Source organism: Sorex fumeus, unplaced genomic scaffold, assembly GCF_029834395.1.
Source record: "Sorex fumeus unplaced genomic scaffold, SorFum_2.1 ptg000018l, whole genome shotgun sequence".
In the NCBI taxonomy this organism is placed as follows: domain Eukaryota; kingdom Metazoa; phylum Chordata; class Mammalia; order Eulipotyphla; family Soricidae; genus Sorex; species Sorex fumeus.
Window position 1 is genome coordinate 15,041,727 of NW_026606075.1, and position 144,179 is coordinate 15,185,905.

The following is a 144,179-nucleotide window of genomic DNA, read 5'->3' on the forward strand; positions in this document are numbered from 1 at the left end:
CCAAGAATTCAGTGCTGTTTGGTTCCTGTGCTGTTAAGAGACCAAAAGGACCATCCTGGTGGCGCTTGGGAGACCATGTGGTATAGAGACTGAACTATACTATCACCCCAGCCCTGCAAAATTTCTGTGTTTTTTCAATCAAAAATACAAATGAGTAAATCTGAAGTTTCATTTTTCTCCCTGGACCTTGCTTTGGTACTAAATTTGAACTCCTAAGAAAGGAATGAAATAAATGCTCACCTGTATTAGAAAAACATAACCAATAATGCAAGATATCCCTTGGTTTTATTTTAACTTAACCCTTGTGAATCCTTCACAAAAATACACATACGGAAGCAAATAAAACTATACAGTCAAACTAAGTATCCAGCAGATACAGCAAGTAGTCAGATTTCAACGACGTATAGCTATTAAGTGATTGATGAGGTTGTTTAGCTAATCAGATAATCTGCTTGGAATTAATGAATGCTAACAAAATGAGTATTTTAAACAAAAAGTATTCTAGAGTTTTCTTTTTTATATAAAAAAAAATTGGTAATCCATAAAATGGTTGAATGGGTAACATGCACTGACCAGTACAAAGACCAATAATATTTATTGAATTCAAACTATTTACTGTGTAAACATTTAACAAAAGCATTATTATGAGATCTGAATACAGTCTTTGATGATTCCAACAAAATAAGTGGTATGTTTAAAAAATAAAGCTGATGAGCAAATAGATCCATTCTATATATTTTCTTTCAACAGTTCCAGCAAGAGAAATAGCACAGTATTTTTAAAAAAAGTGTACAGCAAAGATTGTTCCTATTATAATGGCAAATTCTGGAAACTGTAAATACAAATAGTCATTGAACAGTCAAACGGTCATGTTCCTAATCAGGAAGAAGTTACAGTAAGAACAGTCTGCAATCCAGTTATACTCAACAGAGAATGCTTTTTCTTGTCAGTTGGTTTCATAGTTCTTTTTCCAAGAGACAGCAAAACTTTGGCAATTGGATGTATTGAAAATATATTTTCAAAGTTCAAGGTACAGTCATAGTATTTTATTTTGTGAAAGGTGATCTGTACACCAAGGCTCAGAGGTTGGTAAAGATTGTTGAATCCGTATGTGGAAAAGTGCAAATATCCTGCACAGATAGCTTACAACACTGCTGGCACCATTATTCTCCAGCAGAATCTGGGCTTTTGTTTGCATAGCTCACACATCACTGGAATGTGGGAAAGTGTGCTATTTTTTGGCAAGAGCAGGGGAGACATACTGATGTGAATTACCATGTCGGGCATGCTGAAATCCATGCAGAACACTTGGTGAAAGCTGCTACCTGACATCGTTGGTTTTTGTGTACTGGTTTTGTTTTTGCTGAAGTAGTTCTGTTATGGCCAGAAGCTTTTTCAGTACGTGCTAGACAAGGAAACAATTGAAAGTTTTCAGCAATTTTAGGGAGGGATTTGAAAAGAGCCATCAATTTAAAGAAATGCATAAAGTACTACCACTCTACTCAATGAACAAGACAAGACAGTTTTGGTCACAACAGAATTTTTACACAGGAAGTAAAATTTGCTTGGCACTGTTCTATCTCATAACATTTTATAAGAAGAATGACTTATAAATGGTATCTTACAACAGCTAGTGAATTCTTTAAAGAATCATGGAGTAAGTACATTTTTCCTAAAATTAAACTAAGCAGCTCCTTTATCTTTCTAAAATCTTAAGTTGGGTAGATTTCTCCAAGAAGAATTTTATAAAAACCCAGTCACAGAGTAGTAAAAAGACACACTTCATGAGCCCATGGTATATATTTGGCTTAAGTTTCTACAAAGATTGGAACCTTAGTGAACCAGACTATTTCCCAAACTTAAAAGTTCACACCAAATGGCTAGCCAGTGTGATGACATACTCAAGAAGAACTTAATAAAAATGGGTATTTCCAAGGCTAGCTTCAGATCTCCGGATCTGGGGGGGGGGGGGGGGGTTGAAATAAACTTAGGCCATGCACTGTGTGAGAAAGAAAAAGCTCAACAGAGAATTGGTTTCAACAGAAACCAATGTCAGTTGGTTTCATAGTTCTTTTTCCAAGAGACAGCAAAACTTTGGCAATTGGATGTATTGAAAATATAGTTTCAAAGTTCAAAATACAGTCATAGTATTTTACTTTGTGAAAGGTGACTAGACATTTCTGATACTCCCCCAAAAAAAAAAAAAAAAAAAAAGAAAGGTGACTAGAAATTTAGTGGCTCACTAAAACAGTATGAATGCCATCATTTTCCATCAGATAATTACCATTAATTCAGACTCAAGAGCCAGATGTGACAGTATAAAAAGACCTTACAGTAGTATAAAAATATACATAATCTTGGTCTGGGCCCGTATTTTTTCCCTGCCTAGATCCTTTTTAGATAATGACTCAAAAACGCTGATACAATTTACTACTTCTCAGAACTCTATGATGATATTCTGAAACATTTTTTGTTAATGTTGGCCACAACCTACCTGCTGTGCACCACGCTCATTACTAAGTGTTCGCAGTTCATCGGAGTGGGCCACACAAATTTCATGCAATGCTGCTAAATCACGGGACAGGTCAGTTCTAGAATGCTCAGTAGTGTCTGGAAGTTCAGGTACATTCTTTAAGGAAATTATAAAACAACATTTAAAATACAGTCTCTACTGAAAATATCTTATTACAATAGACAACTTTTGACATTATTTTAGAATTTCGGGGCTTGTTTTGTTTTGGTGGCTTCTGAAGGGGTCATTCTCAGAGGTGCTCAGGGTACCATCTGGTGCCGGACTCCTGCATGCACTCAGCCTTCTTGAGTTATCTCTCTGGCACCATATTCTTAGAATTTTAAGGGGCTAGAGGTGTTGCCTCAGTGGTAAAGCACATCTCGAAAGGTGTGAGATACTAGGTTGTATTCACAACACCACACACACACACACACACACACACACACAAATAAATTCAAGAAATGTTTGAGAATATTCAACATAAATTTTTAAGGACTTAAATTTAAGTGTTATAGTCATGATAAATCTGACAACTGATATTGCGAGTGCTCACTTCAAAAGCAGGCCACATCTTACACAATGTACGATTAACTGCAATTCAGTGAATAGGTTTCTCTTTATAGAAAACCTGAACACAGCCAAAATGCATTCTTTAACTGCTTATGTGTTTTAAAAGCAACCTAAATTTATGCTTTCTCTACTCTTCCTGACTGAATTTCATTATTAAACTAAGATAGTTTGTTCAAATGATCATATATCTAAGTAAAACCCACACTGTGAAAATGAGAACCTGTTAACAATAAATGTGTACTGCTCCAAACACGTGCTCATTTGTGGAAATGAATGGTATTCTTTTATCCCCAGATAAGATACATAAATTCATTATTATAGAAAACTTAGTAGTATCTTACTAGCACTAGATATTGATGTTTTTAATCTTGGAGTAAGATTTAATATGCACCCAGATTATCCGTAATTTTTACCACCGCTTTCTAAGGCAGAAACAATAAGAAATTCTTACAAGAAATTCTTGGGTATTTGCCTTAAGAGAATTTAGTCTAGTACGAACACTCCGGCATAAACTGACACTTACAAGCAGAATAAAAATTGTTTAACTTGTGAGTGGGAGGCAGATCAGAGGGCTGGAGAGCATGCCTGGCATGCATAAGGCCCTGAGCTCCCAAGCACCACAGAGCTCCCCTGATCATGTACTGGGAATAGCTTCGGCCATCTCCAGTACCACAGAAGCTAGATAAAATCTGCCCTACCAGGCTGAGTAACAGCCAGCCAAAAGAAGCCTCCCCACCCCCACCACCAATAATTTTAAGTATTTATTTCAGACAGGATTGAAACAGGTGTCCTCAATGAGAGGTATGAGGTGAGTCTTCAAAGACAAATTTGATTATGCCAACAGTAAAAAGGTGATAAAAAGAATGTGATATAACTCAGCAAATAATGGATTACAGAAACTTGTGACTACAGGGGACAAATGGACTTCTGATAATCATGAATCTAAAAACTTTGACATGAAGTATAAAACTTGCAAGCAAGCCTTAAATATTAGTTTTCACATAGCTCCTTAAAAATTAGTAAAAAAAAATTTCCCCATAACTCAACATACTTATTTAGAAATCTTCAAAATGTTCAATACTACACATGGAAACATGAAAAATTCGCATTTTCAACCTGACTTCTCTCATAAAACAAGGGGTTACTTTTATATACTTGTTTTTATACATAAGATTACAAGCCAGAGTCTCAAAGGAGTTCTGAGTGACTGCCTAATGGTGTGCAAGTTGGTTACTTATTTTTGACTAAATCTGAGCGCATTAAAGCAGAAAAGGATATCTGTTTCCTACTCTAATATTCCTTATGGCCATATACTTGAATAAACCTGTACACTCACTTTCCTGGTTGCAATATGTGAATAAATTATCAAAAACATTAATTTTACATTGATTTCATATTTAAATTTGTTAACAGGAAAACTAATTTAAATACCTTAGAAATTATTCCTTAAATCTATTAAAGTTAATGATCGTAATTTTTATTATGGTTGAAATAGGTACTCCTAATAAATGAAACATTGCCAAATCCATGTATTTTAGCACTAGAAAAGTCACCAGAATACTATGCTCCCATGGATGTATAATCTAGCCAGAGTCATGGGCAGTCACCTTGCTTCTGATCCCATAAGGCAGGAACAGAAAATCAAAGTGATTATAGTTAACAGCTAAGATGAAAAAAGTTAAGCTGGAAACTAAAAGACTACATGTAATGTCCAAAAGTCACAATAGACTACACTTGTTTTAAACCATTTAATGTCAAAATAAATGCTGTAACTAATAATCTGTTTAACAAGATAAAATATATAAGAATCTTTGAATTATTATTTTAGACAAAATTCCTAAGTTTCTGCTTCGATTATTTAATCCTCAGCCTATTACTGGTTTCAATGTACTTGAAAAATTACAGGCATACCCCAAGTTCATCTAAAAACATGATCATACGATGTTTGTTACTTTTGATGAATGGATTTACGCCTTCCATATAGGGTTCCTAAAAATAGAAAAATAAAAAATTAACTTACTATAATTGAAGAACTTGAGTATTTTTAAAGAATGAGTAACATACAAGTTGCTATAGGTAATGTAACCAAAAGGAATTACTCTGATACCATAACCTACCAAATACCAAGACAAAAGCAGGTCTAACCAGGTTAGATTTTGACTAAGAATATAAGACTCTTAAACTACAGCATGGTAAGGAGTACAATACAAAAATAAGTTCAGGGGCTGGAGCAATAGCACAGCGGGTAGCACATTTGCTTTGCATGAGGCTGACCTGGGTTTGAGTCCCAGGATCCCATATGGTTCCCTGAGCACTGCCAGTAGTAATTTCTGAGTGCATGACCCAGGAGTAACCCCATGCAACTCTGGGTGTACTCCCCCCCGCCAAAAAGCAAAATAATAATCTCAAAGCTAAGACATAAAAACTGTTCTTCACACTTAAATCCTTTGTGTGTGGGGTGGGGTTTTAGGTCTTTAGGCCACAACCACCGTGTTCAGGGAGACCAGATGGGGTGCTAGGAGTTCAACCCACGTCAGCCATATAAAGGCAAGCACTCTGCCCACTGTACCATCTCTCCAGCCCCCATGCTCAGTCTTTATGTAAAACTATGCAATAGTGTGAAACAGAAAAGAACTGATAACAATACAAGTTCTCAACTTCAATAGATGATCAGATAAGGGCATCAAGTCAGTCACAAGGAAATGAACATTAAAATCATTTTGTCTGAAATAAAATAATGAACAAAGTAAATTATGTCTATCATCACTGTCACTGTCCTCCCGTCGTTCATCGATTTGCTCGAGCGGGCCCAGGAACATCTCCATCGTGAGACTTGTTGTTACTGTGTTTGGCATATCGAATACATCACGGGTAGCTTGCCAGGCTTTGTCGTATGGGCAAGATACTCTCGGTAGCCTGCCAGGCTCTCCGAGAGGGGCGGAGGAATCGAACTCGGGTCAGCCATGTTGGCCGCTTGGAAGGCAAACGCCCTACCCACTGTGCTATCACTCCAGCCCATGTCTATCATAATGGCAAAATATACTCTGAATTTTGGCACGTCTTTGAATATCTTATTTAACAATTTACTCTGAAATTAAAAGCTGAACAAGTTTAAGAATATTTGTGAGAGCAGTATTTGTAACATTTTAAATTTGGTGGCTATTGCAATATCCAAAGGACAGCTACTTCACATGGACGTTAAAGCACACTGAATAATTGAGTATTTTTACATTTGTCAAGAAATTTGTTACATAGTTAAGAGCAGCATAGTATGGTCCCTACCAGAATACTGTTATTTTCAACCAGAATATTATTCATTAGTAATGGAATCACAGCTATTTTAAAAGATGATATTCTAAGTTTTTAAGTACTAATTGTTTTTGCAGACTTAAAAAAATAAAAAGAAACTGAAATGTATTTAAAATTGAATGTTCCCATATTTACATAGATGAATCTGGCTATAAGAGATCCAAATTGCTTCCTATGAAAGTAAAATGGTGGTTTAAAGACTTCTATTACTGTAATGTAGTATCAAAATACAGCAAAAATATATGAACTTTGTCCAAAATAGACAATTTTTAAATGGAACGTTCAGTTAAAAATAGCCATTTTTGTAGTCTTACTATGTTAAAAATTTCATTCATAAATAACACTGAAAAGTATCAAAATCTTTTTACCTTAGCTCCAAATTCCACAAGATTTGCTAAGTTTTGCACAGACTTAGCCACTAATATCAGTGTTCTTGCAGCAATAGGAGATGGGGAATCTATAAAAAGACACAGACACCAAAGGGCACTTTCAGCTAAACTATTAAAATAAGAACATCTTAAAAATACTTTTAATTATTCCATTCAGAATCCATGTTTTCTGGGGGAATGTGTGACCTGTATATTTCAGAAAGAATTTACAAGAGAAAACTGAATACACTTATCCGTGTTTCAGGTTTTATAAAAACCACTCTACAAGATTCAGCAATTCCCAAGTGGTTAATGATATTTTAAAATATCTCAGAATTTTTATCTTTTCCTCTGAAAAGATTATTCACATATAATGAAGCACAATTCACATTAATACTTTGTAATATGAACCAATTTCACAGTCCCAACCGTCTGATGACAATTCACTTTAAAATTAAGTAACAAAGAAAAATGTGAAGCATTTTGAAAAGGAATTAAAAAATATATGCAACATAATATAATTTTTAAGTATTATAATTAATTTTAAATTATTATTTTTTTTGTTTCTGGGCCACATCTGCTATCTAAGCTCAGGGCTCACTCCTGGAGTTCCTTGGGGAACCATGTGCAGTCAGATATTGAGCTAGAGGCAAGACACATGTATGTCAAGTGCCTTTACTCCCTGTATTAACTCTCTGGCCCATGTAAGTATTTTAAAGGTGAGAAAACATTTCTCTATAAAATAGATGAATGTAAATGAAAATTATTTGTGGCATAAAATATAAACCCTAAAATTTTAATTAACAGTAAAAGCTTATAATCCACTTGACTTACTAGTTTGAGAGTATACTCTTCTGTCTTAAACTAATAAATTATAAATAACAATACCTATTAGTAATACTAATACTGACTTATCACATTCAGATCGCCTCTCAAAGAGAATTATAAATCATTAATTCGTACAGAGCCACAAATTAAACCATTTTCTAAACAGCAGAAGATAATTACAGAGATAGGATGGGTACAAAGTTGAAAACAGGTATTTCAAAATATTTTTAACACAACCTTAAGCTTAAAATTAAAATAAAAATGGTTCCGGTATCTTAACAGTGAGTAACTTACATCTGTGGCCACAAATGACACACTTACTCTTTCTTTGATAAAATCCTAGAGCACTCAAAAGTTAACCATAATGAACATGTTGGGCAAGCAAAGTTGAATCTGATTTAGTGGAGTTTAAAATGGTCAATGAACTTAAACTGGGAGCAAGAAATCTCCTAATCTCTGAAGGGTCACTTTCATAAACCACTACTCCAACTGCAACTGTAATTTTAACTTGAAAGCCCAACATGCAAGAATAGTTAACAGCAGGTTACAAACACAAAAAGTAGTTTTCTTCATTTGAGAAAGCCAAGATACTGACTACAGTCATTACAAATTCAGAGTGTGAGACACAGATGTGAAAAGGGGAATGCATCTCATGCTACCTGCAGAAGCAAGATACTGGTTAGAAAGGGTCAAGAACAAAATGCAAAGAGAGGATAAAACAGCAAAAGGATGGAAGAAAACAAGTTCTTTGCAATGTTTTATATCAACAGATAAATGAGATGTATTAAGAAAAAAATCCTCACTAAATTATATATAAATGAATGAATTAAAAACCAAGTATTTTAATTTAAAATTCTGCCAAAATAGGGTTACCTGATATGATATTAAACATCCGTGGATTCAGTATGGCAGGACAGATAAGTCGAAGAAAAACAAAACCACTGAGTAACAGAAAAAAAAAATTAATAAATTACTGCTTGTATTTAAAAAATGAAAAAAATTTAATACATCAGAACCCTAAGCTTAAAAGTAATTAGAGATGGCTAACATAGCTTAAGAAAGTCAAAGAACTTTACCACAAAAGGATCTTATTTGCCTACTTCATACAATTATTATTTTTCCCAAACTTGGGAAGCTTTCAGTTGTAGCTGTAATGTTCACTTTCATGACCACTATTTATTAAAGACTAGTAATACATTCTCTACTTTGAGGAAGCCGAGTCCTTAGAAACATGAGAGTTTTTGAAATGAAGCAGGACTAAGTAATAAGCCTTTTTATGGACACAGTCCTGTAACTGTTTAAAAAACAAGCCCAAGAAAGTCAGTTATAAATCAATTTGATTAAGCTGATCTTTGTTGATGACTCATAAAAACAAAATCTACCAAAGAAAAAGTGTCTTCTTAATAATAAGTAAAAATGTATACAGAAGAATGCAAAGAAAGCATTTATAAACTGCCTGGTTCCATACTGCACAAGACTTTTAAGCTTTTATGGCAGTAAAAAAGGTTTTCTAAAGTTAAAATCTTCTTAAATTACAAATTAATAGTAATGAACAAAACAAAAATTAGTGTAAGAAAGTGAATAACTTAAAAAATTGTCACATGTGATTTTTTACAAGCTATTGTTATTTTGAAAGTAATTTAGCAATGTAACATTGTTTTTTTTTGTCTACCTCCTTTATTTTCTGAGAATATATTATCATTTAAATCATCTTAATTTCCTTTTCAAAGGAAGTCACACTAACAATTACCACTTATCCCTTATAAAGATAAGCATCGTTACCTAAATTATTCCAAGTATTCCTTGTAAAGATTTAGATTGGCACAGCCTCTATTTCTTTAGAATTATCCATCCTCTGAGCATCATTTTTCAATTTTTACTATAATTATGGGCTGGAGCGATAGCACAGCGGAAGGGCGTTCGCCTTACAAGGACCAACATGGCCGACCCGAGTTCGATTCCTCCGCCCCTCTCGGAGAACCCGGCAAGCTACCGAGAGTATTTGATATGCCAGACACAGTAACAACAAAGTCTCCAATGGAGACGTTACTGGGCCCGCTAGAGAAAATCGATGAACAACGGGAGGACAGTGACAGTGTGACAGTGACTATAATTATGACACATGGCCATTATTAAATCTAAAAAACTTTAACTTATGAAGAATCTTCCATAAATTGTTTGAAAAAACTTCAATGCTTAAATGGGTCTTAAATCATAACCTAGTAACAAAGAATGATGAAAGAATTTCAGTGTGAAAATCTATTTTCTGAGAGATTTTACAGGTGATTTTAAATTTAAGAGCAATACCAGTTACCTCATAAAATAGTTCAAAGATAATACTAGGATCAGAAATGAATAATCACCTTGGGTTTGCCCCATAGCACTAAATAATCCACACAACACAACTTCTTGTTATGTTTGCGTAGCAATTTCACTTGTTTGAAACTTACAGTTTATGGAACAGTTTTATCATTTATATCACATATAACTTTGCCAAAACTCTACTATATTGCACTAAAGCCAAGGAACAGTGAATTTACAATTCTTAAAATATTCGTGTCATATCTTTACTAACCAAGAGAGATTTTCAATTGTAAAAAGAGAAGCCTCTTTACAAAATTTAGGTTTCAGGCATGAGTAACATGTACTTTCAAAACTGATAGTATTATACTTGTCTTTAGAGCAGGTGCCTAAATTTGTTATAGGATACAACATGATTAGCAGCATGACAAATTACATTATTAGGTAATTTTATTCTGAGAGTTTTTAATAACTTCAATAACTTGAATGGCTGGAATAACAATTAGCTGCTCTAGTATTGGGTTTTAGAAGGTCTGTCTTTAGTTTTGTTTCAGCCACTAACTTTCTTTATAACATTTGGCTAGAAATTTATCTCTACATCTAGTTTCATCATTGAAAAGTTAAAATACTGATAATGAAGTTCCTATTGAAGAAATACAGAATTTTATGACTTGTCAAAGCAATTCTACTTACTGCACAACGAGTACAAAAAGACAGTCTCAGAACAAAAGGCTCTGATTGAAGATTATTTAGAACAATATGTTTCAACCCAAACAATAGTTAACTATAAATTAATAAATGGGCTTTTGGAAAATACAGAGAGTAGCTATGCAACTCATGTTAATTTCCTCAAAACCTCGAAGTTTAGGAAACATTTTAACACTAATACTCTGGCATTTAAGGTCTTAAATTATAAATTTAGGTTTTAAAATTTTTAGTCTTCCATAGTAAATACAGCATGCTACATATAACAATGCAATAATAAATTGATGAGTCTTACCTGACAACTCTTGTTCTCATGGTGGTATTTGTAGGCCACTTGTGCTGAACAGATTTCTGTAAACACCCATAAATATATCTCAGTGTCCTGCCAAAATAACACAGTTATCTCAAAACAGAAAGCAAGTGAAAGTACTGATCTCATTGCATTCAAAATATTAACAGATGAGATACACCACATTGTAATGCAACTAACCTTTAACCCTCAATAAAGAACTTGGCTGAAAGTGCAAATAGGAATTTGCAAGAAATAAAGAAAAATTTCATCAATATTTATAGCCAATTATTTACATTTGTATACTCTAGAATGTATTTTACCATTTTTAGATTACCTTCTATATTAATAATGTGAAAAGAAAGTACTAAAGTGAAAGTTGTACAGGTTCTAGGGAGATTCTGAATTGTAAAAACAGCTTTATAAATAAGTTTACTAACACCAGAGGCCCTTAAGGAGGCCCTGAATAATTTACTTTACTAAATCAATCAGGCATACTAGTCTACATAAAAATATTTCTTTGTACTGTAAAATATTTTACTCACTTTTTCATGTTACCCTTTTCCTTAAACACAATACATCTCTAAAAACGCAAACTTTTTCATCAGAATATAATAAGATAGTGGAAAACCTGATATATGTTTACCAAATTTTCAAAATGCAGATGATTTCTTATCACGTTAAAATTTCACCACTTACGGTGGGAGTATTTCTGAAGCCATGAAAATTTTCTCCACAAGCTCTGAAAGTATGTTCAGTAGGTGTGCTAAATTAGTGTTCACATCTTCATTTTTTTCTAATTTTGATGGACTTAACTAAAAGAAGGAACAAGTCAATATAAATGCATTTTGGCACTGATTAATGTAATCAATTGTTTTCAAGGCTCTTTTTTCCAATTTTCAATCTCCATTTGTATTTGAAAACTAGAAGGGATATAAATTGGAATTTTAAAGTAAATTTTAAAGTTTGCTCCAAGGACCTACTACTGGATTTATTATCATTCACTTCTACTCAACTACCAACTAAAGAAAAGGCAATGATTATTCATTAATTTTCATTTTGGATTAATGCCAGTATTAAAAGTTATATTCATTTATTACAGATTTTTAAAGGCAGCGGAAAGCTTTATATGTTTTATATAGTCACAATTAGAAGATAAAAAGATAGCCTTAGTGATCACATATTCACAAATATAGTAAGTAGGGCTATCACCACACTATTATAAACTTATCTTCATTTTACTTGATAAAAAAACTAAAACAAATTCTGAATAAAATTAAGTCCTATTCAAATGACTAATAAAACATCAAATATCTTAAGCAGAATCCTTTTTCTCAAAACTTTTCTATTCACTCTTAAAATTAAGGGTTCTGATTTAGAATCAATGGAGCAGGTTCATCTATAAAAGCCTGATTCATCAAACTGGGACCCAACATCCAAAGACTGCGCAGACTTGCTGCAATTCTGTACTGCCTTTTATGGTCAGGTCACTTATGTTACCCCTGCTTTTCAACACCAAATCATCATTTTTCTCTATTTCATTAGTGAAACTGCTGATTCAAAAATTACTGGTACAGATTATCAAGAGCAATTCTTTTACTAATTTTGCATCTGCTCTCTTAGCCATTTGGTAGCTACTTTCTAAAAAGAGTAAGATAGCCATGTGAGTCTATGTTAATCTTAATATGATTTGCACTGAATCCAAAAACTTGCACAAAAGCCTTAATAATTATAAAAGAATGTTTCAAATTTGCTTCTGGAGGATTATGTTATACCCCACAATCTCTAAGGATAAACCTAGGTGTTATGAAGTACTACACAGAAATAAACTAGGAATGTAACAAAGGTCTCCTGAAAAGCATCAATGGTGTGACCTAGATTTTCTGAAAGTAGCATATAATTTATCTTTCAACTTGAGGTTTTAATCCAAAAATAAAGTGCACTTTTTCTAAAGTTTATTCAGCACAATTATGTTCTACCTAAAGTCATGGCTGCTTTGATGAGTAATTTTCATAATACTTTTATACATTAAGCATTACCTATTGAAACATGCTCTCTGCTGAAATACTTCAAGTATGAAATTCTTACCTCACAAGACTGCTTGCTCTCCATTATCTTTAGAATAGAGTCTTTCAAAGCATGATGGACAAACTGGGTAGCGGTGGCTTTCATGTACTGCTCCATCAACGTACTTGCAAGTGTGGTAGCGCGAAATAAGGTAGTGGCTTCATCTGAAGAAATGTAATGATAGAAAGTCAAAGTGGAAACTGAGTTCAATTTTCTTTTTCAGGGGTGGGGGAGAGAAGGCTCTCAAGTGGTGCTCAGAGGAGGTCTGGGTCTACTCCAGATAATGCACGACTATTTGGGCAGGCAGTTCAGTTCTAGGACCTGAGTATACGGTGTTACTCAGGTACTGCAGTGCCAGAGACTAGCATTGTGCCACCTCGGCAGTGCTCGGGGGTCTCCAGTGTCACACGTGCTGTTCCAGAGGTTGTGTCCTGTTAAGGAAAAAACTCGAGAACTAACCCATCTTCCCAGGGACAGTGAATTGATATTTTCCTACCAATGAATATGCTTGTTTGTATATGGCTTAAGTATTTATAACATCTTATATTTCTATAAGCTTAGCTACGCAAATAATTTTATAGTTATTTCATTAGATCCTAAACAGAAGAAAAATTAATCCTGTCATGTTTATGGGAAAAAAATAAAGCTCAAAATGGGTATATTACTTAAGTCAGTTAATGCAAAAACTAGAACTAGAATCCAGCTTTCTACTTTATTCCATACTTTGAAAAATGAGCTGATTTCAAAATAAGAATAAAACATTAACCCTGGTAGTTTATTAGTCTAAAACATGGCTGCTGACTTATTATTAAACATATTGCTGGAAAAGACAACTACAGTGTAAAATATGTACTACCACTGTATCTTTCTTGACAAATTTATGTATTTACATTTCTATGACTGAAAGAAAAATAGTTTCACATTTTACACTTTATTTGTAGAAGCAAAAAAGAAGCATTCTTACTGAGTAAAGTGCAGTTATGAAATGGGTCATTCTGGCATATTTGTAAGTAATAACAGGCTCTATTTGTGCAACTATATTGTATTTGGATTATCATCGATAAGTAATAAATAAAATGCCACCTAACACTTAAATTTGTGTAATGAATTACTAAGTAGAGAACATGGTAAATACAGCAAATAATTCTTAACCCAAGCATTACATGTCACTGATCTAGATGTACAAATCAATTTTTTCCCTTTTTTCCCCCTTTGTGTTACTAGGGATCAAACCCAGGGACTAACACACACGAAAAGTATCCACTGGACTGCTAAGTCACATTCCAGCACATTCCAATCAGTTTTTATTTGTAGTTTTTCTTACTAATTTGCCAGGACAAAAAAACCTGTATTAGAAATACTAATCCCAAATATCAGCTGGAATGTAAGAATCAGTAATGACATTCCACTGCAACTTTTAATGACAAAAGAGAAACTTATAAAATGACTTACTACTCAATACATTCTGTGCTAGAATTCTTACATACTTGATATATAAAACCTAATTTAATCCAATGTTTAAATATATATATCACACCAAAACATGCACACTGTACCTTCCATGCTTATTTCTCTGTCATTTAGTGTACATAATAACAATGATTCAAGCTTTTCATGAAGAAAAATCCTCAGTAGGATGCTAGCCAGTAGTGTTCGGTCCTGTCCACAAACATGTGATAAAGCATAGACTACATGTAGCTCCTTTTGAAGTATAAGCTAGAAATGACATCAAGAAAGTACACAACAGTAAAAACTCTCAGTGAAATTCTCTGGAGAGGAATTCTTTCATACAGTCTTATAACTATACATTCTTATCGTTAGGAAAATGTTCTATTAAATAAATTCCTTAAAAATGAGTGCCTAGTCTATATTTTCTCTCTCAAGACCAACAGCCATACCACCACATGGCTTTTCAATCAATTCTGCCTGTCAATGTGCCACTAAGCTACGAAATCATTAAATTTAACATAACTTTATATAACATAACTAAACTTAACATAAATGCTAAAATTTCTGTTATGACTGCGAAAAAAATCAGACTGGTAACTAATACCTCTTTAAATTCACTGTATTCTTCTTCTGGCATGATTTTTTCCATAGAATATCGTGCTCGGACACGCAGAGATCCTGGTTCAATACCTTTTAACGGTATATGAGAGCTGAGCAGAAACCACTCATCCGTGGCATGCCCTTTCTGTAACCGGCTCAACTGGCAGCGCATAAATACTTTGACAGAAAAAGAGAAAATAATTAAACCATAACTAGCCACACAAGTAAATTTTCTTCACCTATTTTCTAATGGTATTAACGTTTTTGTTTTTTTAATTAAAGGAGTTGTTGGGTCAAAGAAACAGCATAGCAGTTAAAGGACCTGCTCTGTACACAGCCAACCATAGTTCAATCCCTGCCACTGCATATCCTCTGACCAACATCAGGAGTGATCCCTGAGGAGAGCCAGAAGTAAGCCCTGAGCACTACCAGTGATGTATCCCCGCTCCCACAAAAGGGGAAGGGGACAAAAGGAGTGGGAGAGAAGGTTGCCAATGGTATTACAAACTAAATGCTTAGTTAACGTATGCCTGTTTGTACCATACTCTATATAGGCAGGGATACTGATATGATTAAAACAGTCTCTGACTTGCATGGAGATCAGTTTAGTCAAAAAGGCAAAAAATCAATTATAGTACAGTGTGGTAAGCACTGTGGCAGTGGTTAATATGACTGAAGTGCAGAGAATATTTAATTCAGCATGTGGAGGTTAAGAAACATTCCAGACATATAACCCTTAAGATGATAGGCTTATTTTAAAACCCATGGATAATTTAAGAGGTCTAAGAGAAGTTGTCATGGAAGGAAAGAAGGATATAGAGATGAATAGTGAAAACAAGAGAGGAAGGAATGGTTCAGGAAAGGATATTCATTCTCTTTCATTACTGGGGAGCCAAACTTAACCTCAACATAACAGGAATCACTTAAAAGAATTTAGCAACTATTAAACCTTTAAACTAGCAAATAGCTGTTATTCTGTACTTCTAAAATTACAGAATAAAGATTTTATAGAGGAAGATGTAGACTTTGATCTGTTAATAAATGTTACTTCTTTCCTCAAGCCTGAGTATAAGAAGGTATTAGCCTAAATCACTCTGATGTGAATTGCTAAATTTCACTACTTCCCATTTCAGCAACAGATAGGAGAAAGTGCTGCTGAGAACTGGAAGGGTTTGTTGTCATCAGTAAATAAATAGAAGAAGGGGATAATACAAGTATGCTTTTTTTTTCTGGAGTAGTTGGGGTGCTGGGCTACACCAATGGTGTAGGAATCACGGTGGTGCTCGGGTACTCTAAGCACTGCTTATAGAAGGAACTGGGTTTGGCTGGGTGTAAGAAATGCAGCTTAATCTCTATACTAGTTCTCTGGACCCCAAGACTTCTTTTCATTTGCCTACAAGTGCAAACTAAAAAGTAGAATGAAGGAATAGGGAAAGTGCCAGAGAAAAGATAAACATGGCTTTTTTTTAAAATTCATTGGGAAAGAGATGGTTGATAGGAAAATAACTTAAACTTAAGAACTTACAATACATACAATATTTGGTCTTTTCCTGAGATATATTTTCAAATATTAGCATTTTTAGAAGAATAGAAATTCTCAAATTATATTGTTTTTACTGTTTCTATTAATGCTTAGTTTCCATTTTAGATTACATTTCATTACACACATCCTAGTTTTTTGATGTAGATAAAATTTCTCTAACAACTTACAGATATCAGGATCTTTGCTTTTCTTTGTTTTATTACTAAGCGTTATCTCAAACCTGTTGATGTCGGGAGGAAGATCACTGAAAGAACAAGGAGAAAAGGAATAAATAAAATGTGTTCCGGATTCAGCTTATCTAATTCCTTTATTACTAGTATAAATCAATCTCCCTATTTCTGTGATTCATAATGTATTTTATTTGGTTTATAGAAATTCCGACAAGCAAATAACATTTTCCTACCATCTTTATAATCTAAAGTAAATCTTGGAAGCCATTTTATAATTATGTTGTATGCATATGGGACTTAATCAGTAACAATGAATGCCTTAGTAAAACAGAGCAGCGTAGGTAAAATCCAAAATCAGAGAATACCAACAAAGGTCAAAAACTATCATTGGAAAAAAAATAATGAATGTACTATATAAAAATAATTTAAAGTAATAATGACTTACTCAAAAACAAACTCTTCTGACCATACCGGGTTTTGCCCTTCTCTTGCATGAGTTTTTGCTACTTGAACACTATTCAGGTAGATGTTACAATATGGATTAGTAAAATGTTTTACTGGAAGTTTATGGGCTTCTTCAATATGTAAAACAAGACTGCTGACCTAAAGAAAACACAAAAATTGTTACATGGATTTCAAGACTTATAGGTATAAAAAACAATATATGCACAAAACCCCCAATAATAACTTATTTTCCCTCCTTATTCAGAAAATATGCCCTCCACTTCTATTTTCTCTTTTATGTGACATAAAATTACAACATTCCAGGGCTGAGGGAGAGAGCTCAACAAACTGGAGCGCTTGTTTTCCAGGAAGGAGCGCTGGGTTGATCTTTAGCACACGGTGCTCTAAGCTGGGAGCCATCTATTGGCTAATGTTTCTCCAGCCTCTGGGCTAAAGCACCATTAGGTGTAACCGAAAAGGGGAAAACAGTATTAATTTTTTTAATGTATTTTTAAACACAGGGGTTACTATGCTTGCCTTGCAGGTGCTTGAGCCTGGTCCAATTTCCAGCAGCCCCTTCAAGCAGCTCCAGGATTTCTGAGCACAAAGTCTGACCACTGCTGGGTGTGGTTGAAGCACACCCTCCCCAATTTATTTTCTAATACAACATTAAAAAAATTATAATACTCCCTGCTTAAAATACTGATGAAAGTGACTTGAGTGATAGTACAGCGGGTAGTGCGTTTGCCCTGCACACAGCCGACCCGGGTTCGAACTCTGGTATCCCATACGGTCCCCTGAACACCGCCAGGAGTAATTCCTGAGTGCACAGCCAGGAGTAACCCCCGAGCATTGCCAGGTGTGACCCAAAAAGCAAAAAAAAAAAAAAAAAAAAAAAAAAACAAACAAAAAAAAAACTCCAATTATATTTTTGAGGAAATAATGACAATCTTTTCTGCCACAAAGCAAATGGTTCAGAAAAAAAAGATAGCTGAAAATTTCTTTGAAAAGTAACATAATACTGGCTGGAGCGATAGCATAGCGGGTAGGGCGTTTGCCTTGCACACAGCCAACCTGGGTTCGATTCCCAGCATCCTATATGGTTCCCTGAGCACAGCCAGGAGTAACTCCTGAGTGCAGAGCCAGGAGTAACCCCTGTACATCGCTGGGTGTGACCAAAACAGGGAAAAAAAAAGTATCATAATATAAATCAAAATCCATGTGCCATATAAAGCTCATCTAGAAGATTTCATTTTCTATAGTTTCAGTTATAAACTATTTTTACAACAACGGTTCTACCTACTCATTCTACAGAAAAGGATACATATTCAAAAAAGCTTTTTAGTGATTTTCATTTCAATGCTTAAACCACCTACTTTCAAAGATAAAATCCTCTCCCTTTCACTGCCTATAAGCTTATCCAAGACCATGTAAGCTTCAACCTCACCTTTCTTAAACACATAATTAGGAGAAAGTCTATACAGCAAAAAATAATGTGTAAAGTGAAAGAACCTTTACACATGAAAGGATAGTATGTGTAAAAGGGTCAAACAATGCATACCACAGTATTATTTACAAATGACAATTTCATGATCAAAGCTTTATAAAAGACACATTGGCAAAAAATCTGATTTTCAGACATTATAGAAAGGTTAAAATGTTCTGAGACTGAATAGTAACTAATATATAATTAGCTTTATTATTAAATATTCTTATGGATACGATTTATAAAGGGAATATAACTTCTATAAACTTCTAAAAAAATTAAACAAGAAATTCCCATAAATAGAATTCTACGTTGATTAAAACACTACACTTAACTTTTCTCAAACCTACAAAAGTGTCCAGTTACTAGGGATAACTATAGAGAAAAAAGCAAAGAAAAAGAGGGTATAAAGTTTACTTTATATACCATTAAAGTAAAATCTCAGCTGTATCTCCCATAAATGAACATGTAGGATATGTTATGGTTTCAGTATGGCACCTACAAAAATTTATGCAATTTTACTGGAATTGGTTATCTAAGTTATTTTCTTTAATCTTAGTTCTTCTACTCTAAGCAGCCATAAAAATTTATTAAAGAAAAAATAATGATAGTACATAACAGAATGGTTTTGTTGTAGGTTTTATGATGTTTCAAAAAGGTGAGGAAATGGAAATACATGCTGTATGGCTGAAAAGACGGTAATATGGACTAATATCCATCAAGGACATAAAGGAATACTATCTTCTATGTAGAACTCTTTTTTTCTGCCACTGAATAAAGTGTGGCTTTAAGATGACTAAGAAGACTGTATCATAAAATTCTTAAGCACTTGAGGTTCCTGCCCATATGATTTATATAGAAATAAAAATAAACAGTGACAGAACAAAAGAAGAATTTCACCTGACGCAAGCGTTTATTAGATGTTCCTGGACTACTTTTCCGTAAATTGCAAAATGCCTGAAGACCTTTCATCCAGTCCTACCAAAAGATAAAAACTAAATAAATACATGCATACAGATATATGCAAAAAGTTCAAGAAGTATACTATATAGTTTATTAACTTCCAGTTATTAATTTTTGTTCAAATTGAACACTTCTTTCTCTGGATCATTATTTGTATACACAGAATATCTGCACCTAATAATATGCACCAGTAACTAGTAATTAGTCACAACTAAAATTTATGTATAGTTAAGGTACACAAGACAGAATTAAAATTTGATATACTTTATGAAACAAGTGCTGATTTTATAAAACCAATTCATAATTTGAGGAATGCATGATGATAATGAATCTAATTTTTTCCTTTAGACCATAGCAAAGGTAGAAGAATATAAGGAGCATTGGATTATATGTTAAATCTTTCAAATACATTGCTGGCTTTAAAAAAATCTTAAAGTAGAAATTTAAGTGCTTATCTAATAGCCTGAACAGAAAAATGCCAAGTTTACTTAAAAATAAATCTAAGTATTTCACTTCAGATTACAAGTTTCTAGAAAGTTCTATACAATTCCTGTATTCAATTATATTTTTAGTTCCTTGGCTAGTTCAATAAATATGATTTATTTTAATGTTTATAGAATATTTTAAGAGTAAATTGTGATCAAATCTATTACCATACCTTTTTTAAGAAACTGAGTAACCAAAGACCCTACACTCCAATACAATAATAAAAACAGATACACCACTGAGTATGTTTTTGGACTTTAAGTTGGTAAATAGAAATATGGAATATGAATTAATGTTGATAAGAACGGTTAAAAATGTTCTATTTATGTAACTAATGGAAAACATACAACCTGAGATGACAACCAGGTAAAAGATGGGAACACAGTACAATAATCAGAAAAAAAAGTTTAAAAAATTACATTTTTTCCAGTTTTTAATTAAAAAATCTAAGTTATCAAAATCTCTTGAACTCTCATAATTATCTCTGCAACTTAGATACAGACCCACAAAAGAATCTTTTTGTGAGTTATTCATGAGTCTTTAATTGACATTTCCGTAAAGCCTTGAAGCATGTTGAGTTATAAAATAAAATGACTCATTCATCAACTTGGTTCTACAGTCTAAGATATTTTCTTAATTTGAATCATGAGTCCATATCAGGATAAAAATTTTCAGGAGTCCAGAGTCAGGAAATTATCTTTCCAACGAAGTGACTTCCTTTGATCTCGTAAACACCTTTAAATTCCTTCCATTGAATATAAGCAGAAGTAAAGTCACATAATATAGGATAACACTAACCACCCCAGAAGTATTATGATTTGATATGTAAAAATAGTTTTAAATGAGATTTTAAAACATTTGGAGCACATTTCACATGGTGTTTAAAGCATTATACATTCTAGACTTGATGGAAAAAACAAACAAACAAACCAGATACTTCCTAAATTATCTTTCAATGATTCCTGAACTACTTTCAGACACGAGGTCAACCAATAAAGAATGCTTGTTACAGAAACAGGCTCACCTTTCAATTATAGTGACAATTATGTGTAGCCTCTTCTCCGAGAGGATTTTAAAAGAACATTCTCAGTTCTTTTAAAATTAACATATGATTGGAATCAACATCATAGAATACTTAAAAGTGAATTTTTAAAGTTTTAATTTCTAAAACTATTTTTTATTTCTTAAAAGAAATTATATATAAAGGCTTCATTCCTTCAACATAGCAAACTATCAATATTCTATTTAATCACTTTATCTTAGGTGAAACAGTTCTTCATTCCAATTAGAACGAGTATGTGGCTTAATAGACTGAGAACAATTTACCTCTGCTTGTTCTGGAGTTTCTCCTGCAAAGTAAAAGATGTAATGTTCTTCACTAAAGTGCTGAACTACTATCTGAAAACAGTTGGGCCTTTAAAATACAAGGAAAAAATAAAAGAAAAATTAATACTGACACATTTACAACAATTTAGGCAAAACTGACATAATTTTTCATTTAGAAAAATACTCCATTTTATGAGAAAATTACTTTTAGAAGAGGCTATTAGCAGTATGTACCTTAGAAAACTTAATGTACACTATTGCCATTTCATCAATGTAAATTTTTAAAAGTACAATGTAAATTAATTTGTAAAAACACTAGAAATAAAAGAATGCAAAAAAAACACAAAAATGCTAGGAAGTACAAAATGCTAGAAAGAATAAAGCATGTTCAAAAGCTCTGAAATAAATAACATGGTATTAATTTCTTTACAATGCCATAAAATACTTATATGCACTGTTACTTGTTTATTGCTTCTTGGGTAACACCTGGCAATGCACAGGGGTTACTCCTGGCGGTTCTCAGGGGACCATATGGGATGGTGGGGATTGAACGTGGGTTGGCTGTGTGCAAGGCAAATACCCTACCCCACTGTACTATCGCTCCGGTCCCAGGAAGTTTTTTTCTTGTACAATTCTACCAGTGTCTTGTACATCATGGATATTAACTCCTTATCTAATGGGTACTGGGTAAATATTTTTTCCCATTCTGTGGGCTCTCTCTGTATTTTGGTCACCATTTCCTTTGCGGTGCATAAGCTTCTTAGTTTAATGTCCCATTTGTTTATGTTTGTTTTCAATTTCCTGAAGAGTGGTGGTCATCCTTAAAGACGCCTTTAGCTTCAATATCATGGAGGGTTTTGCCTGCATTTTCTTCCATGTACCTCAGGTCTGATACTGAGGTCTTTAATCCATTTTTTGATTTTTGTGCCTGGCATTAGAAGTATGAGTTCACATTTTTTTTTCATATGTACCTCTCCAGTTTTCCCAGAACCACTGTTAAGAGACTCTCCTTGCTTCACTTCACATTTCTTGCTCCTTTATCAAAGATTAAGTGATCATATACTTGAGGGTCTATATCAGAAAATTCATCTCTATTCTATTGGTCTGCAAGTCAATTTCTATTCCAATACCATGCTGTCTTAATTACTACTGCTTTGTAGTACAGTTTGAAGTTGGGGAGGGTGATGCACCCATCTTCTATTTCCCAAGGACTGCTTTAGCTATTTGTGGGGGTTTCTTGTTCCATATGAATTTCAGGAATTTTGTCTGAAAATATGTCACGGGTATCCTTTTAGGGACTGGGCTGAAGCTGTATAATGCTGTGGGGAGAATTGCCATTTTAACGATGTTAATCCTCTGGATCCATGAGCAAGAGAATGTGTTTCCATTTCCTAGTGTCCTCTTTTTTTTTTTCTTTCGGGTCACACCTGGGGATGCTCAGGGGTTACTCCTGGCTCTGCATTCAGTAATTACTCCTGGCAGTGCGAGGGGGACCAGATGGGATGCTGAGAATTGAACCCAGGTTGGCTGCGTGCCCTACCCCGCTGTGCTATCACTCCAGCCCCCCGCCCCTCTTATTTCTTGAAGTAGTGTTTCGTATGGGTCCTTCACTTCATTAGTTAAGCTGATTCTTAAGTACTTGATTTTTTGAGGCAATATTGTGACCAGGATTTTTTTTTTAATATTTCTTTCTTCTCTGTCATTATTTGTATATAGCCATGGAATTTTGGGTACTGATTTTGTAACCTGATACTGTCCTACCCTAATAAACAGAATCAGAAATGAAAAGGGGGACATCACAATAGAAACCACAAAAATTCAGAGATTACTTTGAGAATCTTTATGCCATGAAACAAGAGAACTTCGCAGAAATGGATAAATTCCTGGACTCCTATAATCTCCCAAGGCTAACCCAAGAAGATTTTGAATATCTAGAGAGACCTATCACTATCAAGGAAATTAAAATAGTAATCAAAAGTCCCCCTAAAAACAAAAGCCGTGGCCTAGATGGATTCACTAGTGACTTCTTCCAAACCTTTAAAGAGGAACTACTCCTAATCCTGCTCAAGCTTTTTCAGGAAACTGAAAAAACAAACACTTCCAGTTTCTATAAGGCAGATATCACCCTAATACCAGAAGCAGACAGAGAAAGCATACCCACCCACACACACAACGAGAGAGAGAGAGAGAGAGAGAGAGAGAGAGAGAGAGAGAATGAATTTCAGGCTGATATCCCTGATGAACACAGAGGCGAAGTTCCTCAACAAAATACTAGCAAACAGAATCCAACAACTCATCAAAAAGATCAGACACCATGACCAAGTAGGATTCATCCAGGGGATGCAAGGATGGTTCAACACTCGCAAGTAAATCAACATAATACACCATGTCAATAAAAGGAAAGATAAAAACAGTATGATTCTATCAACAAATGCAGAGAAAGCATTCAACAAGATGCAGCATTCATTTATGATAAAATCTCTCCACAAAATGGGAGTCGAAGGAACTTTCCTTCCGGTATAATCTAAGCCATCTACCACAAGCTCACCACAAGCATTATTTTCAACAGGGAAAACTAAGAGTCTTCCCTCTAAGATCCGGGAAAAAGACAAGGTTGTCCACTCTCACAACTTCTATTCAATATAATACTGTTTTTAAAATTTTAAAGACATGCATATTTTTAATAATACTTTTACTTTAACAAAATATTTTAGTATTTGGAAACCATAGCAAAATACTCTAAGGGCAAGCTAAACACTTACGAAAGGTTAAAAAATCTTTTCATGTATGGTCTCTCATGAATCACTGAGTGTAGCCTTGATGTGATGCCTGGACATACGTGGGATGGCTCTGATGGTGTTTAAAATACTGAAGAAAATGACTGCTGTTAAAATTTAATATATATCAAAATGACCTTTCCTATGTGAAGATGAAACAGTGAAGATTCAATCTACCAAAAGATGTAAAATTCCCACAATTTATATTCACAAAAATTTTCATTGAGGGGGCCTAAGAGATAGTACAGTGCGTAGGGTGCATCACTGTACTATCACTAGATGGTTTGGCATCCTACATGGTTTCCTTACTCCAATAGGTAAGACTGACTGACATTTATAACCACTGCAGTTTCAACATTTAAAATCTTTATTGGAGGTGCTATGACAGTTTCATGCAGACTAACCACTAGTTGAAGAGAATTGCCGTAAACTTTTATCCAAGACTTTTCCCTAATGCTAAAGGTAAACAGTAAACTCTATGCTTATAAAAAGCAACAGCAACTCAAATTAATAAGGAAAAGATAACATTATTTACAAATTCCCCTACTGTGCTGTAATATTTGCATTTTGATGTGTAACTTGTCCGCAACCTATTTTTTGCTAGTCTTAGTCTCCAATGGAGACGTTACTGGGCCTGCTCGAGCAAATCGACGATCAACGGGAGGGCCTTTACTTTTTACTTTACTTACTTATTATCTAATAGAGGTATTTTTTTTCACTTTCTTGAAATATACATTAAATGTGGGATTTTCCTTGGCATTCATCCTTGCTGCATCTCAATAATTTTTAAGGTTCACAAAAAATCTAAATGATGGTGAACTTGGAGAAAAAAAAACTTTTTAAAATGAGATTTGTGCTTAGCTCCCATGAGTATCACTTCTTCATACATAACAGGTTTAGAAATAACTTCAAATTCTTAAAGGTCACCTTCAGTAAGAACCTTTACTCAAGAAGCAAGCTATGATTTTTTTTTTTGTTTCAAACCGCTGACAGATATCTAGGCATTAATAGAGTGATATCCTAATATTATTTCCTCCCCGTAAAAATGAAATCATAACCAAAGTTGTTTTAGAGAATTTTTGTCACCTGGTACCATATATACAATTCAGTTTCAAAGCTTTTACTTGAGTAGTGCTGCATTTGCATATTTTCTAGAATGAATTTGACATAAAATCTTCCCATGTTTCTTAAGAAGCACCAACAACAACCAAATTTAAATACTGTCTCTCTATTCTCCAGTAATGTCTTCTTTGTTTCAAAAGATTCACTTGCTGTTGAATACTTGATCCTTGATTCCTCTAAGTACTTCTTTGAATAACCAAGAATTTACTTCTAAATATTTATCCAACATGTGTAGATTCATCAGTATATAACAAGTGTCTATCTTTGAATTTGATTTTCTAATGTACTACTGAAAATATTTCATAACAGAAAATATTTCATAACAATAAAGAATTTCCCTTTTATTTGTGGAGAGAAGGGAGGAGAAGCGGGTCTGCAAACATACAGTTAACAATTTCCAAGCAGAATGGCAAAAAAATAGAGTATAATTTTTCAGCACACCAGTCATGTATGTGAGCACTGCATGAAGTACAATTCCTGGTGGTACTAGTACCAAAATGTACATTAAGAACCACAATTTCAAAGTGACCCCTGGTCATAGCAACAACAACTAAGAAAGGGAAAGGGAAAAAATAGCAGCAATGTGATCTTACAAAGTTTTGTAAAAAAATTAAAAGGTTATAAGTTCTGCAGTTATTTCTAGAAGTTTTCCAAATTAAATAAGATAAAATCAGATTTGCCTATGGGAAACATCATCCAAGTTTTAGGTGTAAAACAGAGATGCCTCAATCGCTTTGTATTTTTTGGATTTTTTGGATTTTGCTTTTTGTGGGTAACAAAGGTGATAAGTCTGCCTAAAATAACTCTGGAGGGGCTGGAGCAATAGTACAGTAGGTAGGGTGTTTGCCTTGCACAGGGCTGACCCAGGTTCAATCCCTGGCATCCCATATGGTCTCCCGGGGCACCACTAGAGGTAATTCCTAAGCACAGAGCCAGGTGTAACCTTGAGCATCGCCAGGTGTAATCCAAAAAAGCAAAATCCAAAAAATTCTCTGGAATGGATTACTAATAGATAACACTAATGGTGACAGGTAGAGAAAGGCATTCTTGCTAAGTAAAACCTAGAAATTATAAAAAGCTAGATTTGTGTATTCAGAATTTGCTTTTGGTTTATTTTTATTAATATTTCTTAAACTGCATAAATGCAAGAAAAATTTATTGATTTAAACACAAAATCCTTTCCTCCTTTCCTATTGAAACAGCATTAATATAACTGCTTCTTAATGTCAAATTTCTTGGGACTATGTCTATCAAGTCAATAGTACAACAACATACTATAGATACATTGAGTTACTGAAGAACGTGATCAAATAATTACTCACTCTCCCAAAGATTAGTGATTGGACAGGGAAGAAACATAATAAATATCAAGTATTTTATTACAAAGGCTCTCATTTCAAAGACCTCCATATGATACTTGGAGTGGGATATTATTTTTTATTTTTATTATTTTTTTAATTTTTATTAGTGAAACACCACGAGGTACAGTTGTAGACCTACAAATTTTTGTGCTTGGTTTTCAATTATACAATGATCAAATACCCATCCCTCCACCAGTGCCCATTTTCCACCAGCACGGGTCCCAGTATTCCTCCCACCCCAACCTCCCCCATCCCACCCTGCCTCTGTGGCAGGGCATTCCCTTTTGTTCTCTCTCTCCTTTTGGGTGTTGTGGTTTGCAAAAGAGGCATTGAGTGGAATATTTTTGTTTGTTCTGCGGCCAAACCTGGCTACTCCTGGCTCTGCACTCAGGAATCTCTACTGGGTCAGTTACGTACACGGCAAACACCTTGCTAAAAAATCTCTCCGGTCAACATCTTACCCACTTTAAAAATCTCTCTGGCCCCAGGAATAGACTTTCACACAAAAGTTAAAGTTTCAAAGTAAATAAAGAAGACAAAAATTACCCTAAAAATTCTGACACTTTTAGATGACTTTCAAATCTTAAAACATGATTTTCTGTACTTCATAATAATCTACAATTCCAGGAAGAAATAGAAAACCAACTTCTTACCTGCCAAAAAGACTATCATGAACAACATAGACAGAACATACACTGAGATCTATTAATCCTTTGGGTTTTGTAGCTCGTTTTTCACTTTCAAAATAAATAAGTTGAGCATCACTGCCCTCTAAAATAAAATATAAATTTTTCCACCGTTTTCCTTTGCCTGTTAAAAAACAAAAGAGAAATGTTTCCCTTATGCAAACAAACTGTGAAATCTTATTATTAAAATTATTAAAAATAAGGATTTAAACTTTTTATTTCAAAGCTTTGTAGCACATTAATGCTCCTGAGAAAGTATGTCTATTTTATCTGCAGAGAAAAAGAAACTTTTTTTAATATAGGGTTGTGATTTCATCCAGAAAGAGGGGTCTTTGAAGTGGTGATCAGAAGTCAGTACCACAACAACAATTCTCACCCAAACAGGTCATGATCCAGTGCAAGGGCCAAGGATGCCAGTGCACCTCAGGCTAAGACCTGTTGTGCCGCGGATTTACCGGGACACTCGGTGGAACTCAGGAGCTACTAGGGCCACATCCAGCAGCGCTTAGAGGGCTACGTGGTGCTAAGACTCAAACCCAGTTTGGGTGCACAATGGGCACAAGTCCCAAATCGCTCTATTATCTCTCAGCCCCTGTAGTCTGTCTTACTGATTCATAAAGGACAAGAAAGTGCACTTTATCTTTGAAGAGTTCAAGGTGCTCAAACCTCTGAAATACTGGTTTAAGAGGATTCTTTTCCAATCATAATAAAAACTAAAAACTGAGCACATCCTCCAACCATATGATATTTCTCTTTAAAAATAAAAAAATTAGGTACTCAGAAGCTAAAGAATCAAAGACTTTTGTACCACCAGAAACAATCTCAGGATGGTCTTTAAATGATACTTGGAAGTATATAAGCTCATTTCTTAAAATAGTTGGAAATGTTGTTTTAATATACTAAAAATTTTATGGTTACCAAGATTAAAGCTCTTTTTAATCTTGAGATTAAAAGACATCATCATGTCAGTGATAAATCTTATGCCCAATACTTATTATACATCTTTCATAAAAGTTAATGTGAAATACTAGAACAATCTTCTATTATTTATTATTTATTTTATTTGGGGGTAGATAGTTGGGCCCCTTCTGCCATGCTTAGAGCTTGCACCTAGCTCTGCACTCAGGGATCACTAATTCCTGGCAGTGTTCAGAAGATTTATGTGGTTCTAGGATCTAACAGGAGTCAGCAACAAGCAAGGCACTTGGTGCCTCACCCTTTTGTATTCTCTCTCTCTCTCTCTGGCCCAACATCTTTAATCTTTAAAGTTTAACACTTACCCTTTTTTAGAAGATAACCTTTTTTAACAATATTTTTATAAAAGGCATCCTTTGTTTTACGACGAATTGTATTATAGATTTCTTTCCCATCCACTGTATCATTGAGTACTTGTTCCTGATCCTAAAGTTTTAAAAATAACATGATTATTTCATGAATTAATGGAAATAAAGTAAAAATCTACCAAACTATAAAAAAGACCATTTTTTGGGTATTAAAATCATTTAATATTCAAATATAAAATAAGCTAATATACTGAGACATAATGCGTTCCAAAGAAAATCTTAAACAAGTTCCCTTTCCATTTATCAGGAACATGAGCAACCAGTAAGTTTTTTTAAAAAATACACTCAGTTCTATTGTGTTTTATAGGAAAACACTTTTGTTACGAAAGTAGGAATTCCTACCAACCCAATGCAAACTAGTAATCTGCACTAAAAGCAAATTTGTATTTGTTTAGCAAGAAACACTAAATAAATGTACAAAATTGAAGCCAGGTATACTAAGACCTGTGGGAAAATGTAAAATATACCTCATACGTCTAGCTGGTTCCTTAGTTCTCCTGTGTTATAATCCATATGTATCCATCCACAAAAAGAGTTATAAGGGCATCTATTTTCATATAATTCTTCTACAACTTCACAATATTCACAATCTTTCTGATGGTCACCACAGGAAAACTATTGTTTTTTCAATTGAACAGTCCAATTTATCTATTATTACCTAACCAGCTAGAATGTACAATTAACTCATGCAACATTTTTATTAATCTCTATCTTTCTGTGTAACTAAAATTTTGAGCACTGCAATATATTTTTCCATGCGGTTTTGTATTGAGTATATTTGTAACACTGTAATGTTTAGGAATATATATGTGTAAAATGTTGCATCTCTCAAAATAACAACAACAAAAAACCCTACACACAAAAACTCTGTAGAGTTGAGGACTCTAAAAGGAAGAAAAAGCCTTCAAAACTAACCTTCAAATTTGTCATCAGAATCCACCAGATTCAATTTCAAAGTAGGTTTTTGTTTGTTTGGTTTTTGGGGGGGTGGGGAAGGTATTAGGGTTATGCCAGACAATGTACAGGGCTTATTCCTCGACATGTGTTGGGCACAAACTAAGCAAGTGCCTTCCCTGCTATGTTCTCTTCTCCCTCAATTTCAGTTTCTTTTCTTCAGTAGTTCTGCTTATTTGCTATGATTAATCTATTTTGTTTTCTACAGACTGTATGTGTCCATTTAATCCTTTTATAAGTCTTTTTAAAATTATACTTTTAAAAGGATACAGGATTTTGTGAATCATTTCTCTACCTCAAAACACTGTTTATTATTATTTAGGAACCATTTCTTCAGTAATCCTGAAGAATTCATACCAACCTATTTGTATGAATTGGTATGTATTTGAATGTATTTGAATTCATTTATTTTTGGAGACAAATTTTACTGAAGAATGAATACTCACCCCTTTACATTAACAATTATAATGTAGTGTGGTCGTCTTCATATAGGGAGTCTAGTAGCTAATGATGGACTAGCCCACAAAACATAAAGTTATTTATTTTTTGGCCCTAACTGGAAAAACTTTGTCAACCCTTGACCCAGACAATGATGCAATAGTGACATTAATTCCCTACATTGCATCATCTCTAGATTTTTCTTTTAAAAAAATTCAGTATTGCAACATCTCTTAAAAAGTATAAAAGACCATTTCTTTTGTCTTTTTATTAGCTTTCACTGATCAAAGCTTAAAATTTAGAACTTTCAATTCCCTGTTCATAACAAAAAAATAACTGACATGGAAGTGTTAGGCAATTATTAAAAGAATCAGAAGGCTGAGGCAAGGAAATTAATAATTACACTCAATCTATTCTGATAAAATATATTGTGATAACCAAAAATCTTAAGTTTTCATTTTCTAGTATCCTTGATGAATTCTCAAAAATAAGAATCTCCAAGTGAACAACGTATTTCTAAGGATTTAAGGAAAATATAGTGTTTTCACTCTTTTACTGGAAAGATATTCTCATTCAACACTGTGTTAAAAAAAAGTACGGCTATTCTGTCCTAAGAAAAATGGGACTTGGGCCAAAGCAGGAGAACAGCAGGTAGGACATTTGCCCTGCAAGCAACTGACCCAGGTTCGATCCCTGGCACCCCATATGGTCCCCTGAGTCCTGCCAGGAGTGCCCCTGAGCAAAGAACAAGGATTAAGCCCTGAGCACTACCAGGTGTGCACCCCCCAACTCCTGCCAAAAACCCAGGAAAGTGATACATTAAATCTTTGTTTTCACACTTAGATTTACTTAATATAATTTGTAAATGGAGAAAAAAACGCACTTTCTATCCAAACACTTATTATTGTCTATAAATTTAAATTCACTTTATTTTAGTAATGCTCATAATAAATCACAAGATGAAAGTAGCACTTATGGGGCTGGTGTACTGTATATGCTTTGCCCTGTTGGAGAATCACATTTCATATCCTCACCACATAATTCCCTGAGCATCACAGGGACTGATCTCCCAGCAAGCACTGTCAGTCCTGGCCCCAAAACAAAAACCAAACAACTGCAAAAATAGTTTATACTACAGAGAGCAAAGCCTATCCTCTTCAACAAAATTATGCCCCATTTAAGTTTTCAAAAGTATTGCATTTGATGTGACAAGTATAATAACAAGGAATTATAAAATAAAGTCAAGATATGAATTTTAAACATGTAATCTATATTGCATTTGGACAATGAAAATGGAAGAACAATTACAAGTGATTATTAGCAAGATCTTAAGAGATATATCCCTAAATCTTGAATTAGGATTTAAAAGATGACTTTTCTATCTCCAAGCATGATAAGTGCCAAATGTGTCAAAGCTCTTATAACAAGGTAGCCAGGCTGTAGAACCATACATATCTGAAAAATCTATTTGGAACCCAGTTTTGTCACAAATAATGGACAATTACGTACAGTGATCTTTCAGAGGTTTATCTCCTTAAAAATAACCTCACTGATATACTATTTAAAGCTCTACCAAGCTTATTCGAGAATACTGCAGTTATCAAAAGACTCTGAAATTTCAAACATATTTATATATTGTCTGTGAGCCTTGTTAAATGACTTAATAAACATGCATACTGACGCTCAAAAAAAACCCAACATTACAATCTGTAAATATTATACTCAAAAAGTATTAAGTATAAGCATCCAAAATGAACTCAGTAGTAGGGGAAAAAACTGAGAATAGAGACACTGCAGACCACTGTAATATTTTAGTTGTAAAACCAAAGCATGTCTATCTTTAAGTTCTTTGTTACTCTTTTGTAATAACTTTGTCTAATTCCAACTCCTTTCCCTACTAACCTTCAGAAAGGATGAGAAAGAAACAGAAGCTAAGCAATTAACTCAAGCTCATATGCAAGTCAATCTCGTACATTCTGGAATTTAGTCACTAGTGTCTTCTCTAAGAGTTGTCCCAGTTACCTTCAAATCTTCCCCATCACTATTACCTTTCTTATCTTTATCATTGACTTTACTCAGAATATATAAACATGCTCAAAACTCTCTTTCCATCAAATGACAAATAAAAAGAATATTTAAATCTCTCTTGGTCTTACATCTTCTTGTAGCTATCATACTTTATTTTTTTTTATTTTTTTTTTTTTACTTACCAAGCTCACCTAGATAAGCCTGGCTGTGATTTATTCTTGCTGTCACCACTTTTGCTTCCAACAAACTCACTGCTTGATGCAGTGAAACTTGGCTTCTGCCCCCACCATTGCTTCTATTCTCAAAAAGCCACCAAGGACTTCCTAATTATCTAGAACCAACATAAATAGAAACTAAGAGATTCTCTCACAATTCACTCTCTGAAATAATCTAAGTAATCTGCAGTTTTAAAATTTATTCAATTTGCTATTGCATGAATATGTACATAAATATAGTACTACAAAGGTATTTAAAATAAACGCTAATTACCACCAAAAGGAAAGCACTGACCTGCATTGGCACAGCTTCTTTAAGATAATAGCCTTCAACAATTTGTTCTTTGCGATAGTGATCTATGATGTCCCCAATGCTGTTGAAATAAAAATTTCTAAAAATTACACCATTTGTCTCTTAAATATACAAATCTTGAAAATACACACCCTACAAGCAAGAAATATACATTTGCACCATTTTTCTAAGAATATAGCACAAATACATTAATAGGATATGTTATCATTACATCATTTTCAAAAAACAAAAATGTTCCCAGTATAGTTTACAAATTGGAATACCTGAGTCAGACATTCCAATTTTCCATACATACTTTTCATATATAGTTAGAGGCAGTAATAGTAATAAAAATAATTTAAAAGTCTACTCTAAAAAAAATAAAAGCCAGAGTATTTTTAAAAAGATTGAGAAAAGAAACTACAGGAAATATTATCTACTTATGAAAAAGTGAGTTCAGGTAAATTAAAACATCATCAAAATGTTCACATACTCCACTTTTATAAAAATAAACTAACAGGGTTATAGGTCATAAAATAGTAGGTAAAAGCTGTCCTCCCATTGTTCATCGATTTGCTCGAGCGGGCCAAGTAACACCTCCATTTGGAGACTTGTTGTTACTGTGTTTGGCATATCGAATACATCACGGGTAACTTGCCAGGCTTTGCCATGTGGGCGAGATACTCCTGGTAGCTTGCCGGGCTCTCCAAGAGGGGCTGAGGAATCGAACCCGGCTCGCCCAGGCTAGCTGCAAGCAAGGCAAACGCCCTACCTGCTGTACTATCGCTCTAGCCCAGTAGGTAAAAAACAAAAGATAAAGTAAAAAAAGAAAAAGAACCATTCTTACACATAGGAGTATTGCTACTTTAGAGAAGGCTTATTGATTCTGACAGAAAGTACTATGAAATTATACTCAGTATTTGGATAATGTAAGAAAATAAAACTAAACTTAAAATTGTATACTGCTTTTAACAGGAATTTTAGCATCACTTAAGTTTTATGTAAACGCAAATTATTTCTCTATAAAAGGCTAATTAACTTTCCGGAATACTTAGAGCAAAGAATTTTAACCTCCCTGTAACATACTGAATATTTAAATGAGTATTTAGCAACAGGAAACATTTCTCAAAATACATTTTGTTTAACCTACCACCTGATTTTTTCATGAACTGATATAAAAATCAAAAGATATGTATAAATATTTTAGTAAAAATTACATACGTAACTTGAGCTTCTCATAGTTCCTTCCAATCACTGGAATATATATTTTGAGATTATGTATTTTTTTTTAATTTGGGCTATACCCAGCAGTACTCCTGGCTCTATACTCAGGGACTATCACTCCTGGCAGGGCTAGGGGACCATATGGGGTATCAAGGATTGAACTCAGGTCAGCCTCGTGCAAGGCAAGTGTCCTACCCATTATACTATCTCGCCAGCATCCAAGATTATAAATATATTTATGTTATGTTTAAAAATGCATGTTTCATATAAACATATAGGTGTACCTTCTCAAAGATGATATATCACATGTATACCTCATATAAACACAGTTAACTATAAAGAAAATCTGTTAATGCTGCAAAATTAATTTAAACCAATAATCAGTAATGTTAAAAAAAAATTAGGGGCCGAGCAATAGTTCAACGAGTAGGGGGCTTGCCTTGCATGTGTTAATAAACCTGACTTAAAACCCCGGTCTGCCGAGCACTGCCAGAACTGATCCCGGAGTGCAGAGCCAGGAGTACACCATGAGCACCACCAGGCAGGGCTTCAAAATAACAACAGAAGCAAAATAGGTGACCAGAGAAATATAACAGCAGAATGGTGCTTGACCTGAAAGATGATATAACTGTACGACAACTCAGAATAGATTCCCATCACTCCATATGGTCCCCTGAGTTCTGCCACAGGAATGATCTCTGAATATAGGCCAAGGAGAAAGTCCTGAGCACTGTTGGTATAGCCCCCAAACAACCCCCCCCCCCCACACACACACACACAGAGAGAGAAAGACAGACTCAAAAAATTTAAAAGAACAAAATGCAGTAAGATGAGGGGATGGCATAGAGGGTTGAAATGTATTCTCTACGAATACAGGAGGCCTGGGTTTGATCTCTGCCCCCCCCCCCCCCCCCCGTCCCTGGAGTAACCCCTGTGCACTGTTAGGGTGTGGCCCCAAAACAAAACAACAAAAATGTGTGAATGAATGTAAACTAATACCAGAGACAGCATTTATAAAAGGGGAAAAAGTGTAGGAAGAAGGTGGAGGGAAAATATGAGAAAATCAAAGAGAACAAGATTCTCAAAAAAGCAACAGAAACTTTTTTAAAGAAAATCCACTGCCACATATAAATGTAAAAATGTTTAAAGAAAAAATAAATTGGTAAAGAATACACCTGATAATAGCTAGAGATCACAACAGAGAGGGTTATGCGTTTCAAAGTAAAACAAAGAAAAAACTATCAACAATGCAAAACAATAAATATCAAAGATTTCTGGCTCAGTAACTGAAAAATGCAGTAACTGAAAAATGGACTGTAGTACCTCCAAGCAAAATTATTATCCAGGAGGTGATACAGAATATGGCTGTGCAGGATAGTACTTACTACTCTATAGCAAATTTGAAAGTTTGTATCAACCAACCAGTAGTAGTTTTCACCAAGGAGCTGAACTTTCGACCAGGTTTGATCCCTAGCAGCACTGCAAGAAGTAACCCTGATCATCACACAGCATGGCCCAAAACCAAAATTAAAAAAATCTTTAAGATACAAAGAATACGATGATTCCATTTATTAAGTTTATGCATACCAAATCCATAGGAAACTGAAAACCAGGATAAGTTAGTTTCTTTTCTTTATGAAGAGTTCAAATCTCAATAAGGATGTCTTGATCAGACTACTGTCTAGACTCATCTCTTCCATCTTATGTCTTAGACCCGTTCACTGAACTTCCGACAAGCAAACAAGTAGAACTTTTTACTAGCACGGCCTTCACCTCTATCCACTAGCCACCATGACCCATTCCTCCACCCCCAGCCCCCCGTCCAATAAACTAGCCGCTAGATCCATCAGATCAAACGGATTCAAGCATTTATAAATTTTAGAACAATTACATGGTAGCATTTATAATTGGAATTTTTAAGAGAAAAATAAACCAAAAATAATAAAAATATAAATTTTAGGGGCTGGAGCGAGAGCACAGAGGGGAGGGCATTTGCCTTGCATGCGGCTGACCAGGGTTCAATCCCCAGCATCCCATATACAACCCCAAGCACTGCCAGATGTAATTCCTGAGTGCAGAGCCAGGAGTAATCGCTGCGCATGGCTGGGTGTGAGTCAAAAGAGAATAAATAAATAAATAAATAAATGAAATTAAAAAAAAAAATATATATATATAAAAACTTTAGAACAATTACATGGTAACATTTATAAATCACATGTCTTAGTGCTAAAAGAATGTGATATGCTTTATTTGTTTTAGGTTACTTTTTTTTTGGTAGTCCTTTAGATAATATGCGGATTGGCTATATAAAACATGGTATAAATGACTTTTTAAGTAGTTATTTGGAGGAAAAAAGTTACTTTAGCAAAAAACAAAGTAAAAGCTATTAATCCATAATCAGAATTGAATTCCTGAGTACTACTAATTAAATTCTAATATCAGTCTTATAGTTTTAAAAAGTCAAGACCAGAGAAATTAGCAGAGTGTGTAAGGTGCTTGACCTGAGAGTGGTGAACGCCCATATGATCCCCGGAACTGCTTATGGTTCCCTGAATCACTAAGAGTGATCCCTGGGCACAGAACAAGGAAGAAGTAAGCCCTAAATATAGTTGGGTGTGGCCCAAATACACAACACCCAATAAAGCCAGTACCTTTATAATTTTGAATCTTAAAAAACTATATTCTCAAGACATAACTACTTTGTCAGATGTAAAAAACAAGTAAAATTTCTCACAACTTACCTATTATAGTATCGCCCTCCCATCATAAACTGATTGTTTGGTGTCGGGCATATTTTAAATCGCTGAATGTTTTCATTGGTCCGAAAATAAAGTGAATAGTCACCAGGAGTATTATCCGAGGGTCTCACAAGGAAACTGCAAACTTGGCCAACTGCAAAAATTAAACTGTTAGTTTTATTTCCTAATTATCAATTTTTAAAAGAATAAAGTATTATAAAAGCCAAACATAAACAAAAGTCAAAAACAAATGTAAATGTTCACCAGGAAGTTGTTTTATAATAGTTTCTTATATAATCATCTTTACTATATAAAAGTACAATGTAAAAATTTACAGCAGTAATTCCTTTCTAATACTGTTTGTACTGAAGCCATTAATCTATAAATGGTCAGGACCCAAGGTTTGAACCATGACACTACATTGTTCAGCACAAACTGTTGAGTTGACCCTAGTGGACCCCAACACCACGTTATCTATACCAGTCACAGCTTGTAGAACAATCTAACCACTGTTAGGGATACTGGCTAAACCTACGACATTCACAAGGTAATTCCACTTAACAAGAATCTGAAGGAGTAAAAATAAATTTTGCTGAGGAATATTCACTACTTCTGATTAAATATTAAACATTACAACATAATAGAGGTAGAGGGCATGCTTCATTTGAGAGAAATTCTAGATTGAAACTTAGCACCAAAAATATTAAGTACCAGGCTTAAAAAGGTCTATTCAAAAAAAACTAAGATGTTGGGATATGGTGCCGCCAGCAGGTCAGTCTGTACCTGTGAGGCGAGTGCATCAGCAGCCTGATGGCACCGTCAGACTTTCAGATACCCCAAAATTGCTGCTGTGCCTTTGGCCAGACCCAAAAACTTGGGGCAAAGTTTACCAAGAAAGTAAATGGCCGAAAGTTAGGTATGTGGGAGACAGTCCCACAAACCACCTCCAGCTCAGCTATATAATTGGAGGCATGGCCTCTCTGGTTTCTGATCGAACTGCTTAACGGCCATGACCCCAAAGACTCAGAAACGAATCTTGGAACCCAAAGGCTTTTGGCAGAAACACGTCCTGTTCCTGCAGTAGGTTACTGGCACTGGGCCACTTCAGGTGGGAATAGGTTTCGGGCCTTAGCCTGTTCCCTGGCGGCCCAGTGACCGCCATCCTACAGAGGCCACTGGACAGTCAGGTTTGGGCCTGCACTGACGAGACATGCAGGGTGGAACCGACCCTTTCCTTCACATTCCAATGAGACCCTGAGTCACTGCCTACAAATGGTCTCTCTGGCTTCTGATCAAGCTGATTAATGGCCATGATTCCAGAGACTCTGAAACAGATCTTGAAACCCAGCGGCTTTTGGCAGAAATGCATCTGGACCACATACAAGGTGGCCACCGCCTAAGAGCTTACTGGAAAGCCAGGTATGAGCTGGGGGTGACGGAGCAACTGCAGTCTCATGGGAAGGGGGATGGTACCGGCTCGTCCTTCACGCCCTACCGAGGTCACGAGTTGCCCCCCACAAGTGGCACAGCCATGGCTCCAGAGGCAAAAGGACTTAATCCAGAGTCCGGGAACTTGCAGCAGAAAAGTGAATGGACCACGTGTTAAACTACGGTACCATGCCTCCCCAGGAGGGAAAGGGTGTTGCTCCCTTCCGCATCCCTCCCCCCCCCCCACCGGCAGCAAGATGGCTGTCACCTCAGAGCTTATAGGAAACCCAGGTACGAGCCGATGGGGACAGGACAACTGCAGTCTAATGGGAAGGGGGACGGTACCAGCTCGTCCTTCACTCCCTACCGAGGTCACAAGTTGCCCCCCACAAGTGGCTTTCCAGCACAGCCATAACACCAGACGCACAGAAACCAATCTCTTAATGATCTGGCTCTTTGAAGAAATTCAAAATCATTATATGACAATATATGATTCTCATACCAGCTATAGAAAAAGTATTTCACAATGCCTTTTCAGCAATTCTGAGTGTTGGGGGGGGGGGGGAATTCTAAACAATAATGGTGCATCCTTTGTCGAAATAATGAATGTAATCAATGTAGAAAAGAGTTAAGTAGAAATCATCTGCCTCACAGGCATTGGGAGGAGTGGGAGGGGGGGTATACTGGGGTTCTTGGTGGTGAAAAATGAGTACTGGTGAAGGGATGGGTGTTTGATCATTGTATGACCGAGACTTAAACCTGAAAGCTTTGTAACTTTTCCCACAGTGATTAAATAAATATAAGAAAAAAAACCCTAAAATGTATTCATTATTAAAATCAACATGTATACTATACTTCATTCAACATGTATAATACTAAAATTCATGTGTACATAGATTACCATGTTAATATTTTCACTTTTATTCTGGAAAAATAAATTTTATATCCTAATCGTCAAAATTTTAAAATTACACAAGTGTACAAACAAAAGAATCACAGAATCAAGCAGCTCGCTGCAGATATACATCCAGAATTTGTGCCAGGTCCATTTCACCAGCATGCCTCAAACGGAAGCAGACGGTGTCCTTCCACCTGCCCCCTAGAATTCTGGCAGCCGTCATCTTCCAGAACTCAATGAAAAGCCCAGGTACTTGGAATAAATGATGGCAAACTCCAGGCCTTAAGGGATCAGGATTAGGCCAGCCTTCATTCCCACCCCTATGGGACCCTGAATGTCATGTCCAGGAGCTGCTTCCAGGGACTATTTAAGCTCATTAACGCCCATGATCCAGAGACACACAAAAGAATCTCGGAACAAGCAGCTTGTTGCAGAGTTTTCTCCAGACCCTAATGATCTAAAATTTTAGATTTCTAGCAGTGCACCATGCAACATTCTGTTATTCATAGCGGACAATACAAATGGGTTAGCTAGTGTCTGCCTGTTCAGCAGGTTTGAGTGGTGGTGAGACTGGTGTCTAATTTTGATGATTTATTTTTCCCAGAATAAAAGTGAAAATATTAACATGATAATCTATGTACACATAATTTTTAGTATTATACATGTTGAATAAATTATAGTATATATGTTGATTTTAATAATGAATATATTTTAGTTTTTTTGAATAGAACTTTTAAAGCCTGGTACTTAATAATGAATGGAATCCATTATTGTGAACAACTTTATAAAATTTTTTTTAAAAAAGAATAAAATAACACAAGCTTAAGAAAATAAACACTAGTATAAAAAAATAAGTTGAGCTACTTTTCAATTTTATGTGCCTGTCTGAGGTAAGTAATTCAAATATTTGGTGGTGCAGGCTAAAACATTTAACTTTATATTAATAATTCAGCATATAGGCATTCTATTTCCATTCTCAAAAATGACAGCATGCCATTTTCATTGTATTTGGTGTCAAACACTATCATAAGATCATTTTCCTTATTTTTATAATCTAACCTATATTCTCGTAACAAAATAAAATAATCCTTTTAAAATTACTTCAAATATTTCACGGGAAAAGTGCAAATTTGAAATGCAATGCCTTGTTGCTTGAAATAACTCAGACAATATTTTAATACTCACTGCATACCATATGAAAAAGCTATCAATTTGATTGTTTTTAAATCGTAACTAAAACTTCCAAAGTCCAAACTATGGCTTAAAAGAATCTCGGTAAGGGGGTATGGTGCCACCAGCAGGTGAATCTGTACCTGTGAGATGAGTGCATCAGCAGCCTGATGGCAACGTCAGACTTTCAGATACCCCAAAATTGGTGCTGTGCCTTTGACCAGACCCCAAAAACTTGGGGCAAAGTTTACCAGAAAGTAAACGGCCAAAAGTTAGGTATGTGGGAGACACACACACAAACCACCTCCGGCTCAGCTATATAATTGGAGGCATGGCCTCTCTGGTTCCTGATCGAACTGCTTAATGGCGATGATCCCAGAGAATCAGATATGAATTTTGGAACCCAAAGGCTTTTGGCAGAAATGCGTCCTGTTCCTGCAGTAGGTTACTGGCGCTGGGCCACTTCAGGAGGGAGTGGGTTTTGTGCCTTGGCCTGTTCCCCCTGGTGGCCTGGTGACCGCTATCCTCCAGAGGCCACTGGACAGTCAGGTTTGGGCTGAAGTGATGAGACACACGGGGCCTCACCACATGGGGGTGGAGCCGTCTCTTTCTCCCCATCCCAACGAGACCCTGAATTGCTGCCTACAAACGGCCTCTCTGGCTCCTGATCAAGCTGATTAATGGCCATGATACCGGAGACTCAGAGACAGATCTTGAAACCCAGCGGCTTTTGGCAGAAATGGATCTGGACTGCATACAAGGTGACCGCCGGCTCAGAGCTTATTGGAAAGCCAGGTATGAGCCGGCAGTGATGGGGCAACTGCAGTCTCATGAGAAGGGGGGCGGTACCGGCTCCTCCTTCATGCCCTACTGAGGTCACTAGTTGCCCCCCACAAGCGGCTCTCTGGCATAGTCATGGCTCCGGAGGCAAAAGGACTTAATCCAGAGTCCGGAAGCTTGTTGCAGAAAAGTGAATGGACCATGCATTAAACTATGGCACCATGCCTCCCCAGGAGGGAAAGGGTGTTGCTCCCTTCCGCCTCCCCCCACCCCCCGGCAGCAAGATGGCTGTCACCTCAGAGCATATTGGAAAGCCAAGTATGAGCCTGCAGTGACGGGGCAACTGCAGTCTCAGGGGAAGGAGGGTGGTACAGGCTCATCCTTCACGCCCTACCGAGGTCACAAGTTGCCCCCACAAGCAGTTCTCTGGCACGGCCATGGCTCCAGAGGCAAAAGGACTTAATCCCAAACCCGGCAGCTTGCAGAAGAAAAGTGAATGGACCATGCGTTAAACTATGGCACCATGCCTCCCCAGGAGGGAAAGGGTGTTGCTCCCTTCCACCTTTTCCCCCCCTGGCAGCAAGGTAGCCGCCACCTCAGAGCTTAATGGAAAGCCAAGTATGGACCAGCGGTGAAGGGGCAACTGCAGTCTCATGGGAAGGGGGACAATACCGGCTCGTCCTTCACGCCCTACTGAGGTCATGAGTTGTCCCCCACAAGCGGCTCTCTAGCACGGCATGGCTCCAGACGCAAAAGAACTCAGTCCAGAGCCCAGCAGCTTGCAGAAGAGAAGTAAATGGACCATGCATTAACTACGGCGCCATGCCTCCCTGGGAGGGAAAGGGTGTTGCTCTTTTCTGCCTTTTTCCCCCCTGGCAGCAAGGTGGCTGCCGCTTCAGAGCTTAGAGGAAAGCCAGGTACGAGCCGGAGGTGAAGGGGCAACTGCAGTCTCATAGGAAGGGGGGTGGTACTGGCACGTCCTTCACGCCCTACCGAGGTCACGAGTTACCCCGCATGAGCGGCTCTCTGGCACGGCCATAACACCAGACACAGAAACCAATCTCGTAATTATCTGGCTCTTTGCAGAAATCCAGAATCATGGCCGCGTGACATTATATGATTCTCATAACCAGCTACAGAAAACAAAATATTTCACAATGCCTTTTCTGTTTGGGGAGAAATTCTAAACAATAATGGTGCATCTTTTGTCGAAATAATGCATGTAATCAATGTAGAGAAGAGTTAAGTAGAAATCATCTGCCTCACAGGCATTTGGAGGGTTGGGAGGGGGGGTATAATGGGGTTCTTGGTGGTGATAAATGAGTACTGGTGAAGGGAAAGGTGTTTGAGCATTGTATGACCGAGACTTAAACCTGAAAGCTTAGTAACTTTTCCCACAGTGATTCAATAAATAAATATAAACAGAAAAAAAAATAAATAAAAATTAAGGTGGAGTTCATGCCCAATTCAATCAGCTAATCAGTGGCTGAATAAATAGCAGGACTCCTACCAAAAAAAAAAAATCTTGGTAAGGTGATGTTTATTGAAGAAATATTAAATTAATTCAGTCTTTTTGTTTGTTTGTTTGTTTTAGGGTTACATCCAGTGACAGTCTAGGTTTATTTCTGGCCCTGTGCTCAGAATCACTCCTGGCAGACTCAGGGAAACATATGCTGGGCTCAAACTCAGATTGGCTGTGTGCAAGGCAAATCCTTTACATGCAGTACTAGCACTTCTGACTCAATTCAATCTTAAATGCTTAACATAAATAATGATTTAACAGACTTTTTAAAATAATAAACTCACAATAAGGTTAATTTTGACCTCGCATGTCTCTATAACCACAGTTTTGGAAACTGTTAAAAATGAATACATTTAAGATTGGAGGGACAATCCAGCAGGTAAAGTGCTTATCTTTCAAACGCTGATCCACTTTCTATTCCAACACCCCAGATAGTACCCTGAGACTGATCAGGAGTATCCTGAGCCCAGAGTTAGGACTGAGTCATGAGGAGAGGAGGCAGGTAAGGACCAAAGCATGCCCTCCCCAGCAAATAAAAATGTATTTAAAATAAGGTCAATTATAGAATCCTGAAAGTGCACAAAGATAAAAGTCAAGAACATTTGCTGCAAATGAGCAGCAAAAAATGAGCACAGGCGCATGGTGCCGCAGCAGGTCAACCTACAGCTGTGTGGTGAGTGCATCAGCAGCCTGCTGGTGCCTTCAGGATTCCTGATACCCCAAAATTGCCGCTGTGGCTTTGGCCAGACCCCAACAACTTGGAACCAAGTTTCCCAAGAAATTAAACAGCCAAGCTAGGTATGTGGGAGCCATGCCCACCGACCACCTGTGGCTCAACTACACAAACTCATTTTTGGGCCTTGTTTCAGAGACCCATAAATAAAACACAAGAGATCACAAGGTCACATTTAATCTGGCATCAGCCCATGGCTGAACAGATGGAGTTAATTGGAGGGGGATGAGTTAGCCTAGTGCCCACTCAAACAGAACCCCAGGCAGGAATTCACTTAATACAAAATTGCCACATGCCCCAGGCCATACTCTACGATCTCAGGACAAACTTTACCAAGATATTAATTATTGAAAATCCGGGTATGCGGATTCTGTGACTGAAATCTCTAGGCTTTCTAGAAGTTAGGATGGGCTACCTTCCCCCCACTTCCCTATACTCCTAGAAGCACTGGCAGTCACCCCACAAACCAACTCCAGTGCCACCCTGCAAACTCTACTACTATCAGCCTTGCTTCAGAGACTCATAAATCTCGAAAGAGATCAGAGTCACAGTTAATCTTGGACCCTCGCACGTCTTAACAGACGGGAGTAAATCAGAGGAGGGCGGACCAACCAGGTGCCCGCTCAAGTGGAGCCCCTGGCAGCTGCTTGCTTCCACAATCCAAAATCGCAGCTACATCCCCCAGTCTGACTCCACTGTCTCAGGACCTCACGGAGACATGATCTGCTTAAAAATTCTGATAAGCAGGTTTTGTGACTGAAATCTCCAGGCTTTCTATTTCAAAGAGGTTGGGATGTGCTACCTTTCCCCACCTCCCTGTACTTTTGGAAGTCTCAGCAGTCACATCCACACCCTAAAGCTGCCACCCAGTTAAAAAGCCACTCCAGCCTTACCGTCCCGATGAAAATACTGAATGCCCTGAATAAACACAACGACATCTTAGTGCCAGGATTGCAAACCATAAAGCACAGAAGGAAAAGAAAAAAGAGTAAGAAGGAAATTGCCTCTCCCATAGAGGTGGCATGTTGGGTATAGCAGGAGGGAAAGAGGGGACACTGGTGGTGGGAAATGTACACTGGTGGAGAGATGGATGCTGGATCACTGTATGACTGAAGCTCAATTATGAGCAGCTTTGTAATGGTCTATCTCACGGATATTCAATCAAAAAAAATTTAAGTAATGTGGAATTCTGGTTTACTTCGGTCAACTTAACCAGTGGCTTAATAATAGCAGTATGCCTACATTAAAAAAAAGTCTCTGTTCTATAAGAGATCAGTAATAAATTATGTTATTTTTGAATGAAAACGAAAGATATGAAATTACCTCCTAAAATACACCTTATACTTATTTAAAATGTGCATGTCCCTGGGTGTGGGTGTTATTAGGGTATGTGAGTAGGGATAAAGAGCTACTAACAAGAAAAAGTACTAGATAAACAGAAAGAAAACTCTCATTTAGAACTGCCTCTGGGAAGAGGATGGGGACTAGGGCAGAATGAAAGCACTACAATGAATTTTATACTGTGACTATACTTTCAACTAAAAAAACCACCAAAAATAAAAACTAAAAAATAAAAACCACTAATTTCTGTACACAAGGAAAATTATTTTCTGCATAAATATCAAATGAATGCAAAGTTGAAATGCGTAACAAATGGCTTTGTTATTCTTATAAAGTCACTTAAAAGATAAATAAACAAGTACCTGTCATAAGTAAACTATATGCTTCTTGTTTGGAAATTTTCCCATGGAACCATCTTAAAAAGAGAACAAATTAAATATGTCATATCAAAAGTGTTTTTTTGCTATCACATGTCAAAATTAAACAAAGATACAATAATGTCTAAATCAACTGACACAAATCCAGTGCAATTGATCAAATATTTTAGTTCATTCCTCTTTTTACTACATTTTGTAAATATAAAAATTTTTTTAAATATAGAAAAATTAAGCTTAGGCTTTTTCCACTCGAAGAACCCATGTTCTCTCTTTAATACATATATTTCTTTCTCTCCCCTCACAGATCTCTAAGTAAATTTTCATCAATAAAACTATTTTACTTCTAAAAATTAGACTTAATAGAAAACATAATTATTTTTAGTTATAATTAAACTATAAATTATCGATGCAAAACAGGAAACTAATAACCATCAATCCTGGTTATAACAAACTGCCAATGCTTATTTTAGCTCTCTTTATATTTAGAGGAAGGGCAGTATACAGGAAGAACTCACTACAAAATTGTCTACGGTAAATGTCAATTTTTCACATATCTCTGAAGGTGAATTTCCTTATAATATGTGCTAAGTTCTATCTTCAAATAAGATCAATATGGTAGAATTATACTTTGTCAGAAAATAGTAAGATTTAGTGATGGAAGAGAACCGATTCCAATTTCATGTATTAAAAAAAAAAAACAAGTATTACTACCTGTATTTAAGTTAACCGTTTACAAATTAGGTTCCTAGAGTATTTTATATTCTATATACTTAAGATAAGCCTTTACACATTATTATGAATAGCATTACAGTTAGGATCAATAGCAAGCTGCCATGCAGAGTGGCTTTGAAGGGGTGGGAGGTAACTAGAGACACTGGTGCAAGGTTGGGTATTGGAAAATTGTATGACTGAAACACAATTGAACTATTTTGTAATGCTCTAAAAATTATTTTACCTGCAAATGACACATTTTTTTTAAAAAAAAAAAAAGACAAACTAGTAATTATGCTACTTAAAATATCTCATTTGCCCGAAGAATCTAATTGACTTTTTTTTTGCGTTTTGGGTCACTCCCAGCAATGCACAGGGGTTACACCTGGCTCTGCACTCAAGAATTACTTGTGGCGGTGCTCAGAGGGCCATATGGGATGCTGGGAATTGAACCCGCGTCGGCTGCGTGCAAGGCAAACGCCCTACCCGCTGTGCTATCACTCCAGCCCTTCTAAATGATATTTAACGTCAATACCAAATGACATGTCAAATCTAACAACTACAGATGACTACTCCATAACTTTGCAATACAAGTTTTTTAGTATATATGTCTAACAAACTTTGCAATACAATTATTTTTAACAGCGGCTTAAAGAGCTACCAAGTTGAAAAATAAAATTATAAGATTAAAACTGAAACACCTTATGCTTTAAAATCCAGTGTTAGGGGCAAGAGAAATATTACAGCAACCCGGGAGCTTGCCATGCTTGTGGCTGGCCCAGGTTTGATTCTTGCCACCCCATATGGTGGTCCCCAGAGCACCACCAGGAGTAATTCCTGAGTACAGAGCCAGAGGTAAGCCCTGAGTATCACTAGATGAAGATGATAAAGAACAAAACAAAAATCCAGCATTTAGTATAGGAGAGGCACTTGTCTTGCATGCAGCCGATACGTGTTCAATCCTGTGCATCCCATATGGTTCCCAAGTCCACCTGGAGTAATTCCTGGGTGCAAAATGAGTAACCTCTGAGCACTGCGGAGTGTGCCCCCCAAGCCAAAATAAATAGAATCCAGTGTTAATTTCAAGGGCTGTTTACACTGTTTTAAATTATTTATACTATTTATCAGAGTAATAAACTATGACCGACTGTCCTTGTGCATGATGAGATGTTAACCTCTTCAACTCTCAGGACTGGAAAAATAGTGCAGGAGCTAAGGAGCTTGACAAGCAAGCTCAGTTTGATCTGAGGCTACTTTTAGTCCTCTGAGCACCACCAGGAAGCCTCACCAAGCACAAAGTCAGTCATGGATCCCCTCAAACACCACCACCAGAATCAAAACTTTTAAAACTTTTGAATTGTGACACTCATCTATTAGCAAAATTTATTGCAAAGTTTAGTTTGGTGACATAAGAGCTGTATACAGTTATAAGCCACACTCTATTGGAATAAAATTTTAACACAATTCTTAAGGAAGCATTTAGACAACAGAGCCAAATATAGTATATACCAGTCCAAAAAGCACTGATCTTCTTGAAGTATTTTTGGCCAAAACTTTTCAATTAATACCTTTACAGTTTTCCCCTTAAAATAATTAACACAAACTTACATTTTGCCTTCATGTGGATCTTCTTCACGGCCCTATAGGGAAGACATTAAAACAGTACTTCAAATAACTGTTAACTGCTTTATCAAAATTAATAATATAGCCTCTCTTATTTTCAGTTTCCTATTATCATTCTGTTCAAGAAATTTTCCAGAATTCCTCACTTTATTCTTCTCTCCTTTTTGCAATTACTGTATTCTAAGCCCCTTTTCTTTCCTTTCTTAAACTATCTATAGAGTCGAAATAATATAAATGCCTCTTTGCTCCACCCCATTCCAATTTGGATTTATCACTTGTAACTACAATTTTGCCGATGTTAAGAAACAAAAAAAATTTAAAAACCAAACCTTCAATTCTACTACTATGACCAAAGTCTGCATATGGCATCTGCATCACAGTTACACATACTCTGTATTTGATAATCGCCACATTTTCTTGCTGGCTTAAAATGCCATTTCCACACACTGCTTCTTAAATTAAAACCTAAGTCTCCTCTATCTAAACCAGAAAACCAACAAAACTGAAAGCATGAGATCGAAACTACAACAACCCCCAAAAAAAGTGCCCATCCACTGCTACTGCACTAATAAAATGTTGAGTATATAATTCTCACTGAATACAAATAGTCCTAACACTCAGCCTAAATGTTTGTAAATAGTAAGGAAATAAATAGAATGATATATGGATCTATTTCTATTGGTCTGGAGTTTGCTCATCAAATACCTCATACCAGACTAAAATGAAACATTTACAGAATACCTACTATGAATTTTCATTGCCTGAAAGTAGTTTACCAATGGAATTACCTCAATCCATTAAGTAATTTTACAGGACAGAAAAGAATATAGAATTAAAATATTATAAAACTGTAAGAAGAAACAACTTAGCTTAAGAGAATCTAAACAGGCATTACACCTTTACATTTATCTTCTGATAAAATTGAATCAATTTTTACAAAACATTCTCAGAACCTGAATGTCAAGGAAAAGCTGTATAGGTATAAAGACAGTTATTTACTCAATATTAGACATGCCTACTCAGACATTATTACAATGAGGACACATTATAAGGGACAAATCTTCATGAACCTTACATCTAGAATTAAGACAAAAACTTTAAAAGTGTTCGAAGAATAGTAACTATAATTTCAATGAGTAATTCTTTGTTTTAAATTTTATTTTAGGTATCATGGTTTATAATATTATAGTTTGGTGCATTACGCAATCCTTCACCATCTCTCCCCCGGTAAGAAACTCTTTAATCCAACTAACAAATGAATTACCTAAAATCTAGACCACCACCAAATGGGTTCTCAGTCTACAAAAACTATCATTAAATTCAAAGAGGCTCATTAGAAAAATTACACTAGATACCAGAACAAAAACTATATCATTGTTATTCTAACTTGGAACTATTCTACTACTAACTCAATGACTATACTTATTTTAAGCAATAATTTTTGTTTTCTTAACCTGTAAAGATGTAACGTCTCCTTATCTTAAAAAAGACATCCCCCCAATCCCCCCAGGTTCGATCCCCAATACCCCACAGTCTCTCATGCCCCACCAGAAATGATCCCTGAGCAGTGCCAGGAGTAAGCCTTAAGGATCTCCAGGTATAACAAAATAAATTCATATTTTGCCTTGATAAATGATTCATGACCCAAATTTCCAAGCCACAGAAAAATTTGATCATACTGTAATTCTTCTTTTTTTTTTTTTTGCTTTTTGGGTCATACCTGGCGATGCACAGGGGTTACTCCTGGCTCATGCACTCAGGAATTATTACTGGCAGTTCTCGAGAGACCATATGGGATGCTGAAAATCGAGCCTGGGTCAGCTGCGTGCAAGGCAAACGCCCTACCTGCTGTGCTATGGCTCCAGCCTTATACTGTAATTTTTTTAAATAATCACAATGTGTGTGTTGCAGAGGGGGTAGGGGAATAGAACAGATAGGAATAAGGAAGATGCAAAGAAAACGTTTAAATTAAGAAATTCTGGGGGCTGGAGCATAGCACAGCTGATAGGGCAAATTTGCCTTGCATATGGCCAACCCGGGTTCGATTCCCAGCATCCCATATGGTCCCCTGAGCACTGCCAGGGAGTAATTCCTGAGTGCAGAGCCAAGAATAACCCTTGTGCATCACTGGGTGTGACCCAAAAAGAAAAAAAAAAGGAAAGAAAAGAAATTCTGTAGTAAAGTCAGTAAGGATTACTATGCATTGTATAGCACTATCCTCCCTCATCGATTTGCTGGATCGGGCACTGGTAATGTCTCCATTGTGAGACATGTTACAGATTTTGGCATATGGAATATGCCACAGGGAGCTTGTCAGGTTTTGCCCTGCTGGCAGGATACTCGCGGTAGCTTGCCAAGGCTCTCCAAGAGGGTGGAGGAATCAAACACGGTTAGGCCGCATGCAAGGCAAACACCCTTCCCGCTGTGCTATCGCTCCAGCCCAAGGATTACTATATACACTATAAAACATATTTGCCTCTACAGCATAAAATTCTCATAATGCAGAATACGAAAGACTAATATATTAATTAAAGAGTTCTAATCCCAAGTCTTGCCATCAATAACCAGGTGAAAATGAGTATGCAATGTTTCATATTTTTTCAACTTTTGCAATTTCTTAGGTTGTGATTCCAACCCATCAAACTCTGGTTGCCTAACAGACAGACAAGAGAGTAATAAAAAAAGGTTTTCTCCACTTGCCATCTTCATGAAGCAATCATCAGACCATGGGTTTCAGCAAATTAACCAGGTCCTGATATAATTTAAAAAGACTAATTTTGTGGATTTTAAGAGATTAAAAATAAAGATCATTCCCTCATGCTTGACAAACCTGAAAGGGGTAGAATCCAATATAAAATTTAGTACTAATACGTTTCAATGATGCTATTACTTCTGAAATGCAAATGTTCCCTAAATGCTGACCTGCTTTAAGAAACACATATTTCACATCTACGCTATGGAAGACTTTGCAGCCATTAGAAAGAATGAAGTCATGAAATCTGCTTATAAATGGATGAATATGGGGAGTATCATGCTGAGTGAAATAAGTCAAGAGGAGAAGGACAGGTATAAAATGAGAGCTTGCGGATGACAGAGCTCTGTCATCCGCAAGCTCTGTTACATTCACTTGTGGGATATTATATATACATATATATATAAATACATAAACACAGTATGAGACTTATATCCAAGGTGAGGGTAAACAGGGGTCAGGACTGGTCAATGGCCAGAAGCTTGTCTGATCAAGAGAGAGACTGGTCAATAGAGGGAGAGGAGGAGAGGGAGAGAGGGAGAAAAAGGTGGGGGGGGGAGAGAGGAGGAGGAGGAGAGCAGAGGTGGAGAGAGGGGGGAGGGGAGAAAGAGAGAGAGGGAGAGAGAGAAGAAAGAGAGCACGAGAGCAAGAGCAAGCGAGAGTACAAGCGCACCAGGGAGGGGGCATGGAGGTTGGGAGGGATGGTTGGAGGTTGGGACGTAAACAGGGACCATTCATGTGATTGACAATAATGTACACTGGTGAAGGGATGGGGGTTAGAACATTATATGACTGAAATCCAATCATGAAAAACTTTGTAAATGTGTTTATCACTGTGATTCAATAAAAAAAACTTTTAAAAAAGAAATACATATTTATACCATGATACAAACATGATACATATTCATACCATGATACAAACATGATACATATTTGTACCATAATACAAACATGATACATATTTGTACCATAATACAAACATGATACAGCGAGTACTGAAAAAAAATTCTCAAAACATAAAATCATGTGATAATATATTATTTAATACAACTGTTTTATTATTTACTAGAAAATTATGCATACATTTTACAAATAACGAATCTAAAAGTAGGGTTCAGAGGAACAGCTCAGTGGCTTAGGATGCTTGCCATATCCTAGTGCTCTCACACGCACTACCTGAGATGCTGGCAGCTCTGTCATCGGCAAGCTCTGTTGAAGCAGGTCATTTCCGGCCACACTACACCCAGAGAGGTGTGTGTGAGCACCACAGCAAAGGGAGGGAAACTTTAGCAAACACTGTAGTTAAATGAAGAGTACAAAGACCAGGGCCAGGAAGTAAAACCCTGGCCAGAATCTGAACAATCACCCGAGAGATCTCTGGTGAGCACTATTTGCAAAATGCACATGAGCACCACAAGCAAATATAGCAAATTCTAGTAAGCCTGTGTGCAAACACTATAACCAAAGTGATGGAACACTTGGCAAGCAACACAGTCATGTGTAAAAACGCTGTAACCTGATGTGGGACTCTCAGTGAACACCACAGCTGGGCATGTGTGCAACCTATGGTAGTGACATCAGTAAGAAAAGGCAGGTAGGGGAGCAACAGATGGCAACAAAGGATTATTTTTAATTAAAAAAACATACAATCAATAAAATTCCACGGTAAGTTTAATACAACACAAAGGAGAAAGACCAAGACAACAAAAGGGACAAAAATTAGCACTACATGATTGTTAGTTCCTCAGTGCCAGGTATCAAACCCAGGGCCTTCCACATGCAAGTTAAGCATTCTAGCACTGCTTAACTTAACATAGTACCACTGAGTACTGTGCTAATACATTTCTAATTTTTAGGGTCTTTTTAGGGTAATTTTTAGGGTCTCATAAAAACTTTCTGAAAATTGGTAGCTACATGGCTATACATCAAAACATGTCACATTGGTTATTCTATACAAAATATAGCATACACTAACAGCAAATAAATTTTAATGAAATATGCTGGAAATCATAAAATAAATTTATATATAATTTCCTTGGTTATGAACAAAGTCAAAAATTTTACACTACACTTCCGAGTGAAAAATTAAAGTATACAACTTACCACTTCTTCTACCAAGTCTTCAACAATAAGACCTTGCTCATCTGTTCTTAGATTTGTAACCCACATCCATCCATCTTCTAATTCATTATGAACAATGAACATATCTCCTTTTAAGAAACTGAAAATAGCAATTAGATATTAAGTAAAAATTTTAGCCATGGATACCTGAAAATCATGTGCAACCATCAGAGCTAACATACTGACAAATGACACATATTGACACATATTAAAATTTTTGTCATGTCTCTGGAATTATCAACATAAAACTAAAGAAATTAAAAAATTTAAATCTTATTGTTAGAGTCTAATTACAATCTTTAAACAGCAACAATATATTTTACTAGGTTTTAGAGTTTAAGTCTGAGATAACAGAACTGTAAACCAAGTTGCAATGATTTGCTCTTTCAGATGTAATTCAGAAATAAAATTCACAAACAAGAATTAACATGTAACACAAAGTATAACTACTTTAGAAAAGTATACTTTTAATAAACACAATTAGCTTATGATGCAGATACTTGTAAGAATTTAACATTCTTTTAAATAAAAACATCAGGGATCACTTAATTCACTCCAATGTACGTGATTAAACATTCTCTAAAGATAGTAGACATATGATATCAGAGTGCATACATGGTTTTTCTATTTTCGGTTTCTAAGTCAAGTGACATATACAACCTAGATTTTTTTCACTGCTTTTAGATATTTGTGATCATCAGACAATCATAGAAGGAATAGGGTGTTGCTGTATGTCATCAATATAAAACGGTCTGCAACTCCTTTAATTTTTCTTTTTAGGTTTACACTAAGGACAGAGCACAGTGGGCAGGATGTTTGCCTCGCAAGCGGCTGACCCGGGTTCCATTCCTCCATCCCTCTGAGAGCCTGGCACGCTACCAAGAGTATCCGGCCCGCAGGGCAGAGCCTGGCAAGCTCCCCGTGGCATATTCGATATGCCAAAAACAGTAACAACAAGTCTGACTTCGTGTTCCTGGAGTGAGCAGACACCACTGGGCCACACGAGCAGATGACGGGGGGGAAATGGAGACATTACTGGTGCCCGCTTGAGCATATCGGACGACAGTGCAACAGTACTACAAGTTTACACTAAAACCTTGATATTAAGGTCTCAAGACTTGTTGGATGCTACCACTAGCCCTACATCCATTTTCAAATCAGTTATTGGGAGGGAAGAGGTAGGGAGCAGAGAGGTACCACATCTGGAGATGGTCAGGGGTCACTCCTGATTCTGCACTCAGTAATCTCACTGGGTGGTGCTTTGGAACATCATATGGGGTGATAGGGAGCAAACCCTGTCGGCTATGTGCAAGGCAAGCACCCAATTTGCTATACTAACTCTCCAGACCCATTAAATATGTAATATTTTTAAACAAACTTTTTATTCAGTCTAAACATTCATAGCTGCAGCCCTATTAAGTTAATCTCATATCTTTAACAATTTTTTCTAAAATTTCTCAAATTTCAATGTTTTCTTAGAGAAGCTCCTGAAAACAAAATTCGTAAATACTTCATGACAACTCATAGTTAAATTAAGAACCCAAAATACTGCACTCTACTTCATTCTACAATCCTTGATAATCACTTGATCACTTGACTTCCCGTTAATCGTCGATTTGCTCGAGCAGGCACCAGTAACGTCTCCATTTGTCCCTGTCGTGTGCTAGTGTAGCCCAATGGCATCTGTTTGCTCGAGGAACATGAAGAGGCTCAAACCGATCATACATGATCTTGATGAAGAAGTCTGACCATCTGGTAGGTGGGCAGCCACGTGGTCTTTTGACATCCTGTGGAATCCAGTCGGCAACAGCTCTAGTCCAGTGGTCGTCTTTAAATCTCATTACCTGACCAGTCCATCTGATTTTTGACACCTTGGCAAATGAGACAGCGTCCCTGATTCTTGATCATCAATGGAGGTCGAACTCTGGATTCTTTCACTCATTTGAGTGAAACGTGATACTCCAAGCATAGCTCTTTCAATTCCTCTTTGGGAGACCGAAATAGCGTTCTCATCCAGATTGCGTAGAGCCCAGGTCTCTGAGGCGTATGTTAATACAGGAAGAACAGTGGAATCAAAGAGATGTGCCCGGAGCCAGAAGTTCTTCGTTCTCTTAGCTATTTCTTCGACGTTCTTGAAGGCGTTCCAAGCCGCTCTCTTCCTCCTGCGCATCTCGGGTGCCAGGTCATTTGTCATGTTGACCTCTCGACCTAGGTACACATAGCTGTTGCATTCGGAGATGGTCGTTCCGTTGAGAGTGAATGGGGCATCAGGAACGAGGCTGTTTCTCATAAACATTATCTTCGTAAGATTCAGCTGTAGTCCTACCTTTCCACACTCACGGTCAAAGTCGGCCAGCATTTGTGCCGCTTGGCTGATGTTTGGTGTTATTAAAGCAATGTCATCAGCAAAGCGGAGGTGGTGTAGTTGCCGACCATCTATCTTCACTCCCATTCCTTCCCATTCCAGTCGTCGCATGATGTTCTCGAGAGTTTCGGTGAAATGGTATCACCCTGCCGCACCCCTCTCTTGACATCAACGATCACTTCTTTGTAGAATGGTGAGATCCTGGTAGTGAATCCGCATTACAGCTCACGGAGGATCTTGATGTATTGAGCTTGAATGCCCTGATTGGCTAGGGCTTCAATGACCGCTTCCGTCTCAACAGAATCAAAGGCCTTCTTTAAATCAATGAACGTTAAGCAGAGCGGCATCTTGAACTCCCGAGAAACCTCAATGAGCTTGGTTATCGTGTGGATATGGTCGATGGCGCTGAATCCTTTGCGGAACCCGGCTTGCTCGCATGGTTGTCCTTCATCTAGTGTTCTGCCAATCCTATTTAGGATGACTCGAGTGAACAACTTGTAGATGACACACAATAGGCAGATCGGCCGATAGTTGCCAATGTCATGGATGTCTCCCTTCTTGAACAGTAGTACGGTCCTGCTGGTTTTCCATTGAGATGGAACCTTGCATTCAGACAGGTAGCGAGTGAAGAGCCGAGCCAGTGTATTGATGAGTACTGACGGCAGGTTCTTCAGGTGTTCAGGTCTGACCTTGTCTGGGCCGGGTGCTGTTCGTTTCTTTACTGACGAAATGGCATGTCGGACTTCGGAAGGGAGAACATTGGGAACGACATATCCATCCTTGATAATATGACTAGTATTTTATCAGCTAAATACCAGGTGGCTTTATGACTTAATTTATTCCTTTCTAAAACCAATTACCTATTTTTTATCTAAAATAAAATATATTTTTTAAAAATATGAGATATGAGAAAATAAAAACTCCAGCCCTTTATATAGTATAAAATTTAAAAAGTAAAAGGCATAGGGGGCCAGAGTGATAAAAAGAAAAAAGAAAAAGAAAAAATAAAAGAACATGGACAGGTAGTAAAGGCCCTTCCATTGATCATCGATTTGCTCGAGCGGGCCCAGTAACGTCTCCATTGGAGACTTTGTTGTTACTGTGTCTGGCATATCAAATACGTCACAGGGAGCTTGCCAGGCTCTGGTGTGTGGGCGAGATACTCTCGGTAGCTTGCCAGGCTCTCCAGAGGGGCGGAGGAATCGAACTCGGGTCAGCCATGTTGGCTGCGTGCAAGGCAAACACCCTACTGCTGTGCTAACGCTCCAGCCCTTTAGCATCACAGAAACCACAATTCTAAGACTTACTCTACAATTTTTTCTTAAAGGTTATAAAAATTAAATTTTTAATTTTCATTCATTTTTACTCTAAAACTCAACTTCACATATAGAATTTTAATAATTTCATATATAAGAAAACATGTATAATTGTACATTCTATAGATATTAACACCACTGTCACACTATCTCAACTAAAACTTGAAAGATAAATATCTTTACAGATCTGAAAAAACTAAATTATGTCTATTTGTCTATTTCTTATTTGAATTTTCACCTTCTAGGTCAGTAGGTTTTTTTTTTTTTTTTTAAGCAATAACTGACTTATTTATCACTGATACATTTTAGGTAGAAAGTGCATGTCAGCAGGCTTTATTTTCCAGGGACTTAGAAAATTCCACTTCTAAATCCTTTATAGCAAAATTATCAGAGGTGACTGTCCTGGCTGGTAGTTTGGAGATCTCACTATTTTTTTTTTTTTAATTAGTGACAAACCAAGAGGTACAGTTGTAGAATTAAAAATTTTTGTGCTTGGGTTTCAATTTTACAATGATTAAGTACCCATCCCTCCACCAATGCCCATTTTCCACCACCACGGATCCAGTATCCCTCCCACCCCCCATCCGACCCTGCCTCTGTGGCAGGGCATTCCCTTTTGTTCTCTCTCTCCTTTTGAGTGCTGTGGTTTGCAAAAGAGGCATTGAGTGGCAATTGTGTTTGGTCTATAGTCTACTTTCAGCATGCTTCTCCCATCCTGGGAGGATCCTCCCAACACCCTTATTTGGTGCTCCCTTCTCTATCTGAGCCAAGTCAGTTCTTAACAGAGGGAAGTAGAGAGTCACCTAGACCAATAGAGGTTAATGTCAGGACCCCTTTACATTCCCAGAAATAGATATTCTAGTGCTGGAGATAGAGCTCCAAAGGCCAACAAATGCTTTGCAGTAGGAGGCCAAGGGTGATCACTGGCATAACAAAGTACCCCCAGGAGTAACCTCTGAGACTACTTGATGTGGTCCCAAAATGAACAGAATTATTATTACCCTAAAAATGTTTATGTAGAGCAATTATTTGCTGATACTTAACATATTTGAATTAAAAACATAAGTGTTTTAAAATATTTAAAAATTTCTTTAAACATAACCTTCATATGATAAGAATGTCTGGCATAACTGAAAACTACTAAACTTTCTTCTCTATCAACATTTTATCTGTTGGTACATGATTATTCATTAAAAGTAAGCAAAAGTAATCTGCCTTTACATAATAAATTAGCTATGAAAGGAATGAGAAGTTTAGAAACCTTCAGATAAGTGTTTATTGCACAAGGTTATATCAAACACTCAGTAATACTTTCTTAATGGTTAGCTGCTATGTGTACTCTCAACTAGGTATCAAAGCAATATCCACACCTATTTCAAAAAAATCTATTACCTTGAACTTTGATTCTCCTACGAGTAATTTTACTGGAACATCACATATTGTGAATTTAGAATGTACTGGCATGATTTGGTTATGTTACCATCCAGATATTGACATTATACATCATAGCATATTTTTTAATATCAGTAACTCAATAAATATTCTGGAAGAAGAGCCATTCGACATTTGGGAAACTGTCAAACTTCTGATAATACATAAAAGGTTTCCCAAATTGGCAAATAAATATCACCAATTATTTTCCTTAAATAAACAAACTCAATTATTTTTTCATAAAAATTGTCAAATACTTAGATTGGATAACTTTCTGTCGGTCATATTCAATAACCAAAATGCTCTGCAAAGAAGCAAAGTGCTCAGTACAGCTCTAAATTCACAGTCTTTTGGGGAAGACGCTGAACTTGGTAAGTACCAGACATACTTTCCTAGTATTTCTCCTTTCTCAGCAGAGAGTATCAAAAGGATGTGTAGCTGAGGGCTGAGATTTAATGGTGTTTTTCTTTTTTCCCATCCTACCAAGAACATTAAGACTGCTTTTTTTCTTTTTCCATTTAACTTCAGTGTGTGGCAGTCAAGAATACCAAATAATTTAGCTACATCCCCATGATGTGTACCACAGTTTTGTACTATCAGTGAAATTATCAAAGACAAATGATTTATCAATATTATGATGAATTCAGGCACTCTCTGTTGTAAGGATATCTAGGATTACAAAATCATGGTTAAGAGAGTTGCAATATAGATCTTAGGTTCTTAAATGTGAGTCCCAACCCATACTTTATCTCATTTGTATGTAATGGAATATCACTGAAAACTTGCTTTAAAATAAATTTATGATTTATCATCAGTAAATTTTTATTTTTTGTATATATTTTACACAGCTAGGTTTATTTAAAAAAAAAAAAAAGAAGAAGAAGCCATCCCAGGTGAAAGGGGTATTAAGTTTAAGGAACTCTGGTACTGATATCACCAATAATAGACAAATTACCCAAAATTTGTGAGTTTATAATTCCCCGTGCTCCTTATTATGTGTATTTTCTCATTTCTCCTTCCATTAGCCTTTATTTGCATACATTACTATACAAATAGAGATTACCATGAGAATATGTGAAAAGTTCTTATTTAAAGGATATTCATATAAAAGTGTAATTTCTATATTGAGATGCCAGACACTTGAATCTTTGTTTTGGTTTTTTGTTTTATGTTTTTGGATTTTGGGGACAAACAAGTTGTGCTGAAGAGTTAACTCCTATCTCTGTGCTCAGAAATCACTCCTGGATGGGCACATGCATTGACCTATACATGCATCGAGAACATATGCTTATATTTGATGCCAAGGATTAAACTGGAGTCAGCCAAATGCACAGCATGCACCTTACTCCCTCTACTATCTCTTGAACACGAATCTTAATTTTTTAAAAAAATACCATCACTTCCAGAAATTCCTAATACCTCTGAAAAATTATCACTCATTTTAGAGTGTACTGCTAGTGTTTTCTTAAAAAACAAAAACAGGGGCTGGAGCAATAGCACAGAGGGTAGGGAGTTTGCCTTGCATGCGGCCGACCCGGGTTCGATTCCCAGCATCCCATATGGTCCCCTGAGCACCACCACGATTAATTCCTGAGTGCATAACCAGGAAGAACTCCTGTGCATCGTCGGGTGTGACCCAAAAAGCAAAAAATAAATTTGTTTTTAAAAATAAACTATAATGGGGCCAGGGTAGAGTTCAAAGATCTGAAGTGCATGCTTTGCGTGTGCATTCAAAACTCAAGCTTAAATACCTGGCACCACATGACCACTGCAATGTTAAGTGTAGCACTGGAGCACTGTCAGATATGGCCCAGGTAGCATCTGGGACAAAGTATTAACCTGATAGGCCAGGCTGATAGAGAGTATTACTAGGAGTAGCCCTTAAGCTCCCTGAGCAGTCCTTGGGAGATCCCTTTCTTACTGAAGGGAGTGAGGGAGGGTAGGAGGACAGAGTGATGGATGGAGGGACAGACGCATAATCAGTAGTCTTACTGTTATTTAGTCTTAATAGGTTACTATGAGAAATTTTCTACTGAAAAGTTAGTTTATGGAAACTGAAAATCTGGTAGTTTTGTTATTTCTATCAAATTACATAGAAATGATAAAAACTAAAAACTACTATTTTATGGAGCGATAGCACACAGCGAGTAGGGCATTTTTGCCTTGCATACGGCCAACCCAGTCTACCTGAGTTCATTCCTTCCTCCGCCCCTCTTGGAGAGCCTGGCAAGCTCTCGCCCACACGGTTAAGTCTGGCAAGCTACCCGTGAGGTATTCGATATGCCAAACACAGTAACAACAAATCTCAAAATGTTACTGGGCCCGCTCGAGCAAATCGATGAATAATGGAAGGACAGTGACAGTGACTGTTATATAGTTCTGTAACAATACTTCAAATTATTCATTCACCATGTAAAAAAGTAATCACTTAGCATATCAGGGTCAGAGTGGTAGTGCAGTGGATAGGGTGTTTGCCTTGTATGTGGCTGCACATGAATTCAATCCCCAACATCACATATGGTCCTCAGAGTACCAACAGGAGCAAAGAGACAGAACTAACTTCAAAGCATTGCTAAGTGTGGCCCAACCCTCCCACCCTCCCACCCTCCAGCAAAAAAAAAAAAAAAAAGTAAGCACTGTAAGCATAGAATATAATATTCTCCTTACTCTGTAACAAAGATAGTATAATTAAAGCTAAATTGCTATTATTTTCATTTAAGTTCCTATGGTGCAAATGCAATAGGTAATTTAACACAGGCGTACAGGGACAACAGATTCAGGAAGGATAGTTGACAAGGCTGAGAAGACCCCATGCAGTAGGCCCCAGGTCAATAGCCAAGCACCACCAGAAGCAGCCTCCCAGAGCACAGATACAGGAGCAGCCACTATTATAAAAACACTATTATAAAAACAATTCTTTTTAAAAACTAACATATACCGGACACAATATTACAGACTTTTTCACCCTATCACAACACTATTTTCTCTAAACCTTCCTACTCCGAGAGCAATATATTTTCAATCATTCAAATGCCTATGAATAAAAACATTTTTAACACACCTTATTTCATCAGTGTCTGGTACTTTTGTGTAAGGTAGAATAGCTCGCACACGCCTTCTATCTTCTACAGGCTAGAAACAACACAAAGGATTTACAAGAGATAATTTAACCTTTCTCAAAGTAAAATCAAGTATATACAAAGTTAAAAATCAATAAAAATCCAGGTTATAAATTCCACAGGATCATTTATACTATTTTTTTAAAAAACCGAGTCTTGAAATGTGTCTTAATTTTATTCCAAAGGAGATCTGTTTTTCAATAATGCATAAAGTATTTACTAATATCAGTGATCCTCCAACTTTAAATAACACAGAACATTATGTTATTCTAATGATGCATAAGGACTTAAGTATCTGGAAGCAACTCTAGGAATAGCATTATGAGACAATTACTCTTCATTTACTCAGAAATACTTAAGCTATCCCCTTATAAAGGTATAAAACACAAAAATATATAAACTTACCTAGTAACAAATAAAAAATTATATAAACCACTTTTTCTTTTCTTAAAGTTGTTGGTTTGTGACACTTTAACCAGAATTAAAATTTAGTAAAATTCAAATTTTATTCATTTTTATTAAAAAAAAAACACACACACAAAGGGGCTGGAACCACAGTACAGCAGGTAAGGAACTTGCCAGGCATGTAGCCAACCCAAGTTCAATCTCCAGAATCCCGTATTGTTCCCCAAAAATCACCACGAGAGATCCCTGGGTGCAGAGGCAGGATTAAGCCCTGAAAATTGCTGGGTGTGATCCAATAGCAAACAAACAAAACCCACAAAAAAATAAGAGCTTTCATTGTTCTTTCATTATTTAAGTAAAATATAAAGTTCTAAATCATATTTTGAGTATTACTTGCCTCTGGCGGTGCAACTGGATAAAGCAATTTTTCTCCTTTAAGCAAACAGGAAACATGACTGTAATAACCTATTAGATCTGACAGTGAAGAAAAACGTCTCCCACCAATGTAGTAATCACCGCACATAGCAATGATCCTATTTGCATGGGGAAAAAAAAAAAACAGTATGACAAAAACCGTTAGGGCCAATTTTGAAAACTATGTTTCATAAAGAAATTACAAATTCATAATTTTCATACTATTTTAATAGGACATTACTAAAATACTTATATGGCTACCTCATGCAAATTACCTGGGCTCTTTTTCATAATTACATATACAATATAAAATGCCAGGCTTAAAATCTCAACAACGAAACTGATAAAAAATATTCATAAATTCATCCTCAAATGCCTCTTTTCACTTTCAGATTAAAATAGTGAAGAGTAATTTTAATAACTTTTCTCAGCTTACAAGTAGCATGGAGAACTTACACTGACCTTTTAAAACTTAAATCAACGCTATTAAAAACACTATGTGTTAAAGGAATCAATTATTTTTATTCTCCCTAAAAACGAAACTAAATACAATAACATGTTTATTTATATATACAAATTTTATTAACAATTCTTGAAAAAATACATCCTTGTTAACTGAAATCAGTGTTTTCAGAGTTCAGGATAGTGAAGATAAAAATGAATACAACTTTACTCCTAGAAACATTTCCTGCATTTTAGTTATTTGCTATATAATTTTAAAATAACATTTGTTTTATTTCCACTCTACCACTCAAGGTTTCTTTGAAATTCTTTAAAAGGAACATTATTAATGTTACTATTATTTTCACTTAAGTTCCTATGGTGCAAATGCAACAGGTAATCTAACACATGGATGAAATAAGTTGCTCTTAGACAATGTATAATAAACACAATAATAGCTACTCAAATCCAATGAATCGTTTATTAGACAATGAATTTCCAAATATTTAAATGAGTGATTCGCCTTTATTACAGCAAATATGCTAATGAATATTGACACAAGTGCTTTTAGTATATAAATTCATAACAGGAATAAAGACTTACCTAAAATGGTTGACAACATTTGTTTGGCTAAGAAATGAAAGTACAAAGGACCCTGGCCTCCGATCACTTTCTCTTATAAGGTAACTGCCAGACTTCCCTGCCTGTCTGAGGCGTTCTTCAGCTATAGTTCTATCAAGTTTTCCATGATACCACCTAAGGAGAAAAAAATTAAAATATTAGAATAAAAATAGCCATCAAAAATTATTGATAACAAGTAGTCATACATCGCTAGAAATAGTTTATATTTTACTCTGAATTAGCTGAACCTATTTTAACTGGACTGTTTTTGGTTCTTTCTATTTTCAATTATAGAGCCAAAGCCATCAGTGTTCCAGGCTGACTCCTGGATTTGTGCTCAGAGATCATTCCTGACAGATATACAGGGCATACAAAACAGGTACAAAAATGCATAAACTACTGACTGATAATCAGTCATGACAAAATTTATTTTAAAACAAAATTTTAAAATTTTTCTTATGTGCTCCCCACTGTTAGGCAACCAACTCTGTATGGGTCACGACCCAGTTTATGAGACTAGAGCTTAGAAAATAACCACTAATAGCTGCTTGAAGATTAAAATTTAATACTATTATCACTGTCACTGTCCTCCCATTGTTCATCAATTTGCTCAAGTTAGAAAATGACCACTAATAGCTGCTTGAAGATTAAAATTTAATACTATTATCACTGTCACTGTCCTCCTGTTGTTCATCAATTTGCTCGAGTGGGCCCAGTAATGTCTCCATTTTGAGACTTGCTACTGTGTTTGGCATATTGAATACGTTACGGGTAGCTTGCCAGGCTTTGCCGTGCTGGCAAGATACTCCCGGTAGCTTGCTGGGCTCTCCGAGAGGGGAGGAGGAATCGAACCCGGCTCAGCATAAACTACTGACTGATAATCAGTCATGACAAAATTTATTCTAAAACAAAATTTTAAAATTTTTCTTATGTGCTCCCCACTGTTAGGCAACCAACTCTGTATGGGTCAGAAGATTAAATTTTAATCTTCAACAGTTAACAACAAGTCTCACAATGGAGATGTTACTGGGCCCTCTTGAGCAAATTCGATGAGCAATGGGAGGACAGTGTTACACAGTGCTATTCTAAAACATTTCTTAACCTGTAGTTTAATTCTCTTAAAGTACCAAATCCAGGGGCTTGAGAGATAGTACAGTGGGTAGGTCTGTGGGTAGGTCACTTGACTTTCAAACAGACAACCCACGTTTAATTCATATGGTTACTGGATGGAATGTGATCCCTCAGCACAAATCCAAGAGTAAGGCCTGAGCTCTGCTAGTTATAGTCTCAAACCCAAAGCATTCAATTTAAAATATTTTTTTAAGAACACTAAATCTAAAGGTTAAAAGCAAACTTTATTGTATAGTCTAAAGCTGACGTTCGTTAAGTCCACAAGCATTCTATTTTAGACTGAAACACAAGCTAGTATCACAGAACCTCAAGGCAGAAGTTTATGATAGAGTAGACAATAGAAACAAACTGGCCAACATTATCTAATAAACTAAATACTACAGTACAGGGGCATGAAGAAACAGTCTTTGGCTATTGGTCTACACTTTCTAAAAATACAAGCTAAAAACTACTAGACAATAAAGTATCAACTAATTTAGAGAAAACTGGAGACTTCTGATTGATAAAGATGTCAGAGGCAAAGAAAAAAGTATAGCCAAAAACGTTTATTATAGATAAAGGAGTATGAGAACAATTAGAAGATTAAATATATATTTTGTAATTCTAATAAGAGTAAAAATAGTGTATAGCCCGACTTACTGACCACAAATAGAAATATATTCCAAATAATATGCTAAAGACTCAAAACACTCTAATATGTACCCTCCACATATGGTTTAGCTGGGTTTTGGGGACTTGAGAAGAGAATGAATATTTATATCCTTTTTATTCATTCCTCTATAAATGGGGACAACACACAGGCTGTTGCCAAGTCCTGGCTATTACAAATAACCCTACAATAAAAAAGAAACAAACTTCAAAAGCAACTTGGATTGCTCTGCCTCTTTATAGATATGAAACTACCGTCAACTTGTATACTACACTTCACATCACTGCAGCTCCACTTTCCATTCCTTCACGGATTTGTTCAGGCCTTTCCCACTGCCACCCCAACTGCCAAGTTACCTCCTAATCTCAACCCTTCCTCCAAAAGGGAAAGATTTCTCTTCCTAAGAGTCTCGTCCTAAACCATCATTTAAATCATCGTTTTACCTTTATTACTCAAAAATCTTCATATGGTTACCTATTGCCAAATAAAGCATATGCTATTCATTTTAGCATTCAAAAGTGACCGCAAAAAGTTCAAACTAGCCTTTGTAGACAAATTATACCTGCAGTACTAGACTCTGCACTTGACTACAATATCTCATGTGCTCCTTCCATCTCTGCAGGTCAAAAATTACCCTACTTCAAGTTGCAACAAAAAGTATACCTGCATAAAATCTGATTTAACACCTACATGAATAGATCACCTCCCACCTTTCAATTAAGCACTTGTCTGTTAATATCCTTCAATTTTTTTAATTTTATATTTTTATCTGCCCTTAGCTCTAAGTACCCAAATAGCAACGTTTTTTATGCTCCCAATCTTCATACAGTGCCTTGCATACAGCTGAGCCCATAATTGTGGAGGTTAAACATCAAGGAAACACTAGTTTTCTGAATTTTACAAACCATATTTGAAACCCAAAATATGAGATAAGGTAGTCAAAGATTCTTAGATACTTTATGTATTCTTATCCTTAATCTACAAATAGTGCCATTAGTCTAGACTTAAAATCCTTATGAAAACTTCATTACATTTATCCCCTTATACAAGTTTATGGGAAGATCTGATAAAGAAAATTTCTAAAGGCAATAAAATAAAATGAAGAGCATAAGAAAGTAATTGCCCTTAATGAAGATTATCTTCCTTTAAAAATAGAAGAGACAAACAAAATGGCTGAGAAAGAATGTCTTCAATATGAGATGACTATTTTATAAATAGTCTCTTAAGTAGGTAAAATTATTTTCAAATAAAAACTTGGGAGTGGGAAAAAACTGTCAGAAATGTAGCCTAATTCTTTACAGTTTATAAATAAAGTGATAAGGAAACTTAAAAATAAATGAACTCAATTATCTCAATAAAGGACATCTAACGCAGAAGTTGGTGGATCTTAAGGAATGTGTTAAAGTGCCAAGAAAGAAAAGTTGAAGTGTACTCAAAACTCATGGAGATATGAAGAGAAGGGCTGTGGAACAGTCATATAAGCACAGATAAATTTAGCATCCATTTGCAGTATCTAGGCAGTACACTCAACAGCTTTTCCTATAAACTCAACTACCACTTGGGGCACTGCAGGAGAGCTCTTCCCCCAAAGTTCCTTTCCCGTATGAAAAATCAGTGCATCCACAACTTAATCCAAAAGAGTATAGCATTCATAACAGTGAGAGATTTTGACAGGTAATGTACAAGAACTTTCCGAAACAGAAATGCTGTGCTGCAGAAAAAAAAAACACAGATACAAGTAGGACCACGTGACTGACTTCCTTACTGCAACTTTCCATGTTCTAAAATTCTTAGTCTAGGTACAGGTTTTGAAAACTCAGTAATTCAGGCAGTGAGATTTCTGACATGTGAAATGTAGTGCTGTGAAATCTGAAGGCAAAAAATTTTAAACACTGTTACTGCCCTCCCGTTGTTCATTGATTTGCTCGAGCGGGCCCAGTAATGTCTCCATTGTGAGACTTGTTGTTACTGTGTTTGGCATATTGAATGCGTCATGGGTAGCTTGCCAGGCTTTGCCGTGTGGGCGAGATACTCTCGGTAGCTTGCCGGGCTCTCCGAGAGGGGCGGAGGAATCGAACTCGGGTCGGCCATGTTGGCAAACGCCCTACCCACTGTGCTATTGCTCCAGCCCAAGAATTTAAAAAAAAAAGAGAGAGAGCCAAATACTGACATTTGTGACCATCAAATCTGGAAATCAGAATGCTATCCACTGACTTCTGAATATGAATTATCTTCTTGAAGATTATTTTCACTGAGGTACTGCAATTTCCAATACTGCTGATGGTTAATCGATATGGACACCATTCCACCACACACTCATCACCAGCGTATCTATCCCCTTCCTTTCATCAAAGTTCCGACAGTACCTCCCTTTCAACTCCCACCCCACAGCTCAGTTCTGTGGGAAAACTCTAGTTATTATAGTCTCTTTGGCCCTTTCCACAGATGTTCCTATATTCCTTGGCATTTGAAACCAAGAGGAACTTAAGATAACCACAATAGAACAGCAGATAAAGTGCTTGTCTTATAGGCAGCTGACCTGGGTTTAATCCCAGGCTTCCATCTGGTCACCTGAGTTCCTCCAGGAATAATTCTGAGTGCAAAGCCAGGAGTAAACCCTGAGGATCACTGGGTATGACCAACACTGCCCCCTCTCAAACAACAACAACAAAACCGATAACCATATCAAGCAGGCAAAGAGCTGTTGTCCAGGTATTATGATTAGTACAAACACACCTTAGAATTTGAAAAGGCAGGAGAGACAAGGAAGAAGCTAATAATTCTAAATATAGCAAATCTCTATTTGCTTTAAATTTTTACTCTTTTGGCAGCAGAGAGTTCAGTAGGGAAGACCTTTGCCTTACACAAAGCTGATCCAGGTTCAATCCCTGGCCCATCCTGAGCCTGTCAGGTTCCCTGAGATTAGAAGTGATCTCAGAGCATAGAGTCAGGAGGAAGTCTTGAGCACCACCAAGTATGGCCCCAAAATGCAAAATAAATAAATTTACTATTTAGCCGATCTTTTCAAATAAATACAGACCTAGTATCAAGGAGTTATAACAAAGAACTTAAGCATTAAAAGCTTTTAGGAAGTTGTATATAAAAAAAAGTTTATTTCAAATATATAGTGCCCTTATAGCTGTGAATACAAGCTGCCTTGATCTTTCCCTAAATTTTTTTTTGCTTGGGGCCACACCCAAGATGTTCAAGGATCACTCCTGGTATTTCTTGGGGGACCTCATGAGATACCAAAGATCAAACGGGTCTGGCACATGGAAGGCAGGCATCCAACCTGCTGTACTATGCTCTGGCCCCTTTGCCTAAATTTTACAAATATACAAAAAAAGTATAAATAAAAATCCATAGAAACTTTTAGTGAGAATACTTAATTTTAACTAATAAAAATCAGATTAGATACTTTTTATTAATGCTTAAATCTATAGTATATGTTTTAGATAAACATTGTTTTTTAAAACAACCGCAATTGGATGCCAGAGAGACAGTGCAGGTTATATGGCACTTGCCTTACATGCAGCTGGCCCTTGTTCAATCGGATGAGCCCAAGCATCACCAGGAGTGGCCCAAAATTCAGAATGAAAACAAAAGTATTTTAATTTTTAATACTATGATAAAAAAATAGAACATATTCTCAAGTTACTACTTCCTGTTTAAAAACCCAAATATATAATAGTCGTTTTCAACCCTATTTATCAACCACCCTAATATGAGATAACAAGCTACTCAGGGTGATCTCAGAAAACAAGACCGCATACTTCTTCTAAAACACAAGCACTGTTGCACTGTCCTCCCTTTGTTCATAGATTTGCTCAAGTGGCACCAGTAACATCTCCATTGTGAAACTTCTTGCTACTTTTTTTGGCAAAGATGTCACGGGGAGCTTGCCAGGCTTTGCTGTGCGGGTGGGATACTCTCGGTAGCTGCCAGGCTCTCCGAGAGCGATGGAGGAATCGAACCCAGGTCGGCCATGCGCAAGGCAAATGCCCTACCTGCTGTGCTATCGCTCCAGCCCTAAAACACAAGAGTTGTAATAAAACTTCATTTTAAGAAGATATTTGGTAATAAAATTAACATTCTGAATTTAAAAAAAAAGTAACGTGGTATTCATGCCCAATTCAATCAGCTTAATCAATGGCTGAATAAATAGCAATACTCTTCTCCTCTAAAAAAATAGGGATTTGGAATGCTTATTTTTAATAGCTAGATCACAAATACCCTATTCTTGAAAAGACAAAATTCAACATCTTGATTACAAATGTCCAAAACGAAACAGAAATACCACTTATATGATCTAGGTCACATTTCTTTTATACTTAAATGATGCCACAATAAAGAATGTCTACCAATATGAATTAGTTCTAACTCCAATTACCCGTAATACCAAGCCTACAAGGCCAACAAGTGCTTGCTCTTTTTTCAATCTGGACATCTTGACAGATAACTCAAAACAGCAACAAAAAATGAACAAAGAGAAAAGTAAGAAAAAAAATTCTTCCCACTTCCCTTCTTTTCTCTCCAGCCTTAACTTTGCCATGTTCAAACCAGTCACCCAAACTATATGATAAAACAATATATTAATCTTTTTAAGAACAAAAAAAAATTACAGATCATTCAAATTACTGGAATCCCCTACTCCATACTGCTTTCCCTCAATCCAAAGAAAAGAATAAGCAATTCCAAATTCTGTGTACTTTTATTCTAAACTTTTCCTTTTCCAGAGTCAATATCCTTTCTGACCATGACTTATAAAAATCTCTGCAAACAGTTTGACTGCTTTTCTGTTCCCTAAAACTACCAAAAACAAAACTGCACCCGAATCACATCTCAATAAATTAAATCCACTAATCATATAATAAATTTCAAGTTATTGATATGGCATTATGCAAGCACTTTTAAGACTCCATCTCTTTGATCATGTTGTTTATTTGATCTGAAATACCTTTATTGCTAGTTCATTGCCTAAGGAAATGTAATTTTTAATGCTTTAACTAGCCTAAGTGTCATCTCCTTGATACTGTCATGATTAATCTTCTACCATCCTCCCTCCCAACCAATTTCTTCTAATTTTTTATATTACCTGTATTATAATCATTTCTACATCGTTTCTCCATTAAACTGAAAACTACATTAGAATGCTGAACACATTTAAGTCATCTTCACAATTCTCGAACAAATGTCACAATACTTGGAAGATAGTTGGCACTGTCAAATGAAAATAAAATAAATTTGTCAAGTACCCTGCCTATATTGAATTCTAAATGTATAATCCCTTACTGGAATCCACATTAGCCTAAATGAAAAATGTTCTGCACTGTCCCCTTCAAACTATTTTCTCATTCTGCATTATCCTCCTACCCCTTACTCTAAACATCTTCATCACCCATCCCTCCAAGTCTACTCTAGTTCAAGGCAGAACCAAAATACTACCTCTGCAGAGAAATCTTCTAAAGACTACTTTTGCCCAGAGATAGTATAAATCAAAAGTCATCTAGTAAATAATGGCTTATGATCGCACTGATTTTCTTGGCAAAAAAGTATTAGTCCCCTCACCTAAACTCCCTAACCTCAATTTTCGTTAGTTGATAACATGTTGTCTTAAGATGTCTTAGACGGTTTGATACTTGATGGTTTTCTGTTTTCCTTAACATTAACAATCTCATCTATTGTTTAGTTAATGTCTTATAGATCATATAGTAATACCTCAAGATATAAACTTCAAGCCAGTCACTCTTCATCTAACTGATCTTCACAATCAGCAAGTTCCTTGACATTACTTTCCACTGTCAAAAGAAAAAGCCACCACTGTCTTTTTCTTAGTCAAAGTATCACAGAGCTAGAGACAGCTGAGGTGGCAGATCATATGCTTTGCAGGAGTAAACCAAATTCAATCTCCAATTATAGCATGTCCCACCCCACAGCCACACAGAAGAGCTGGTAACAAATGAGCATTGCTGCACTGCAGGGGTGGCCCTCTCATACACTAGCATGGCTAGGTCCAATCTGCACTACATGGCAGATTTCAACACCAAACAGTTTGCTGTGCTTTTTAAGCATGTATGCCTCCAACTACTTAACTCTAAAACCTTTTTTAAAAGTTATTTAACCAGCAGTGTATTTTATTTCAAAACCATGCACTTCATCAATTCCGGAATAGGTCCCTATCCCACATAAAAATGTAATATATAAATGAGAAATATCACAAAAAAACAGTGAACAAGGACAAGGAGTTCAGTCAACAATAAGATGCCTAAAAAGCAATCAAATCCAGATCCACACACACAAAAAAAAGCTGAAACTGTTGTGAAATTTTTTATATATCGATCTTTAAAATATAATGTTTAGAAGCTGAAAATTAAAAATATACAAGAAATATCTGACAACACAAATACTGAGTATGTCAGTGAGGAGCCAGAGAGACAGTACAGTGGGTTTGCCTTGTACATGGCTGACTAGGGTTTGATCCACAGCACACCATAAGGTCCTCTTGAGCACTACACCAGGAGTGGTCACTTAGCACAGAGCTTGGAATAAGTACAACCAGGTATGTCCCCAAAACCAAAGAACAAGAAAAAAAAAGTGAAATATGAACTAAATAAATGCACACAGGTGCTCATCACTGTAGTCATGTACCAAAAGTTTAAAAAAAAAAAAAGTCAAATTCAATTCTGGTCAAATGACCAGAAATCTGAGCAAATAAATTAAGCAAATCTAGTAGAAAAATTACACAGGTGAAAAAAAAAGAAATAGTTAACATATTAAAGTACACAAATTCAAAATTTTTAAGATACTTGAAAGAAATGTACCATTAAATCTTTGTACAAAAATTTCAAGAAGTTTCATTCTGATCACGATATTTAATATCGCACCTGCCCTTTCTATCACTACCAGTGTCCCTATTCTGTTCAATTTATCTTTTTCTAATCACATCATTACCTCTAGTATTTTTACAATCATTTATGTTCCTTCTCCTCCCAGAAAAATACAACTTCAGAGAAGTAGGTATCTTCATTATTCATTTATCCTAAGCATATAGAACAGATCCAGATACTGTAAAGTATCTATAAAATATCTATGGCTATTTTATAGTATTTATAAAATAAAGTATCCATAGAATAGATATAGAATATGTATAGAAAGGTATTTAAAGATAGAAATATCTATTCTATAGAATCACTGTCCTCCCGTTGTTCATCGATTTTCTCGAGCAGGCCCAGTAACGTCTCCAGTGTGAGACTTTGCTGTTACTGTGTTTGGCATTTCGAATACATCACGGGTGGCTTGCCAGGCTTTGCCGTGCAGGCAAGATATTCTCGGTAGCTTGCCGGGCTCTCCGAGAGGGGCAGAGAAATCGAACCCGGCTTGGCTGGGCTGGCTGCTCGCAAGGCAAACGCCCTACCACTGTGCTATATAGAGTACCAATAGAAAGTATCTATAAAATAAAGCAGTAAATTACGATTTAGAAAGTACAACTGGAAAGCCAAAATTAGTTTCAGTAAGGGTTTTATTTTAAGCCAGTAAAATTCTTTATGTAGCTTTTTGTGCATACCACACTTATAACTGTGTGCAGATAGATACAGCCTTTGAAAAACAGTATTAACACACCAATCATCTACATTACACATTTGTATATTTATATATGACAACATGTAAATAATAGCAATAGTTATTACTAAAAAAAAAAAGATTAGAATGCGACAGTGGAAACTTTCCCTGTACTACTGTGCCTTATTTATAGGTTTGGGAGCCAAATCCACAGTGCTTCAGGGGCTGCAGCCCTGCGCAAGCAATGCATGAGTGGTTTAATTAAAAAAAAAAATGTTCTCCAGCCTGGTTTTACTTTTTTTAAAAAGAGATATTCATGGGGGCTGGAGCAATAGCACGGCGGGTAGGGCATTTCCCTTGCATGCAGCCAACATGGCCGACACAGGTTCGATTCCCAGCATCCCATATGGTCCCCTGAGCACCGCCAGGAGCAGTTCCTGAGTGCATGAGTCAGGAGTAACCCCTGAGCATCACCGGGTGTGACCCAAAAAGCAAAAAAAAAAAAAAAAAATTACACTCAAAAAATATTGTGACATAGAGCTAATGTTATAGTCTATAGTATTAAGTGATTATTGTATTTTTAAAAGAATGACAACAATAAGTATCTAATTCAACATATTAATGAGAAACTAAAAAACTAATCTGAAAAGTGCAAAAGGTAAGGTAAAACATTACAATATCAAAGATGTAACATAAAACTTGAAAAAGAACCAAAAATGGTTCGGAAACTATAACTGATATTTGCATGAGATTGATCAAAACAATAAAGGTCACAGTCTATTTCAGTAATGAAGAAGGGTAACTTATAGGTTTGTACACTTACAAAAAAGTATTTTGTCATTTATCACCCAATTGCAAAGATAAGTAAACCTAAGTAAAAGAGATGAGATACAACAGACTCAGAAGTGAGCCACCATTAATTTCTGATATGATAATCCTGAAAAGACCTTAGTTCATGTTGTTACGTATGCGCATACATAGACATATATATGGGTACGTACATATATGTCGTGTTGTATGGCTTGGGGGCCACACCCGGTGGTGCTGAGAGGCTACTCCTGGATCTGTGTTCAAGAGTGACTGCTGGGAGTGTTCAGGGGACCATGTGGTACGGGGGATCAAGCCAACAGTGGCTGCACAGCAAGGCAAGTTACCCTTACCCCTATACTATGCCTTCCGCTTTTCAGCCTTGTATATCCTTTCTTTAAAAAAAAAAATCTTCACCCCTTCCATGTTGCACACACAAAAATCAATTTCACAATGTAAATCTAAAAGTGACAGATAAAGCAATATACCTTCAGGGGTGAGGGTGAAGACAGGATAATATAATGTCCTGAGAGTAGGCAAAGATTTCTTAAACATGATCAAATAAAAGCATCAAGAGGAAAACTGATATATTAAATTTTAGAAGCTCAGCTGTAGGGCGTTTGCCTTGCGCGCAACCAGCCTGGCCGAGCCGGGTTCAATTCCTTTGCCCCTCTCGGTGAGCCCGGCAAGTTACCAAGAGTATCTCGCCCACGCAGCAAAGGCTGGCATGCTACCCGTGACATATTCAATATGCCAAACATAGCAACAAGTCTCAAAATGGAGACGTTACTGGGCCCGCTCAAGCAAATCGATGAACAACGGGAGGACAGTGTGTTTGATTCATAGGAAAACAGGTTTGACAAAGTGAAAAGACAAGATGGAAAAACATAACAAAAAACCTGAATGTAAAATTAGATAAATATCCAAATACAGATGTAGCCAGGATAAAGAATATCTAGATGGGGGTATGGTGGTGCCAGCAGGTCAATCTGTACCTGTGAGGCAAGTGCATCAGCAGCCTGATGGCGCCTTCAGACTTCCAGATACCCCAAAATTGCTGCTGTGCCTTTGGCCAGGCCCCAACAACTTGGGGCAAAGTTTACCAAGAAAGTAAACGGCCAAAAGTTAGGTATGTGGGAGATACACCCACAAACCACCTCCAGCTCCGCTATATAATTGGAGGCATGGCCTCTCTGGTTCCTGATTGAACTGCTTAACAGCCATGATCCCAGAGACTCAGAAACAAATCTCGAAACCTAGTGGCTTTTGGCAGAAATGCGTCTGAACCACGCAGTAGGTTACTGTGGCCAGGCCACCCCAGGGGGGAAAGGGTGTTGTCCCTCTGGCTGCTCCCCCTTGGCAGCTCGGTGGCCATCATCCTCCAGAGGCCACTGGACAGTCAGGTGTGGCTGTCAGTGACAAGACATTTGGGGGCCTCACGGGATGGGAGCTGGGCCTGTCCTCCCCACCCCAACGAGACCCCAAGTCATCGCCCACGAACAGGCCTCTCTGGCCCCTGATCAAGCTGCTCAACGGCCATGATCCCAGAGACTCAGGAGCAAATCTCGAAACCCAGTGGCTTTTGACAGAAATCCCTCCAGATTTAAGTGTTGAAATTTTGAAATTTCAAAATCACATGGCCCTACTGCAGCCACGCGACATCATGTTATTCACAACCAGCAATAGAACACAAATTGTCTACTGTTGCCTTTTCAGCCGATCTGAGTGTTGGGATAAAATCTCAAATAATAATGGTGGGTCTGGTGTTGAAATATTGAATAGATCAAAGTAGAGAGAGAGTAATGTGGAAATCATCTGCCCCACAGGTAGGGGGAGGGTTTGGGATGGGGTATACTGGGGTTTTTGGTGGTGGAGAATGGGCACTGGTGAAGGTATGGGTGTTTCACTGTATGACCGAGACTTAGACCCAAAAGCTTTGTAACTGCTCTCACGGTGATTCAATAAATAAAATTATAAAAAATGAAAAAAGGTAAGGTGGAGTTCATGCACAATTCAATCATCTAATCATCTAATCAGTGGCTGAATAAATAGCAGTACTCCTACATAAAAGGGGCTGGAGCGATAGCACAGCGGGTAGGGCGTCCACCTTACAAGCAGCCAACATGGCCGACCCGAGTTCGATTCCTCTGCCCCTCTCGGAGAGCCCGGCAAGCTACCGAGAGTATTCGATATGCCAGACACAGTAACAACAAAGTCTCCAATGGAGACGTTACTGGGCCCGCTCGAGCAAATCGACGATCAACGGGAGGGCCTTTACCTTTACCTTACCTACATAAAAAAAGAAAAAAAAGAATATCTAGAAATCACAATGAAAAAAAGGAAGACAAAACAACAGAACGGGCCCAAGACTCAAACGGATAATTTATAGAAAATGTTATCCAAATTAATCAACATGAAAAGATACAATTATTATTTACCACATCATGAAAATGCAAATTAAAACCATCACACTGGGGGGCTGGAAAAACAATACAGCAGGAAGGGCACTTGCCTTGCACGCAGATGACACGGATTTGATCTGTGGCATCCCATATACATACCCCAAGCACCACCAGTAGTAATTCCTACGTGCAAAGCCCGGAGCATTGCAGAGTGTGACCCAAAAGAAAAAAAAAGAGAAAAAAAACCACAAAGACTGCTTTATCACCCACTAAAATAGTTACAATGAGAAGGATAAACAAAACCAATATTGGCAAAATATATGATTGACACAAAGGCATAGTTTGATCAAAAATAATTACTAGAAATTTCCACGTAGTACTATTTATAATAAACTAAATACGAGCTATAAAATACATGACACAATAAACACACCCACACCACAGCTTCTTCCTGCCCTTCTGCGCACTGCTCCAACATCCCCAATGAGGTCTCCTCTAGCTGACATCACTGGGCCTAACCTGAAAGGGAGGCAGAACCCCTTCCTTCCAGTATTCATGGGATCTAACTACAAAGATCACCCCCAACACAGCAAGAACACTAGAAAAATAATGGGGAAAACACAAATTTGTGAAGCTTGATGAGTGAAAACATTATTGCTGAAGGCATAAACACACGTAAATCCTCAGACAAGATCTGTGGTGAAACTATGATGAGACCATTACAGGCCCCACCATCCAAGAGGTCCAAAAGGTGCCCCAAAAAATTAAGGGGCCAGAGCAATAGTACAGTGGGTGGGAATTTGCCTGGGTTCAATCCCCGGCATCCCATATGGTCCCTGAGCACTGACAGGAGTAATTCCCTAGTGCAGAGCCAGAGTAACCAGAGCATTGCCTGGTGTGACTAAAAAGGAGAGGGAGGGAGAGGGAGGGAGGGGGGAGAGGGTAGGGTTACAATAAGGACACTGAGCAATAAAATTAAGTATTGTTACGTGTAACAACATGAATAAATCTCAAACATTAGAAAGTTTACAAAGTCACAAAAGAACATGCACTATGATTATTTAAAATTGGAAAACTAAAATACATTATAAGGAGTAAGAAATTAGGACTGTGTTCATCTTTAAAAGAGGTGACATAAGCATCAGACTGCAAATAAGCACAAAAGAACTCAGGCAACTGGCAATAGTCTGTTCCTTAAAAGATACATCACACACTGGAGTAATAGAACTAAGCAGGTAGAGCCTCTCTCTGCCTTGCAGGCAGCCAACCCTGGTTCATCCCCAGCATTCCATATGGTTTTCCGAGCCTTCTAGTAGTCAGCTTTGAGTACTGCCAGGTGTCCCATTTTTATCTCCCCAAAAAAGATGTATCACATAAATATTGTAATACTAAAATTGTATTAAAATAAAAATTCAGTGACAAACATGGAATGTGTATTACACATATTAATTATATCTACATATTAACATATTAAAATTGAAAATAGGGGTTGGAGCAATAGCACAGCAGGCAGGGCGTTTGCCTTGCACGTGGCCAACCCAGGTTTGATTCCCAGCATCCCATATGGTCCCCTGAGCACCGCCAGGGGTAATTCCTGAGTGCAGAGCCAGGAGTAACCCCTGTGCATCGCCAGGTGTGACCCTAAAAGCAAAAAAATAAAAATTGAAAATAAAACTTAAGATATATACTCTGTATATTTCAATAAAAGCAAGCATATTTGTTTGTTTTGGGGCCACAGTTGACAGTACTCAAGATTTACTCCCGGCTCTGTTCTCAGGGATCACTCCTGACATACTAGGGAGACCATATAGAGTGCCAGGGATGCCAGGGATTGAACCCAGGTCAGCCATGTGCAGGACAAGTGCCCTACCAACCGTACTATTTCTTCAGTTCCAATAAATGCACATTTAAGAAAAATAATTTGAGATATAGAAAGGATGCATTTCTGTATACAAGCTATTAGTTATATCCACAAGATATAAGCTAAATATTATAATATCAATTGTTGTATTCATCTCTCATCTATTTCATCAGGACTTCTTAAACTTCTCCATTTGCAATCCTTTTTCCTGAAAATTTTCTAAAAGTCCATGGCTATATTGAGATAAGTAAAATAGGCACACAACTCAAACAGTTAAGAATAATCATTTAAAAACGTAACAAATGTTAAGATAAGACTGTGCTTGTCTGCAATGTTACAGTATGTTCTGTCCAACTACCTAAAACGAAACAGTCAAAACTTACTAAAACTAAGGTGATAACAGACACAGAACCTGACCTCCAGGTTGTCTCAACTGTTCCTTCTTCCTGTAACTAACAACTCATGAGCACCGAAGTCAGAGATTTGATGGCAAATCATGCTTCTGCCTTTTGGCAAGTGTCCTGTTATAACTCTCAGGATTCTATCATTGCTTGTCACCTTATCTACTCTTAAATACATACCTTTCAATCACATTCATCATTTTAAATATTTTTCAAAAACAAAAAGCTGAATTCTTTAGTCTTTCTTTACATAAAATGTTATTCCATACCCAGTTATAATATTCTAAAACTCATACTTTGACTGTCTTTCAAACAATAAGCAAATGTGATCTCAAAACTGCATATAATTTTGTCAGAAGTTTTTATCAGATTTTCATTTTAATTGTCATTAGTAAACTTCTCCACCAAAAAAGATTTTCCTCGTATTCCTGTAAATCTTAATAACATACTAAAATATGTTCATTTTTATTTGCCATCTTGTCCCAGATAGTAACTGTAGTGTACCCAAAATAAAATAAAATTCCATGAAAAAATATGCTCTGAATCCGGCATAGTCTTTTATTTTTAAGTGCTTGATTCATTTACTGGTTCCCTATGTACAAGTTTCTGGGATTTGTGACAATTTACATCAAAATCATCTGTCCCCAAGTTACACATCAAATAATCACCTTCTATAATAAACATAACATAGAAGAGTTTTGCTAAAACTTTTAATAATTGTAAAACATCACATTAGAAGTTGAATTATCATATTTCACAAAAGAAAAAGGGAAAGCTGAATCATGAGGAAATTACATTTTCCCAAATGATTTATTGAAAGAGTTAAAGAAATAAAATAAAGCTAAAGTTTGCCACAGCTTAAACTATATATTCTTCATCTGCTTCACCTGTAAGCACCAGCTGGACAGAAACTTAGATACATACTATTACTGGGTTATTCGAAACATTCTCAGTAAAGAATGTCCACTAAGCATGTAATTAGATTTAGGAAACGCAGAGCTTAAAAAATTGTTCAGCACATCAAAGACTCAGCATCTCTTTACTATGTGCTTTCAAAATTTCTAAGAACACAGACCAAATTATCAGAAAAGTCACAGAATACCAACTCCTACACTGAAGAATGCAGTGTACTATTTAGAAAATGTTGTGAGATACTTAACAATGGACACTTGTTGATGGGATAGTTTTAATCCAAAATGGATTTCTTGTGATAAAAATATCTGAATTTTTTAATGTTTGGTTATATAAAATAAGTATTAAAAATAGCTTACTTTTGAATATAATTAAGTAAAAACAAGAAACTGTTTAAAAATATCTAAGTACTAGCTATTAGAAATAAAAATAGTCAAATTAGTGCTTTACTATTTTATAAAAGCTACTCCTCTTACTCAGCTTCCCTAGCTACCATTTTCTTGAAAAATTTAGACTCCAAATTCCTACAAACCAAACTTCTTTTTTAATTGGTTTTTGGGCCACATCCAACAGTGCTCAGAGCTTACTCCTACTTCTGTGGTCAGGAATTACTCCTTCGTGGAGCTCAGGGAGCCAAACGGGATTCCAGGAATAGAACCCAGTTGACCAGGCCTGCAAGATAAAGACCGTACTAACTGCTGTACTCCAGTCCTCTAATACTCTACGTAAATCTTATTTACTTTTGTGGCAAAAAGTACCCCCAAGGGTATTACAGAATAAGTGAAAGTATTTTCTTCAGTGATATACACAAATATATACAAAACAATAAAACAGTGCAGCTAACTACACGTCCTAAGTATAACATAAAGATAAAATGTATGCTGACTGCATTAGAAATAGCACAGCGGTAGGGCATTCGCCTTACAAGTGGCCAACATGGCCGACCCGGGTTCGATTCCTCCGCCCCTCTCGGAGAGCCCGGAAAGCTACCGAGAGTATTCGATATGCCAAACACAGTAACAACAAAGTCTCCAATGGAGACGTTACTGGGCCTGCTCGAGCAAATCGACAATCAACGGGAGGGCCTTTACCTTTACCTTTTTACCTTTATAAAAAATCTGAGGTACCTGTGAAGCAGTACAGTATTTGAGTTAATCTGGATTCATTGTCAATGTGTATTGCAAACTCTAGAGTAAAAACTTAAAAAGAGAGAAGTTTAAGTTGGCATACTAATAAAAATAGAATCAAAAATACTCAATTGAAACCATAAGAGTGAAAGTATAAAGCAAAGGCTGTAGCGATAGCACTGCGTGTAGGGTGTTTGCCTTGCAAGGGGCCAACCCGGGTTCGACTCCCAGCATCCCATATGGTTCCCCAAGCACTACCAGGAGTAATTCCTGAGTGCAGAGACAGGAGTAACCGGAGCATCCCAGGTGTGATTCCCCCCCCCCCAAAAAAAAGCAAAAAAAGAAAAGTGTAAAGCAAAATTGGAATTAAGAACAGGGGCAACAAAGCAAATATTAATCCAACTATTTATATCAATAGTCCCTTTATTTTTTAAGATAACATTAATTACAGATTTGTATGTTTTAGGATATAATTCACCTCTTTTCCAGGCATCTGTTTACTATATTATAACCAGCACTAAAATACCAATGGCACTCCAATATAACAAAACTCTTTTGACACTTCAACCTTGCCGTTCTCCCTCCCATTCTAGCAACCACAACTCTAAGATGTGTGTCCAGTTTGTTTCCCCTGGTTTTGTATGTCTCGGAGTTTGCCTTCTCTATATACCAAGTGAGAGAGATTGTCTAAACTCGTTCCCCTTCCAAATATCAATAGTAACACTAAAAGTCAATGTTGTGGTATAGCAATTAAAAATGATTGTCAGAAGAGATAAAAAACCAACTTACGTTGTCTCCAAGACACCAACTTAATGCATAAGCACACAGAGTAGTTATAAGAGCAAATACAGGAACCAATGATTTAGCTCAAGCGGTAAAACATATATCTTTCATGTGCAAAGCGCTAGGTTCTATCCCCAAGCATGGCTCCCAAGCACCACCATAAATGTATCTGGCAACCCCTGATTTCCACAGGATGTCACCTTCACAACTGAAAACCAAAGTAAAAATATAAAACCTTAAAAATTTTCACTAAGGGGAGAAGAAATGAACAGAAGTTTCCTCGGAAAAAAATACAAATGGCCAAAAGGCACACGAAAAAATGCTCCACATCGCTAGCGATCAGGGAGATGCAAATCAAAACAATGAGATATCATCTCACACCAGAGACTGGCACACATTCAAAAGAACAAAAGCAATCTGTGATTGCATGGATGTGGGGGAAAAGGAACACTCTTTCACTGTTGGTAAGAATGCCCACTACTCAGATCTCTGCCTAACACCAAGCACAAAAGTAAGATCGAAATGGATTTATGACCTCAACATCAGACCGGAATCCATAATGTTTACTGAAGACAAAGTTGGCAAAACTCTCCATGAAATTAAAAGTTAATGGTATCTTCAAAGATGTCACGCCACTGGCCGAGCAAGTGAAAACAGAGATAGACAAATGGGACTATCTTAAACTAAGAAGCTTCTGCACCTCCAAAGAAACAGTGACCAAAATACAAAGACAATCTACAGAATGGGAAAGGATATTCACCCAATACACATCTCACAAGGGGTTGATATCAAGGATATACAAGGTACTGGTTAAACTCCACAAGAAGAAATCACCCAACCCCATCAAAAAATGGGGCAAGGAAATGAACAGAAACTTTCGCAAAGAAGAAATCCAAATGGCAAAAAGGCACATGAGAAAATGCTCTACAACACTAATCATCAGAGAGATGCAGATCAAAACAACAATGAGATCATTTCACACCACAGAGACTGGCCCACATCCACAAGAACAAAAGCAACAGGTGCTGGCACGGATGTGGCGAGAAAGGGACCCTCCTTCACTGCTGGTGGGAATGCAGGCTGGTCCAACCCTTTTGGAAAACAGTATGGACGATTCTCAAAAAATTAGAATTCGATCTCCCATTTGACCCAGCTATAGCACTCCTGGGAATATATCCCAGAGAGGCAAAAAGGTATAGTCGAAGTGACATCTGCAATTGTTTGTTCATTGCAGCACTCTTTACAATAGCCAGAATCTGGAAAAAACCTGAGTGCCCAAGAACAGATGACTGGTTAAAGAAACTTTGGTACATTTACACAATGGAGTACTATGTAGCTGTTCGAAAAGATGAAGTTATGAAATTTACATACAAATGGTACTACATGGAAAGTATCATGTTAAGCGAAATGAGTCAGAAAGAGCGGGATAGACACAGAAAGATTGCATTCATCTGGGGAATATAAAGCAACAAAACGGGAGACTAACAACCAGGAATGGCTGAGATTAGTACCAGGAATTTTGCTCCATGACTTGAAGGCCAGCCACATGTGCTAGGTGAAAAGGAAGCTCAGATAGAGAAAAGAGCACCAAATAAAGGGTGTTGTGAGGACCCTCCCAGGGTGGGAGAGACATGCTAAAAGTAGTCTACAGACCAAACATGATTGCCACTCAATGCTTCTCTTGCAAAACACAGTACCCAAAAGGAGAGAGAGAGAACAAGGGGGAATGCCCTGCCACAGAGGCAGGGTGGGGCGGGGGGGGGGGGGGGATGTGGGGGGAGGGATGCTGGGACCCATGGTGGGGGAGGATGGGCACTGGTGGAGGGATGGGTTCTTGATCATTGTATAACTGAAACCCAAGCACAAAAATTTATAAGTCTATAACTGTACCTCATGGTGTTTCACTAATAAAAAAAATGATTTAAAAAAAAAGAATTTTCCTTCATTAGATTTTATTAAAGAGAAAATTTTACTCCAATGTGCCGAATAAAGCTAGTTTTACTATGTAATTTGCAGCCAGGACATTTAAAAATCATCTTTGACATATGTATATTAACCACTGAACCCAATAAAACTGAAAACCTAAGAACCAAAATATAATAACCAACTTTAAAAATGTCAAGGAGCAGACTGGAGATTGGGAGTGAAACTGGGAACCATGGTGGAGGGAAGTTTAACAGTAGTGATGGAACTGGTGCTGGAACACTGTATGCCTGAAACTCAACTATGAATAACTTTGTGAAAATAAAATAATTTCAATAAAAATTATTTTTCATTTGATTTCAAAAAAATAAAAAGAATGCTCACTAGTCCAGACTTTCTGGAAAACAATATGGACAGTTCTTCAGAAACTAGAAATTGAGCTTTCATATGACCTCACAATACCACCTCTGGGAATTTATCCCAAGGATGCAAAAAAGCACAGTAGAAATGACATCTGTACCTATATGTTCATTGCAGCACTATTAATTGCCAAAATCTGAAAACAACCTAAGTGCCCTAGAACAGATGACTGGTTAAAGAAACTTTGGTACATCTACACAATGGAATACTATGCAGCTGTCAGGAGAGATGAAGTCATGAACTTTACTTATAAATGGATAGACATGGAGAGTATCATGCTAAGTGAAATGAGTCAGAAAGAGAGGGATAGACATAGGACTGCACTCATTTATGGAGTATAAAACAACATAACATGAGGCTGACACCTAGGGATAGTAGATACACGGGACAGGTAGACTGCTCCATAACTGAAAGCCTGCTTCATGAGCACAGGGGAGAACAAGCTGGAAGCTTGCCTCATGAGCAAAGGGGAAAAGGCAGCTGGAATAGAGAAGAGATCACTAAGAAAATGATGGCTGGAGGAACCAGTCAGGATGGGAGATGTGTGCAGAAAGTAGATAAAGGACCAAACATGATAATCTCTCAGTGTCTGTATTGCAAACCATAATGCCCAAAAGTAGAGACAGATTATGGGGAATATTGTCTGCCATTAAGGCATTAGGAGAAGGTGGGAAAGGGGGGGAGGTATATCAGGGATATTGGTGGTGGGGAATGTGAACTGGTGGAGGGATGGGTGTTTGATCATTGTGTGATTGTAACCCAAACATGAAAGCTTGTAACTATCTCACGTTGATTCAATAAAATTTAAAAAAAAAAAATTTTTTCACTACAACAACAACAAAATTCTGTGTTAACAAAATGAAAGAGATGAATACATAGCAAGATAACAATTTTTTAAGTTGGAATTAGTACTATAAGTCTCAGACTGAGTTTCAGACTTCAAAACAAAGAAATCATCTTAGAGAGTTGAACATTACATAAACACAAAATACCCAATAACAGAGCAACATAATGTGTTAGGCAAAACACTGATAGAATTGAGGCTGAAAAGAGTACAGCACACAGGGCACTTGCCTTACTTGAAGCAGACCTGGGTTGAACCCCAGCATCCCATACAGTCCCCCACGCACCACCAGGAATGATTCCTGAGTGCAGAAAGAGAAGCAATTCCTGAACATCACATGCGTGGCCAAAACAAAACAAAAAATTGATAGAACTATAGGCTGAAATATGAGTTCATTAATAGTTGAATATTTTAAAACTATGAGAAATGGCATACCCCACAGGCAGAAAATCAGCACATAGTTGCTCTCAGCACCAATACCAATTTTCCAAGCATAATTAATGTCTATAGAATGTTTAATCCAACAACAATAAATAGAAATTTCTTTTCAAGCACAGAGAACACTGAAATATACATTCTGGACCATAAAAAAATATACCAAGCAATGTTAAAGAAATCTACACTGTCTGGCATCAGACAATAATGGCCTAAGTGTCTATCAAAAAAATGCTAAAGAATCAACAACAAAAAACTGGAATAAGAGATTATAAGAGATCAGAGAACGCATATATAATAAGCACAATAGGTTCCCTATGTATCAGCAATGACAAGTGAAATTTGAAACTTAAAAAACCCATTACCATTCATATTAACATTAAAAGATTGTCATGAATCTACTAAAATATACGGTCTGTATGAGGGAAACTTAAAACAGATGAATAAAATGTAAAAACTAAATATACAGATATTTCCTTTTAAGTGGGCAGAAAGTCATACTGTCAAGCTGGCATTTCTTTTCAACTCTATATTCTAGGAAATTCCAGTCAAATTCCCAATGGATCATTTGCAGGTATTAATATATTCAGTGCCAGGGAATCAAACCAAGGGTCAAACACGCAAGGCAAGCACTTTACCTCCTATACTATCATTCCAGCCCAAAACACATTTTCAAAAAGTCTGGAAGGTTCTTAAAGCTAAAACTATGAATTAAGCAATTGCACTCCTTAAGTATTATCTAAATGTGTTGAAAATTTGTCTGTACAAATCATGCTCACAAACTGGAAGTACTTGAAAGCAATATACTTGAAAATATTTATTGTCTATTGTCCTTCAGAAAGTGAATAAACTAAATACATCCCAAAACAGAATATTATACGAGAAAAGTAGCCAATGACCAACATAAGACAAGCAGAAACCTGACATTCTTATTACTAAGTAGAAGAAATCAATCTTAAAAAACTACATAATTCGGGGGTATGGTGCCACCAGCAGGTCAATCTGTACCTATGAGGCGAGTACATCAGTAGCCTGATGGCGTCTTCAGACTTTCAGATACCTCAAAATTGCTGCTGTTCCTTTGGCCAGGCCCCAACAACTTGGGGAAAAGTTTACCAAGAAAGTAAACGGCCAAAAGTTAGGTATGTGGGAGACACACCCACAAACCACCTCTGGCTCAGCTATATAATTGGAGGCAAGGCCTCTCTGGTTTCTGATCAAACTGTTTAAGGGCCATGATCCCAGAGACTCAGAGACAAAAGTCTGAACCCAGGGACTTTTGGCAGAGATGTGTGCAGTCCCCGCAATGGGTTACTGGTGCCGGACCACCCCGGGGAGGGGGGCGGGGGGGAAGGGGTGTTGTCCCTCTATCTGTTTCCCCTTGGCGGCCATTGGACAGTCAGGTTTGGGCACGCAGTGACGAGACACGTGGGGCCACATGGGATGGGAGTGGAACTGGCCCTTTCCTCCCCGCCCCAACGAGACCCCCAAGTAGCTGCCCACAAACGGCCTCTCTGACTCCTGATCAAGCTGCTTAACAGTCATGATTCCAGAGACTCAGAAACAAATCTCGGAACCCAGCAGGTTTTGGCAGAAATCCCTCCAGATGTAACTGTTAAAATTTCTGAATTCCAAAACCGCACAGCCACTACTGCAGCCGTGCCACATCATCTGTTATTCATAACCAGAAATAGAAAACAAATTGCCCACTATTGCCTTTTGGGCAGATCTAAGTGTTGGGATAAAATCTCAAATAACAATGGTGGGTCTGATGTAGAAATATGGAATGTAATCAAAGTAGAGAGAGAGTAATGTGGAAATCATCTGCCCCACAGGTAGGGGGAGGGTGTGGCATGGGAGGTATACTGGGGTTTTGGGTGGTGAAAAATGGGCACTAGTGAAGGGACAGGTGTTTCATTGTATGACCGAGACTTAAACCCGAAAGCTTTGTAACTGCTCTCAGTGATTCAATAAATAAAATTATAAAAATGCAGGAGGGGGGGGAGTAAGGTGGAGTTCATGACCAATTCAATCAGCCTACTCAATGGCTGAATAAACAGCAATACTCCTACATTAAAATAAAAGAATTGATCTTCTGGATAATAAGGCAGTCCAATATTAGATAAAAAAAATAAAACTACATAATTTATCATTCCAATTACAATGACATTCTGGAAAAGACAAATCTGGAGAAAATGAAAAGATTGCTAGTAGAAAGGGAAAGGAAGTATATAAAATAAAAGGATTAAATAAAAGAATAAAGTAATATAAAATAATTCTTTTAAGACTATGAAACTATTTTATACACTACTACAATGGTGGATACAAGTAATTTTACATTTAAGACCCTTAAAACAAACATACAACACCAACAATGAACCCTAATGTAAGTCATCAACCACTGGACAATAATGACATGTGGATGTAAATTCAACAAAAGTTTAAGATAAAGCACTGCTTATTGACAGTGGACGAGGCTGAGTAAATGCAAGGTTAGAAGACACACATGAATGTGTGTATATACATGTATGTACATGAGAACACACTATTCTCTGTTCAATTTTGCCTTGAATTCAAAATTGCTCTAAAAAAGAAAATTTATTTTTAAGGTTAGTATTTTAAGTTGAAAACAAATAACCCTTTATGCCTATCAACAAGGATTCACTATTTTACTCAACAGCCTTTCTACTAATTATCCTAAATCTATAACCACTACATTTAATGCTTTCTGATTCATATCCACCTAGCTCTTTTTTTTTTAATGATTGCTATAAAAAACAAATGAAACAAAAGGGTAGATGATGCTAAAGGAATTTCACTCAGAACAGCTCAATTGATTTGATCAGACTTCATAAAGTAGCAGAAGTCAAAGTGCTTTCTCCAAGGTCTTCAACTCAAGTTCAAATTAATCAAAAATTTTAATTTACTGCATTTAAAGTGGTTGACCTTAAGCATTTCTATCAGCAACAAAAAAGTGCTATATACATATATAATATTTCTTTCCAGTTTAGTCTTTACCTACAAGCCTACTAAATAGGAAACAAAAATGTAATTGTAAGATCATATATGTTGAAGCATGTCAACAATTATAAAGATATAAAATAATGACAATAATTCCAACTTATAATACCACTGCAACAGAGTAATAATTGTTAAATCATCAGTAAATATTTTTCAAGTTGGGTACATAGTTCTAAACTAAATAAAAACAGAAATAGCTAAATATAACTTAATAAATACATACAATAAACCTTACAGGAACACAGAGGCTATCCAAATAGCTTGCTAGTGGAAAACTCTATTTGACTATATAGATTATACTGCTTATTCTTAGGAAAAACATGAAAAAATATTTCAATGAAAAAAGTAAACGATTAGTGCAAGCTCCTATAAAAGTTGACTAAGAAATTATGAAAATGGTCTGGAGTGATAGCACAGCAGGTAGGGCATTTGCCTTGCACGCGGCCATCCTGGGTTCTATTCCCAGCATCCCATATGGTCCCCTGAGCACCGCCAGGAGTAATTCCTGAGTGCATGTGCCAGGAGTAACCCCTGTGCAATGCCGGGTATGATCCAAAAAGCAAAAAAAAAGAAAGAAATTATGAATATACTTTTTAAGAAATGATGCTGAGAAAAAATGGATAGCTACATGCAAAAAAAAAAAAAAAGAACTCAGACCTCTTTCTAGTGCACAATGGATTAAAGACCTCAAAATCAAAACCTGAAGACAAAAGGTATATAGAGGAAAACAGACAGAGCCCTCCATGACACTGAAGCTAAAGGCATCTTCAAAGATGGTACACCACTGACCAAGCAAATGTAAATCAAGATAAGCAAATGCGAACTACATTAAACTAAGAAGCTCCTGCACCTCAAAAGAGACAGTGACCAAAATACAGAAAGAGCCCGCAGAACAGGAAAATTTACTTACCCAATGCCCATCAGATAAGGGGCTAATATCCAGAATATTAATATCCAGACTTGGAAAAACTTTATTTAAAAAAAAAAAATCCAACCTCAGCCAAAAAGGGGGGGGAGGAAAAAATGAACGGAAACTTTCTCAAATCAAATCAAAATAACAAGGAGATACCATCTCAACGCCAGAGACTGGCACACAGCAAAAACTGCAAAAACTACCAGTGCTGATGTGGATGTGGGGAGAAGGGGCCTCTCATTCATTGTTGATGGGATTGCCGACTGTCCATCCTTTTGGAAAACAATATAGGCATTCCTCAAAAAACTAGAAATTGAGTTTCCATATAATCCAGCAACAGCACTTCTGGGAATATACTCTAGGAGCCCAAAACATTGTAGAAAGTCATCTGCACTCCTCTATTCATTGTAGCCCTATTCACAATAGCCAGAACATGGAAACAACTTGAGTACCCAAGAACAGATGAGTGAATAAAGAAACTACGGTGCATCTACAAAATGGAATACTAAGCAGCTGTTAGGAAAAATGAAGTCATGACGTTTGCTAATAAATGGATGGGTACGGGGAGTATCATGCCGAGTGAAAAGGGTCCGAAGGAGAGGGACATACACAGAATGACTATATTCATTTGTGGGATATAAAAAACAGAGTCTGAGACCAGCATCCAAGAACTGTAGAAACAAGGGCCAGGAGGACTGGTCGACAGCTGGATGCTTGCCACAAGTGGGTAGGGGTAGGGCAGTCAGGATACAGAAGGGACCACTATGACAGCAATAGCTGGAAATGATCACTCTGAACAAAAAAAGTAAATGCTATAATGAGGTAAAGGGATATAAATGAAAACCTTTCAGTACCTGTATTGCAAACTTTATTAATAACCAAAGGGGGGAGGGAGTGAGGGGAAACAGAGAGAAAGAGAAGGGGAGGGGAGAGAGAGAGAGAGGTGTCTGCTATAAGAGGCAGGCTGGGCGGGTGGCAGGAGGAAGGAGGGAAACTAAGAAACACTGGTGGTGGGAAATGCACACTGATGAAGGGATGGATGGATGCTAGGATATTGTATGACTGAAACTCAATCATGAACAACTCTAACTTTGTATCTCGGGGTGACTCATTAAAAACTAATAATAAAAAAATTATAAACATATAACTATGAAGACAAAGGGATAAGTGAGAAAAAATATGAAGCATATAATGGTTACTCAGATTTTATTGCAAATATTCTGCAGGCATAAAATTTTGACACTAAAAATTTGTGTATGGTGAGAGTTAAAATCTGAAAAAAAATAATTTAGATCAGTATATAATTTTTTTAGAACTTCAACAGAAAAAGTTTCATCTTTCAGCTTAAAAAAGTCCACTCTTTACAGATGTGGGTGGGGAAGGAACCCTCATCTACCTTTGGGGAGGAAAGTCAATTGGTACAACATTTCTTAGCAAACAGTGTTACTACTACTCAAAAAAGTAAGAACTGATCTTCCATATGATCCAACAATTCCACATCTTGGCATCTACCCCAAATGAAATAAAACTATTCCAAAATGACACTTGCAGGGACCCAGAGAGATGATGCAGTGAGTAAGGCCCTGGCCTTGCACATGACTGACCCAGGTTCAAATCTCAGCACCCTCTATTATCCCACAAGCCCACCAAATGGAAATCCTAAGCACTACCAGCTGTGGCCTCAAAACAAAAATATAAAACAAGAAATTTGTGCTATGTTCACTGCAGCACTATTCACAATAAATGGAATCTGTGAACAACCAAGTGTCCAGGAACAGATGACCGGATAAAAAAATACATATATATTAAATGAAATACTACTTAGTTTTAATAAATGAAACTATTCAATTTGCTACATGGACAGATCAGCAGAGTATCATGCATGAAGTTTCTCAAAACAAGAGGAACAAACAGATCTCTCTCATATGAGTGATATAAAGAAATACAGTTGGGTGTAATAACTGTCAAAAGGCAACAGAAACCGAGAACTGGTCTTCAGCAGAAATCTTGACACAGAGAAAGGTCTGGAACAGGGATCAAGAGGCGGATGGGGGAGAAAGATACTGGGACAATGCTGGAGGGTGTGGTGAGAGTGTGTGTTACATATGACATCTTAATCAACATTACTGTATGTCATGGGGGATAAAATAGAATTTTATTAACAAAGTCCCCATTTTCTATGAATACATTATGTTCATGTATGTCATCTGCTAGAACCCCTGTATTTAAATGTTAATACCACCAAGTACGGCCTTTATGAGCACACTGAATTAATTACATGCTAATTTCATTGAGATTGTAGTTTAGTTTTCTGAGAAAATACTTCTTTCTTGTTTGATGAAATCACTGTCACTATTTAAGAAATACCTGTTTTGTTATTATTCAATACTCTCAACAGCATTTCATCTCTACTCAAAAGAATGAGCTTTTCATGTCAGGTACCTCCAACAGAAGAAATAGTAGTAGAGAAATAAAATGGTAAGGTATGTTCAATAAACAGAATTGGATTGATAAAATATAAAATATCAGGGAATAAGTTGATGACTTTATGTGCTTTAACAAGCTAAATTTACATTTCTTGTGTGTCAACCTGGAGGTAAATTTCAAGCCAGAGTGAAGAAATCAATTTAGACAAGTCACAACCAGAAGTTTTGTAGTAAAGTGATACAAGCAAACAGAACAGTGAATAAATATAATTTATTAGAAACTGTAAGAAAAGTATTGCTTAATATTTTAAATTTTGTTATCATATTTATGTCTATTTTTCTATGTACACTGGTTAAGTCACAAAAAGTCGCATCTAGACAATTTTGACTCATGAAAAAGTTTCAAGAAGAGCTATGAATTGTCTTTACAAAAACACAATGACATTTATAAAAAGCAGCTTTCAAATTCCTGGGAGAAAAAAATTCAATTTAGTTACTATACACCCATACTTTTGAGTAGACTCGAACAGTTATAATTTTTCATAAAACTGTTTCCATCTATTTCATTTGTGCATTATGTAACTTCTGGGTCTCAGTGAATTTCATTTTTGCTGAGAAAATGACATAGGTCATTGGTAAAGAGTTACTAATTAGAAGGAAAAAAATTAGGTACAGGGAGAAAATTATCAGACTATTTCAAGAGGAAGAAAATAAATGCAGTCACGGCAGATGGGGGGGGGGAGGAAAAAACAGATTCTGAAGTATTTTTGATAGGAAAAAAAACTTAAGTAAATAGACTTGAGTAGGAAAAAAGAGATACAGAAGAACAAACTTTTTAAAAGTCAATGAAAGATTAAAAGAGAATGACATTCTAGAGATTACAGGTCTCTACATTACAATGTACATGGTTCCTTGCCACATGTCAAAGTCATTGTGAAGCTACAATGTCTGATAGATTTTAAATACTACTACAATGTATGCTGGTCTACTCACAAGTCCCATGCACAAAGCAAACTACAGGACTGGAATAGTATTCACTGTTTAATATTAGAACACGAATAACCATTCAAGAAGTCCTGTAGTAGTTTGCTGTACTACTACAAAGTCCTGTAGTACAGTTTGTAGTACAGCAAACTGTACTACAGGACTGGAATAGTATTCACTGTTTAATATTAGAACATGGATAACTATTCAAGATCTCATACTATAAGTGAAATAAGTCAGCCACAAGAAAACATCCTATGAAAGATGCATAAGGAAGTCAAATCCAGAGAGAAAGGATGAGGGCTGGGGACCAGGAAATGAATGGGAAATTCGTGTTCAACAGATATAATTTCAGCTATGGAACTCTAAAAGTTCTGAAAATGGATGGTAATAATTGCACAACAACGTGAATTATGTCATGCCACACAGTAGCGCTGCACTGCACTATTCTCCCGTTGTTCATCGATTTGCTAGAGCTGGCCCAGTAACATCTCCATTTTGAGACTTGTTACTGTGTTTGGCATGTTGAATACATCATGGGTAGCTTTCCAGGCTTTGCAGGATGGGCGAGATACTCTCGGCAGCTTGCCGGGCTCTCTGAGAGGGACAGAGGAATCGAACCTGGCTCAGCCAGACAGTACAAATAAAAATAGTAAAACTGCAAATATGTGTATTTTACCACAGCAAATGACATTACACCATCTGCTGAGATATTCAATATATGTCCAAAGAAATACTCAAGACAATGTATTTACAAACTGAGGTGTAAAGGGATCTAAATGGCAGGACAGTTTCGACAAGTCCCTCAAAATGGTAAAATGAATATAGTACCAGCAAACAACATAAGTTATAGTATTATATTTTATTTATGTATGTTTTAATATCTAAGATAAACACTAAAAAACTTTTTTTTTCCATTGTAAGGGTCAGACAGCTCATGAGCGATCTGAATGAGGAAACCTGGGTTCAGTCCTTAGCACTGCAGAGTACCCTTAACACCAGCAGGTGTAGCCCATAAAAATAAAACAAAAATTATACATCAATTTGGATTTAAGAAATATAAATCAGAGTTAAATACTAACAAATATTCAAATGGCCCATAGAAGGACAAGAAATAAAAAAACAAAAAAAATTTTAATGGTGCACTTAAGCCCTAATGCAATAATTACTCTAAATATAAACAACAGACACTGAATAAAGGCAAAAATTTGCATGAGTTGTTTTTTTAAATGACCCAACTAAAATCTGCCTATAATTAATCACTTAAAATATGGCATTCTGAAGGTAAAGTTACAGAAACAATGCATAGAAACAAAATAAAACCCAGAGTGGCTTTGTTAGTATTATTAAACTTTTCTGAAAAGACAAAAGAAGGCTATCTCTGGCCAAAGAGATAACTAAAAGAGTTGAAGCACATGTGGTATATCAGGGTAGATCTACATACCATCTACACACTAGGGGTTGAGACTAATAATTATATTATCATATATCATCCCAAACACCACCAGAAGCACTATACAAGGAATAGTCCCTTATTACCAGTATTGCTGCTTCACAAAGAACATCACATAATGATAAACGGATACACCCAATAGGAATGTGACAATTTTAGATATGTAAACACCAAACAAAATAGAGCACCAAAATACAAGTAGCAAAAGCTGCTGACAGAACTAAATTCACAATTATTGCCGGTTATACTTCAAGATTCTCCTCTGAGATTCAGAAATATTAAACAGAAAACAAGCAAAGACTTGAAAGTTCTAAATAAGACCAAGAAAAAAGCACCGTGCCTTGAATACCTACTGTACAAGTAGATGGTCACAAGTTCAAACCTCCTATGTCCCACGTGCACTCATTATGATACTGGCACCTCTCCTCTCTGTGTCCCCAATAGGCTGCAAGCTCTTTCCAGTCACACCAAAGCCAGGAGTGTAGAAGCATCACAAAAGGGCCCCAATGAGCACAGCAACTAAAAAGATGTATGACCACCAAGTCCAGAAATGCCACCACAGGCAAACACGTATGTGAGCAGCACAGCAATCCTCAGTGAGCACCATAACCTGTGGTACAAGTACCAGAAACAGTGGACTGCCAAACCTCAGTGAGCACTTTGGCCAAGTGTACAAGCTCGAGAAACCGATGAGCAAACTGCTCCCTCCAGGCCCCTATGGTAAAAATGAACACCACGATAACCATGTGTGCTGCCTTAAGCATCACAAGAACGTCAATAGGGGATAGAGAGTGGAAATCACCAAGTATATAAAAGATCTAAACAGCACAACAGAATCTCATTGATAAATACAAAATGCACCATCAAAAGCCAACCAAAAAATATTTTTAAGCTTCTAAAGAACACCAGAAAGATAATGTATACCAAAAAAAATTTTTAAGAAGCCTAAAAGTATTGATAATGTTTTTAACCATAACGGATAATAACTGGAACTCAATAACAAAAAGATAAATGGAAAATCTCAGAACCCTTTAAAAAACGTAATGCCATATTTCTAAACAGTGAGTTAAACCGTGGGTATAAAGTTAAAGAAATGGAACACTGAATGAAAATTGAAAGATGACATTGCTAAAGTAATACATAAAAGGAAATATGTCGCATTAAATGGCGACAGGAAAGGTCTCAAACCAATGTTAAACTCTTCAAGAAATAAAGAAAATGTGGTAGAAACAAAATAAGTGCTTTCTGATTTCAAAATAATCAGAAAAAGGAGAAACAAAAGGTGAAATCAAACTAAAATCACTGTCTGCCCGCTGTTCATCGATTTGCTAGAGCGGGCCCAGTAACGTCTCCATTTTAAGACTTGTTGTTACTGTGTTTTGCATATCGAATACATCATGGATAGCTTGCCAGGCTTTGCCGTGTGGGCGAGATACTCTCGGTAGCTTGGCGGGCTCTCTGAGAGGGGCAGAGGAATCGAACCCGGCTCAGCCAGGCTGGCTGCGCTCAAGGCAAATGCCCTACCACTGTGCTATCGCTCCAGCCCAAACTAAAATCAAAAAAGAAAAATGAAACTAATAGATGCATACAAAGACTAATGAAACAAAAATAGAGAAGATAGAAATGCCACTATCAGAAATAAAAGAGAAGAGCATGAATATCCTAAAGCATTAAAAAAAAATTAAGGAATAATAAACAAGTAAAGGTTCATTAGACAAGTTTTAAGGAATAAATCAAGTTCTCAAAAAACATGTATTTCAAATATTCAACCAAAATAAAATATGTATGTATAATCAGTCCTTCAACCACTGAAAACATGAATTCATAATTTATGATCCAAAAGAAAAAAACTGCAATGCTTTCACTGAAGAATTTTACAAATATTTAAAGTTAGTATCAAAACTTCCTAAAGTCTTCCCAAAAAAACACAACAAAGAGCATATCTAACTTCCTAAGATGGAACTAGTATTACCCACTCCCTAGCCCCCCCCCTCAAAAATACCCAGGCTGAGATGCTTTCACTGGAGAATTCCAACAAATACTTAACCTCATAAAATGAGACTAGTATTACCCAAACACAAAAATTATGCAAATATAAGGAAGTTATCAATTATTAACTTTCAAAAAATTGACCCTTAAATCCTAAATACATCAACTACCTAAATTTAGCAATGTTTGGAAAAAATTATACATCATAATCAAGTGATATTTAGTCTAGGTATGCAAGGCATTAAACATTTAAAAAACAGTGTAAAGTATTATTAACAACAAGCTAAATCGTTTGATGACATAAATCAGAAAAGGCATTAAATAAAAATCCAACACCATTCATGATGAAAAAAATTCTCAGGAAGCGGGAGAGGGGGTCAGAATGCTTCCATGCCTTGCACATGGGCCCACCTCAGTTCAAATCCCTGGCAGCCCATAATGTTCCTGAGCCTCACCAAGAGTGATCCCTGAGCACGATCAGGTATGGCCACCCACCCAAAAAAGAAAAAAATTCACAGTAGACAAGAATTAAGAGCTTTTTAAAATCAAGAGTATCTACCCATCCCCCAAACATCACACTTAATGACAAAATAGTGCCAAATACTTTCTAACAAAGACAAGAAAAATTAATCTCAGCACTTTCATGTGTTTTTATGTTCTTCAGATATTGTGGTTTTTGACAAATTGAAGGCTTGTAATAACGCCCTGTGAAGCAATTCTATCAGCATCACCTTTTTAATGACTAAGATATTGGTCAGTATTTATTAGCAATTAAGATGTTTTTAGTTAAGTTATTGCTATTACGCACCTAATAAGACTGTTGTAGCATATATAGCTCCCAAATGCACTAACAATACCAAAAAAAATCATATGATTCACTTTATTGTTGGTTTTATTGTGGTGATCTGGAACCAAACTATCAAAATCTTTGTATCACAGAAGTTCTGATATAGCAGTAGGACAAGAAATAAATGATATATAACTTAGAAGGGAAAACAACTTCTTTATTTATAATCAATATGTAGAAAATCCAAAAAAAAAAGGCTCAAACTTAAAAAGTAAGTTCATCAATAGGTCACAAGATATAAGGCCAACATAAAAAAATTAAACACATTTCTATGTACTAACAATGATATAAAAACTGATACAATACATTTAACAATTCACTCTAAAGGTCTAAAGGGGGAAAAAGATAAACGTACAGTACTAGGTATACAGTAATGTACAAAGAAGTTTTAAAATACTAACTAAAGAAATCAAAGAGGCTCAGGAATTATTTGTCAGTCTAAGGCACATTTCTTATATGTATGAGATACTAAATTCAATTTTAAGTATTGCTCTACACTGTTAAATGTGAGTCCCAATACTGAAACAAAAAAGTGTGATCCCTAACACCACCTTTACCACAAAAACAACAAAACAAAGAAATCAGGACCGAGGATGTGACTTCTGGAAGCAGAAGATGGTTCAAAAGCACTGCTGGAATGGACGAGCCCACTGTATACCACCAGGTGTTACCCCCATAACTATCATTAAAAAACAAAAATTGGGGGCCGGAGAAAGTCGACAGGGCAGGGGTTGATCCCAGGCACACCACATGGTCCCAGCATCCCATATGATTTTTAAGGCCCACCAGGAGTGATCCGTAAGTGCAGAGCCAGGAAAGTCCTGGCGTGTGTCCCACCCCCAGAAAAAGATATTTCACAAAAATAAAATGAACAAAGATATTTCAGCAAACATGACATGGTCAGAATAAGCACATGAAGATTTTTAACATCATCAGTCATCAGCATTAGGGAAACGTGCATTAAATTAAAACCATAGTTAGGTATCACTAGACATCTGTGAAAATGACTAAAAGTGGTAACAATATTTTGTATCAGTGAGAAGGAGAATATAAATCACTCACACACTGCTGGTGAGAAAGTGAAAGGTTATAATCACTCTAGAAAACAGATTGACAGTTTCTTACAAAACTACACATTGATTTACCATACAACTGCACTTACGGGCATTTACCTGACAGAAATGAAAATATATGCTCACAGAAAAATATGAAAGTAAATGTTCAGAGAAGCTTTTGTCCTGTTAGTCAGAACTGGAAATAACCCAAATGCTCTTCAACATGTGAACTGCAGCACATCCGTATCACGGACTACGACTTAGCACAGAAAAAGAACAATAATTCACACATGTAACAACTTAAATAAATCTTCAGTAAATTACACTAAATGACAACTGCAGCCTAAGGTTACATTTTATAATATTCCATTCATATAGTCTTCTTGAGATAATAAAACGTATTAATGGTTGCCAAAGTTAAAGACAAAGGGAGATGTTTGTTTAAAAACAGGCAGCACAAGGTATCCTGGTTGGACACAAAACAAATCTGCAACTTAACTACTAAGAATTACAAAACTACAAATAAAGACTACGGAGAACAAAATGCACACCATGCTCTCATGCTCTCTTCCTCAAACACTCAATGTCATTATAAGCTCTTAAAAGTTACAACTTGGGGTGGGGGGGGGGAGAACTGGTGACAAAAATCAATTTTACCATAGGTTAAATGATTTAACCAAGTGTTAGGTTCCTATAGCGTATTTCTAAACACAAAAATTTCACCATACTTCTAAGACTCTAATATATACTATTAGAATGCATTTTCAACAGTAAACAAGTCATATGACTACACAAGTCATCCATATGTGTATTCTTGTGTATTCATTTTCCACTAGCCGGGACTATTCTGACAGCTCAGGGACAGATCACCTTTCCATTACAGGGCACTTAAAACCACACTTACTCAGGCTGGGGAAACTTAGAAATGTCAACTAACCTAATGTGGACATCTGCTTATCTTTGGATAATGAGAAGCAGCCAACGTGCCTGGAGAAAACGCACAGACATTAGGAAAACGTGCCAACTACACTGAGCCATTAGTCTAGATGAAAGTACTTTTTTTTTTCCTTGAAGCTATAATGAAAGAAAGTTACTGAAACAAATTTATTCAAAGTCCTGCTCTGGTAGAACCAATGAAATTCAATTAATATAAGTTAATTTCATCTAGTTCATATCCTCGATATACTACTGGATGCTGCCAGTGAGGAAAAAAGTGAGGACTCCACTATCTCACTATCTATATATGCTTTCTTTTTCTTGGTTTTGGGCCCCCACCTGGCAGAGCTCAGAGCTTGGTCCTGGCTCTTTCCTTAAGGATCACTCCTGGGGGCTAAGTGAGGCTGCATAATGGTCCCAGGATTGAAGAACCCAGGTGAGCAGCATGCAAGGTATATACTTTCTCTGGCCCTCTGTATTAATTCTGAAAATTGTAGATCTACAATTACCTCAAAGTATCAGTTTACTTTCACAAACTTAAAAGATAAATCACTTAGGTGGATGAATAAAAGATAACAGATCCACTAATATGTGTTTTACTACTGTGAACCCAGTATAGTAATTTTCTTTCTACAAAGAAAATCTAAAAGAGCTATAGAGGATCTCTTCCCTTAGACTGAGAGACATACAAAAGGATTTTAAAAGTAGGAAGCCAGTACAGTGGTTGGGGCCAAGCCATGGATGTGTCCAACTTGCTTTTGATTCCTAGGCATCAAATAGATTCCCCAGCACTGCTAGGTACAATCCTCCCTCCAGTCCAACCACCTCAGGTGTGACCGTAGAGGCCCCAAACACCAATCGGCTGGGTATACCTGACTCATCAGGACCCAGTGATATCTCATCTCCGGTTCTCGCATTCAATGTCTGGCCCACTTAGCAGAGAATCATGGGTGTGGACCCATGGCCTCTTGACCACTACTTGGGAGCCCACCCCCACAAATACAAGAATTTTTACATTAATACTCAATATTACAACAATGTGCACAGTAAATACAGAAAGAGATATATGTCTCACCAATAGAATTTTCTCTAAATACCATGGTCATCTGGGTGACCTTTCCATATTATTAGACTTTCGTTCAAATGCCTTTCATTTTCAGCAGAGGTGTTATTTTTAAGGGAGAGAGTTGTCATAAAGAGTTAAATTAGTATTTGTTGTTTTGTTAGGGTGTTTTGTTTAGAGGGCAGAGTAGATTGCATCACACAAGGTGGTGCTGAGGGCTTACTCCTGGATCGATGTTCAGGGACCACTCCTGATGCTGCTGGGGGACCAGAACCAGAAGTACTGCCAAGGATGGAACTGTGGTCGGCCACATGCAAGGCAAATCCCTTTGCCCTGGTCTAGCTCTCAATTCCTTCATTAATTTCTTTTAAACAAGAGAGATCCCCATTTCCCTAGCACAATTAGTCTGCCCCCAAATCATCCAAAACCATTCTTAAAGATGCAACTTGACCCAGTATATCAATCAGCCTGGGCTACCATAACAAACAGTAAATACTAGATAATGTAAAACAGTGTTTTGTGCCCTCTTATGGCCTGCTGACAACCATCCCTTCAAAGAACTGCAGTTAATAACCACAACACACTACTGTGGTTTACAACTTTTCAACACCTGAAGATCAGCATTGGTCTATAGAGCAACAATGTAACAGTTACATGATTAGAGAGAAATTTTCTGTGAACTGCTAGGAAATTCACAGATCTGGGAAAGATCCCAGACAGATCTGGACCACAGGCTGAAGAACAGTCTGAAAAACAACAGAAATTTATTTTCTCGCAATTCTGAAGATGAAGTCAAAGATTAAAGTGCCAGTAGAGAAGGTATCTAATGAAATTCAATTGGCAGTAGTCCCTTTGTCATCATAAATTCACAGAACTTTCATAGAGGTTTTGTCTGTGCACATGAACTCCTAGAGTCTCTCTTCCTCTTTGAATAAGAACACCAGTTCTTTTAAGATTTCAATAATCCTACTGGTTTTAGATTTACCCCTAGGACCTAAATTACCTCCTTAAAATCTCTATGTCCATTTAGGGTCACATAGGGGTCATGGTTTCGATCTGTGAAATGGGAGGGGTACACATAATTCAAACCATGTTAATTGGGTTTTGTAGGAATGTACCAATACATGTATTTTATGTTCTAGACAAGGAAAGGGAAAGAAAATTTTACAGAATTTCTATCAGAATTAGAATTACAGTTCTAGCAGTTTCACAACAACGAAAATTAAGATAATAACTATTCTCACGATACATTTATGAAAATTAAACGAGGTAATACAAAGTGCCTCACATATAACTTACTAGTTAATACTGAATGCCTCTTTCCATCTCCTCTCCTTCATTACTCATATCTAAATATATCTGAAAATTTAAGGGAACTGGACTTGCCCCGATTCTACCACTAGCAGGCCTCTCTATATAAATCTACTTCTGCACCTGAACAATGAGTTTCCACTATCACTAAAATCCAAAGGTTTCCACTATCACTTTTAACATCGCTTGGTGTTTCAAGAAATTGCACCTCCAGGTAACAGTGTCCTTATATACTCGTTCAATCCCCTCCCATACTAAATCTAGAAAGGCTGTATGATTAACATTGGCCACTGGACTTTAAACAGACCTTAAAGACCAAGATGCTTGTAAGCACTGACAAGAACAAGAGCTTGTTCTCTTAAAAACCGAGCTCTTCGTTCCCGGCTCGTCCTTCACGCCCTACCAAGGTCACCAGTTGCCTCCCACGAATGGCTCTCCAGCACGACCATGGCTCCAGAGCACAGAAACCAATCTCTTAATTATCTGACTCTCAGCAGAAATACTTCCAAGGTTAATAAGTAAAATAGCAGAAATCCGCACAACATCATTTAATTCTTGAACCCAGCGGTAGAAAGCAAATCATTTCACAATGCCTTTTCAACATGTCTGATTCGGGGGTGTAAACTCTAAATAATAATGGTGCATCTTTTATCGAAACAATGAATCTAGTCAAAGTAGATAGAGTGTTAACTAGAATTCATCTGTCTCACAGGCACTGGGAGGGTTGGGAGGGGGGAGTTTATTGGGGTTCCTCGGGGATGGAGCGATAGCACAGTGGTAGGGCGTTTGCCTTACAAGCGGCCAACATGGCCGACCCGAGTTCGATTCCTCCGCCCCTCTCGGAGAGCCCAGCAAGCTACCAAGAGTATCTCGCCCGCACGGCAAAGCCGGGCAAGCTCCCTGTGACGTATTCAATATGCCAAACACAGTAACAAGTCTCACGATGGAGACGTTACTGGGCCCGCTCGAGCAAATGGATGAACAACGGGAGGACCGTGACCGTTCGTGGTGAAAAATAAGTATAGGTAAAGGGAAATGTGTTTGATATTTGCATGACCGAGACCTAAACCTGAAAGCTTTGTAACTTTTCCCACAGTGATTCAATAAATAAATAAATTTTTTTTAAAAAAAAACCTAGCTCTTTTGTGAAAATTAGCCACTGTGTGATAAACAAATTAAAATGAATGAAGTGGGGGGAGGGGTGGAATGATAACACAGTAGGTAGGGCATTTTCCTTGCACACAGCCGACCTGGGTTCGATCTCCAGCGTCCCATATGGCACCTCGAGCATTTCAAGGGTAATGCCTGAGTGCCAAACCAGAAGGAACCCCTGAGCATTGCTGGGTGTGACCCAAAAAAGCAAAATAAATGAATAAAATTAAAAGAAAAAGAATGAAGTGGAAAAGTTAGTGGGGGAAATTGAAGGAAGGGGAATGGGAACTGGTAGGAATAAAGTGTGTGTTAGGGGGGTAGCGCATAAGAAGGTGTCACAGAAGAGATGCCCAACTAAACCCCACTTACTTTAGTCAGTCAATCCAGAAGAGGCACCAGATTTATGGCTAAGAAATCACCATGAATGGTGCCAAAAGATGTCAGATGAGCAGTCCCCATTAAGTCCCGCTCAAATTTCAGAATCAAAAGCAAATAAATGTTTTAGCAACTATGTTTAGGAATAAAACAGTACAAATAACTAATACAACACATGTAAACAAACTAGAACAGTTTCTGTTAGTAAACAATTACGAAATGTTACCAATAAGTGTAATAATAACTTATATAATTATTATATGCATTATTACAAAGAAACAATGAATTTTTCCTACAAAGGAACTATTTTGGATATTTGAACTACTTTTGAAGGTATTTTCTGATTTTCCTAAAAATCAGTAAAGACAGGAATAATCAGGAAGGTAGAAGTCTAATCCAGACTAATTCTACTCATTACCTGTATTCCGTATTCTTAGTAATTACAGATAACCCTTTTAACCTTCCTCCAGACCACAGGTACATGGTACAGAGGTACAGTTCAGTGGAATAGAAGAGTCAAAAGTTTATTTGGCTTGTTTTTTCTTTTAACTGATAGATTTACTTATTAATTAAGCACGGGACATGAGATCCAATGACCTAGTCATAAAATATATTAAGTATATTTAATATATATTTAAATATATGCAGTAAATACAGAAAAGATATCTGCTTTTTCTCAAAGACTTTACTGATCCTGATTACACATATTTTGTATTCTTTTAACCTCTATGATCCTTCACTTATGGTATTTATTTTAATCTAGCCTGGGTAGTAATTGGTTTACTTAACTTCCTACTAGCTCTAAAACGCCCTCAGTAGAACCACTAAGAAAAGGAAGAAGTTACTCACTGTTACAGCCCTGAAATTCAGAAATATTTATTATTATATTACTCTACTATTAATACAATAAAAATATATGGGCTCTGGTCACTAATCTTGTCTGTAATTTAACATTCTCACTCATTTTTATTAAAAAATAATGGCACAGTCCATAGTTATAGTGCAGTCAATGAAAAAAATTAATGAAGACAACATGCCCTAACACTGACTTAAGAACAGCATAGAGAGAGAGGAGATAGATAATCTTTGAGGGAAACATTATTTACATTTCTTATTTCCTTTACTTTCAAGTTTCAGTCTTGAGGGGGGTTGGAGCCAAACTACAGCATGCAGGACAGCAGCCTAGTGCGAGGCTAACCTGGGTTCAACCGCCAGTATCCCCATAAGGTCCCGAGCCCGGCCAGGAATAAGCCTTGAGCACAGCCAGGTGTGGCCCCAAAACAAAACAAAGTTTCAGTCTTAAAAAGTCTGCCTGTGGAGCTGGAGGGAGAGCATAGCAAGCAGATAGATTGTTTGCCTGGCACGAGGCCCACCCAGGTTCGATTCCCAGCATCGCATGTGGTCCCTCGAGCTCCACCAGGAATAATTCCTGAGTGCATGAGCCAGGAGGAACCCCTGTGCATTGCTGGGTGTGACCCAAAAAAGCGAAGAAAAAAAAAAAAGCTACCTGTGCTAGCTGCCAGGTAAATAATGTCAAAGGCAAAGGGGCCTGGTGGAAACGACAGGAAACATGAAAAGCTCAGAATTTAACCTCAACAGACAACTCAGTCCTAGCAACCTACTTGCACTGCACAAATAAATAGAAACAATGCCTAGGGTCTGTCATACAGTACTAGAGACCTAGATTTTAATGTAAAAGCATCCAAATTCTAAGATGGTGGCAACTATTTACTAGATGTTTTTAATGCACTAAGGAGAGTGTGACAAGAACAAAAGCAACAGGTGTTGGCGCGGATGTGGCGAGAAAGGGACCCTCCTTCACTGCTGGTGGGAATGCCGGCTGGTCCAACCCTTTTGGAAAACAGTATGGACGATTCTCAAAAAATTAGAATTTGATCTCCCATTTGACCCAGCTATAGCACTCCTGGGAATATATCCCAGAGAGGCAAAAAGGTATAGTCGAAGTGACATCTGCACTTGTTTGTTCATTGCAGCACTCTTTACAATAGCCAGAATCTGGAAAAAACCTGAGTGCCCGAGAACAGATGACTGGTTAAAGAAACCTTGGTACATTTACAAATTGGAGTACTATGTAGCTGTTAGAAAAGACTGAAATTTACATACAAGTGGTACTACATGGAAAGTATCATGTTAAGTGAAATGAGTCAGAAGGAGCAGGATAGACACAGAAAGATTGCATTCATCTGGGGAACATAAAGCAACAAAACGGGAGACTAACACCCAGGAATGGCTGAGATTAGTACCAGGAATTTTGCTCCATGACTTGAAGGCCAGCCACATGTGCTAGGTAAAAAGGAAGCTCAGATAGAAGAGAGCACCAAATAAAGGGTGTTGTGAAGACCCTCCCAGGGTGGGAGAGACATGCTATAAGTAGTCTATAGACCAAACATGATTGCCACTCAATGCCTCTCTGGCAAAACACAGTACCCAAAAGAAGAGAGAGAGAACAAGGGGGAATGCCCTGCCACAGCGGCAGGGTGGGATGGGGGGGGGGGCAGGGATGCTGGGACCCGTGGTGGGGGAGAATGGGCACTGGTGGAGGGATGGGTACTTGATCATTGTATAACTGAAACCCAAGCACAAAAATTTATAAGTCTATAAATGTACCTCATGGTGTTTCACTAATAAAAAAAAAATTATTAAATAAAAAAAAATAAGGAGAGTGTGAGTGAGAGAGTGTGTGTGTGTGTGTGTGTGTGTACACAAATATCTGGGTTGGATTCTGAGGGCTTTCCCGCTAATGTAGGTTCAAGTATCTCTATACACTCTATACATGACTGAAGGTGGATTGTGAAACAATACTCCTTTACTATCTCCCCACACTCTAAGTAAGAAAAAAATAGAGCCATGAAAAGCAAATTTTAAAAATCATAGTTCTAATGACACCTCTTTTAACTTAGCCTTTTCTCTGCTGAATGTCATGTTAGCAGTTCTATCAAACCTTGAGGAATAAATATGATTTTTTAAATTTTTTTCTGCTGAAGGAAATAAAAATTTGTAATCCAAATTTAATAAATGGCAAAGGTTTTTCCTCAAAGCTTGCAAAAAGAAGTATATTTAAGTAAAGGTTAATAGTTAGATTATATCAACTGGGGCCAGAGAGATGGTACAGCAGGTAAAGACCAGAGATTTCTGCTCTAGAAAACACTGTGGACTCAACCCTCTGACTGAACCTCCTTAATACTGTTATCAATAACCAAGATGACAAGCCTCTCATAATCAAATATTAATTTGATTAATTAATACTCCTTAATACTGTTATCAATAACCAAGATGACAAGCCTCTCATAATCAAATATTAATTTAGTCAAAAAACATTTGCTGGAGCGACAGCAGATAAGGCGTTTGCCTTGCATGTGGCCGACCCGGGTTCGAATCCCAGCATCCCAGCATCCCAGCATCCCATCATCCCATATGGTTCCCTGAGTACTGCCAGAAGTAATTACTGAGTGCAGAGCCAGGAGTAATCCCTGAGCATCTCCAGGTCTGACCCAAAAATCAAAAAAAAAAAAAAAATTTCCTTAGCAGTGGTAGGGCGTTTGCCTTGCACGCAGCCAATATGGCCGACCTGAGTTCGATTCCTCCACCCCCTGGAAGAGCCCAGCAAGCTACCGAGAGTATCTTGCCCGCAGGGCAGAGCCTGGCAAGCTCCCCATGACGTATTCGATATGCCAAACACAGTAACAACAGTCTCCAATGCTCAACCAAATTGATGAACAACGGGAGGACCGTGACCAACCTTTAGGAAATATCTGACATTAACCTAAGACCTTTTCCTTTAAGTAACAGAAATTTATACAAAAACACTTCAATTCATCACTGCGGCCGCTTAATCTGCTGGAAAACTATAACGTTAAAATAAAAAATTTAATATAATAAGAGACATGCTTCTAGAGTTTAAAACATTCTCTAGTGAATAAAGAGTAGGGTATTCCTACAATAAATATTAAGAGTAACAAAGTCCCTATAGCAACAGAATTAGTAGGCAAATTAATCACAATAAAAATATTACAGGTATTTTGGTAGACTATTGAACACATGTGTGTCTGGCACTGTACTTGTTCTCATTAAACTTTAAGAAACGACCAGAGAAGACTAATTACTATCCCTATTTTACAGATGGGAACGTTAACCTTTCCATGATCACTCAGCTAGCAAGTGGCAGGCAGAGTCAAGATTCCAACCCAAACCTTGCTATAACTTCAGAATCTGCACCACTATACTATATTGCCTCCAGTGACTGAGTTGGTTTTTAAAAAGGGAAATTTGTTCTCAAATGACAAATTTGAGAAACATACCAGAAATGGAAGATACACTGTTGAATGCCAAAAAAATTTCATATAGTCAAGCAACTCTTTTTATGTCCAAATGCACATAAAATGATGAAAATTTCAAACAACTTTTCACAATTTCTCCTAAGTACTCATTCATGCTTATAGTTAATGGGAACACTGTTTTCTGCTTAATTCTGTTCTGAACCTAAAACTGCTCTACAAATTCTATTTTTTTAACTTAGAATGAAAATATATCAAATGTGACTACTCCAATTCAATTACGAGTCGGCATAAGACTATTCAGTTATTATAACCAGAGTACTGAGAAGGTAATGAGCACTTAATATTTAACTAATTTTTACAAAAAGGCTTAAATGTGTATAGCCAGTGCAGTAAAATTTGCAGCTGTAACTCCCAACACTTTCAGAAAAGTCTGCATGTAATAAACAGACCTAAGGAGGAGTAAAACTGAACCAAAAAAATTGAACTCCTAGTGAACAGTAAAACGGAATACACTTTGCCTATGCCATGGCTGGCGAAAAAATGAAACAAACTTTCCTTTCCACCTTGAGTATCAAGAATGTAGCCCTAAGTCAAAACTACAGAATCTTCCTAACTTGTTTTTCAAGTCCTTTCAAATTTTTCCACATAGTTTATCTAGGAAAGAAAAGGGGGAAATGATCACTTCCAACAGTCCATGGATGACTGTTAACATATAAGCCACAATTTTTTTTTTGGCCTCTGATCCATGGATGCAAAAATTCTAAAGGTCAATTAAAACTGGAATGGGACCCACAGAAGTTTTGCATACCTAGAATTACCACTTCCACTGAGCTCATCCAGATTCCACTCATCAAACTCCACCTTTATAAACACAGGCATAGTTCATTCATGAAGAGAACAAGGTAAACACTCACTGTATAGAGAAGGCACCTGTCCTACATAGCTTGCAGTCGACTGTCAAAACGGCCACAGACAAAACTGTTAAGGGAGGCCCCTTTCTAATTTTCATTTCCACACTGTAGTTACAATGTCTCAACAATGAATTACATTCATAGTAACAAATGGGATCGGCAAAGCACAAGTTAGCTACTGTAGGTGTGCGGCCCCTTAACCACACCTGTCATTCACTGAACTTCCTGGCCACGTTTTCAGACGGGATCATCCCCAAGGCTTTTTCTGCCCTCACTCTCCTTCCACTAGGTAAAAGTTGGCACTAGCAGCGCAACCGAGGGGAAACATCCCGGGAGAGAGAGCGCGCGCGCGCACGTTGCAAAAGGAAGGGCAACACTCCTGCAGACAACCTGCATTCGAATCCTCCCGCTAACCATCTCGTCGCAACAAGGGAGCCCACAGGGGCAAGGGGAGGACGATCGCCCGGGGAAGTGCAAGCTCAGCTAAACCCAGGTCCACCACTCCAATTTGGAAGGGGCAGAATCACATCCGGCTCCTGCGAGACACGCACGTTTTGCCGAACTCCCCATCTTTTAAAGCGTTCCAGCTTCCCAGAGGAGCAACAAACCCACGAAAACGCCGGGGGGGGACTGTGTCTCCTGGGGGTAAGATGAGCGACCAAACCAAACCCCCGGCCCGGGGGGCGAGCCAGAAGCTCCCAAACTTTCCCGAAACGCTGGGGGTTAGAACGAGACACTTTTTTCGTCCCCCACTTCTTGCCCGCAGCCGCAGTCCGCACCGCCCCCCGTCGACCCCCGAAGCCCGGAACCGCGGTGTGGACTTACTGGTTGGTCGGAGGCGCGGTCAGCGGGATGGCCACCTCTTCCTCCTCGTATTCTGGTCCATCCAGAGAGTCCCCTTCGTCCACGGTCCCCAAGCCCGCGCCCAAAGACGGCAGCTGAGGGGGCGGCGGCGGCAGCGGAGGGAAGCCGCCGCCCGCCCCGAAGGGGTCGGCGGGCAGCGCGGCGACCCCCCGGCCCAGGGCCACCTCCCCGCCGGCTCCGGGGGGCGCAGCGGCGGCCCCTCCCCCTGACAGCCCGGCTCCCCCGACGCCCGGGAACGCCGAGCCCGAGGCGGTGCCGCCTCCCAGAGTCCCCGCCGCCCCGGCCTCCGCCAGCCCCGCGTAGGGGGCGGCCGGCACCGGCAGCGCCGCGGGGACCTTCCCCCGACACGCCGCCGGGCAGGCAGCCGAGCCCGCGGCCGCGCCGCCCCCGACGGCCCCGCCGGCCACCGGGCTGCCCTCCTCACTGCCGGCCTCGGCCGCCATCATGTTGAAGCCCGCTCGCCGGTGCCCGGCCCTGCCCGCCCGGCAGCCCCGGGGGCCACCAGGCCCGGGCTCCGAGCCGCCCCACCCAGGCGCGTGCCCCCGGCAGCTCCCCCAGGCAGAGGAAACAACAACAAAAGGCGCCCGCCGCCGCCGCCGCCGCCGCGCCCCCTCCTCGGGCCACAGCCCCGGCTCGCGAGCCGCCCGGGTTACGGGAAGCCAAGTGGGCAAAAATTCCCCGGCGCCCGCACGCCAACGCCGCCCGGCCCTGCGCCGCACACACCCACACTCACTCACACACACATGCACGGGAGCGAGAAACTTCCTGGCGGCGCTCGAGGGGAAAGGGAAGCGCCGGGGAGGCGGCCGGGCGACTGCGGGCCCCCACGGCCCCTCCAGCCCCTGCCGCCGCCGCCGCCGCCGCGCCTTCACCACCCCAGTTCCGGCCACCCCCACCGCAGCCACCGCCGGTGCCGCTGCTGGGGCTGGGGCCACGGCAGCCGCTTCATCCTCCACGGGGCGGCAGCGGCAGCGGGGAGGGGTGGGGAGGAGAGGAAGGGGGGGCGGGGGGGGCGGGGAAATCGACGGCCGCGCTCCCGACCCGGGGCTCGCCGCGCTGGGGAAGGGAGAAAGGAAGGCGGGGCCGGGAGGAGGAGCGCGCGCAGGAAGGGCGGGGGAGGAGGCGGGCGGCGGCACTGCGCAGGCGCCTGCGCGGCGCGGGCCCCCGCGAGGCGGGCGGGAGGCGGGCGCGGGGCGGGCCGGCCCGGGCGGGAGGAAAGGGAAGAGTCGGAGGGAAGGAAGCGGCGGGGACGGGCCGTGCGCACCGCACACACCGCGCGCCGCGCGTTCGAGCGCGTGGCGGCCCCGGGGCGGCTGTCCGCGGCCGGCTGCCCTGGGCTTTGTCTGATGGCTCAGCGGGGACAGGGACGGGGGGCCGGGCTGGGCCGGCCAGACCTGGAAGACGCAGGATCGGGAAAAGAAGATGCGGCGCTGCCGGTTCCGTACTTCCTGACCCGGAGAATCTACACCCCGGAGCCCGCGGAGCACCGACCTGCCGACCTACCGGCGCAGGCTTCGGAGCAGGGGGCGGGACCGCTAGAGTGTTTCGGGGGAGAAGGGGGTGAGGAGGAGAGAGATGGAAGAAACACTGTTGTTTTTATTTTTATATTACCATTGCAGCATGGTAGTAACTGTGTTACAAATGCAGACCGTCAATGGGGAAAAAGAAGAAGGAACCTACGTCGTGAAATTCGAAACAGGAGAAAATTGAGCTTGTGGGAAGGGAAGGATTCTGCTGGAAATCAGAGGTCTAAAGTCCGTTTTCTAAAGCTAGAAGTTTCTTCACCAACCTCCCTCCCCCCACACCCTAGAGTATTCATCATCTCATTCTTTCCACCTGTCCCCGCCCCCCCCCCACGCAGAAACACGTGTCTGTTGGATCTTAATGAAACGTGGAAAGGAGGCGTTCTAGAAACCACCCTAATCAACGTTTGTCCTCGCGTGCAAAATAGATACACATGTGATAGAACAGCACCTTCAGGCAATCAAGAAGGTCCCGAATTGTTCGTTATCAAAAATGACTGGTAGTTTCAGAGATTAGGAAACTGAAACCTCATCTTTAATACAGTCTGGTTAGTGACCTTCTATACTGGAGTGTGAACAGTTACCTTCGAGTTGAAGCTCACTGACAAGTCGAAGTTACAGTGGTAGCAATTTGCCCTTTAGGATTCATAAACTGTCTTTTAGATTATTTCATCAGGAACTAACAAATACTATAAAAATTGATCTTTCAAATCAATATCTCTAAGCATAGTGTTATAATGGGGATACCAAAATCCTATAACATCTGATTGGGGTGGGGAGAAAAGAGGTAGCAAGGCGCATGCAGGACATTTTTTAAAGTTTGCAGGAGGCAGGAAAGTAAAAGTACAGGAGTTGGGGCATACCTTCCATGCCCGCGAGCCCCTGTTCAACCTGGCACCACATAGGCCCCAGATCACTACAGCCCTGGTGGTCCCTACCCCAGTAGGGACCAGTCATTCAAAAGTCTAGCTAGGTTGGTGAGAATCACTGTGAATGTTCAGCACTTCTGAGCAACATTTAGATCAAAAACAACTAAAAAAACCTCCATAGCTTCAGTGGTCGAGTGCTTGTCTTGCATGTGTGAGGCCCTGGATTCCATCCCAAATCGGTGACAAACTTATCTGAATAGTAATCATGAGGAATCCTTCAATGTGCTTATCCTTTAGGGAGTATTCTACCTGGGAAAGTAAAAATGAACTAGTCACAGGAATGTTCTCAGACCAGTAGTACTCTAGCAACTTATTAGAAATCCGTGTTACTGGACCCCACTCCAGGTAGTCTGAACCACATACTACATAGCAATTTATATTATCGAGCCCTTTAAATTTGTACATTTTCATTTAATAACCTTTATATTATATAGTATTCAAAAAAGAAAGATACCCTACCTTAAAATGTATTTGAAGGAGTAGATGAGAAAGCTAACATTAGCATTCATTAGACAAGTGTGTAGAGATATAGGTACTGATGTCTATCTGCGGTTCCAGAAAATAGTTTAGGAAGTGATTATGAAATGCATAATTTCATAATCCTTAAGGGAATAATAAAGTCCTACATCTTATGGTGCGCTACAGGGAAATTTTTTTCTCTTTTAAATGTAGACTGTAGGCGGTCAGAGAGATAGTACAATGGGTACAGCATTTGCCTTGCATGTGGCTGACCCAGGCTTGATTCCCAGCGTCCCGTATGGTCCCTCAAGCATCACCAGAAGTAATTCCTGAGTTCAGAACCAGGAGTAACCCCTGAACATCGTCAGGTATGATCCAAAAAGGAAAAAAAAAAGTAAAGAACATACATTTATATGTTCGGAGTTAGAAAAGAACATCAAAAGCACTATATAACAAATTGCTATAAAAGCTTTGGTGTTGCCGAGTTTTTAATAGTGGGTTAATATCTCAGTTCTCTAACTTGCCCGTCCCAATTGCAATAGGTCTTAGAATGTTTGACATTAGACTGTCAGCTGTTGGCTATCACTTATCTTTTCTAAATACTCGCATTTCATCTGTTTGCTGCTGTAATTACAGATCAAACTCACTACTTTTATTGGCAAAGTCACCTTCTTTTTTCATTATTAAAAGTCCAATATTCCTAATAAAGACCAATATTTAATGCAGTACTGAACAAATTATAATTTAATTTTGTTGTTTTCTAGTTTTATCTCTGCAGGGCCGGAGCGATAGCATAGTGGGTAGGGCATTTGCGTTGTATGCAGCCGACCTGCGTTCGATTCCTCCACCCCTCTCGGAGAGCCCAACAAGCTACCAAGAGTATTTTGCCCACACGGCAGAGCCTAGCAAGCTACCCGTGACATATTCGATATGCCAAAAACAGTAACAATAAGTCTCACGATGGAGACGTTACTGGTGCCCACTGAAGAAAATCAATGAACAACGGGAGGACAGTGCTACAGTGCTGTGCTTTATCTGTAAGTAGCTACAAAACTCTATTTGAAACAGTGTGTGGTATCTCCCACTGCTTAGCCTAGTCCCCAGAGTTCTTGAATTCTTATTTTGAACAGCTCTCCATTCATTAACAAATACTAGGTGGATTGGTTCATACTTAGATGTAGGATAAGGGTTGGTTTGCTCTTCCTCCCTGGCCACTAGAAGCTTGTGTTTGTTGATTGCCGCCCCCCCAAACTGCCAATTACTTTTGTCTCCTGATCAGACTCTGACTTGGAAATATTGTCTTTCTCTTCTCCTTAATGGCCTTTGCATGGTTAGTTATTTCAGGGCAATTGTTTTTTGTATGGATACAGGAAGACAGTTAAAAAGAAAAGCCTGTTGCTTGGGAGTTGATTGACTCCAGATGATATACCTCCTGGACATCTGTTCTCTCAACTTCGGCCTTAGTTGCTCTTCCAAGATCCCCAAAAGCAGGGTCCCGACAAGAGACTGGATAGACCCAGGGCAAGCGGTGAGCTATGAACCACCTGGCATCGAAATGGGCCTGACTAAAGTGTCCTAATGCTTAACTATAAGAGCTTGGTCAATGGACAAAGTCTTTCATGATCCAAAAGTAATTAACTAGATTTGACCCTGCTGGAGTTAGGAATGATTGATCTAGCTTGAGCACTGTAGTCTGAGTCTGTGGTAGGATGTCCCAGGAGAGTCACCCTACTAGCCTAAAAGTGTCTATAACTGTGTCCATACAGAATGGTAAATGTTAGGAGAATTAAAGATGCTAATTAAGTTGCTGGTCTAAGGAGAGGAGAAACACACCTAAAGACTATTTTGCCCTCATAGGCTGCAGGTGTTCGAGAAATCTGGAAAAACATTTTCGATTGTGCTTCCCGTGGGGAGGCGTGGTTGGGGAGGCTTGATGAGAGGACAAAAAAGAACAGCTGTGGGAAGAAAGGGGGGGATTGATTATTAGAGAAATAAATTGGTGTTGGATTGTGGAAGGAATTGATTGAAGGTTGCTGCAGGGGGATTGAAGGAGAGATGTTACAGAGACAGCAGAGAGACAGCAGAGAAAGAGAGATAGAGCGGACAGATACAGCAGGAAGAATTTTGCGCTTAGAGAAAGAGAGAGAGAGTTGGAGAGAGCTGGGAGAGGCGAGAGATTGAATAAACAGCAACTAATCAGTTGGAGTTCTTCCTTCGTCCATCCAAGGCAATAGCTTTCCCGGGTGGAGAAGCAGCTTGAGAGCACTGAACATGGGTGGCAAGAAGAGCCTCCTGGAGAGCCCAAGAAGACCCTTTCACAAGTCATCTCCGTACTCCTGAGGGGCTTACACAGCCCTGCGGTGTGGGGAATTTCACAGCTCCTCAAGAACGTGGAATTTGTTTTTACACTTAGACACTGATTGTTCGATTAGTAGGAAAAGCCAAGTAGGTATAGCTGTGCATCAATCTATTACCAATTTTTTTTCATATTCAGTCTTAGAATTGCGCAGTTCTTTTCATGAAAACATTACTACATTTTTATGAGCGATTTTCAAATATTTTCTGGACTCTTTATTAGAGAAAACTAGGTTTTGATATTTACTGTTCCTGTGTATTTTTTTAATCTTGAATCAGTTTTTTTTCTCTAGTGATATTTTCACTCTTTCCAAAGAGGTTAGTGTTTCTACTTTCTGAATTATTAATCGCTGTTCATCTTTTTCTACTCACCTTGACCTTTTGCCCTTCTTATGTTCTTTATTTGTATATCCCCCTTCAATTTCTGCTTTTGTATTTTCCTTTTCTTTGAGACTTTAATTTCTTAACTTATGTAAATAAATCTTTTTTATTATCAGGATTCTACAGGAATTGATAGTAGATACAAAGGTATGTAACATCAGCAAGCAAAGAGAAGTAAACTGTTAACTAAATTCATAGATAATATTAAATAATGAGCACTGAAAACAAAAAAATTATCAAAACATAGAAAAAAATTCAAAATAGCTTTTACCTTAAGTAACTCAATCTATGAGAGCCTGTGATTTCAGAAAAGTTACTCCATCTATTGAATTAAATATAGAATTGGGAATAAATCTTCAAAATGCTGATCAAAGATTGTGAGTGAAAAATAATTGAATATTAAAAATATTAAAATTGTGTGGGTGAGAGTGCAGGGTTAAGGCTCATGTCTTGCATGCAATCACAGTATTACATGGTCCCCGGATTCAACCCCCAGCAGTATAGCAGCACATAACTGAAACGCTTAGGCCCTCATATTTGACCATCAGCCTGGTTGGCTGAGAACCTCTAAGAGTGAAGCCCTGGGCTTCCCAAGCACTGGTTGGGAGACCCCGCCCCCCAAAACAAAAAGTAAATAAAGTTGGTTTATTTTTGTTTTATTAGCAACTGAAAAACTATGCTTGTCAAAATATTTTGCAGTTATTATAACTCAAAATGTGAAAGAGGTATTTCTGACTTAGAAAAACAATAGAGAATTTCAGGGGTAAAACAAATGTATGAGGAGTTTCTGATAGGAATACTAAGATATAACATAGACCTCACAGCTGTATTTGAAGCACCCCAAACTTTTCTATGCCATTGTATGTACTCAATTTTGAGTATGGGTTTCCAAGTTAATCTGTTGTTAAAAGACTTAATTGGCAAAAAATTTTGAAAGAAAATATTTGGTTTTAATTCCTGTGTACCTACTACTTTTGGTCTTATCCTTAAGATCCTGAATAGCACAAATCTCTCTCCTTATTAGATATTTTTTAAGTAATATTGGGAAAACAAAAGTTTAGAAAAATCACTTTGATAAAAAAGTAAAAAAACTCAGACAAGATTAGGTGTGTAGTACAGTAATGAAATGAAACTTACAAAATAGCAAACATGGTGGAAAAATGAAAAAAAAATGTTTTGGGTGGCTACAAAATAAATCAACAGAAATTATCAGGAACTCTTGAAATGTTTAATCTTATATATAATTAATGGATCTTGGTGCAGTCTTCTTTATTGTATAGTTAGGACTGGAGCATTCCACTGTTCTTCCTGCATTAACATATGCCTCAGAGACCTGGGCCCTACACAAACAGGATGAGAACGCTATTCAAGTCTCCCAAAGAAGAATAGAAAGAGCTATGCTTGGAATATCACGTTTCACTCAAATGAGAGAGAGAATCCGGAGTTCCGACCTCCATCGACGATCAAGAATCAGGGACGCTGTCTCGTTGGCCAAGGCGTCAAAAATGAGATGGGCTGGTCACGTAATGAGATTTAAAGACGACCGCTGGACCAGAGCTGTTACGGACTGGATCCCACGGGATGTCAAAAGACCGCATGGCCGCCCACCTACCAGATGGTCAGACTTCTTCATCAAGATCGTGAACGATCGGTTTGAGGCTCTTCATGTTCCCAGAGCGAACAGATGCCATTGGGCTACATTAGCACGCGACAGGGACAAATGGAGACGTTACTGGCGCCCGCTTGAGCAAATTGACGACTAACGGGAAGTTAAGTGATTAAGTGATTAGGACTGGAGCGATAGCACAATGCGTAGGGCGTTTGCCTTGCAAGCGGCCACCACGGCTGACCCGAGTTCAATTTCTCCGCCCTCTCGGAGAGCCTGGCAAGCTACTGAGAGTATCTCGCCCACACGCCAAAGTCTGGCAAGCTACCCATGACATAGTCGATATGCCAAAACACAGTAACAAGTCTCACAATGTTACTGGGCCCATTCGAGCAAATAGATGAACAACATATAGTTTGATATTCTTCAGTATTTTGATGAATAATAATAATTGCTTCCTTTATTAATTTATGTGGTTATTTATTTATTATTAGGGTCTCCTGCCCCCACGCCTGGCTGTCCTCAATGGGGGCCCTTGGGGCGGGGCGGGTTGAGTGTTGTTCCCCCCCCCACCAGCAGAGCCCCAGCAGTTGAAGACCTCCAGGACCAGCCACAGCCATGCTGAGACCACTTTCCACACGTCCGGACAAGCCTCATGCATGAAGGAGCCGGCAGAGGAACCCAGGCATGCAGGTCCGGGGCTGAGATCTCCAAGCCTGCTCAGATTGGGACTGGGCCTTCTCCACCCAGATCCCCCATCTTCCAGTAGGTAGGCGTCACACCCACAAGCTGCCGCCAGCACCAGGTTGGTCCCATCAACGACCAAGATGCAGAGACTATAAAACCCAACTCCCGGAAGACATCTTATTATCTCGTTTTTCCTTTGGAGAACCCGGCAGGCTACCAAAAGTATCCTGCCCTCATGGCAGAGTCTGGCAAACTTCCCGTGTTGTACTCGATATGCCAAATACCAGTGACAATGATGGATCTCATTCTCCTAACTCTAAAAGAGCACTGAATATGGCTCTTTTAAAATCACAGGGCTGGGAAGAAGGAGATGTTACTGGTGCCTGCTCTAGGCAGTCGACGAACAACAGGATGATTGTGATCATGATTTATTTATTAAGAAGGGCACACTGGCAGTGCTCCAGGCTTACTCCTGACTTTTCGCTCAGAAATCACTCCTGGCAGGGTGCTGGGAATGAAACCCTGATCCACTGATTGCAGACATATACTCTGTCCACTGTACTATCACTCTGCATATATATTGGTTTATTTGTTTATTTGTTGGTTTTTGAGCCACATCTGGAGGTCCTCTGGGTTTACATTGACTCTGAGCTCCAGGATCCTCCTTTGGGACTCAGAGGACAATATAGATGCTGAGCATTTAGTCCAGAGTGGTGATGTAAGAGGCAAGTGCCTATCACTCCACTACTGCTACCATGGAAACTCATAGGCCAATAAAACATTCTGGTGTTTCTGGAGTGTGTGGCTACATTTGCAGCCATGCAACACCTCCAAATTCTGTAGTATGACATTCCAGTAGAAGTGTATCAAATTAGATGGAAAAATAACATAGAATCCAACTAAGTTCAATAAATAAAAACATTAACACAGAAGGTTCAACTAGCAATAACAGTTTAGTAAAACCTCAGAAAAGTACTTAATGATTCCATGATGAAACATGAAAACTTTCACAAACTTTATTTTATCAAAGTATTTTTTTATAATTCTATTAGCCATTTAGTTGTAACAGGCAATATAAAATAAATTATTTTATACCTGGAGGCATGCTTGAGGAGTGACTGGGAAAGAAGACAATGGCAGAGGGAAGGTCACACTGGTGATGAGATTGGTGTTGGAATATTGAATGCCTATAACAAATGTATCATGAACAACTTTGAAAACCACAGTGTTTAAATAAAGGGAGGAAATTAAGAGAGAGTTGTTCTGATTTTTCCAATTTGAAATTGTGTAATGTGAGGAGTATTTTGTAGTTATGAACTTCAAATTCCAGCCACTCTTTCTTAGAAAAAAAAAAAGTAATGAGGGCAGAAAAAAAGGGAGAGAGTTGAATAACTTGGGTGGAGTATACAGAGGGAGAGGAGAAGAAAAAAGGAAGGAAATGATACATAAAAGAAGAAAAGCCTCTTTCAATTACATAAATTCAGCTTCATGAAATGTTCTCCATGTCATATCCTTTTAATTTTTTCCTTATTAAAAATTCACTTAAAGGCCAGGTATCATGAATTGGGTTTCTCTAAAAATACACTCTAAAACTAGAACTTGGACTTTTTGTTCTTCATTTGGGAGATAATCCCAGGAAATCTCAATAAAAGAGTATGGAAGAAAAGGAAGCCAATATTGAATAGCAAAAGTGTTGATGATTGTATTACGCTAAGATCAGGTGGATTTCAATGCAACGGATGATTTCTGGAGACAGCACAGAATTTGCCTGAGAATTGTTGCACTTAAAGGACAGAGTAATTGCAGGAATGGTTTAAGTTTTTGTTTTTATTTTGTTCTGTGTCTGATTCTTGTGCCACAACTGACAGTGCTCAGGAATTACTCCTGACACTGTGCTCAAGGATCACTCTTGACAGTGTTCAGAGGACCTATGGGGTGCTGGGATAGAACTCAGGTCAGCTGTGTACAAGGCAAGTGCCTTATCACTCCAGTCCCAAGAAACTGCAGATTTTCTTCCTCAATCTCCATTAGTCATTGATTAAAGGTTATTCTTGGGAGCATCTAATTCACAACCCCTTTCATCTGTTGTATATGCAGATTAAGCACCTCCCAAGGTTATATTTTTTAGTCGAGAGTTACTAGACTTTGCAGTGAGAGCTTAGTCATTGTCTTCACAGAACAGGTGAACACCAATGGGGTATGGGCTTCTTACTCACAGCATCTAACACACTAAGAGTTTAGAACTCCTGCGATAACTTCTGTTAAATATGAGTACTTTGAGATTTTTTGTACTTGAGTCATTTTATATTAAATTTATTATATTCTATGACCCACGGTATCTATTTAGCACAAATGGTTTGGAAGCTTAATCAGCATTAGTCACTGATTAAGTCATAATGTGACTAAGATGAGGCCTCATCTTTTCCCAGTAATGCATTTTATCACTGAACTAATGCTGACCAAAGGGAGTGGTTTTCTAAAATTATTTATTACTTTATTCCAAACAAATATTCTGTTTCTTTTTTTAAAAAAAAATGCATGTAAATAACATACCAGAAGAAAAGGGGGTTATGTATTTTAAATAAAATAGCGTATTGACAACCAAAGAGGAAGGATTCAAGAAAAGTTCATGATTATAACAATGGCATTTTAAAATAAATAACATTAAAATGGTCCAAAGTCAAGCTGTATTTGTGGAAAATGTTTAAGTTGTCCAAGTGCTTTCATATGCATGATCTTTCAGAACCCTGAAGGAGACAGGACAATGCTATTATTCTCAATTGATAGAGTTAACCTATTATGCAGTTGTTATAAGAGCTAAAAGTAGCCTAAAATATACTCAAAGCAAGCATGTTGCCTTTCAGTATTCCTTATTTACTGAGATTGATCTCTAAGCAAAGATTTCTGAAAGTAGATGGGGGTAGGAGAGAATTGAGGGGAGTTTATGACCAACTAAAAGAGGAACAAAGGAGACAGTATTTTTAAAAGTCATATTTGAATATAATTTCATTGTACAACACCGTATGTTCTGTTTTAGGAGTAGTGCCATATCTCTTCATATGTATACTGTCACATCATACTCAGTACCAAAATGTCAATATCCCTCCAGCACAGACACTGAACCCTGCCCATCTTTGGATCCCTTCTCCTCCCTCCCATTTGGAAACTTCAATTCTGTGCTCAGAACCTAAGGGCTTGTTTTAGCTTGATTGTGTCTGTGTCCTTGCTTTCTTCCTTTATATGCCACACAAGAGTGAAGTCATTCTCCATTTGTCTTTCTCTTTCAGACAAATTTTGGCTAGCATAACTCTCTTCGGATCTGTCCATGTTATGACATATGACAAAAATCTCATAATTGAGTAGAATTTGTTGTGTATGTATGTCATGTCATCTTTATCAAACTATCATCTTTGGACACCTCAGCTCTTTCCACACTTTGGTTTTGTTAATAGTATTGCAATGAACAGAGTAGTCATATATCATTTCTGATTAGTGTTTTAATAATATCATATTATTTGAACATAAACCTATAGTGGAATAGCTGAGTTGTGTGGCAGGTCTTTATTTTCATATTTGAGGGTGAGAAAGTGGAGTAGAGGGACACACCCAACTGCGCATAGGACTTACTCCTGGCTTTGCGCTCAGGAATCACTCTTGGCTGGCTCAATGGACCATATGGGGTGTTGGGAACTGAACCCAGGTGAGCTGCATGTATGGCAAAGGCCCTACCTACGGTACTATGTCTCCAGCCGAAGTACTATAAGATTTTGGGAAACCTCCATAATGTTTTCTATAGATTCTGGATCAACTTAAATACCTACTGACATGGAGATTCCTTTTACCCTACAAGCTCCTAGCACTGTTAAGTTCAAAACTTTGAGTTATAAGCCAGAAGAGTCTATTCATACAGCTATAAAGTAGCTTCTTCTTATTATTATTTTGATGCTTATTTCCCTAAAAGCAGATTGTTTTTCGTTTATCTGTTTCCTGGAGAAAATATTTCACTGTAAAATTGTCTTTTTAGCTCTTCTGCTGATTTTTTTTTTGCTGAAATTGCCTTTGTTCTTGAGTTTTGAGATCTCCATTATCTTGGGTACTAGGTTTGTTAATGTGTGATGTGCAAGTATTTCCTCCTATTCAGATATATTTTTATTCTAAAAATGGTTTTGATTTACAGAAGTGTTTTTGTTTGATTTAGCCCAATTTATTCATTTTTTTACCTTTTGTTTCTTGCCCTTAGATAAGCCTAAATCCAAGAGAACAGGTCTAGTAGAGTTTATTACTAAATGGTTGTTCCTGTTCTCCTGTCAGAGGATAATAGGTCTTCCACCAATTTCCATATAACTTGTGGTACTTCCAGTTCAATAAACTACTTTTCATTGTCAGGTGTGATTGTTATCTACTTTGGCAAATGATATGTAGACAAAAGTTACTTATGCCATAGTGAATTATGCTATTGTATATTTCTTCGCAAATGTTGTCCTTTTACATTGTTGTAAGAATAGAATTTCTAGGGTCAGAGCAATAGTACAGTGAGTAGGGCATTTGCCTTGCAAGTTGCTGACCCAGATTCAATTCCCAGAATATCATATGATCACCCAAGCACCATCAGGAGTAATCCTTGAGTGCAGAGCCAGGAGTAAGCCCAGAGCACTGTGAGGTGTGGCCCAAAAACAAAAAAGAGAATTTCTATATAGAGATTGTTCCTTCAGTCAAGGTTCTGTGATATGAAGATATAAGGAACCAAATAACAAACAAATTTGGCATTTAACATGTAAAATGGGAATAAGCCATTGCTATTCTAAACAACAAATTTCAAAGCTTATTTGTTTCTAACACAAAGTTTTCTAATAATATAACAAATATAGTGAAATTATAGTGAAAAGTAATGATAATTTAGGAATTTTACTGGGTTGGAGGAGGAAGCACAGGCTGGCGAGGCGAAGGGCTCGGGGGTCCCCGGCCCGGGTGGGAATAGCACAGCGGGTAGGGCGTTCGCCTTACAAGCGGCCAACATGGTCAACCCGAGTTCGATTCCTCCGCCCCTCTCGGAGAGCCCGGCAAGCTACCGAGAGTATTCGATATGCCAGACACAGTAACAACAAAGTCTCCAATGAAGACGTTACTGGGCCCGCTCGAGCAAATCGATGATCAACGGGAGGGCCTTTACTTTACTTTACTTTACTTTACTGGGTTGGAGAATGCTGCAGTATTAGTCTAAAATCTGAATTATGAACATGATTTTTCAACCATTTGGAAAATAACAAAAATATTATCCATAACATTCTGAAGCTCATTGAGAAGGAAAAGACATAAAAATATGAATTTTTCAGATGGCTGTTTAACTCAGTAAGTCAGATGCACTTCCTTATCTATATAATTTAGGTAATCATATAGCATGTGTAATCAGGGATTTGTTTCAAAGGGGAATTCTTTGTTCTTTTGACTGAGGTATTTGATTAGGTGTTTTTAATTTTATAATTTTCTTTGTTTATTGAGTGTTAAGGTTAGTATGTGTTAAGTGTCTAAATTTGTACTTTGTTGTATATCTACACTTTTTATATCTCAGCTAATATAAAAGAAAATTCATGAAGTTTCCATACTTTCTGAGATTGATTAGACAACTAGAAAAGCATGTCAAAGATGGTTTTTGTTTTTTAAAATTAAAGCAAATGCAGTAAATTGAAAAGCAAAATTAAAGCAAATGCATTAAAGTGATATATCATTTTGCCAGTGAGCTAAAATATTATTACCTATTTAGACAATCTCATTTGTTTAAGTTGGACTTTACTCAGGTAAAATAATTAGCATTTGAGACTTGGCACAACTAAAACATGAAGTGATTCTGACCTAAACTTTCTTAATACATTATATATTGATGTTCTATTTCCTGTGCTTTCTGACTCAGGTCATAGAAAAATTTCTCTTCTATATGCTATGTAATCTTTATTTTTATATCACTGATAGTCTACTTTTATAAGGTTTGGGTATGGTGATAATTTGACCATTCATGCTCAGGAACCAGGAGATCTACATATGTGCTGCTTTTGAACTTTCCTGGGTATCGAATTCAGGGCCTTGCACAGATTGGGATTATGGTCTAGTACTTGAGTCATATCCCTGACTCCTAGTCAACTTTTTAAGTTGTTCTACTAAGAGCTAGAGAGATAGTACAGACAGTAAGGCACTTGGGATTAAGCCAGGTTTGATATCCAGCATGATCTAGAACTGCATATGACCTGGCCAAGAGTGTGGCCCCTGAGCACAGAGCCAGGACTGAGCCCTGAATGCCATTGGATACGCCCCCAAAACCTAAATAAATAGGAAAAATGTTAAATGTTCTACAAAAAAATATAATGAAAAAAAATGCTTAATTAAATACCAGTGGTTATACTTACTCTTTTTCATATTTTACAGTTATAAAGATTTTTATTATATTGTTTACCAGAGCTGAATAAAGTACACATATTAAAAACTTCTAATTCACATTTTAGTTCTATATTCTATGTATTCTTTCATTTGAAATGAATGAAAAGTGGATTACTGCTTAAATTTAATCGTCACTCAAATTTCTCTGGATCTATAGATTCAGTTAGATCAGCATTCATTCTGCAAAATGTTTATTGAATGAACAAAAGGAAAAGTTTGGAGAATATGATGTGGTTAGTTCTCTTAAATGTTTCACTTATGGACAACTTGGGTAAAGTTAAACACATTTATTTGTATTGTGATCTCAAAAATGGAGACCATACAGTGGACTGAAGGGCCCAAGAATAAATAAAAAACCAAAACTGATTTAAAAAATCAGATTTTCTTTCAAGCATATCACAAGTATATCATGAAAATAAGAGTAAAATTAGAACAAGGATGGTTTGTTTACATAATGAACTGTCTGAAGAAGGACGGAACAGAAAACAGTATAAAGGTGGAAAGGAAAGTGGTGTTTTATTATTGTTTATTTTTGCAGATGGAAAGAAAGGAGTTTTAGGGAAATCATGACATATGAAGGATGTTTTTTATGAGTATTGAGTATTAACATTTTTAACTTCAATTTTTAACTTCATTTTTAACTTCAATTTTTAACTTCATTTCACATCTGATCCCTGGATTTTCATTTTCTTACGAGTTCAACTACTCATTAAAAAAAAAAAAAGAGTATATGCTTATGCACAATGGAATACTACTTGGCCATAAGAAAGAATGAAATCTTTTTTTAAATTGAATCATTGTGAGATACAGTTACAAAGCTTTCATGATTTAGTTTTAGTCATACAACGATTGAATAGCCATCCCTCCACCAGTGTACATTTTCCATCACCAAGATTCCCGATATCCCTTCCAGCACCCCCACCCTACCCCCTGCTTCTATGGCACATGCACTTTAGAAAGGATGAAATCTTTTGGAAATTTTCCACTACATGGATTAAAGCCCTGAGGGTATCGTGCTGAGTGAAGTCAGCCAGGAGGAGAGGGACAGATTCAGAATGAATGACCTCGCTCATATGTATGTATGTACTCATCTGTCGCTCATATGTATGTACAAAAGCATATAGTGAATTGCCATACAGAAAAAAGCTTATGGAAGTAGTGACAAGGTACTGTAAAAATTTATGCATTGGCTGTTGGTTTTTTGCCATGTAACAAAGTATCACATATTTTGAGATTAAAGCTACATAACTTCATAGACTCAGTGCTGTAGTTCAGAGGTTTGGTATTGTCTGACAATCCTCTATGCAGACTTTCCTGGAATTAGAATCAAAGAGCTGGATAGAAATGCACTTTCTATGTGTAGTGCAGGTTCTTATGCAAGTTCATCTAGGTTCTTCATAGAACTCAGTTCCTCATGGTCATAAGACTGAGGATCTTTCTTGACGGTTCTCAGCTGGTGACTTCTAGTTTCTCAAGGATGCCCACTATTCTCTTCCATGCAGCTTTTTCCATAACCTAGCTGTTCTTTTCCTGGGCAAGTCCAAATGTATCTCTGACTTCTGTGAGCAAATATGGAGACTGTTTTTTAAAGTCTCAGATAATGGAATCAGGACCACTAGAATGATCCTTTCAATTTAAGGTGAATTAATTTGGGACAGTAATTACCTGTGAGAAATCCCATCACAATGCTAAGGTTAGTATTTGATTGAATTATGGAGGAATAACAGAATTTTACTTAAAATTTTACTTATCATAGATAAAAATGCATAATCTGATCTTAATTAGAACCTTGTCATTTTAGGATCTTTAGGAAGCAGCCAGATATACTAGCTAGATGCCAGACAGCCAGATATGCAAACAGTCATTAGAGACATAAAAGACTAATAACCATATACCTGTTTTATATTCATTATTCTGTTAGTAGTCAATTAACTATTTTTAACAGATGGCGTTTTTAAATGTGTGTGCTTATAAATATCTACATAATAAAAAGTCAGCTTTGTAAATTTGCCATTTGAATACTCCATTTTATTTTAGATTCATGTAATGTGAAGAATGGACCTTCAAGAAGTTGTCATCATTTTTAAGCATTAAAGGGTAAGGCAGCTGATAGTTAAAAGGAGAAATGTTCTCTTTATAGTTAATAAAAATAACAAGATTTTTATTATATGTTTTTGACTATGTGTACTTTTCAAATGATAGCAGATGTGGTGATCCTTAATGAGTGCATTTCTTGAAATAGAGCAGAAACTTAAATAGCTAGAATGGGCAGGATACCAAGGAAACAGATAATCAGGCAGATGGTGACTGTTTCCTAGGGAAAGTCTGAGTAAACCAGTAACTGCAGCAGTGTTCTGAAAATAAAGGAACATTTGTGGGCATGGTAAACTTTGTTTTTCACATATTTTTTCATTACATTATAATAAATAACTAAATTTACATCCATATTTTATTCATTTTCATTGATCATATGATGAAATTTAGTCGTTCCCTTCCATGTATTTTCTCTTCCTGTTAACAACATTTTATCATTAAAAAATTTTTTTATAATCAAAATGTAGCAATGTATTTCCATTTTTTGTAAAACATTTTCCACTTTTATGGTTATTTGTTGTGAAATGAATATATTTTTAACTCAGTATAAGATTTAGAAATAGTTTTATTGTGCAAAAAAGAGAAATAATAGTCAAATAAAATATATTTGCTAAAGAATAAAATTTTGAATAAAAAGCAGAAGTAAAAAAACATCCTAGCAGGAAACCAGGAACGGAATCAAAACACAAAAAGGTATCTCTGGCACAGTGCCCTGAAGGTCAACAGCCCTGGCCAAAAGCATGAGGTAATGTCAGAAATAAGAAAACACTCTGGATCAGATCCTTGCCACTCTGACCCTCTAGTAGGGCTAAGATAAAAATGAACCTCTATTGTAATTTATAAAAAATTACATGCTACTTTTCTCTTCTACCTCCTAACATCCCAATGAAGCAAAGCTTTTTATGTTGTCCCCATTTTACACATGAACTAAAATAAAAAAAACAAGATAAGTTCGATAAATTCATAGTTAACAAATAGCAGAGCAGGAACTAGAATCCACTTGGAAGTGGAAAAATGGAACCATCAGGAGAGAGCATGACTAGCTGATGAATAAATAGATTTATTTTCTCTTAGTATTTTACTCTAGAGACAGTCCACAGTTTGGTGGTATTCTTACTGTAGCATGCAACATTTAGTTTATTAAACAATTCAGTGAGAAATAGTACAGGGGTTAAGATGTTGTCTTGCACACAACTAATACTGGTTCACACCCCTGCAGTGCATATGGTTATCTGGCACTGCCAGGAGTAAGTCTTGAGCACTGATGGGTGAGGCCCCCACAAACAACAAAAACAACAAAAATTGCTGACTATGGAAATTGGAATATTTAGCATTCCAATTTGCTTATTTAAAAGACTTAGGGTCAAAGACATAGTTTAGCAAGTAGAATTATTGCCTTGCATGTGGTCAACCAGGTTGATCCCTAGCACATTAAATGGTTCCCAAGTCCTGTCCAAAATGATTCGTGAATACAGAGCCAGGAGTAAGCCCTGAGCACCACTGAATGTGATCAAAAGCCAAATAATAAGTAAAAGAAAAATGTTTAATATTGAAAATATCAGTTATCTAGCTAGCTAGCTAACTAGCTAGCTTTATATTTGTTGTGGGGAGGTTCAGAGGCCCTATCAGGTATTCTCAGGCAGCAGGGTAGTAGCCAAGGACACCTTGCTATTCAGGCCCTAAATGCCAGGACATCTGAGACACCTAGTGATAGGCATTTCTGGGGAACCTCCAGGGCTTTGTCGTAATCACGGCACTGTCTCCTGGCCTCAGGAATACATGGTTTCAATAAATATAAATGTATCAGAGTCTCCTGCCCCAGCGCCTGGCTGTCCTCGCTGGGGCGCCTTGGGGGGGGGGGGTTGAGTTTCCCTCCCCACCCTGAGCAGAGCTCCGGCAGCCGAAGACCTCCAGAACCAGCCACAACCATGCTGAGACCGCTCTCCACATGCATGAAGGTACCGGCAGAGGAACAAAGGCATGCGGGTCCTGGGGCTGAGATCTCCAAGCCTGCTCGGATCAGGGTGTAGCATCCTCCACCCAGATCCTCCATCTTCCAGTAGGCAGGAGACACACCCACCAACAGACCCCCAGCGCCGTGTAATCCCATCAACGGCCAAGACCCAGAGACTATAAAACCCAGCTCCCGACATCTTATTATCTCATTCTTACTTTGGACAACCTGGCAGGCTACCGAATGCAACCTGCCCACACAGCAGGGTCTGGCCAACTCCCCGTGGTGTACCCACTATGCCAAATACCAGTATCAATGATGGGTCTCATTCTCCTAACCCTGAAAGAGCCTTGAATATGGCACTTTTTAAAATCTCAGGGCTAGGATGAAGGACACGTTACTGGGGCCTGCTCGAGGCAATCGACGAACAACAGGATGATCGTGATTGTGATCATTTAAAATATGGTGGTGGAGAAACAGAAGTGTCTATTTGTCATGAAAAGTATCAATTATATAAATAAAACATCTTGACACTCCACACAAAATTTTTTAAAGAAAACAGATAACTGACTGAACTAGTGAAAAATAGAAAAGGAAATACTATTTTTATGATATTCAAGTAGAGATTTTTTTTTCTTTTTTTGGGTCACACCCAGCTATGCAACACGGGTTACTCCTGGTTCATGCACTCAGAAATTACTCCTGGCCATGCTCAGGGAACCGTATGGGATGCTGGGAATCCAACCCGGGTCTGGCCACGTGCAAGGCAAATGCCCTACCCGCTATGCTATCACTCCCACCCTGAGAAATTCTTAGTAAAACCCAGAGACTAGAAAAGAATAATAGAAATAATGACAAATTTGAGCACATAAATTTGGTGAAGTGACGGGCCTACCCAGTGGAACACAGAGCTTGTTCCTGACTCTATGCTAAGGAATTATTCCTAGTTGTGCTCAGGGGATCATATGCAGTGTGGAAATCAAAGAGGGGATGCAAAGTAAGTACCTTAACTCTGTACTATAATCTCTTTGATGCCTGAATATACAAAAACTGAAATGTCTTCAGTTAAAGAAATATATAAAACCTGCAAATATGAATCACTCCAAAGAAATATTTGCCCTTGGCATAAAAATCTTACTAAATATATTATATAAAAAGAACCCACAAACAAGATGGAAAGAGCTAATTCAAAATGTGGAAAAAGATATGATCAAGCAATTCAAAAAGGAATAGCAATTAAATATATTAATAGCTAGTAATTATGAAAATATCATATTGACTAGGAATCAGGAATATGAAGCATGAAATAATTTGGGGGATTTTGTTTTATTTTGTTTTGTTTGAGCCGCACCTGGTAGTACTCTGATCTTCCTGGTTCTGTGTTCAGGGTTTGTAGGCCTATGAAGAAGTTAAGTGCCTTGAAGAATACAATGAAAAAATAATTTTAGAAAAACAATGAAATAGAACACTGATTTTAGTTTGAATTTTCCTCAAAAACTGCTCAAATTTTCTGTCGTGTGTTAATTTTGTGTTTCTGTATGTGCGAATGAAAAAACTTGTGAAAGTTAATTGCTACATGAAGTGAATTGTAGGCATTTCTTTCAACTTCTCCTTGTATTCTAGGCTCTGTTCTGTTACATCTAAGTAACTGATTTTCCAGGACTACCATGCAACTGCACCTTTCCTCAAACCTGCATCACTTTTCTTCTGCTATTCACATCAATACTTCCCAGCAGTCCCTGAATCATGATAGGCTAGAGGATCTGCTCTTAGCTCAGTCATGCTGAGTTTGGAAGTGCAAGAGAGAAGCCTTTGAGAGAAAGGATTTGTTCCAATGGGATAAATGAATTCGCTGCTCTTCTTTTAAGGGTTTTCTGGATAAACTGTATTTTATCTAGCCTATTGGATAAGTACTGTGGTCAGCTATGATCAAAGTCAAAACAGTGGTAGCCAGGCAATTCAATATTCCTAACATTTTGCTTCCCAGTCTGTTTCTTTTACTTTTCCTTTCATGAAGAATCTGTAAGTAATAGCATAGATTTTGACACACCTTCCATATTCCAGTAATATGCTGCCAGACCAGGCTTCCAAACAATTGTAGCCTAGTGGCATAATTACAAACAACCTTACCTGAAGTTTAATATTAAAATATTTGATATGTGATAGGTGTGGTGTTGTAATTATGTCCAGCAGAAACCCTTATTAATAGTATTGTAAACAAACAAGCAAAAAAAAAAAAACAAAAAAGACATGGAAAAAGAAAACCATTGGTACAAAGTGTTAAACTATTTTATAGATTGTAATCTAGAGCACTTCACTTGATCACTTGATCACTTGATATCCCGTTACTCCTTGATTTACTCAAGCGGGCACCAGTAAGTCTCCATTTATCCCTGTTGCGTACTAGCGTAGCCCAATGGTATCTGCTAGTTCCAGGAATATGCAGAGCCTCAAACTGATCATTCAGGGTTTGACGAAGAAGTCTGACCATCTTGTAGGTGGGCGTCCACGCGATCTTTTGACATCCCGTGGAATCCAGTCAGTAATAGCTCTAGTCCAGTCTCTAAACCTCATTACGTATCCAGCCCATCTGATTTTTGATGCCTTGGCAAATGAGACAGCACCCCTGATTCTTGAGCGTTGACGGAGATCAGAACTCCGGATTCTATCTCTCATTTGAGTGAAGAGTGATACTCCAAGTATAGCTCTTTCGATTCCTCTTTGAGAGACCCAAAATGCGTTCTCATCCTGTTTTCATAGGGCCCAGGTCTTTGAGTCATATGTTAGTGTAGGAGGAACAGTGGAATCGAAGAGATGTGCTCTGAGCTGGAGGTTCTTCGTCCTCTTAGTTATTTCTTCGATGCTCTTGAAGGCATTCCAAGCCGCTCTCTTCCTCATGTGTAATTCAGGTGCCAGGTCATTCATCATGTTGATTTCTCGACCTAGGTATATATAACTCCTGCATTCGGAGATGGTGGTTCCGTTGAGAGTGAATGGAAGGAACATCAGGAACAAGACTGTTTCTCATGAACATTGTCTTTGTGAGATTCAGTTGTAATCCGACTAAAGCACTTCACCCAATGTTATTTGTGAGGAGAAAGAATTTTATTGTCTAGTTTGTAATTGGCAATAATTTCAAAATTAATGTATGTACTATGCAAAGTTCAAAAATAAGTTTTATTTTTTTAGTATTATAATAAAGAATAGTAAGTAAATAGTAATAGTAATCACTATGACCAGATTCATAAGGGTGACATTAATTAGTATTCTCTTATATAGAAGATACATATGTACTTGTTATTGTGAAAATTAAAATTTGTCTATCAACAAAACACTGTTTTAGAACACAAAAAATAGTTTTTAAATGCTAAAATGCAAATGATTAAGTCAGGAGATGACTCATATCCTTTAAAGGAACAGTAAGTTTAAATAAGTTTCTGGTAAAGAAATGCCAGATATTTTTATTGAGTTTCATAATTTATAGACATACTAAAAAGATGAAACTAGTTATAGATAGCTCACAAATATTATTATACAATGTTTGTATTTCTAAATGAATAACTAACGAATTCACTTTATTTTCAGAAGTAATGTTTAGAGGGCTGGAGCGATAGCACAGCGGGTAGGGCGTTCGCCTTACACACGGCCAACATGGCCGACCCGAGTTCGATTCCTCCGCCCCTCTCGGAGAGCCCGGCAAGCTACCGAGAGTATTCGATATGCCAGACACAATAACAACAAAGTCTCCAATGGAGACGTTACTGGACCCGCTCAAGCAAATCGACGATCAACGGGAGGGCCTTTACCTTTACCTTTACCTAATGTTTAGAATATTCTACAAAGCTATTTACTTCATTGAAAATTTGGGTCTTTAAATTTTAATTGAGGGGGCTGGAGAGATAGCACAGCGGGTAGGGCATTTGCCTTGCACACGGCCTGCCGGGGTTTGATTCCCAGCATCCCGTATGGTCCCCTGACTACCTCCAGGAGTAACTCCTGAATGCAGAGCCAGGAGTAACCCCTGTGCATCGCCAGGTGTGACCCAAAAAGCAAAAAATAAATAAATAAATAAAATTTAATAAAAAATTGGGTCTTTAGATTTTTTTAAAATTGGGATACTATTATTTACAATGGCACTGATATTGTTTTAGGCATACAATACAACTCTACCACACCTGCCACCAGAATTTCAATATTCCTTAACTATTGTCCCCAGATTCCTTCTTGTCTCTTCCCGCTGACTTGACCAAATCAGTTCTGAAAGGAGAATCTCAGGGTTTACTCTCTTTGATCATTGGCTATTAGCTTTGTAGCTTCAAGCTCCACCTTAGTGAAATCACCCAATATTTTTGTTCTCCTTCTGACACATTTAGAAGGACACCTTCCAGTTCCAGTTCCATCCAAATTGTAGTGAATGACAAGATTTTGTTTTCTATTATATCCGAGTAGTATTCCATTATGTGTATACACACATCACAAGTTTTTTTTTTATATAATTTATTTATTTATTGAATCACTGTGGGAAAAGTTACAAAGCTTTCAGGCTTAGGTCTCGGTCATGCAAATATCAAACACATTTCCCTTTACCAATACTTATTTTTCACCACGAAGAACCCCAATAAACCCCCACCCCCCTCCGCTCCCAATGCCTGTGAGGCAGATGAATTCTAGTTAACACTCTACTTATTTTGACTAGATTCATTGTTTCGATAAAAGATGCACCATTATTATTTAGAGTTTACCCACCCACCCAAATCAGACATGCTGAAAAAGCATTGTGAAATGATTTGCTTCCTACAGCTGGGTTCAAGAATTAAATGATGTCGCGCGGCCGCAATAGCGGCCACGTGGTTTTGGATTTCTGCTATTTTACTTATTAACCCTGGAAGTATTTCTACTGAGAGTCAGATAATTAAGAGATTGGTTTCTGTGCTCTGGAGTCATGGCCGTGCCGGAGAGCCGCTCGTGGGGGGCAACTAGTGACCTTGGAGGGCGTGAAGGACGGACTGGAATGCCCCCCTGCCCATGAGGTTTTAGTCGCCCCATCAACCCCGGCTCATACCTGCTCTCCACAAGGCTCCCATGCAGCCGCCGTCATCTTTCTTTCCAGAGGGGGGAGGGGGGAAGGGAGCAACACCCTTTCCCTTCTGGCCAGGCATGGTGGTGTGGATTAATGCATAGTCCGTTCACTTTTCTGCTCCAAGCTGCTGGGTTCTGCATTAAGACCTTGTGCTTCTGGGGCCGTCATCACAAGTTTTTACCTGCTAATATATTTGGGGTCATGTGGATCATTTACAGCTCTTAGATATATAAATAATGTTGCAAATATTATTCAAATTAGAGTTTTTGTATTCTGCTAGAGACAGCAAGAAATGGAATTGCTGGATCATATGGAAGTTATTTTTCTACTTTTTTTTTGAGATGCCCTATTCTTTTTTCCTCAATAACTGATCCAGGAAGAACCCCTTAACACAGCTGGTGTGGCCTGAACTGCCCCCATCAATTATTTATTGTTGTTTTAATACTTTTTTAATCTTAGGAGTGATAGCACAGTGGTAGGGTGTTTGCCTTGCACGCAGCCAGCCCGGCAGAGCCAGATTCGATTCTCTACCACTCTCAGAGAGCCCAGCAAGCTACCAAGAGTATGTCGCCTGGAAAGTTACAGTGACATATTCAATATGCCAAACACAGTAATAACAAGTTTCAAAATGAAGATGTTACCGAGCCCGCTTGAGAAAATTTTGAGAAAAAACAATGGGAGGACAGTGACAGTGACAGTGATGATACATTTGGTCCAATTAATGTATCATTGTTGTTTATTATTTGCTAAATTAGATCATTAACTAAAGTCCATACTTTACTAATTCTTGTTTAATTCTTACCTAGTGTTTTTTTTCTGTTTCATAATTCTTCATTACATTTAATTATATCCCCTTAGATTACTTTTGGCTATCACAATTTCTCAAACTTTCCTTGATGATAATGATTCTTCTAACAGTTTTGGAATATTTATCTTGCATTTTGTAAGAATTTCACTCATATGGGGATTTATCTGAAGTTTCTTTTGCTTAATTAGACTGAAATTATATATATTTCTGAGAGTACTATAGAGATAAAGTACAATTTTTATCCTATTATACAGTGTATATGGTATTGGCAAGACAACATTGACTTGTTACTAAAGTTATAGCTCATGATCATGTAACTAAAGTCCTATATGTCATACTTCTTTACCATAGTTATTTTTCCCCTACATTTCATGCCTGTTTCTTTGAAATAAAATCACTCTGTGTACTTTATGCTTTAGGTGTGAGTAGTCATTATTCCTCTCCATGAAGACAGAGGATCTACATGATTACTTGGAATTCTTCATAGAAAACTGTTTCTTCCTCCCACTAAAAATTTATTTATTGGGGTTGGAGAGCTAAGACAGGAGTTAAGGTACTTGCCTTGCATATGACTGATCCTGATCCAGTCTCCAGGCACTGCCAGGAGTTACCCTGAGCCTAGACCCCTGAGTAGTCCATTAGCATATCTATATGTGGCTTAACCTGCTCCTTCCATTTATTTATATTTATTTATTTGGGTTTTTTTTTTTGTTTTCTATGGGTCCACACAAGATAACTTCAAATGATATGCACCTGTTTGTTTGGCATTGAAATCTGCATTCAGGTGCTCAAATCCAGAGTGATCAAAGCCACTGTAGCCATCCTACCAGAACTTAGGCTCTTCCACTGCTACACGTGTTGGGTGCTTGTGAGGGCTCACAGTTCTGGGGGTTGAATTGAGGGCCTAGTACAGACTAGACTTATGCTCTGCCACTTGAGCTATGTTTAGGCCCTTTCTCTCCATTTTTCACTTAATCATTTATGTCAGCATGGACTCCTGATGATGTCTTTTTTACTTTGGGTTATCATTCAACATTATGCTATGTTTTTAAATAAATAAAATTAAAATCTTTCTAGTTCTATCCTGTGGAACCGGTTTCACTTAACCCCTGTGTTCCTTTGCCACACTATTGTTTGTGCACATATGCATGTGTATATATTTTTTTCTTTTTTCTTTTTTGACATTTTGGGTCCCACCCAGCAATGCTCAGGGTTACTCCTAGCTCTGCACTCAGAAATCACTCCTAGGGGTGCTCCGGGGACCATATGAGATACCAGGGATAGAACCCGGGTTGGCTGCATGCAGGGCAAATGCCCTTCCACTATACTATTGCTTGGGCCCCTTATGTGTATATTTTAAATACATATACATCCTTATTTTTGTCACATTAAGGTGCTTTGAAGTTACTTTTTATTTTGTTTCTGTCCATAGTGTTTGCTCACTTCTACTATAAATTTTTATCCTACTATAAAATTTTACCAAAACCAGAGTGACTTGAAATAACACAAATTTATTGTCTATAATTCTGGAGATATGAATTCCAAGATGTGTTTCATAAGGTTATAGCAGAGGAAGGTTCAGGATGGCACTCCTTAGGGACTGTAGAGCAGTGTTTGCAAAGTAGAAGATGCTGCCTAGAGGTGGGGTGTGCTGGACCAATTTAGATGGTAGTCACAACTTCATGTGCAATTTGGAGAACTTTCTATTGTAAAGAAGTTAGATTTCTCAAGGCAGGTGAGTTTTGAATAACTTTTTTTTAATTCAAAGGCCAAATAAATTTGGGAACCTATGCTATGAAAAGTGTTTGAAAAATGCTTTTCCTTTGCCTTTCCCAGCTTTCTGGTGTGCTCAATTCACAGATCCATTCTTCCATTCTGAAAGTTAGCCAGCAACGCCAGTTTGATTCCTTCACATGCTGTCATGGTTATGGTTCTCTTCTGCTTCCCTCTTTACATTTTCACATTTTAGGACCTTTTGTTTGTTTGTTTGTTTGTTTGGAGGACATCAAACAGTGCTCAAGACTTATTCCTGGCTCTGTGCTTAGGGATCACTCTGGAGGAATTAGAGGACCATAAGGGGCATCAGGGATCGAATCTAGGCCACCTGCATAGAAAGCAAATGTCCTACCCACTGTACTTTTTCTCTATATCGGGACCTTTCTTATTAAATTGGCTAGCCTGAAAGAGGTACGATAATCTTTCTACATTAGGATTATCTAATCAGCAAACAATTTATTTGCTATCTTTTTTTTTGGGGGGGAGTAGGTAGAACAAGGTACTAGACCATAGCTAGCTGTGCTCAGGGTTTACTCCTGACTCTGTGGGGCTCAGGGGACATATCTGATCAGGAAATGAACCGGGTTTGCTTCATGCAAGGCAAGTGCCTTACCTGCTCCACTATCCCTCTTGCCCAACCTCCTTCACTATTTCAATTCTTTGTTTTTAAAATAATTCAGAAGTTTAAGGAATTAGGAACTAGAGGTACAACACTCTATCATGGTACCACAGTTATAGACTCAAGCATTTCTCCAAGGACTCCCAGGCCTTCTTATTGGAGAATGTTTTTGAGACTAAGACTTTGCCCACTGCTGCCCAGGTGATGTACATGGTCTTTTGAACCTCTCAGCTGACACAGCAGAAAAAATATGGATGTGTCCTAGTTCATCTATATATAATTATGTATAAATATTTCTATATGCATTCATAAATTTCTATGTTAAGCTCCATATAAGTTAATATTAGTGTCTTCAGTTTTAATCTAGTATCTGCCAACATTTGGAACCTAGACTTAGGCTCTGTAAGCACAAATTACACTAAAGCCTCCTAACTCATGACCTTTACTCTTTCCCTTATTTGTTAGAGTGTCAACAGATCAATTTTCTAATTTTGTCATGTTTCGTGGTTTTAAGCCGTGCATTGAAACACTCAACAGTATTCCATTTAGCAATCTATATAATTTAGGCAAAAATCTGTACAATAAACCTATTTTCAGTAGTCATTCGCACAACCACCTATATATTTTTCAGAATTCTCTACTATAGACATTGCCTAGAGTTGTGCCTTGCCAGATGGTAAACAAGATTTTTGTATCAAAGTTTACCACTTTGCCCCCATGAGCGGCTCTCCAGCACGGCCATGCTTCCAGAGGCACAAGGACTTAATGCAGAGTGCGGCAACTTGTGGCAGAAAAGTGAATGGACTATGCGTTAATCTATGGTGCCATGCCTCCCCAGGAGGGAAAGGGTGCTGCTCCCTTCTGCCTCCCCCCCGCCCCCCGCAACCCACCAGCAGCAAGGTGGCCGCCCCCTCAGAGCTTATTGGAAAGCCAGCAATGGTGATGGGGCAACTGCAACCTCATGGGAAGAGGGGTGTTCCCGGCTCATCCTTTATGCCCTATCGAGGTCACGAGTTGCCCCCCATGAGCGGCTCTCTGGCACAGTCATGACTCCAGAGCCACAGAAACCAATCTCATAATTATCTGGTTCTTGGCAGAAATCCCTCCAGACTTAAGTAGTAAAATATCAGAAATCCAAAATCGCATGGCCACTATTGTGGTCCTGGGCATTGCCGGGTGAGACCCAAAAAGAAAAAAATCCTAAAATTTTAACTTCTTCATGTTTGTAGGTCTTTCAAACAGAAGTCTGATTATACTTTGGTCTCTATTGTTTTTAAAAGATTAAGGTAGGAAATGAACCTTTCCTTTAAAATATCTTTTTTTTTTCTATTTAGGTCACACTCAGCGATGCCCAGGGGTTACTCCTGGCTCTGAACTCAGGAATCACCCCTGGCAGTGCTCAAGGGACCAGATGGAATGCTGGGAATCAACCCCAGGTTGGATGCATGCAAGGCAAATGCACTAACCTGCTGTGCTATTGCTCCAGCCCCTTAAACTATCTTTAATTAAAAATTGACAACCAGTGTTAGAGCTCTAAACTTGTGTTGTTATGTTTTAAGTATTAGACTTCAAAGGAATCATCTCTGAGACATAAAAAGGAAAATTTCATTCCAGAAATTTAATTTGGTAGACATGTCAGTTTTTTATTAATATTATAATGAACCATCAAGAAAAACTTTGAGCTTAAATGAAAAAATTGTTTTACCTCATAATTCTTTAGGTTAAAAGTTCAATATTCCTCTCACTAGGTTAAAATCATAATGCCATCAGGACCATATTTCTTTCTTGAGGCTCTGGAGAAGAATCTGCTTGCTTTGAATTGCCTGCTCTAGAAACTTCCCATGTTCTCTAATTTCTCCATATTCTTTATGTTCTGTTTGTTTTCCTTTTCGTCCCCCACACAGTCGTTCTCATGTAGTACTCCTGGATCACGTGAAGTGCTGTTCAGAAAATCATATGTAGTGCTGTGGATTTGAACCTGTATTAGCTACATGCAAGGCCAGTGCCTTAAGCCCTGTTGTTACTATGTTCTGTTCCAAGCTTTCCAGACCAGTGATGTTGCATGCCCCTGTGTCTGTCATTTAGAGACTGGTTTCCTCTGACCAATTTAAAGATTACATTGGATTCATTCAGATAGACTGGGATAGATTCCTAACTGTAAGGTCAATTGACTAATACACATTATTATATCTATAATTTTTAAAAATTTTATTAATGAATCACCATGAGGTACACTTACAGATTTACATATTTTCGTGCTTGTATGGCATTTGCTTGCTTGCAGTCAACACAGCCAAGCCAGGTTCGATTCCTCCACCCCTCTTGGAGAGCTTGGCAAGCTACTGAGAGTATCTTGCCCACTCGGCAAAGCCTGGCAAGCTACCCGTGACGTATTCAGTATGCCAAACACAGTATCAACAAATCTCAAAATGGAGATGTTACTGGGCCCACTCGAGCAAAATCGATGAACAACGGGAGTACAGTATTTCAGTCATACAATGCTCAGGTACCCATCCTTCCACCAGTGCCCACCCTCCACCACTGGACAATCCCAGCATCCCTCCCACCCTCCCACCACATCCCCCCCACCCCGCCTCTGCAGTAGGGTATTCCCTTTTGTTCTTTTTCTCCCTTTGGATGTTGTGGTTTGCAATAGAGGTATTTATTGAGTCGCCATTGTGTTTGATATATAGTCTACTTTCAGTCTGCATTTCCCATCCCGAGCGGGTCCTCCAACCACACTTTCCTTGATGTTCCCTTCTCTATCTGAGCTGCCCTATCCCCCAGCATGTGAGGCCTGCTTCCAAGTCATGTAGCTCTATCAACAGTTTTAATTATCCCTAGTTATGCAACCTGACCAAGTTTGTGTTGACAAGGAACCGACACCACCGACACCACTTTAGTTGCATGTTCCAAGGAAGAGTTCTTCCCCAGTGTCAAAAATGGCGTGATGTGATTGATGCCTTCTCATCTTGATCAGACCAATGATGTCGTACTTGATCTTTTGCGCTTGCACCATCAGGTCCTCGATGGATACATCTGATGCCAGTGTATGTGCATTGAAAGTACAGACAGTAATTTTTGTCTTTCTTCATCAGTGGTGTCGGTGTCCTTGTCATCACAAACTTGGCAATAAACATTGATTCATTCGAATGCCTAACAACCCGAATCAGACTATTACACTTGAATAGAAGTGGCTCACTGCTGGCAGTTTCTATCTTTGTTGTTTATGTACCAACATCCAATTATGATGAAGGAGAACTTGAGAAGTTTTACATGGATCTGGAAAAGTTCTATAAAGAAGACCACACCTTCTACAAGATCATTGTTGGTTATTTTAATGCCAAGATAGGACTGAGGAGATCATCCAAAGAACTCCATATTGGGACCCATGGCCTAGAATGGAATGAACAGGGTGAGAGACTGTCCAAGTTCATCATGTCGACCAAGACCATCCATGGTAACTCACAATTCCAGAAGGCCGAATCTAAACGTTAGAAATGGGAGTCTCCCAATGGATGGTTCCACAATGAAATTGACCACATCATATTCAATTGATGGTTTTGCCTGACTAATGTCGCTGTTGTCCCAAAATTCCAAACGGGATCTGACCACCGTCTCCTTTGTGCAAAATTCTACTTCACAGAGTGGGGAGAAAGGCCTGAAAAGTTTAAGAAGAGAACTCCCAGAACGACCACCAACTGGAAGCTCTTTGGCACTATTCCGGCTACATGGGAAGATGCCGTCGTTGACAACATTGACGAGGAATACAATCGACTGGTTCAGCACCTTCATGATTGTGCGAGGAATGCCAAGAGAGAGATACTCACAAAAAGATGCCTGTTTTCAAATACTCTCGAGCTCATTTGCCAAAAAGGATTTAGCAAAAAGGCTTGGAGCAAGCCTCAGGCAACCACAAGCAAATGTCTGAGCTCGCAAAGCAGTGCAGAGAAGCAATAAAGGAAGACCTCAAAGAGAGAAGAGCAGCAGTGCTTGCAGATGTGGTAGAAGCTAGGAAAAGCATTTGCAACACCTGCCTGTCTTTCCCCAAATACAAGACCAAGATGACTCCCCTCCGACATCCTGATAGATCTATCACATCTTCCAGAAGGGCAATGGAGAAGATTATCCATGACTTTTACTCAGATCTCTTTGATAGCCAAGTCCACCTTCCCAAATGCCAAATTCCGCAGAATGGATATGTTGTTCCCAAAGTTCTCCCTTTCGAAATATGACACACCATTTCATTGGTAAAGAAGAAAACAGTACCCAACCCAGACAAGATCAGACCCAAACAACTGAAGAACCTGCCATCAGTACTCATCAATACACTGGTTCGACTCTTCACACGCAACCTGTCTGAATGCAAAGTTCTGTCCCAGTGGAAAACCAGCAGGACTGTACTACTGTACAAGAAGGAAGACATCCACGACATTGGCAACTATTGCCTGATCTGCCTGTTGTCTGTCGTCTACAAGCTGTTCACTCGAATCATCCTTAATAGGATTGGCAGAACACTCGATGAAGGACAACTATGTGAGCAAGCCAGTTTCCAAAAAGGATTTAGCACAATCGATGATATCCACACAATAACCAAGCTCATTGAGGTGTCTCAGGAGTTCAAGATGCCACTCTGTCTAACGTTCATTGATTTAAAGAAGGCCTTTGATACTGTTGAGACTTAAGCGGTCATAGAGGCCCTAGCCAAACAGGCTGTTCAATGTCAATACATCAGGATTCTCCGTGAGCTGTATTGCGGATTCACTACCAGGATTTCACCATTCTATATGGAGGTGATCATTGACGTCAAAAGAGGGGTTTGGCAGAGTGACGCCATTTCACCGAAACTCTTCAGTGCAACCCTCAAGAACATCATGCGACAACTGGAATGGGAAGAAATGGGAGTCAAGATAGATGGTCAGCAACTACACCACCTCCACTTCGCTGATGACATCATTCTTATAACACCAAACATCAGCCAAGCGGCACAAATGCTGACCTACTTCTACCATGAGTATGGAAAGGTCAGACTACAGCTGAATCTCACGAAGACAATGTTTATGAGAAATGGTCTTGATCCTGACGTTCCATTTGCTCTCAATGGGACAAACATCTCCGAATGCAGCAATTACATGTACCTAGGTTGAGAAGTCAATATGACAAACGACCTGGCACCTGAGTTGTGCAGGAGGAAGAGAGCGGCTTGGAACGCCTTCAAGATCACTGAAAAAATAGCTAAAAGGACAAAGAACCTCCGGCTCTGGGCATATCTCTTCGATTCCACTGTTCTTCCTGCATTAACATAAGCCTCAGAGACCTGGGCCCTACAAAAACAGGATGAGAATGCTATTCGGTCTCCCAAAGAGGCATCAAAAGAGCTATGTTTATTTGAGTATCACGCTTCACTCAAATGAGAGAAAGAATCTGGAGTTCCGACCTCCATCGATGGTCAAGAATCATGGACACTGTCTCATTTGCCAAGGCATCGAAAATCAGATGGCCTGGACACGTAATGAGATTTGGAGACAACCACTGGACTAGAGCCATTACTGACAGGATTCCACAGGATGTCAAAAGATCGTGTGGCTGCCCACCTATGAGATGGTCAGACTTCTTCGTCAAGACCCTGAATGATTGGTTTGAGGGTCTTCATGTTCCTAGAACGAGCAGAAGCCATTGGGCTACATTAGCACACGACAGGGATGAATGGAGACGTTACTGGCGCCCACATGAGCAAATTGATGAGTAACAGTATGTCAAGTGATCTAGTGATGCAACCTGATATTGTTGTTAGTTTTTGAGATTAAACTGTGGACACCTTGGACACCAAGATAGTTCAAAGTTCTTTTGTCAGAATGCAGGGTTTCTTTTCATTCACCACTGTGCATTTGTTTTCTTTGCTTTCTCATGTACCACAGTATGTGAGGTAATCTGGAATTGGTCTTTCTCCCTCCAAACTCTTTATTTCACTTAAAGACACATTCTGTACCATCCAATTTGTAACAAAATGTAGAGCCTCAGTGTTTTTCCTTGACAGATGATTAATATTCTACTCATCTGTTGTAGGACATTTGGGTTGGTTCCAGATCTTGGCTATCCTAAACAATAATATAATGAACATAGGTTTTCATATGTCTTTTCAAATTAATGTTCTTGTATTCTGGGAATTGATGCCAAAGAGTAGAATCATTGGGTCATATGGTAGTCCTATTTTTAACTGTTTGAAAAGTTTCCATAGAGACTGAGCCAGATGAGACTCTCTGTGAATGAGGGCCCCATGTAGTTTTAATAATTAAAAAATTTAATCAAAACAGTAGTCAATACAACTAACTTGAACTGTTAACTGAATTTTTTTCTCATAACAATCCATGATTAAACTATAATTATCCTTCATTTCTTAATGAGGAGACATGCTATGTTGAATGATTTCTCATAGCTCTCCTAGCTATTAAATAGTAGAATTAAGTAGCTATTCAAACTTGAGTTTGTTATTCAAGAACATTCAACGTAAGTGTACTTAATAGTATAATCAAGTTTATGCATGCTTTCTTCACCATGCTAATAATAACAGTCTTACTATTTTTGTAGAAAGTTTCACTTTATAATGGAGTGATAACTTGCTATCCATAAGGGAAGAACACTAATTTTTTTTTTTTGTAGGAGTACTGCTATTTATTCAGCCACTGATTAGCTGATTGAATTGTGCATGAACTCCACCTTACTTTTTTTTTCTTTTTCCATTTTTTTATAATTTTATTTATTGAATCACCGTGAGAGCAGTTACAAAGCTTTTGGGTCTAAGTCTCAATCATACAATGAAACATCCGTACCTTCACCAGTGCCCATTCTCCACCACCAAAAATCCCAGTATACCCCCATCCCACACCCTCCCCCTGCCTGTGGGGCAGATGATTTCCACATTACTCTCTCTCTACTTTGATCACATTCACTATTTCGACACCAGACCCACCATTATTTAAGATTTTACCCCAACACTCAGATCTGCTGAAAAGGCAACAATAGACAATTTGTGTTCTATTGCTGGTTATGAATAACATATGATGTTGTGTGGCTGCAGTAGGGCCATGTGGTTTTGAAGTTCTGAAATTTTAACACTTAAATCTGGAGGGATTTCTGCCAAAAGCCACTGGGTTTAGAGATCTGCTCCTGAGTCTCTGGGATCATGGCCGTTGAGCAGCTTGATGAGGAGCCAAAGAGGCCATTCGTGGGCGATGACTTTGGGTCTCATTGGGGTGGGGAAGACAGGCCCGGCTCTACCTCCCCCCCCATCCCGTGAGACCCAACAAGTTTCGTCACTGCGGGCCCAAGCCTGACTGTCCAATGGCCTCTGGAGGATGACAGCCACCAAGTCGCCAAGAGGGAGCAGGCAGAGGGACAGAACCCTTTCCTCCCTGGGGTGGCCTGGTGACAGTAACCTACTGCGGGGTCCGGACACATTTCTGACAAAAGCCACTGGGTTTCAAAATCTGTTTCTGAGTCTCTGGGATCAAGGCCGTTGATCAGCTTGATGAGGAGCCAGAGAGGCCATTTGTGGGCGATGACTTGGGGGTCTCGTTAGGGTGGGGAGGACAGGCCCGGTTCCACCTTCCCCCCACATCCCGTGAGACCCAACAAGTTTCATCACTGCGGGCCCAAGCCTGACTGTCCAATGACCTCTGGAGGATGACAGCCACCAAGTCGCCAAGAGGGAGCAGGCGGAGGGACAGCACCCATTCCCCCCTGGGGTGGCCCGGTGACAGTAACCTACTGCGGGGTCCGGACACATTTCTGACAAAAGCCACTGGGTTTCAAAATCTGTTTCTGAGTCTCTGGGATCAAGGCCGTTGATCAGCTTGATGAGGAGCCAGAGAGGCCGTTTGTGGGCGATGACTTGGGGTCTCGTTATTGTGGGGAGGACAGGCCCGGTTCCACCTCCCCCCCCATCCCGTGAGACCCAACAAGTTTCGTCACTGCGGGCCCAAGCCTGACTGTCCAATGGCCTCTGGAGTATGACAGCCACCAAGTCGCCAAGAGGGAGCAGGGGGAAGACAGAACCCTTTCCTCCCTGGGGTGGCCCGGTGACAGTAACCTACTGCGGGGTCCGGACACATTTCTGACAAAAGCCACTGGGTTTCAAGATCTGTTTCTGGGTCTCTGGGATCAAGGCTGTTGATCAGCTTGATGAGGAGCCAGAGAGGCCGTTTGTGGGCGATGACTTGGGGGTCTCGTTAGGGTGGGGAGGACAGGCCCGGTTCCACCTTCCCCCCACATCCTGTGAGACCCAACAAGTTTCATCACTGCGGGCCCAAGCCTGACTGTCCAATGGCCTCTGGAGGATGACAGCCACCAAGTCGCCAAGAGGGAGCAGGCGGAGGGACAGAACCCTTTCCTCCCTGGGGTGGCCCGGTGACAGTAACCTACTGCGGGGTCCGGACACATTTCTGACAAAAGCCACTGGGTTTCAAAATCTGTTTCTGAGTCTCTGGGATCAAGGCCGTTGATCAGCTTGATGAGGAGCCAGAGAGGCCATTTGTGGGCGATGACTTGGGGGTCTCGTTAGGGTGGGGAGGACAGGCCCAGTTCCACCTTCCCCCCTCATCCCGTGAGACCCAACAAGTTTTGTCACTGCGGGCCCAAGCCTGACTGTCCAATGGCCTCTGGAGTATGACAGCCACCAAGTCGCCAAGAGGGAGCAGGGGGAAGACAGAACCCTTTCCTCCCTGGGGTGGCCCGGTGACAGTAACCTACTGCGGGGTCCGGACACATTTCTGACAAAAGCTGCTGGGCTTCGAGATTTGTTTCTGAGTCTCTGGGATCAAGGCCATTGAGCAGCTTGATGAGGAGCCAGAGAGGCCGTTTGTGGGCGATGACTCGGGGTCTCGTTAGGGTGGGGAGGACAGGCCCGGCTCCACCTCCCCCCCCCATCCCATGAGACCCAACAAGTTTCGTCACTGCGGGCCCAAGCCTGACTGTCCAATGGCCTCTGGAGGATGACAGCCACCAAGTCGCCAAGAGGGAGCAGGCAGAGGGACAACACCCTTTCCTCCCTGGGGTGGCCAGGCGACAGTAACGTACTGTGGAGTCCAGATGGCATTTCTGCCAAACGCCACTGGGTTTTGAGATTTGTTTCTGAGTCTCTGGGATCATGGCTGTTAAGCAGCTTGATGAGGAGCCAGAGAGGCTGTTCGTGGGCGATAACTTGGGGTCTCGTTGGGGTGGGGAGGACAAGCCCGGCTCCACCCTCATCCCGTGAGGCCCTGTGTGTCTCGTCACTGGGGGCCCAAATGTGACTATCCAGTGGCCTCAGACGGATGGCGGCCACTGGGCCGCCAGGGGGAGTAGGCCAAGGCACGAAACCTATTCCCACCTGGGTTGGCCCAGCACTGGTAGCCTACTGCAGAGACCAGACGCATTTCTACCTAAAGCCACTGGGTTCTGAGATTCGTTTCTGAGTCTCTGGGATCATGTCCATTAAGCAGTTCAATCAGGAACCAAAGAGGCCTTGCCTCCTATTATATAGCTGAGCCGGAGGTGGTTTGTGGGTGTGTTTCCCACATACCTAACTTTTGGCCGTTTACTTTCTTGGTAAACTTTGCCCCAAGTTTTTGGGGTCTGGCCAAAGGCACAGCAGCAATTTTGGGGTATCTGGAAGTCTGAAGGCGCCATGAGGCTGCTGATGCACTCGCCTCACAGGTACAGATTGACCTGCTGGCAGCACCATACCCCATAAGAACACTAATTTTTAATGGGAAAATCTGACACGGGTTTTGTCCTTGAGTAGAAAGGCAATGGCAGAACTTCTAAGGTTGACTCAATTACCTGATGAACAAAAGATATGAATTCTAGGATTAATGGTTATTATTAGAGTGTTTAATTTCTAATTTCAAGAATCTTTAAAGTCACTGAAATAAAATTTCCTCTTTATGTTATAAATTTTCCTATGAATTTTTTGTTTGACTTCAAGTATTTAAATCATAGAACATACTTGTACCTTATTTTACCATCTAAATTTTTGTGCTCTCACAGCTATAAAAATTGAGCTCATAGAACTCAACAACAAAAAGTTCAATGACCTTATCTAAAAATGGGGCAAAGACATGAACACTTTTTTCCAAAGAAAACATGTGGATGGCCAATAGGCATATGTAAAAGTAAGTCCTCATCATCACCTTGATAAGGTGAATGCAAATTGAAATGACGGATTCAATCTCACTCCAGTGAGAATGACACTTATCAGAGTCTGGAAAAAGCCAGTATTGGAGGGATAATAGTGAGAAAGAGACCTCATTCACTAATGGTGGGAATATAATCTGATTTAGCTTCCATGGAAAGCGATATAAATATTTTTTAAATGGGATCATAATTCCCTTAAGACTCAGTGATACCACTTCTTTTCCTCTATCCCCCCAAACATAAAAACATTAATTTAAAGATTGTACCCATACCTATGTTCAGCATAGTGCT

The 144,179-nt window shown here is 38.3% G+C and overlaps 2 protein-coding genes across 2 annotated transcripts; one reads left to right on the plus strand and one right to left on the minus strand.

Annotated features, from left to right (window-relative positions):
• Nucleotides 1–576: 576 nt before the first annotated feature.
• RASA1 (RAS p21 protein activator 1) lies at nucleotides 577–108,081 on the minus strand. Its single transcript, XM_056112443.1, has 25 exons — nucleotides 106,977–108,081; nucleotides 62,145–62,297; nucleotides 61,084–61,219; nucleotides 60,224–60,294; nucleotides 52,033–52,150; nucleotides 47,163–47,194; nucleotides 44,829–44,881; nucleotides 36,598–36,748; nucleotides 32,636–32,714; nucleotides 28,643–28,763; nucleotides 27,330–27,486; nucleotides 21,417–21,504; nucleotides 19,542–19,619; nucleotides 17,157–17,314; nucleotides 16,709–16,785; nucleotides 15,003–15,175; nucleotides 14,506–14,665; nucleotides 12,971–13,113; nucleotides 11,582–11,697; nucleotides 10,889–10,975; nucleotides 8,461–8,528; nucleotides 6,760–6,848; nucleotides 4,994–5,071; nucleotides 2,495–2,629; nucleotides 577–1,405 (listed from the first exon to the last, which is right to left on the minus strand). The coding sequence occupies exons 1-25, from the start codon at nucleotides 107,459–107,461 to the stop codon at nucleotides 1,322–1,324; spliced, it is 3,090 nt and encodes a 1,029-aa protein (XP_055968418.1). The 5' UTR covers nucleotides 107,462–108,081; the 3' UTR covers nucleotides 577–1,321.
• LOC130021649 (translation initiation factor IF-2-like) lies at nucleotides 107,759–108,725 on the plus strand. Its single transcript, XM_056112413.1, has 3 exons — nucleotides 107,759–107,996; nucleotides 108,081–108,549; nucleotides 108,635–108,725. Exons 1-3 carry the CDS (start codon nucleotides 107,759–107,761, stop codon nucleotides 108,723–108,725), a joined length of 798 nt encoding a protein of 265 aa, XP_055968388.1.
• Nucleotides 108,726–144,179: the final 35,454 nt, after the last annotated feature.

What these genes read in the sequence shown, in the direction of transcription:
- LOC130021649 (XM_056112413.1), top strand. Translation starts at nt 107,759, where the DNA reads ATGCACGGGAGCGAGAAACTTCCTGGCGGCGCTCGAGGGGAAAGGGAA. An exon ending in GGCAGCGGCAGCGGGGAGGG is followed by an intron (nt 107,997 to 108,080) that starts GTGGGGAGGAGA and finishes GCGCTGGGGAAG; the next exon opens with GGAGAAAGGAAGGCGGGGCC. An exon ending in TCGGAGCAGGGGGCGGGACC is followed by an intron (nt 108,550 to 108,634) that starts GCTAGAGTGTTT and finishes TTACCATTGCAG; the next exon opens with CATGGTAGTAACTGTGTTAC.
- RASA1 (XM_056112443.1), bottom strand. Translation starts at nt 107,461, where the DNA reads ATGATGGCGGCCGAGGCCGGCAGTGAGGAGGGCAGCCCGGTGGCCGGC. An exon ending in AAGAAGCTGTGCCAATGCAG is followed by an intron (nt 28,764 to 32,635) that starts GTCAGTGCTTTC and finishes TTAAAACTTTAG; the next exon opens with GATCAGGAACAAGTACTCAA. An exon ending in TCAGAAGAGTTTGTTTTTGA is followed by an intron (nt 16,786 to 17,156) that starts GTAAGTCATTAT and finishes TTGTTCTTTCAG; the next exon opens with TGATCTTCCTCCCGACATCA.